Genomic DNA, 144,179 nt, shown 5'->3' on the forward strand with positions numbered 1-144,179 from the left:
ATAATTTACATGCATTATTTTTTTAAACTTATATCGAATCATTGTTTGAAAATGCTGACATTCTGACTGATAGATATTATTATGTGGATGCTTTAAATTCTCCGACATTCCGTGATGTAAGTTTGATGATTATTTTTTACTTTTTTGTTATTTTTTATAGTGTGTATTAACTCATTCAACCCTGAGACTTTTAATGGACTGTTCCAGCCTTTCAATCGGATGAATCCAAATGTGGTTTTAGGGGTGAATATGCTAAACAAGGTTTTTGAAGAGCGTTGTTAGGGGTATAGAATGAGTACTGTGTTTTAAACCACCACCATCCTAATCACAAAAAATTGCTCTTCCCTTTAACACAAAATCATATATGAAACTTTCTTGTTGAAAAGTGTATAAAATATAGGAATAAGAATTACTTTTTTTATCAGTTAAATTGTGTATAACTTAGGGTATTGGAGTTACACTGTTCTCGGCAATACTAATACATATCTCACAGGGTAGGTGGGAGTTTCATGTACTAACGCAAACAAAACCTTTAAATTTGTAAATATAAGTAAGCCAGTGTTGCCAGTTACAGTGCTTATACATAATTCCTTTGTGCTTTTTATTGTTCAGCATCGTGTTTGTCCTTTTATAAGTTAATATTTGCTGTTTAATTGTTTACATATATCGTTACATCGCTCATCAATAAAACCATTATGATATCTTATAACATGTAGCTATACAGTTTTTAAATGAATGTACAAAATGCCATTAAGTATATCACAGATTTAGTATTACTGATAAATGTTTATATTTCTAACTGTGATTGTTCGTGTATCATATGGGTTGTGAAGATTGTTGCTGGTACATACATGGTTATAGCTTATAATCTCATGATGTACGACTGGAATTGATTACAAGTATTTATATTCTCATCAGCGGAGTATATAGGATCTTACATGAGTGTTCATTTCATATGAGATTTTGTGAAGCGAATCTAAGAAGTTTTTACTTTTGCAAACCTTGGCGAGCAAAAAGTAAAACTTCGAGACGAGTTTCATAAAATCTCATATAAAATAAACATAAATTTAAGATACTTTTTATCACATAACTCCAAATACCTACATAACAAAGATTTTTACGTCAAAATATATTCCGAAAATCCAGCAGAGACCGCCATTTTGTCCCGCCGTCCTCGTAACCTGACGTCATGTCATTTTTCCTGACGTCATTTTATTGATTCTGTCTGACGTCACAATGAATTTCCAGTCAATGAAAATCGCTCCAGGTCATATTACACTAATGACATATGCAAAAATATTACACGGGCGAAATCACTGGATATCAGGCGGATTATGTGACAAATGTGTTTATTATTTACTTTTAAACCTGTCTATAAAGACCACTTAAAGGACAAAGAATAATAGGTTTCTGGCCCAACCCAACAGTCTGTATAATCAGACCAAATTGTTAAAACTGACCATTTACCATTTAATTTGGTAAACCTGACCATTTAGTTTGTTTAAACTGACGATTTAGAATAAGAAAGTGGCATCATCAACAGTTGGTCTAAGGTAGGTTGTTAACCCTATTGACTTTTTGAATTTGAAATTTTACTCTAAGTTATCTCCCTTTACCTTCAGTACTCTTTGGTGTTGTAATAATTTAAGTGAAACAGGATTTTTAAACTTTTAAAATGTTTATCGTTGTTTTGGATGGCTATTTACACTGATGTATTTATCACAGTATTGTTTATTTGTTTATTAAATACAAACTGTTGATACTCTTTACAAATTCCGAATTTGCATATTACAGAGTTATCTATCCTTGCGGATAGGTATTGATTCTGACGTCATGTGTTTGCGAGCGTAACGTCATACGTTTCGGAGAAAACGACGTGAGCTGCGCTCACAAAATAATGACGTAACAATCGATACCTACCCGCAAGGGAGCTTACTCTGTAATATACAAAGATGGAATATTGAAGTTTGCGTGATGTGAAAATGCCGTATTATCGATACATATACAAGATTATGATGATTTGTTTTCTTTGTTGTTCACATTATTTAGATATTAATGTGTTTTTAATTATTGTGTTTACCAACATTTTGTGTTAGTTTTTAGTGCTCAATACTCCTATTGACGTCAATTACTATTCAAACTACATATCAGCATTACTTGTACATGTATCTGACAGTACAATGTAGCTATAGACATTTGTAGATGTGTGCATGCAAAGAGGTACAGTATGTGTTAAGCTAAAACCTTTATCTAATAACAGAAAAGAATTAATACGTAGATACAGTAATAATAAATGTCAGCTTAATGAAATTCTATTTAAAGCTAGTTGTATATTTTGACATTGTGCTAAAAAACTGCAATTTATCATATAATCGAATTTATATATTTTGCTTCATAAATGTAGCAATTTCATTTGACTAAGCAGGGTTTTAATTTTTCAGAAAATCGGCAATGCAATTTATTGCTGTATTACAAGCATAATGCATAATATGTAAATTGTGTTATTTTATCAGTAACTGTAAAACAACTTATTTTCACGTCGACGTTTTCATGCCCAACGATTTTCACCGATATTCAATTTCACGAGTTCGTCTGGTTTCACTTTGCTGTGACCAGATCAATTTCACGTCGAATTTTTTTGCGATTTCTTATGCTTGCAATATATGTACGTGAAATTTAATTGCACGAAAATAGCTTGGTTTACAGTACCTCAGACTTGCTGTCACATGATACAGGGTATGGAACACAGGATCACGGAAATCGGCAATATTTGTAATAATCTATAGTTTCGAGCTTTTTAAGGAATTTTAGTTTGAAATCACATTTGACCTAGATAAAACAACCAGCCCTAATTATCTGTTGAGTTTATATAATGTACTGTGTATGTCCAGAGTATGAATCATGTACGGTCCATCTTTTTGACTATATAATATTATATCGACATAGATATTACTTATCGTTTGCTTGTTGAAGTCTGAATATTTGTTGATATGGGATGAGTTTTTTTATGTGTTAGCGACTTTTTACATCAATGACTAAAACACCAGGAGTGGCATTGTTCTCTTTTGTCTGTATACAATGTAAACTGACAATATAAGTTTAAAAGCTTTATGTTTGGATAAAAAGATATTACTTCCATTCAAATGGTTTGTACTTATATGTGTAGGCGTCCACTGTGATATATCATTACGTTTAAGGTAATGCCATCGGTAATGGGATTGTATCACTGACATAGAAATCTGATTTTTCATTATTTTTGGCAACCTTTAATCTTGCATTGTCACTTTTGACACAGTGTTGTATTTGTTCCGTCCACATTTTAACATTTTATATAGATAATAATAAAATTAAAATAACTATATTAATGTTGCTCTTTTCTTTTTTTAATATATGGTTGATCTTTAAAGATGCTCCATGGCCGACAAATGGTATTTTTTTACTATCAAAAAAAGGAGAACACGATTTAGTATTTTTCTTCAGTTACAAAAGTTACTTTCTTTACACCATTACCAACATTGAAAAGTATGAGCTTTTAATTTTACTTAAAGTTAGAAATATGAAAAAATTAATTGCATCCCGAAAAACATCCGTGGCTCTATATACTATATAGAAGGAAGTACTGATTGCGCATGCACCAATTGCAAAAGCAAAATGAATTATTTTATATTACTTTTTGTGTTAATAAGTCATATATACACGATAACACACTAATTATTGTTTAAATAATGAATATCATTTATGCTCTGTCGGCGTTGGAGCATCTTTCAGATGTGATTTTATAAAACATTGAAGCAATGCGAACCGGATTGGCAGCTTAACCTTGAGGCAATTCACATTGTCTTATTGAAATTGAGATGTGAAAAAAGATCAAATTAAAGCAAACGTTTCGACAATTTCTTCTTTGAAACAGATTTGTAAAAAGTGTTGAAACAGTATATACTGTATACATGATATACATGTATATACAGCTAAATGTGTTGGACTTCATTTAAAATGTCCAATATTTTTTGCCCAAAAAATATAGTATTATTAAGATATAGTGTAGAAAGTTAACATATTAAAGGTTTGAAAGGAAATGTCCACATAATCCTTCCATTGGTTATTGATTGGGTTATGAAGAAGTTACATCTTAAAGTCTCCTGGGGACATTCTTGTATAACCTCCTTCTACGGCAACTTTTATATGGATGTTATTTTACTGGTTGAAATTTGTTTAGCTATATGTTAGCAAGAAATGCACGATATGAGAATTGCTTTCATTTTTCCCCTGGTAAAATGTAATAAATAGTGTCGGACGGTGTGATCTTTTTTCTATAATGAACCAGATGTTGCGCTGGTACATTAACTAAATTACCCTCAAGATGCTTCACCTCTAACAAATAGTATTTTTCCTCAATAAAAATACACGATTAAGTATTTTTCTTCAGTTACAAAAGTGACTTACTTTACACCATTACCACCATTGAAATATTTGAGTTTCTAATTTAATTGCAAGATAAAAATATCAAAAATAATTAATTGCATCACAAAAAAAAAATCCGTGGCACTATGTTCTATATGTAATAAAGTACTGATTGCGCATGCAACAAAAGCAAAACAAATTATTATTTTTCCGTGTTAATAAGACATATATATATATATATGATAAAACACCAATTATTGTTCGAATGAAGAGCATCATTTATGCTTTGTCGACGGTGGAGCATCTTTAATTCTAGCTCATTAATAAAATCAGGCATCTGTAGATAAACGGCTTTGTGGAGTGTCAGGAAAAGAAGTCTTCAAGATGATGCTGTCACAGTCAAAGTCCAAGATAATTAACTTTGTGTTGTTTATTAAGGGATGCTGGCCAGTTTTCTCTCTAATATACAAATACGGGTATTATACTTGAACAAGACGGTAAAAAACGCACGTACGCTTAAAAACAAGCCTACCATTACTACATGTAATTTTAAGCCTAACATTGTGTTTCTTTGCAGATGCTAAACAACATTTTGTGTGTACATGTATATTAGCGCCCTAGACTAGATTTTAAGCATTTTTTTATCATTTTTACATTTTAATCGACTTTACAAACCACATTTACCATCCCTTTTATTCATAAGTCATCAGTGTGGAGTTTTACATGGACATATATGTAATGTCTATCTTGTCTATAGATACTGATTCGTGTCTTGTTATAGACATTTTCTTTGTGAGACGTTTTGTTTATGAATATAAGCGATACACATGTACAATAAAATGTATGTTTAACATTTATCCCCACACATAAAGCAAAAAAGCAAGTTTGACCTAACACAATATTGATTTTTTTTACTATCCATTGTTGGTAAATTGATGGAAAGATGTGTCTTCAAATATGTATATAATTTTCGTCTCACCATTTCTCCTTCGTCACCTTACCAGTCAGGTTTCGGACATGGCGACTCGCCTACAAACCAGCTTCTCTCTATCCTGTAAGAAATACATTCCTTTATTTACATTAAGATATAAAATATATATCCCGCACTTGATAATGGTGTCTGTAAAGTCACAAAGTTCTCTGTAAACTGTCTAGCTTTGAAATCCGATATTTTACTTTCATGGTTTAAAGATTACCTATCCAACCGAACACAACGCGTTATTATTAATGGGAAATTATCCAGTTAATCTTATATAAAGTCTGGTGTTCCACAGGGCTCCATTCTTCGTTCCCTCCTATTTCTTATATTAATAATGATATTGTAAAAGATACTAACTCTTTCATCAATCTTTTTGCAGATGATGCTTCCTTGTGTGTAAAAATAGATTCCCTATTTTTCCCACTCAGATCTGAGAATACTAAATGTTTATGTGAGCATTTTCTTTTTCTTTTTCTTTTTTTTCATACAAAATTGCCGATACATGAAAAAAAAAAAAAAAAAAAAAAACACCAGTAAAAGCGGCTACTTTAAATTCCGATCTCGATAAAATTCATGCATGGTCGAAAAAAGTGATTGGTAAATTATCTTAATCCGATTAAAACTGATTCACAAGCACTACTAATAAGCCGAAAATCAGACAAACCCTTCAATCCACCGCTTATTATTAATAACACTATTATTACAGAAGTATCTTCTCATTACCATCTTTGTGTATTACACTCTAATGAAGGATACTGGAATGAACAATTTACACTATGCTGGATACCAAAACCACTCCTTTCCCTTCAACCAAACTCCCCTCTTATCCTCATCGACCGAGTTTTTAAAAATATTCAGATTCCAAAATGTTATTGACTTTGCATGCATATCATTTTGACTTGCAAATATTTGCTGTTTTACTATAGATTATGGACTAAAATGAGTCATAAAACTACGTGTTAAAACATAGCAGTGATGTTTCTATACTTTAACTCGCATATTATGGGACCATTACCTGTAACTGTCCTATATGTTACCTTTTACTGTTTTGTTATATAACTCTAATGTAAAACAGTCACTTATAAGATGTCAGTATAAAAGTAAACTTATGGGAGATTACATAATGCAGGTGAGAAGGTCTACGGCAATAATACCATAACAATCATGTTAACACACAACACACGACCAGGAATATTTCGTTATTCTTTAATCCAATATATGGAGAATCTCACTCAATGAATATGAAGAGAATTCAATCTATTGACTCAGGATTTAAAAAATCCACACACAAAAAAATGGATATATATATATATTCCCGATTGTTTTCCCTTTTTATAACTCTACCATATAACACATATTTACAGCATTGACTCCAATTTCTGCTTTCAGAAACTTTTTTGTTTTCGTACGCCACCTAAAGTTTGAATTTCCAAAATATCTTGTTGTTTTACACTTATTTTGAAACAATTTCAAGGATATTTCACTCAAGAAATGTCGCCTTTTGTTGAATGAAATTGCACTCGATACATATTTTAATTTCCTGATAAATCCAAGAGGATCATTGTGATCCCTAGAGAGGTTCAAAATTTGAAATCTTTCGAATTCAATAAAAGTTCGTGGAGGGGGAAACAAACGTTAGGTTCATGTGTCATTTCTTTACCACATTAGAAATATTGGGGAAATCACTTTATAAATAGAGTTAAATCAATTGAAGTACATTCCAATATATGTTTTTCAGTCGTTTTAGTAATAAACGTCACTGAAACCGCATTATTTTATAATTTTGCGAATGTAGCATCCTTGCGTCACTGTCGGTGGACATGGTGAAAGTGACTTTACAGATAGGAATGTTCAACCCTAAAGCAGACTTCACGCATTTCGTACATTGATGCTAGCATTACGTATAACACAAGCAAAGGTTCGTTTTACCAAAATGTTATTATTTCGAAATATTAATTCGTTTTATCGCAATAATATTCCGTTTTATCCGAAAAGTATTTTGTTTTATCGGAATGGTATTTCGTTTAACATAATCAATGTGTTATCACATTTCACCGCAGATGATTAAGATGCAAATTAGAGGGCCAATGGTATCAATACTCGAGGACTGATCAGAGAGTGTGTACACCACAGACAATCTAAAACCCCTACCAGTGGATAATCAGCCCGGATGATATCACACACTCCTGAATCATTGAACACCCCTAGAATCGAATCCCAGTAGAATTGATTTCATAAAACATTCTGACTCTGTTGAAACACATTTTAATGTAAACAGCCGACATGTCATGCGCAAGAAGTCAAATCGCCGGCATGGAAATGCCATTTGTCATCTAGTGTGATTGTCCAATTAAAAGTCAAGGTCAACTAAGGGGTTTAGCAGGTGGACGAAAGTCGGAGGACCAGGGAAAAAATCCGCCGACTACCGGTCAGTACCTGGTTACTGCCAAACAAGGGATTCGAACTTGCGACCAGTCCTCACTGTAACCTTTATAGATTTTTTTTTATTTTTGATTTATATTATCGTACTACATACTGTAACAACTGAAAATTATGCTGTTTTATGAATATCGGCCAATGATATAACCTGTAATTTATTTTATTTATGGTATACAATAAAAATAATGCTGTAAAAAATTTGGTTACTTCCAAAACACGATATGATGTTAATGACATTTCTCCTTATCATTCTGTGGGTATGAGCATGACAACGTTCATGGATACGGGCCATTGGTCCCCTCAGTACTCTGGCTGATATCTGAAACTTTGGCTTAGAAAATCGGAGTCATCAAAATAGCACAATAATAATAATTTGAAAATATATTCGTGTGGTTATAATTGAATGAAAATATTTCCCATTAATATATTGATTATTTTAAATTGAAGTCATGGGCCTATTAACTCATATTTGAAGGAATTAACTGTTGATAACACAATGAATCAGTTTTAGTTTGTTGTCTACATCATGTGATCAATATCCACTACACCTGGGACAAATTATAAATACTATGTAGTACAGCACACACTTTGATTTAAAACTATACTAACTGTCAAATCCAGTCCAGTTTTAAAGCGGACACCTATAGGTGCGTCATTGATTTGACAAAAGAAGTGAAATATTTAGAACATACATGTAAGCATCTGTTTTAAATTGTTATGTTGTCGTCTGCTATATAATGTAGTAAAATATTTACGACTACCATGACTCTACGTAAACAAAGGGAAGTAACTGTGTGATAGATGACCCGGGTATTATCTGTACACCTTGACCTGACGGGTGTTGTCAATGTGATATCTAAGTAGTAGTTTCGGTTTAGGTATACAATATTTAAACAAAATGGCGCTGCTTAAAGACTGGGAATGGCACGGGAAACGCGAGGAAAAGTTGGCTAACTGTTTTTACCACCGCCAAAATTAATTTATGGGTTTTGATACCAAAACGTGACCGGTAACTGAAAGGTTTGTAGCCATTTTACTACATATGTATCACACATACTCACGTATACTTGATTATATAGGATAAACATGTATAGTATTATACATTGCACATTTATGTATATGTATACAAGTTTACAATGTATTTAACCACTACAAATCGTGTGTTCACAGTAGTGTACACGCCACATTATCTTACATTATTTCCATCCAAACATACCATATCTCAACAACTGACCTTTGATTATGATTGGTATTGGCTTTAAACAGTGATATTTTGCAAGCCTAAAACGCATTACTGTGCTGCAATTGAACAGAACTAATTTCATAAATTGTTGGTATATACCCTGGCTAACTGTCAGTCTTACTGTTGATATGTAATTTGTGGAGCTGCGTGTAAAATACAGTAAAATATGAGAAAAATGTATAGTTCTGGAGAAGACATAGAACTCGTGTGAATTGCATTGATGGAACCAAATAATCATGCCATCGTGTTCAGTTGTGAATATGCCAGGTACTCCAACAGTTTGTTTGGCAAAATCGGACCAGCAAATAGCGCAGGAGCCTAGTGTAGTAAATGCAAATGGCTACTATAAATGGCGGATCAAAAATATCGCATATAAGAAGCCATCTCAATTGATACAAATGTTTATATAGACACCAAAAGGTACTCTGAATATAACAAGAAGACTCTTCACGAAAAAAATAGTTCAAACAATCTGTTTGGGGCGAAAAATGCAAATTTCCGGAAAGAGCCTCAAAGTCCACATTTTAACTATTTTTTTTCGTAAATATTCTTCTTGTCATGTTCAGAGTACCTTATAGTGTATATAAGAGCACTTGTATCAATTAAAATGTCTTTTTATATGCTATATTTGTGATCCGCCATTTAAAGCAGCCATTTGCATTTACAACAATAGGCTCCTGCGCTATTCGCTGGTCCGATTTTGCCAAACAAACTGTTGGAGTACCTGGCATAGTCACTACTGAACACGATAGCATGTTTATTTGGTTCCATCAATGCAATTCACACGAGTTCTATGTCTTCTCCAGAAATATACATTTTTTCTCTTATTTTACTGAAATTTACAAACAGCTTCACAAATTACTTATCAACAGTAAAATTAGTTCTGTTCAATTGCAGCACAGTAATGCGTTTTAGGCTTGCAAAATATCACTGGTTAAAGCCATTACATGAACCTTAAGATTGATATTCAATTTATGTTATAGACTAGAGATTTGGTTAACATTTAAGACTAAAAACATCGCCGTTGTCAATGTAAATCGGTATCATCATCCTGTACAAGTTTTCTATTTTTTTTTTCTTTTCGACTTAAAACAAACAAGTAATAAAGCTTGAGTCTTTACATTGATCAATGTTTATGTATATAGCAGTAACCTTATTTAAAAGACTGCTAGAGAACGCGACATAAATGTGTGGTAGTGTGATATACGAGAAACAATACCATAAAAAGAGCCAGCTGTTGTGAAATCTTTTATGTATGCATTGTTTTTATATTGAACAATAATGCAGACAAAAGCTGGTATCTTTAATTTTGAAAGTTGAATATTTTTTTAAAGAAATAATTACATTTCACACCATATAAAAACCACAAAAACAGGCTTGATAAGCCAGTCATAACGAAAACAAACAAATTAAGGTATTTCTTTTGTCTTTTCTCTTTTGCCACTAATTTATTAATTCCTTTAAAAGTCCTTGCATCCCGTTTATCCAGCCCTGTAGCGGTGCGGTGTCTTCAATTATTATGTATTTTCACATTTTTTACATCCATACAATACCCCCACCCCATGGAAGTTCTCTGGATCTGCCACTGGATATTTACACGTCACACAGTCTACACACCTATATCACGGCGAAGTGATACTAATATTAATCGAAAGTGTATTGATGATTCAATATCGGTGGGAACTGTGGTGAATCAGTCATATTTCTCATTTTTGACTTTCAGGCGTAATACTGAGATAAAAAAAGAATTATATGAGAGCTATATTTAAATTTTTCAAAGAAGTCTACTGGAATATTTTCAAGCTCTTTAGTTCCCTTAATTAGTATGCGTTTCGATGCGTTCTGTAAAGGCACCTCATGGCTTATAACGGTTGAAAGCCCGACGCGCTACGCCGTGTTGGGTCCCATTACAGTCTTACGTTGTGCGCAATATATGATGGAATCCTTGCTTGGCCTGGTACATATTTGATCCTTGCTTGGCCTGGTACATATTTGATATATGATGGAATCCTTGCTTGGCCTGGTACATATTTGATATATGGTGATGGAATCCTTGCTTGGCCTGGTACATATTTGATATATGATGGAATCCTTGCTTGGCCTGGTACATATTTGATATATGGTGATGGAATCCTTGCTTGGCCTGGTACATATTTGATATATGGTGATGGAATCCTGCTTGGCCTGGTACATATTTGATTATGTGATGGAATCCTTGCTTGGCCTGGTACATATATTTGATATATGGTGATGGAATCCTCGCTTGGCCTGGTACATATTTGATATATGGTGATGGAATCCTTGCTTGGCCTGGTACATATTTGATATATGGTGATGGAATCCTCGCTTGGCCTGTACATATTTGATAGAAAACAAAGTTTGGATCCTTCAGCTCAAACTCCAACCAGGGTAGCTATATTGAAATCAGACGCATTTTGCACTGAAAAATCCTAATATTCTAGTGTTTTTTACCTATTCATTATCAAATTGGATATTTTGAACCTAAATCTCAATCTGAATTTCCAAATTCATATCATGGTTATCTAGGAATAATTACCTGTCGGAAAACATTTTTTCTTTTGAAATTCAAGATTAGCCAGCCAATCAGCGACCGGGTTAAAATTCTCTCCTGGGCTCAATCTTGTATACACAGGGGTCATTTCGAAGGTCTAATAGTATAAATGGATGGAAAAGTCATCATTAAACACAGTTTTAACCAGTCACCAAGTTATACCAAAGTGATTATTAAAATAATAAAATAAAAAATAAAATAAACAGATTAGGTGAGAACCATTAATTAAAAGAAAAAAATGATACATTATGTAGGCATATAAATACTTATTTCACTTTCGACATCTTAAGCTACGATTTAATTTCAATTTCCCATCTGGATGATAATGTTGTAAAAATTCAACAATGAACAACACCATTAATTGTGAAATACGTATATGTAAAATTGTGATGTAATAAAAAAAAGTATGTTTTTAAATGGAACTTATGGAAATTATAATATTCATTTATTTGTTTCATTTCTGATTTTCCGTTCCTCCTTTTATACTCTGGACAATGATTCCATTCCTTATAATTGCCTAGAACGGGCCAAGTTCTTAGTAACTCATAAAAAACGAAGACGTACTGCATCGTTGTGTCTGATTTTGGCACTAATTTTTTTTCTTTTGTAGAAGCCTTTTCGTTTGGAAAACATGGCGAACGAAGTCGATAGTTTTTTCATAGTGGCTGCCATAGATTTGGGGACTTCTTATTCAAGTTACGCTTTTTCCTTTAAATCTGACTATCAACGTGACCCGCTGCAAATCTATGTCCCAACAGAGGCTCTTGGGAAATATCTGTCTAAGAAAACGCCCTCAGTTATCCTCCTTAACCCGGACAAATCCTTCAACTCGTTTGGATATGAAGCAGAGAAAGAGTTCATTGAGATGAAAGAAAATGAAACTGTGAACGAAATGGAGTTGAAAAAGTATTATTATGTCGAGTCGTTCAAAATGGCATTATATCAGGAAACGGTAAGTGATTCCGCACAACTTGGACGTGACAAAGATGCTACACCGCCGACAAATGGGATTTTATCTGTCTCAAAAACATGAACAGACGAAATAGTATTTTTCTTCAGTTACAGAAGTTACTTACTTTACACCATTACAACCATTGAAGAGTTTGAACTTCTTATCTTACTTCAATATAAAAAAAAATATATAAATTATTAATTAATTAATGTAATTGTATGTCTAATTAACACAAAAAAAAATATAAAATACTTAATGTTTCTTTTGGTGCTTGCGCAATCAGTACTTCGTAACATATAGGGAATAGTGGCATGGATTTTTTCCGGATGCAAATAATTATTTATGATTTTTTTTTGTGTCTTTAAGTAAAATAAGAAGTTGGTAATGGTGTAAAGTAAGTAACTTTTGTAACTGAAGAAAAATACTAATTCGTCTGTTCTTGTTTTTGAGAGAGAAAAAATCCCATTTGTCGGCGGTGGACCATCTTTGAACGAAAAGTTCACTAAAAGAAAAATGTCCGCCGACTTCCTTAGAAACATAGAAACGATGATTCAAACTATTTGAAAGAAAAATATTGTTTTTATCACACCACGAATATTTTTAACTTACATTTTCAGCTTCGAGTACATATGATTAAAACAAAAGTATCGTATGCTATTAGAACAAGTAGAAGGATCGTACACTGTATTCGTATGTGTTATCAAGCAATTTCTGAACAATGTTTCTTAATTCCCTAGGAAAATGACCCAGTTCAGACTAAGATTCAGCGTGACATGGAAGTAGATGATGTTTTTGGCAAGTCGATATCATTAATGCATGTCCTAAAGCTGTCAATTTGGTACCTCAAAGATCATCTTTTGAAAGAACTAAACTCCCGTGGGTTTCCAACTACCGCAGTTGATATCCGCTGGGTCATTACGGTACCAGCGATATGGACGGACCAGGCAAAACAGCTAACGAGAGAATGTGCTCTCAAGGTAAATATGTAGTGCCTACAGTAAACTGTGTCTCAGGAACAGACCAAGCAGCTTACGAGAGAATATGCACTAAATGTGAATATACAGTACCTAAACTGTGTCCCATTATTAAGAATAAAAAGATAATGCATGAAATACTACGTCATTAGCATAAAAGAGCAAAATATATCAAACAGTAATGTTTAAAGGCCCATTACCAGTGATAGTCAACTACCCGCGTTATAAAAATAAACATTAAATTTATTTTAATCAAATCGTTCAAAAGGTGATGATAAATGTAGTATTAACGGTAAGTTAATAATTTTTAAGATTCTACAAAACTATCAATCTTGTTTTACATTCCTATTTAAAAAAATTAAAAGCCGTTTCGGAAAGGTAGTGGGCCTTTAACGGAAATATACCTTTGTATAAATTTGGAACTTAGTGTTAATATTGTAATGATTTGAATTTATTGTTGATATTTATGGATCTGTGATTTATTTTAACATCCTATATGTCTAATCTATTCAAGGCTGGTATCCCTAACAAATTGCTGTTACTGGCATATGAACCGGAAGTGGCGGCATTGTACTGTAAACAACTTCCGGCAGACCAGGTGAAGGGACCCTATAGAAGTTTATTCCAGGAAGGAGATGGTATCATGGTGGTGGATCTTGGAGGTAACATTACCGTTAACACAACTCCGTCACATTTTTATCTGATTTGTCTCATTCCGTTTCTTTTGGGGAGTTGTCTTTACGTGTTTTCTTCAAAATAAATCAAATTATTCAGTACTTTTATTACTTTTACAGTACATGTATCTTGAATGTAAATACTTTGAATATATTATTGATAATATTTGTGAAATAGATAATGTAAATACTGTAATATACAATGAAAATAATTGTAATATATAATGTAGATACTTGAAATATGGTATGTAAATTCGTGTAATATATAATGTAGATACTTGTAATACATAATGTAAATAATTGTAATATATAATGTAGATACTTGTAATATATAATGTAAATACCTTTAATACATAATGTAGATACTTGTAATATATAACGTAGATACTTGTAAATATTTAATGTAAATACTTGTAATATATGATGTAGATACGTGTAATATAAGATGTAAATACTTGTAATATATGATGTAAATACTTGTAATATATAATGTAAATACTTGCATTATAAGATGTAAATACTTGTAATATATGATGTAAATACTTGTAATATATAATGTAAATACTTGCAATACTTGTAATATATAATGTAAATACTTGTAATATATAATGTAAATAATTGTAATATATAATGTAAATACTTGTAATATATAATGTAGATACTTGTAATATATAATGTAGATACTTGTAATATATAATGTAGATACTTGTAATACTTGTAAATATATAATGTAGATACTTGTAATACTTGTAAATATATAATGTAGATACTTGTAATATATAATGTAAATAATTGTAATATATAATGTAGATACTTGAAATATGGTATGTAAATACGTGTAATATATAATGTAGATACTTGTAATATATAATGTAAATAATTGTAATATATAATGTAGATACTTGTAATATATAATGTAAATACCTTTAATATATAATGTAGATACTTGTAATATATAACGTAGATACTTGTAAATATTTAATGTAAATACTTGTAATATATGATGTAAATACGTGTAATATAAGATGTAAATACTTGTAATATATGATGCAAATACTTGTAATATATAATGTAAATACTTGCAATATAAGATGTAAATACTTGTAATATATGATGTAAATACTTGTAATATATAATGTAAATACTTGCAATACTTGTAATATATAATGTAAATACTTGTAATATATAATGTAAATAATTGTAATATATAATGTAAATAATTGTAATATATAATGTAGATACTTGTAATATATAATGTAGATACTTGTAATATATAATGTAGATACTTGTAATACTTGTAAATATATAATGTAGATACTTGTAATACTTGTAAATATATAATGTAGATACTTGTAATATATAATGTAAATAATTGTAATATATAATGTAGATACTTGTAAATATATAATGTAAATACTTGTAATATATGATGTAAATAATTGTAATATATAATGTAAATACTTTTAATATATAATGTAAATACTTTTAATATATAAAGTAAATAATTGTAATATATATTGTAGATACTTGTAATATATAATGTAAATACTTGTAATATATAATGTAAATACTTGTAATATATAATGTAAATAATTGTAATACATAATGTAAATAATTGTAATATATAATGTAGATACTTGTAATACTTGTAATATATAATGTAAATACTTGTAATATATAATGTAAATACTTTTAATATATAAAGTAAATACTTGTAATACTTGTAATATATAATGTAGATACTTGTAATACTTAAAAATATATAATGTAAATACTTGTAATATATAATGTAAATACTTGTGATATATAATGTAAATAATTGTAATATATAATGTAAATACTTGTAATATATAATGTAAATAATTGTAATATATAATGTAAATAATTGTTATGTATAATGTAAATACTTGTAATATGTAATGTTAATACTTGTAATATATAATGTAAATAATTGTAATATATAATGTAGATACTTGTAAATATATAATGTAAATACTTGTAATACTTGTAATATATAATGTAGATACTTGTAATACTTGTAAATATATAATGTAAATACTTGTAATATATAATGTAAATACTTGTAATATATAATGTAAATACTTGTAATATATAATGTAAATACTTTTATATATATATAATGTAAATACTTTTAATATATAAAGTAAATAATTGTAATATATATTGTAGATACTTGTAATATATAATGTAAATACTTGTAATATATAATGTAAATACTTGTAATATATAATGTAAATAATTGTAATACATAATGTAAATAATTGTAATATATAATGTAGATACTTGTAATACTTGTAATATATAATGTAAATACTTGTAATATATAATGTAAATACTTTAATATATAAAGTAAATACTTGTAATACTTGTAATATATAATGTAGATACTTGTAATACTTAAAAAATATATAATGTAAATACTTGTAATATATAATGTAAATACTTGATATATATAATGTAAATAATTGTAATATATAATGTAAATACTTGTAATATCTAATGTAAATAATTGTAATATATAATGTAAATAATTGTTATGTATAATGTAAATACTTGTAATATGTAATGTTAATACTTGTAATATATAATGTAAATAATTGTAATATATAATGTAGATACTTGTAAATATATAATGTAAATACTTGTAATACTTGTAATATATAATGTAGATACTTGTAATACTTGTAAATATATAATGTAAATACTTGTAATATATAATGTAAATACTTGTAATATATAATGTAAATAATTGTAATATATAATGTAAATACTTGTAATATATAATGTAAATAATTGTAATATATAATGTAGATACTTGTAATATATAATGTAGATACTTGTAATATATACTGTAGATACTTGTAATATATAATGTAGATACTTGTAGATATATAATGTAAATACTTGTAATATATAATGTAAATACTTGTAATATATAATGTAAATACTTTTAATATATAATGTAGATACTTGTAAATATTTAATGTAAATAATTGTAATATATTATCATAATATTTTTTTGTTTATGAGATTTATAAGTTTCCAAAATATATACTTTTAATATGAATATTGCAAAGTAAACCAAGCCCGTTCACTCTCTCTAATTTGCCCTTATTTAACTGATCTAAATTGACTTCTAATGTATGTGTCATTTTAGGAGGGACGTCCGACATTACTGTCCAGGAGGTGACCGGAGACAAGATGAGGAGTACCTTGACCGTGAGTGGGGGGCCCTGGGGAGGCACCAAAGTCAATACCGCATTCATTAGATTCCTTGTAGAGATACTCGGTGAAGAGGTTATCAACAAATTTAAGTGGGATTTAATTGAAGATTTTCTTGACCTCATTCACGAATTTGAGTTGAAAAAAAGAGAAACAGATTTTCTTAAAAAAGGGACAACTCTGAAACTAAAAGTCCCCCTTTCACTCCGTGAATTGTACTCTGAATTCCACAAGAAGGAATTTGAAAATACTGAAGATATTAGTTGGAAAAGAGACAAAATGCAAATCAATCCAAAGCGATTTGAAAGTTTCTTTCTGCCAACTGTCACTAATATCACAGAACATCTGAGGTCTTTACTGGAAGGAGACAGAATCAAGGTGTCCACTATTCTAATGGTAGGAGGATTTTCGCAGTGCAATCTAGTCCGCGACGCCATCAAACAAGCCTTTCCGCGTCACCACGTGGTCATACCCATGGATTGTGACCTGTCTGTCCTCAAAGGAGCTGTCCTGTATGGTTACAGACCGGAATCCATCACTGCAAGGTACTGCCATTACAGTATAGGAATCAGTCTCAACAAGCCTTATGACCCCAACCAGCATGTTGGAGCCGAGACATTCCGGTCTGGCCGAACACTTAAATGTGGCAACTGCTTTGAAACATTCTTCCGTCAAGGACGAATCGTAGAGGTGGGTGAGAAGGAATCTGTGGACGTCCACAGCGATCATAGGACGGACGACCGGGAACGGTGGCGGTATGACGTGAAGGAAATTGAAGTGTATACAACGAAGAATCCAAACCCGAAGTTTGTCACAGAACCGGGCTGTAAGCGTCATGCAATGATAACTATTCATCCTCCGAGTGAAGGCTGGCCGGAAATAGTTGATGGGAAAATCGAAATGGAGGTTGGCGGGACGGAAGTAATAGTTCGGTATGTCGACCTTAATACGCATGACGCAAAGGTTCTTAAACTTGATAGTTTGACATGTTTTGGCTGATAGACACCAGCTTTCGTCCCTTGGAAACACAATGGAATCCTACGTGTAAACTACTGTATTTTATTTATTCAAGTAATCTGGAAAATCATTTATGAGAAATGATGTCATTATTTTTTTAATTCCTTCAGGGTAAAAAAGAAATTCTGTTTGCAAACTGCTCCAACACGTGACTGTTGTTTATCATGTTGATCAAACCCGAAGCAGCTAATTTTGAAAACAAACGAGCTTTAACTAGTGTTTTAGAATTTGAAAATTAGCTAACGAGAGTTTAGATAAAGGTGATAGATAATAGTCACGCGTTTTGGAACTTGTTTATACCATAACAAGCTCTATTCATACGGCGTCATATTATCCTTCCGCCAAAAAATAGAGTGCCTAAATAGAGAGCCACTATTCTATTATTTTTAGATTGAATAGGAAACTATCTCTTATACGGTAAATACAATGCGCAATGAAAAGTAATCGAAAGTTGAAAGCCAATCAGAATAAAGGAAGCTTGGATATGACCAATGAGAAGCGCCGTAGGTTGGCTAGTTAAGTATAAACGATAACAAAATTAAACAGTATGTATATATATAGATTTTCAATTCCTTCCCAAATTTCTACAATCAAAGCATTTATATTATTTTTCTTGAGTATATTTTCATGGTTTCATAGTGACATCGTCGAGAGCAATGTGATGGTCTAAACAAAACAAAATATTACAGATTATTAAACAAAAAAACTTAGTCAACCTTATTAAGAGTTATTAGTGGATTTGATATCTGTAGATAAACATTTAATATTTTGTTAATGTTTTAAAGCATTTGTTAAATTTGCATATTTGTTGTCTAATTACTCTTCGTTGAATTTATAAGCAGATAATATTTCTAATATCCAGTATTATGATTATTATATATCTTATATTAAAGATGCTCCACCGCCAACAGAGCATAAATATGTTGATCATTTGAACAATAATTGGTGTTTAATCGTGTATATATATATCTAATAAAAATAATAAAATATTATTTTATTTTGCCTTAAGTGCATGCGTAATCATTACTTCATTCCATATAGGATATAGTGCCATGGAATTTTTTCGGGATGCAATTAATTATTTATCATATTTTTAACTTGAAGTAAAATTAGAAGCTCAAACTTTTCAATGGTGGTTATGGTGTAAAGTAAGTAACTTTTGTAACGGAAGAAAAATTACTAAATCATCTGCTCCTGTTTTTGATAGAGAAAAAATACCATTTGTCAGCGGTGGAGCATCTTTAAGATATTTATATATAAAATGATAAAAACGTTGTTAAATAATATCAAAAGGTATGGAAGAAGTAAAAATTTGCCTTTAATCAAATAATCATCGATGAGCAAATCATGGCCACATTTTTATGATTACTGTAACTTATTAATAGCTTTAAAATAGTTTCCAATTATATCGGCTTCTAACTCATTACATGCATGATTTGTTTTAATTAATATCATAACCACGTAGGAAATTGGTTACCTTTAAATTCTCTTGTGGATCAGTGGAAGACAAATCTTGAAAATATTTAAAGAAGACCTTTTCGTCTATGCTACATTTGTAGCAGGTTTGAAGTAAATAAATCAAATTACAATATACAACAATGATACATGTACATTACAACATCAGTATTATTTCTATAACTACGTCTCTCACACAGTTAACATACAATTTTTTCTATGTGATTCGCAACGATATTTGTAGTTTTCATTTCAAAATGAATATCTTAAAGATAGAGCATATTAATTAAAATGTTAGAAGTGTACTGACGGTTTAGTGTTTATTTCTATGGACTTTATTTCACTTTTTTGTCGTCGGTGCTACCGATCATGTCACAATAAGAGGCTCCACTGACGGGGGCAGCGGGAAATTGATTTGGTAAGAACGATTACAGTATACATCACAGATTGGATTAACAAACAACAGAAAATGGAAATGTAAGTATTAAATCTTATTGGTTTTATTTATAGTCTTATACTTCTCTCAAGAAAATTAATTCAATTTGTCTGCAGTCTTTGGATAATTATAGGACCATCAATCCCTCATAAAGGAATATCTATTGCTTAACTAAATCTTAATATTTCACGGATGAAAATTCCGCGACAAAGATGCCGGTACTGTATGTGAAATCGTGCAATATGACACCGCATAAATAATCGGAAAATACGTGCACGATAGTTCGCAGAATGGCGCAGAGGTTGCGAAAATTCAATCATTTAAAAATAATTAATATATATATGATTTATATTCTTTTAGAATCAGAAATAAGAAAAAGGAGGTACCGTTTTATTTCATTTTCTCACTTGAATTCAAAAGTTTTTATCTGCAAAAATAGCTGATATACAGTATATCACAGGCCAGAAGTCAATTTCCAGTTACGTTATAATGTGAAATGCTACATACAATGTACATTATTTCTCAAACAGTTGTGTATTTATTGATTATTTAATACATTAATGTTCATGCTATATATTTCATTTCTCAAACAGTTGTGTATATTTTGATTAATAAATCAATGTTCATGCTACATATTTTATTACTCAAGCAGTTGTTGATATTTTTTATTAATACATTGATGTCCATGCTACATATTCTATTTGGATAGTTTTTTTAAAATCATTAATGTCCATGCTACATAATCTAATTGGATATTTTTTTTAATCATTAATGTCCATGCTACATATTTTAATTCTCAAACAGTTGTGAATATTTTGATTAACACATAAATGTGACGGCATTATAATTTTGACTGCGAATAACACAGGTAAATAATGTTTTTGTTGATTTTTTGTTTAAAGAAAATATTTGAAATATAAGGATTAACCCCTTACTTTGTTAAGTTTATGAGATGATAAACCCAATGGAGCACGAGGTAAATTGCGTTTACGTACAATTTACCTCGTGCTCCATTTGGTTTATCGCGTTTACGTACAATTTACCTCGTGCTCCATTGGGTTTATCATCTCATAAACTAAGCAAAGTAAGAGGTTAATCCTTAAATTATAAAAACACGGTCTAATACTTTTTTTATTATTCTCTTTGTCTTTATTTTTGTGTTTTTCTTTTGTAACTTTTTTTAACTTCGAGATAAAATAGAATTGTACGAGATAAAACGTCTTTAACAGTTACTAATGGTACAAGTAATCTTAGTTTAAAAACGAAAACCAATAGCGAAATATCAAACACAGGCGCCTTTGACTACAATGATGATATGAGATAACGTCGTGTAATACATAGAATGATAACTTTACAGGTAAGCTGATTTCTTTAAAAGATTTAATTTCGATTCTCACACAAAGGTGACTTGTTTGTATGTTTTGGTATTAAGCAAATTAAACAAAATATGTAGACAGTGTGAGAAATTATGACAATAAATTTGGATTCAATGTTGGGTAAAATGTATAAATAATTATGAGACATTAGTATTGTGATCATTAATCAACAAAAGTACTCCATCTTCGATACTGTAAGGGTTACTATCACTGTCGTTATACACACCTCTGGACTATGTCATAACAAAACAACTGAAGGTTCTGTGAGCAACGACAGACTTATGAGACCATATGAGTCGCTCTCTGTAATATTCAACGGAAGTCTATGTTGGCCCACGATTGGTCTGTTTTTTGTCTCCCGAACTGTCGTCCAACAATTGATATAACAACCGTGATCATAACCGTATAATGCAATCGTAGTGTTACATCAATGTTATATGTAGTATGAAGATACAAATGATATGAAAACATTAGATATTCGAGAATATAGCAGCGAGGAGATGAAAAGTTGGTGGAGGAAACAAAGTGAAAAATACGTCTATAACATGAGGATAAATGGCAAGTTCTGGTAGCAATCTGCTATGTAAGTAAACCCTGAGGTGGTGTGGGGATGTGTTATATCGACATTGTTTACATATACGCCGCGTATATAAGTTTATCTGTAAGACAGCTCGGATCATTTTGACAATGTACTGGTATAACAAAAACTAAAATTTTAGTGTTGGTTGATCGCGATCGGGGTGACGTCCTATTACAATGTGACAGTCGGAGTCATTTATATAGTGCTGCCGTTGACGACATCGAATACTGATAATGGGCGAACCAGTCGTTCCATTCCCGCTGAGCACTAAGCAGGACCAGAAACACAATCGTGTGGTATGAAGACACATTGTGAGTGGGCGTAATTGGTTCAATAGAAGACGAGTCCACAACACAGGGTCAGAGGTCAGCACTTCAACAATACTATATTAGGCAACCCTATATAAAATGAGATTCGGTAAAAACGATTTTTAGTTTCAAATTTACGCTCTTTAACTTGCAATATCAACTCTCAGCGTAGTCCTTAATCGCGTGGCTTGTCCATTTTGAAAGTAATCCAGTTAAACATTTAGTGTTCACCTAAAGTGAATCTGAAATGCATTGGGATGGACAAATGATTTGTTGAAGTCCGGATAAAACAGTATAAACTCATGACGTAGGCTGATCCTGTTTCTGTTTCCACAAGAAGACGAATCCGAATCAATATTAGACAAAACTATATGTCACTCGTCAGATTCCTTAGTCAGATTCCTTAGTCAGTCAGATTCCTTAGTCAGATTTCTGAGAGAACTCCGAAGAGCTGTAGTATGTTACAGCCTTACCATGTAAAGCATCATGTTAACGCGGAATAATCCCTGTCTGTTTGAACTTCATTACTTTGTTAACACGGAATGTGTCCTGTCTGTATGAACTTCATTACTTTGTTAACGCGGAATGTGTCCTGTCTGTATGAACTTCATTACTTTGTTAACGCGGAATGTGTCCTGTCTGTATGAACTTCATTACTTTGTTAACACGGAATGTGCCCTATCTGTGTGAACCTTATTACTTTGTTAACACGGAATGTGCCCTGTCTGTATGAACTTCATTACTTTGTTAACACGGAATGTGTCCTGTCTGTATGAACTTCATTACTTTGTTAACACGGAATGTGTCCTGTCTGTATGAACTTCATTACTTTGTTAACGCGGAATGTGTCCTGTCTGTATGAACTTCATTACTTTGTTAACACGGAATGTGCCCTATCTGTGTGAACCTTATTACTTTGTTAACACGGAATGTGCCCTGTCTGTATGAACTTCATTACTTTGTTAACACGAAATGTGTCCTGATGTTATGAACTTCATTAGTTTATTAACACGGTATGTGTCCTGACTGTATGAACGTCGTTACTTTGTTAACGCGGAATGTGTCCTGATTTTATGAACTTCATTAACTTCACTATCTCCAGTCTAGACATCTTGAAATCAGCCAGGTGATCCGCTGTGAGTTCTACCAGTATCTGTCCATCAATTAGTCCCTCTTTGAATAATCCCACATATTCATCCAGTCCCAGAAGCCTTAAGTACTGGCACACTTGTGACACGCTGCTTTGCCTTATGCTTCGCACCGACACGGAGTTTGTCGTCCTTTCCTTCTTTAGTTCATCTATATGTAAGTATGTATACTCCCCGTCAGAAGAGTTCGGTTGTGAGGTTGCTCCGCCTGGAGAGTCCGACTGCCAGGTTGGCGACAATTGTTTTTTGCCCACAAATGTTGGAGAGACAACAGCTCTCGGCTTATCGTGAATTTTTGGGACTTCAGGTAATGGTCGTTCTTTATTTGGGTTTCTCGGTTGATTTCGCATGGGTAACTTTGGTGGCGGTTCCTTTTTCAGTTCCGGTATGATGGTCGTTAGCATTCCAGGCACAGGGTTTCCGGTTCCGGTCCCATTCTCTGACATGCGAGTAGCATCTATATAGGCAAACAAAAGAAACATACAGCACTTCTGTTTTATATAGACAATAGAAAATACAGCATTACTGTTCTATTTGTAATTCATGGCCATTTTACAAAATGGTTAAACATATAATCTGTATTTGTTCGACATTACAGTGGATAGCCATTCACATCGTATATCTTACCTGGATTTCCTGCACACGTGTCAAACGTCACGTCATTGCTTTCGAGAAATCTTTCGAGAGTTTGGAGATGTTTGTGGAATGTTTCGGGAGATTTTCCTTTTATTCCAGTAATCTCTGCGTACCGGATATGTGGACTAAGAGCAGCCAGTGTGACGCCAGGATCAATGACACCTGTGTACCAGTGAAAATAATTACATAGGAATACCTCATAGCTATTTACTGATGTGCGACTTATACAAAGGCTCGATATGCAGTATATAATCACTACAAGGCTTTACAGTTACATGGACCATTGTTCTGTTCTGGAGCTCTTGGGTTCGAACCACGGTATAAATGCTACCTCCCCCTTTACTATTGGGACAGTAATGCCACGTATACGGTATAAATAAACATTGAAATTGATACAACATCGTTAATCAAATTCATACTGTATACTTTAAATTGTTCGTGAGTATTTTCTTCATGGTTCGCAAAATTTAAAGTATTTCAGACAGACAACTTAGTTTCAATAACGAATAAACCAAATTCAGTTAGTTTTATATTAACGGTAATCACAAAAACACATATCTCTACTCAACAAACAGTTGATGTCATACAGTATTCTCTGTATGTTTCTTATAAAATAATCGAAGGTTATGATCGAATTCAACACTGGACTAACCGTTACAAATCGCTAAAATAAGATTTCGTCAAAACACCTACATCGACAGTATAAGTGGAGTATTACCATTATCTAGACAGTTCCCAGTGAAGAAGTTCTCCTCGTACTCCGTAATAATCAACATAGCCTGAATCTTCTCTGTTCGGTCGAATGCGTCGTTTATTTTCACCATTTTACAGTTGGGTGAAAACTTCACCATGATGGGGAAAGAAGAAAATTCATTTAGAATGTCTCTCATTGTCATTGGTTCAGTCCCTACAAAAGACAAACATTTCCACCAATAGCTGACGCCTGTTGACAACCAATTATCGAAAGGACACGTGCAAGGTAACAAAATAATCTGGGGGATGTCCTTGAATGGCTCTTACCCAATGCTATCGGCCTTATACCTAATGGACTTTTAAGGTTCAAATTTATTTATTAACTTTTCGAAAAACAAAAATTGTATCTCTTTTATATAATAATTGGTACTGTTATTATACTTCTATAGTATCCTATTTACCTTTATTGTTTCTTTATTTGTTATACTGAAACTAGCCTTACCTAGGTACGTCATATAACTAGTTATACACTTATATTGTTACCTAGGAGATAATTTTTTGTTATTAGGAATATAAAATCAGTAATAGCATTTACGACAGAAATAACAGTATGATCTGAAGATACCCTAGAAGCAGAAAATTTGTGGAAGGGATATTTATACTATTTAAGGTAAAATACTTTGGGTATGTGGCAAAGGACCCCTTGTGTCCATCTTTTGAACGTATTTTTATAAGGATAAAAAATTGGTTATATTGGGTTTGCTCGAAATATTTGGCATGTTATCGATTTTGTTCACACCTTTAAATCATTTTAAAAACATGCTATCGGTATAATCTTATAACAGATACTTTTTGCAAAAAAATAACATCCTGGAAAATAACATTTCATTGGCTGAAATGTAGCGAGGAAAATTTTCTAAAAAAATCAATGTTTGCCCTAAATGACTGTAAATTTGAAATTGATCATAGACACCATAATAAAACAACAGATAGTGATATATTTACCACTAGAACTACCGTATGCACTCTAAAATTATTGCATTTTTATTTTTGCATTTTCCCTTACAATACAAAAAAGCCAAGCGACTAGATATGCTCTTGGGTGAAACAAATAGTTTCTTTTAAATATCAGAAATCAAATAATCATTGGAAAGAAATATACTTTCGTCAGCAACTTAAACTCAAAAGATACAAAGGAAGATTATCCATCTCTATTATGTAAATAAAAACTATTTCAAATTGAATTAAAAATGATTAAATAAGGAAACAGAGTTATATTTTATTTTGAAATAAAACATGTATAATCTAAAAATAATACCAGCACCATTAAGGCTACAATCTTAATTTTGGCCAATCAGGGGGCTTTAATTTCGTGACAATGACAACAATGTATTTAAAACTGTTACTATCGCATTCGGCATGCCCCATAACCCATATGTACCAATTTTCACTTATATCTAATAATATTTAAATTTCAACCAATCAGACACCTCCATTTTGTTTCCATGGCAACCAATCTTTTTGAAAGATACCATGTTATTCAGCATAAATCGTTACCTCTTTATATCAATTTTCATTAAAATCTGACAATATCTAAATATCAGCCAATCAGAGACCTCCTTTTGTTACCATGGCAATCGATATTTTCAAATGTGTTACCATGATATTTAGTATCTAAAATTATTACTGTACACAAATATTCACTAACATCAGACTCTTGAATCATAAACTGGAAATGCATTACTAGTTATACAAACAAATAAGTGGTCCGTTGCCAACTGCACTCTCTATTCCCAAGTCCCTAAAACTGTTTTCCCGGATTTTAATTTTGAAACCAGTTTATATATAGACAGAAAACGTCATGGGAGTATTTTTAATTGGTGAAAAATTGTGGACAAAACCAGTAACAGGGTGAAATGAGATGACAAAAATACAATGTTTCGTTTTCGTTTTTTCCATAAAATGTGAATTTAAAAAAAAAATTTATTTCAAACAAAATTGTCCGCTAAAAATCTAAAAGAAATGAACGAAATATAAAGTATACAATCTACTAAAATAATTTATGAATAAAAATGTAGAATTCTTAACAGAGGCTAACCTTTTTTAGCATTTTTAGCAGGTATTTTAAATAAAAATGACTACGAAGAATTCAGGCCCTTTGGACCATTTCAAAATCACAAAAGGAAAAAGCAGTGTCAATTAAAATCGACAACTAGTAGTACTTTCAAAATGCAAAGTTTCAAGAAAATTTGGCTGTGGGCAGTTTTTATAAGATTTTTAACATTAGCTTGAACACCAACTTTTACAAAATTCAATATCATTGACTTACACTCGTTCCTGTTCTTCATAACACAGAATTTGTAGAAAGTGTCTACCGGGTAGGATGTGAAGCTACATGTTAGTGGGTCCTGTTTTACTCGGGATTCCCTGATCACCACCCTCCGCTGACGTGTATAGGTGTGTATTCTGTATACCTGTAGAAACATAATATAACGGGTAAGAATTATTTTTTTTTATTTACCCAGGCTCCAGGATCATGAAAAAATCTTAGAGTTAAGTTTAGACTTAACCAATCATAAATTATATTACTTCTTATAACGTAATCTGTGATTGGATAAGTTTAAATTTAAGATAGTTTTGGACTTACGATCGTTTCATGATCCTGAGGCCCGAACTGGTCGGAATGATCCCGTATAACCAGTTATTTTCGTCGGTCAAACTTTTCGCGATTGAACTAAAAACAAGAAAATTTAATCTTAGTGGTTTTTTTTTAGCGCTTTAAAGGTAATGAACCATCCTCAATAGTTTGCGAGTTACATTCTGCGATCGTAGCAATAGCCCACAAAATCGCGAAAATGTTATCCCCGCGAGAATTACCGGCTAGACGTGTCCCCCTTTGGAACTACGTTATATGTCAATATATTGTATTATTTTGTGTTGTTACTACGTAATACGCTGATATAACTAAAAACATTATTTCTGCCTATGTTAATTAGATTGATATAAAACCTTACGGCAACATTATACCTTCCTTTGTTACATCTATAGACATAGCATATTATATAAGAATTAGGCATCCTTTTTGTTAGCAATAGTACTATATCTGATGATATTAAAGTGTACCCGATTCACGTTGTGCTACATGAGATTGCCCTGTGATGCGAATTTTCAGCTAACTTACGTGTATCAATGTGATATTATTTATGTAAATTTGTGTACACTATTGTCACTAAACTAGTGTTCATAGTTAATTATTATCAACTGTTTAGGCAATTATTAATTATTTACCTGATGTAATTGTTTACCTGTTTTAATTATTAACCTGTTTTAATAATTTACCTGTTTTAAGTATCTACCTGTTTCAATTATTTACCTGTTTTAATTATTTACTTGATTTAATTGTTTACCTGTTTTAATTATTTACCTGGTTTAATTGTTTACCTGTTTTAATTATTCACCTGTTTTAATTATTTACCTGTTTTAATTATTTACCTGTTTTAATTATTTACCTGTTTTAATTATTTACCTGTTTTAATTATTTACTTGATTTAATTGTTTACCTGTTTTAATTGTTTTAATTAATCACCTGTTTTAATTATTTACCTTTTTAATTATTTTACCTGTTTTAATATTTTTTCTGTTTTAATTATTTACCAGATTTGATTACTTACCCGATTTAATTATTTACCTGATTTAATTATTTATCTATCGTCATTGATTACCTGCTTTAATTGTTTTAATTGTTTACCTGGTCATTCGAGAAGTCATCAAACACAGTCTTGCCGTAGTCTCCCTGTACTACAATTGTTAACAGTGGAAACCGGTTTTGATATTTCAGAAAAAGTTCGTGGCCATTATAAGTCTGCGTTTCGTCATATTCATACGGAAACCGCTTCAAAACTCCCTATAATGAAAAAAAATCACTTCATGATGATTAAAATAACATCAATATTACTAGTACCAATATACCATACAGCAGAGACATAGATAATATACTATCTAAATATCTGATAACAGTTGTCACGATATTGGAGTAGCTGTCATGTATGTATCAATTATCGCATAAGCAATTCTAGGCGACGGTTGATGTAAGCAAACTATGCGAGGTATCGCTGTGATAAGCAAGTTTCTAGATGCGATTAATGTGACTAAGCGTGTGATGATTCTAAGCGATGTGATGATGATTCTAACAATGATGATGATTTCTAAGCGATGTGATGATGGATTTCTAAGCTATGCTATGTATATGATGATGATTCTGTGACTTGTATGATGATGATTCTAGCGAGAGTAATGATGATTTCTATGCGTGATGAGATTTCTAAGCGATGTGATGATGATTTCTAAGCGATGTGATGATGATTTCTAAGCGATGTGATGATGATTTCTAAGCGATGTGATGATGATTTCTAAGCGATATGATGATGATTTCTAAGCGATGTGATGATGATTTCTGAAAACAAAATTGTCACTCACTAATGCCATACGTATAAGGGCAAAACAAGGAAAACAGCAATTTAGGGTTGTTACTTTACAAACAAAAATGCCACATATAAATCATGCGTGACATCTCTCAAGGACTTTTCATAATGACATGAATCTCGTACGTAAATCAGGATTTCTCACACGCATGATTTCCGCATGAAACATTCATGTCATACTTATATGCAATAATCATGCGATTTACATGGCATCGGTGCCACACATGAGAATCACGTGAATTATCTAATTATCTAAATATCTAAGTACATACGTGAGGTACATGTGGATATCACATGAATTATCCACATTTCAAGTACATACGTGAGGTACCTGTGGATATCACATGAATTATCCACATGTCAAGTACATACATGTGGATATCACATGAATTATCCACATGTCAAGTACATACGTGAGGTACCTGTGGATATCACATGAATTATCCACATGTCAAGTACATACGTGAGGTACCTGTGGATATCACATGAATTATCCACATGTCAAGTACATACGTGAGGTACCTGTGGATATCACATGAATTATCCACATGTCAATTACATACGTAAGATGCACTGTACAAGTGAATATCACATGCAAATTTTACACATCAGAATCATGTAATTTTCATACGATTTCTTTTTTTCTTTTGTTCCTTAAACAGAAATGCATAAATGTCATTATCCAAAAATTGTGAAAATGTAAATGATCTCATCGATTAAGTTACTTTCCGTACTGGTTTCTTTAAAATCGACATAGATATCATATATGACCATAAATAAATGATATTAGCATTATATGCATTTAACGTTGTATTATGCTGCACCTTACAAGAAAAGATCTATGGCTCTTTACAATGTCACTGAAAGGAATCCAGAAACAATTCAACACCGTTTTCAAGATTTGCTATCTATATTGGCCTTTAATATCATTCACACTTTTGAAAAATGATTCATTACCTCCGCAGCCATTTGTTAATCGTTGTGTTATCTGGAAAGACAGATTCTGAAAAAAGAAATGTATCCTCTAAATGTTGGATCAATAACAATCGGGGTTGAATACAGGAATCAAGAAATACAAAGAAATGTTTTTTTTCTAAATGTTGTACCATTAACTGTCGATGACTTATACAGGAAAAAAAAATTATATATTCTAAATGTTTGGCCATTAACAGTTAGGGACTAATATAGGGAACAAAAAATAATTGTATATTCTAAATGTTTGGTCATTAACAGTTAGGGACTAATATAGGGAACAAAAAATAATTGTATATTCTAAATGTTTGGCCATTAACAGTTAGGGACTAATATAGGGAACAAAAAATAATTGTATATTCTAAATGTTTGGCCATTAACAGTTAGGGACTAAAACTGAAAGCTATGAATAATAGAGGACAGGAATGACATAGAATGACTGAGTTCCATACGTTAAAGGGCCACTACCTTTCCGAAACGACTTTTAATTTTTAAAATAGGAATGTAAAACGAGATCAATAATTTTGTAGAGTCGCAGAAGTTATTAACTATACGTTTACTAGCACACTTATCATCACCTTCAGAACTGTTTAATTAGAATAAATAAAATGTTAATTTTCATAACGCGGGTCGTTTTATGTTTCCCGCCGTCGTCCTAAATGCCGCGCGGTAGTTGACTATCACTGCGCCAGACGGCAAAACAGCGAAATTAATCTCCACTGTTATCGTATATTAAACAGGAAATCTTCCATATGTTTGGTGTTGTAACCTCATCTTAAGCCATCGATATATATTTTCTTTTGTTATTAATGATTTTAAGAAACCTTTAAATTTTGCTCCGGAAAGGTAGTGGGCCTTTAATGGAATTATAGAATAACTTGGTGAATATATATTAAAAAAATAATTTAAAAAAAAAGAGAAAATAGCACGTCTTAATTCTAAACGTTAATCGAATTTTGTAACAATATGTAATCTATCGAATACAATTAAACCTAACGAATTTTCAGTGAATCAGTCTCAATGAAGGATGGGTAATGAGATACTCAGAAGTGCATGAATTGTATAATATATCATCTTTATTTATTTCACATGAAATTGTATAAAACCAGTCTAAGAATTTTTTTATCATTTTTGCGAGAGTGACGAATAAAAACTAAAATCTCAATGACATGTAAAATAGAAGATATTTTATCATATAACTACAACAACCTACAATCGGTGGTTGCCATTTCGTCATGACGTCATCGAATCCTGACGTCACGTCATGGCGTTACAATGGATTTTCAGTCAATGTTCTAGAATATTTTACACTGGTTACATATGCAAAAATATTGCATAAGCATTAGATCTTAGGCAGATTGTGTGATTAATGACTTTAGTACGTATAGATTATTGTATGTCTGCAGCGACGTTACCGAGAGCCACGACTATGTTTATCGGAGACACATGGTAAGACTACAAGTACTAAGAATTGCCAAGCTTGATAATACAAAAAGCCTTGAAACAGAAACAAACAACTGGGAAATATTTTGTTAGATACATTAACACAATGAACTATACAACACAGATACTTACTATTTTGTTGACATACATAAGACTGAACATTGAAATGTCTCTGAAGGTCTAGCTGACTTCAATTTAACTTCCTGGAGTGGCTAGCAATGTGATAAAGATAACGAACAGACACGCTAGATCATGCGCTTTATAGGTTTTTTTTTTATTTATTGCTTATTTTGAATTAAAATGATAACCCAGGGTCAGAGTGATAAATATATTACTATATCTATTACGCAAAAATCTTTGTCCTTATTTTAGATATAGATAAAATAGTCGATATCCTCGTATCAACTAAATCAATATTGTTCCCATTTGATTGACCAGAATAATAGAACGTATCAGATATATATTTAAAGCGTGAATTTTGTTATAATTTGATGTGTTATTATTATAGAGACCAACTTTTGTAACATTTATTTGCTAATGGTAAATATGAAATGTCCGTTCAATAAATTCTTCTCCACCTCTTTTTGCAAGATTATGAGCTTCAAAACATACGAGGTCAAACAGGTTTGAAGTATCTTGAATATAATTTTTTTTTAAATGTAAGTGCCTGATTTGTATTGCGTATAAAATGTGGGAATATGATGAAATGTCCTAACGAGACCAAATACTGTTATAATTATATCAAACATGTATAATAAACAATTATGAAGTCTTGACTCTTCAACGTTTTCTCCTCCTCAACAGGAAAGGCTTTCCCCATTTTTGTTTGGGATATGTTTTTCATAATTGATGGTTTTATTCCGTTCGTTCTCCTTGATAACGCCCCACATTGGCCTAGGCCAGGACTTTCGTATGAGGAAGCTTTAGGGGTGTATTGTCCCCTAGCCGCGACGCATTATAGACTTATATTTACATATGCCCCTATATAGTCAATGGGAGGGGAGTTGCTTTCAAATTAGCGTAAACGCAACGACGTATGAATACAAAGCCAGAGTAGGTTCGGACTACTTCTAGTTCACGCTTCGGTAAAATTTTGCGTCATATGATAATCTAAATAAACTTTATTTATTTAATTTACATTTTACCTTTTCAGATGACAGATTTGCTTTGAATTAATGATAAACTAAAAAAATATTTCGGTCTTCTATTTGTCTCAAGACTGATCCTTAGGCGGCACAGACAATATGAATATCATGCTCGTCATTAGCCTACTCGGTTGGCCTACTGTGAGAAGTGTAAACAAAGTTTCCTCGTTGTCGGATTCAAAATAATATTAAAGAGTTGTTATTAGATCCAATTAAAATGTATTTGACATCAAAACAGAATATGTGTTCAAGCATTGTAACGGTAATAAACAACAAAAAGAATCGCTGGTCGAGGCTACAACCGGGGGCTTTCCTCAGGAATGTTCGAGGAGTTACGTCAGTTACACACCATGCAAACACTTGTCTATCATCCGTACAATAAAATAAAAGTCGTGACTTTGAAGAATTTAGTCTATATCGCGTACGTAGACCGATACATACATTACAAACATTCAGCAGCTCAACAGTCATACCATTTGATCAACAGGCTATTTCACAGTTAGGCTACTTTCCTCGGTTGAAAATCAAATATGGCGGCTCGCTTCACTTCAGACCGCATCACTACCCTGACAACGATACCGGTAGTCGTTCCGCCTCGCTTATCTCAATTTGTATTCGAAATAGATATTATTGATACATTATCAAATCGGGGAAAAACATAATTTGAAAATGATTAAAGGTGTCATTGTTATATTTCAAATCAAACTGCAGCTATAACATTCAACAATCGGAACTATATCTTCGGTCATCCTGATTACCGTAGTTACCCAACTTAGCAACCATCACCGTTTTAAATCTGACGTAAAAGTAGACTTATTTATGTAAATATATAGATTGAACAGTGTTTTGATTGCGTTAAAAGTGGTATGAACGCAATGGGATACAGACATATTCTACATGTAGCGCTAACGTTCAATCTCTATATAAAAGTGATTGTTCAAGCTAAACGCTCAGCAGAAATGAAGATAATTTGTTAATGTAATCAGGTTGAGTCTGCTTGTGTCTAGGACAGCATGCCTCCGTCTACCACTGACATTCATTCTGAGTGACGTCATAACTGATCAGTGTATACACAATGTTTGAAGGTGATGTCGGTAATCATTGGTAAAACCGAAACAAAACTATAGAAATATGGATAATTGACGAATATCTGTCATAAAGCCAGACTGTATTAATATTAAAGCTATGAGGAAGTATTACGTACCTTGCAGATGTGATCTCAGACAAGAATTACCCAGTGTGTATGTACACACCCGTGACGCCATTTATAAATCGTTCTAATTACTGCACTGTATCCAACCAGGAAGTCCCGCAAACTTACCTGTGGTGTGAGATAAGGTCCTTTTAATTATCTAGATACAACTTATAGTAATACCGCCCCCCATTCAGACAATATAATAGCTTTAGTTAGACAAGTCGTATGGTGTCTATTTTGCAAAATGTGAGAGTGAGCTTTTGTGAACGGAATAAACATGCATCTTGTATCAATATACATTTGGTATCATGGTGTATTTTTTAATTAGTTTGCTTTTTTTAAATAAAATGTTCAGTTGTTTTGTGGAAATTCCAGAATCCTAATTTACACTTTCATATTATACATGTAACTGCAACGCAAAATTATTAGATGAAACAAAGAGAACATAACTAAATTAAAAAGGAGTTTAAAACTAGAATAAGTGTGACAAAACTTACACTAAGCTGACAAGAGTAGTAGTATAAATCCCAATGCATGACAGTAACTTCAGGCGCGCCATTTTAAAGATGCTCCACCGCCGACAGAGCATAAATGATATGCATCATTTGAACAATAATTGGTGTTTGATCGTATATATATGCCTAATTAACACAAAAAATAACATAAACTAATTTATTTCGCCTTTGGTGCATGCGCAAACATTACTTCATTCTATATAAGATATAGTGCCACGGAATTTTTTCGGGATACAATTAATTATTTTTCATATTTTTAACTTGAAGTAAAATTAGAAGCTCCAACTTTTCAATGGTGGTAATGGTGTAAAGTAAGTAACTTTTGTAACTGAAGAAAAATACTAAATCGTCTGCTCCTTTTTGGATGGTGAAAAAATACTATTTGTCAGCGGTGGAGCATCTTTAATTAAATGTGATTAGAAATCGATCTTTACTACGGTTGAAAGATAATTTATCAAACGAAGTGCCTGGAGACGTCGATGATATTAAGGATGCATAACTATCATCTTTGTTACCCTAACAGTATATGTCTGTAATCGTCATAGGCGATCAAAGTGAAGATATTTGTTTATTAAATTATAAGTCAGCAATCCACGATACTCAAGGGTTACGTCAAAATATCAATAAATATCTCAAAACCGTATCCCTATGTAAAATAACAAATAACATGTGGCGATTATATCATTAAATAAGTAATTCCCAACTGTAGTCATTTTGTTAATTTTTACTACTTCCTGTAGAGAAATCGAATTTCCAATGACGACACGCATGAGGGATTAACAGAAGAAAAGAACAACATCAAAGCATTCAAGCACTTTATTTATATTTGTTCTAAATCAAAGACATAACTATGACTGAATGACATCAAGCTGGCAATATAGGCAAACAAATACTTCAACCAGTAGTTTCAAGACAACGGCAGACACAATAAGCTATTTAACACTCTAATCTGAATAGGAAGATTGAAGGAAAACAACGGTATAAATCAAGTTCACATTCGTTTGTTGTATAAAACAACGATAAAATCAAATTCATATCCGTTTGTTATAGAAAACAACGGTAAACTCAAATCAATATCCGTTTATTGTAAAAATCTTTTTAAAGATGCTCCACCGCTGACAAATGGTATTTTTTCACTATTAAAAACAGGAGCAGACGACTTAGTATTTTTCTCCAGTTACAAAAGTTACTTAGGCAAACAAATACTTCAAGCTTCTAAGCTTATACAGTCAAAGGCAAACAAAATACTTCAACCAGTAGTATCAAACACCGGCAGACACAATAAGCTATTTAACACTCTAATCTGAATAGGAAGATTGAAGGAAAAACAACGGTAAAATCAAGTTCACATTTTCGTTTGTTTGTATAAAACAACGATAAAAATCAAATTCATATCCGTTTGTTTATATATAAACAACGGTAAACTCAAATCAATATCCGTTTATTGTAAAAAAAATTTAATAATCGTAAACCAACACATATATTTGCGGAAAGCAAATTTTGCGGGTTTTTTTATCTTCTGCAAATGTTCGCGTTAATTTGATTTCTAGAATTTAAGTTATTAAAAATTCTTATCTATTTGTAGCTGAAGCGTTTTTCCGATGACTAATTCTAACAGGACTTTACAACATGTGAATAGGCCGAATCAAATAAAACCTTTCTATAGGTAACAAACTATCACAGCCACATAAAGCCTTCATACATAAAGCAAATCCACTGGGAAACTTTTGATATGTTTTGATATGCTTGATATGTAAACACTTAGCAAACCAATCTATGATATCAAATACATAAATACACAATTCTACCCCTCAAGCTCCCTTCCACACACCCCACTTTTTTTTCTTTCTCTCTCTCTCTCTCTTTCTCTCTCTCTTTCCTCTCTATACTCTAATATTCACCAAAAATAAAAATTGTTTTTTTTTTATAAAAAAAAAAAAAAAAATACACAGTTATACTGTAGAAGCGATTAAAAACCTGCACGTTACTATGTCTACAGAATTTTTTAAAAATTAATTTTTAAATCTGCAGAGTCAGGAGTACAGCCCTCCATGGCTGGTGAAAGCTACCGTTAACATCTCGAGGCTGTGTGAATGTAAAATCCAATGCTGTATGACTAGACGATATAAGGATACTACAATTAAAACTTGTGTATCTGAAAAAATCTCTAGATATATACAACGTCATATAAATATAGTAGACATTATATTGAATTCAATTATATGGGTTTTTATAATGCAACTAATTAAATTACAATTACATATAATTTAAATGTATTCCTCAGTGCAATTCTACACAGAGTGAAACGATGAACTCCAAGGAATTCGACCAGGAAACAAGCTTTGATATAGCGTGTAACGAATACAATGGAGGGCCACGGAATGTAATAAAGATAATTATAAAGATCTTATGGTCTTGATTCTAAGTTCCGCAGGAACATTTTTGAATACTAACCATACTCTCTCTCCTCTCTCTCTCTCTCTCTCTCCTCTCTCTCTCTCTCTCTCTCTCTCTCTCTCTCTCTCTCTCTCTCTCTCTCTCTCTTTAATGTAAAAAAACCAACAACTACCAATATTAAAATACAACACAAATGAACATCAAAATGAACCGGTTATTATCTCCAATATCCATAAAATATAGATAGATCTGGAATTTCTCTGGTACGTGATCTGGATAGCTGTGTGATTCTATGTAAAACGCAGGGTTTTTTATACATTGCATCTACCCTAAATGTAATTTAAAATCCTCCATAGATAAACATAACAGATGTCAACGACAAATCTGACGAACTGGAGAATTTCAAAGGTGATAAATTTTCATGCATCTGGGCATCGAACATTTACTGCTTCCTTACACTGTTTCAGACACATACGTCTCCACCTATTAACAGTCCAATCTCACTGTTTTGTTTTTGAATGAACTGTTTCAGACACAAAGGCCGTCCTTGGGCGACATGGTCTTGATACAAGAACACTGTTCTCCGGAGGAAATTTCTCCCAAACGCAATGAACATGAAACGAGAACATTGTTCTTGGAACAAAATCCCACACCACCCCCAAAGCAGGAGCATCAAAAACAAACAAGAACAAACATGGCGGCAAAATAAAGGTTAGCCTTTCGCTTGTATTTGACTTTCTTGTCTGTGGCCGTGAAGTGCGATTATAAAATTTAAAATAATAATGTTAATGTGAATTTATATAGTTTTAAGTAATAATAGATAGTAAAATACTGTGAAGTTTGTTTTTGACGAATTTCCAATGATTTTCTTTATATTGACGTAACATTACCATATACGACACATGTTTAAAATGAGAGAAACGCTCTCACGAGTGTCACTGATGTATTATGCATAAAAATATTGACTGATCAGATTGAATTCAATAGTTGAAATTTATTTTATTGAATCTGAATTATTTTTATATAATTAACGTTCAATTTTAATAGGCATTGTTGGTTTTTTCAAGATTGTTATATGTATATTTTAAAGTGGTATCTCGGTTTCAATTGATAAATTGCTAATGTTTCCATGTTCCCTACTCCGACCATCGCCATATTTGTTCTTAGGTCATCTTCACGTTGTTTGGGCGAGAGTTCATGAGAACATGTTCTCGCTCTATCGTCGGATAGGAAAAAAATGTGTCGCCCAAACACATCCATACAGAGCGTCTCCACCTATTAACAGTCCAGTCTCACTGTTTTGTTTTTGAATGAACTGTTTCAGACACATGTAAAGCCTCTCCACCTCCCTTAGAATCCTCACCTAGGTATATAGCCCTCGGATATAAACTTCCACAGCCGTATCTGTTCGACGTTTGTGAAGCCATAGTCTTCCTTCATTATGTCTTTTGTGAAGTCTCCTAGAATAACCCCATCTATCATGTCCTCAGAGAACTGATCCACGTATTTTTCAAGTCTCAACTTCTGTAAACAACGTCCAATATCTTCAACAGACATTCCGGTAAGATGGTCAGTGTTTGTAGTAGTCAGTGTATCGGTCCCTCCACGGACATCCCCTCCACTGGCCACTTTTTCTGCCTCTCCAGTGGTCACTTTGCTTATCCTAACTGGGACTTCTTCAGCTGTTTTAGTGGTCATCGTTTCTGTTTCCTTAGAAATCACTGTATCCGCTACGTCACTTTCTGTATAGATTTGCTCCTCTTGCATTTCTACTTCTTGATAATAGTCTCCATCTTCGTGCATATACATATAATCGGCCTCACTGAACAGGTTCTCGTTTTGTCTAGAGGAAGGTTTCGGGTCGGGAAGGGGTCCGCGCTTGTTGCTTGATAACTCTACTGACTGTTTCCTTTCAAGTGTCGAAGATTTATCTGCAATGGGCTTTCCAGGAGGCGAAGGAATGGGTTTTTTGCCCTTTGGAGGTACTTTTGGTGCCGGAAGGGGTTTCACAATAGCTGCATTTTCATAGTGTTTTCTTTTTGGTGTCATTGGATTACAAGGAACAACAGTTTTTGTTTGAGAGTTACTAGAACGAGGCGGAAGTGCAGGTCCGGGAGGAACCTCATAACCGTCATCATCCGACTCGGAGGAATCAGACGCTGGGTCTGGATTATCCGCAACCGGAAGTAAGGGCGGATCTATATTTGGAAGAGCATTTCCTGTTCCGGTTCCTTCGGAAGTTATTTTGGTGATATCTGAAAGAAAGATAAGTATATATATATCTATTTAGATAGTAGGTCCGTTTGCATATAGCTTTCAATCAGTCTCGTTGTTGATTAGCACTTTTAGTGAAGGATGAGGAAAGGCGACGATGACAATGTGACAATAATAGATACCAGTGAGGAAAAATTCATTAATATGCTAGTGTTTGATTATGAAACATGTAGTAGTTGTTATTGTTGATGATAATTGTGATATTGATGATGAAGATGATGATAATGACGATTGTGATTATGATGGTGTTGATATGATGTTGATGTTGATGATGATGATGATAGTGATGATGATGATTGTGATTTTAATGATGATGATGATTGTGATTTTAATGATGATGATGATGATGATGATGATGGTGATGATTATGATGATGATGATGGATGATGATGATGGATGATGATGATGACGATGATGATGATGATGATGACAATTATGATGACAATGATTATGATTGATGATGATGATGATGATGATGATATGATGATGATGATGATGCTGATTATGACAATAATGATGACAATGATGATGATTATGATTGTGAAAAATTACAATTAGAAAAACCAACAATGAGGTACAAGTTATTGATTCATCAAAGCGTTGTAAACATTACCTGTGTTGCCTGCCGTCCGATCATACGTGACGCCTGATAAGGAAGCCTGGAGATCAGTAAGAAGACGTCGGAAAAACTCAGGAGATTTTCCCTCGATACCCGTCACAGGGGCCACAGAAATCAGAGGACTTATTGCAGCTACTGTAACGCTTTTACAGACTTGCCCTAAAACAGCAAAACCGATTTAAAATTTAAAGGGCAAAATATTCGTTTTCATTTGATAGTAATACAGAGCTCTATTTGCCTAGCTCGTAACTGAAAGATCAAAGGTACTTCAATATTGTATTTCATTTAGAATCGCAAAAGCATTTTCATCGTGTTCTATAAAGTATTAGAAGTTGAAACTGTCTATCATATAAATTACCTTAAAATGTTTTTCATATATTATCTGATAACCATCTTGATATCCAGTGTATATGCATTACGTATTCGTGCTGTGTATCCTTCAAACCAAAAGAACTCATCATTCATCACATATTTACTTACTATTTATCACATATTTACTTACTATTCATCACACATTTACTTACCATTCATCACACATTTACTTACCATTCATCACACATTTACTTACCATTCATTATCACACATTTACTTACCATTCATCACACATTTACTTACCATTCATCACACATTTACTTACCATTCATCACACATTTACTTACCATTCATCACACATTTACTTAACATTCATCACATATTCACTCACCATTCATAACACATTTACTTACCATTCATCACACATTTACTTACCATTCATCACACATATACTTACCATTCATCAAACATTTACTCACCATCCATCAAATATTTACTTACCATTCATCACACATTCCACATACTTACCATTCATCACACATTTACTTACCATTCATCACACATTTACTTACCATTCATCACACATTTACTTACCATTCATCACACACATACACTTACCATCCATCACACATTTACTTACCATTCATCACACATTTACTAACCATCCATCACACATTACTTACCATTACATCACACATTTACTTACCATTCATCCACATTTACACCATTTCACACATTTACTTACCATCATCACACATTTACTTACCATTCATCACATTTACTTACCATTCATCACACATTTACTTACCATTCATCACACATTTACTTACCATTCATCACACATTTACTTACCATTCATCACAATTACATACCATTCATCACACATTTACCACCATTCATCACACATTTACTTACCATCATCACATATTTACTTACCATTCATCACATTTACTCACATTTTACTTACAATTCATCACACATTTACTTACCATCATTCATACCACACAATTTACTACATTACCATCACACATTTACTCTACCATTCATCACACATTTACCTACCATTCATACATACTTACCATTCATCACACATTTACCTACCAATCATACTTACCATTGATCACACATTTACTTACCAATCATACTTTACCATTGATCACACATTTACCTACAATCACTTACCATTGATCACACATTTACCTACCATATCATTTACCATTTCACACATTTAGACCTACCAATATACTACCATTGATCACACATTTACCTACCAATCATACTTACCATTGATCACACATTTACCTACCAATCATACTTACCATTGATCACACATTTACCTACCAATCATACTTACCATTGATCACACATTTACCTACCAATCATACTTACCATTGATCACACATTTACCGACCAATCATACTTACCATTGATCACACATTTACCTACCAATCATACTTACCATTGATCACACATTTACCTACCAATCATACATATTACCATTGATCACACATTTACCTACCAATCATACTAACCATTGATCACACATTTACCTACCAATCATACTTACCATTGATCACACATTTACCTACCAATCATACTTACCATTGATCACACATTTACCGTACCAAACATACTAACCACTTGAACCACATGTTTACCTACCAATCAAACTTACCATTGATCACACATTTACCTACCAATCATACGAAACCATTGATCACACATTTACCTACCAATCATACGAACCATTGATCACACATTTACCTACCAATCATACTTACCATTGATCACACATTTACCTACCAATCATACTTACCATTGATCACACATTTACCTACCAATCATACGAACCATTGATCACTCACATTTACCTACCAATCATACGAACCATTGATCACACATTTACCTACCAATCATACTTACCATTGATCACACATTTACCTACCAATCATACTTACCATTGATCACACATTTACCTACCAATCATACTTACCATTGATCACACATTTACCTAACCAATCATACGAACCATTGATCACACATTTACCTACCAACCAATCATACTTGAACCATTACCAATCATATTACACATGATCACACATTTACCGACCAATCATACGAACCATTGATCACACATTTACTTACCCAATCATACTTACGCAATTGATCACACATTTACCTACCAATCATACTAGTACCATTGATCACACATTTTACCAACCATAACCAATCATACTTACATTACCATTGATTTCACAATCATTTACCGACCAATCATACGAACCATTGATCCACAACATTTACCGACCAATCATACGAACCATTGTTCACAAATTTACTTATCATATCATACGAACAATTGATCACACATTTACCTAACCAAACAGATTTACATTGATCACACATTTACCTACCAATCATACGAACCATTGATCACACATTTACCTACCAATCATACTTACCATTGATCACACATTTACCTACCAATCATACTTACCATTGATCACACATTTACCTACCAATCATACTTACCATTGATCACACATTTACCTACCAATCATACTTACCATTGATCACACATTTACCGACCAATCATACTTACCATTGATCACACATTTACCTACCAATCATACGAACCATTGACTCACTTACCATTCATCACACCAATCATACTTACCATTGGATCACACATTTACCGACCATCATACATATTTACCATTGATCACTCATTTACCTACCATCATACAACGAACCATGATCATACTTACATTATACATTCAGTCACACATTTGACCTACCAACATTTATACTTACCATTGATCACACATTTAACCTACCAATCATCACTTACCATTCGATCACACATTCATCTACACAATCATACTAACCATTCATCACATATTTACCTACCCATCATACCATCCATTGATCACCTATTTAACTCTACCAATCATACTTACCATTGAATCAACACATTTATTACCATTATCACACAACATTCTATCATCCACATTTACATTCTACCAATCATACATATGATCACCATTGATCACACATTTACACTACCAATCATTACTTACCATTGATCACACATTTACTTACCAATCATACAACACCCATTGATCACACAACATTTTACCTACCACATCATACTTCACCATTGATCACACATTTACCTACCAATCATACTTACCATTGATTCACTACATTTACCTACCAATTCATACTTACCATTGATCACACATTTACCTACCAATCATACGAACCATTGATCACACATTTACCTACCAATCATACTTACCATTGATCACACATTTACCTACCAATCATACTTACCATTGATCACACATTTACCTACCAATCATACTAACCATTGATCACACATTTACCTACCAATCATACTTACCATTGATCACACATTTACCTACCAATCATACTTACCATTGATCACACATTTACCTACCAATCATACTTACCATTGATCACACATTTACCGACCAATCATACGAACCATTGATCACACATTTACCGACCAATCATACGAACCATTGATCACACATTTACCTACCAATCATACTTACCATTGATCACACATTTACCTACCAATCATACGAACCATTGATCACACATTTACCTACCAATCATACCAATCATACTTACCATTGATCACACATTTACCTACCAATCATACGAACCATTGATCACACATTTACCTACCAATCATACTAACCATTGATCACACATTTACCTACCAATCATACTTACCATTGATCACACATTTACCTACCAATCATACTTACCATTGATCACACATTTACCTACCAATCATACTTACCATTGATCACACATTTACCTACCAATCATACTTACCATTGATCACACATTTACCTACCAATCATACTTACCATTGATCACACATTTACCTACCAATCATACTTACCATTGATCACACATTTACCTACCAATCATACGAACCATTGATCACACATTTACCTACCAATCATACTTACCATTGATCACACATTTACCTACCAATCATACTTACCATTGATCATATTAACCTACCAATCATCACATACTTACCTTTGATCACACATTTACCTACCAATCATACTACGAACCATTGATCACACATTTTACCGAATCATACGAACCATTGATCATATTACCTACCAATCATCACTTACCATTGATCACACATTTACCGGACCAATCATACGAACCATTGATCACACATTTACCGACCAATCATACGAACCATTGATCAACACATTTACCTACCAATCATACTTTACCATTTGATCACACATTTACCTACCAATCATACTTACCATTGATCACACATTTACCTACCAATCATACGAACCATTGATCACACATTTACCTACCAATCATACTTACCATTGATCACACATTTACCTACCAATCATACTTACCATTGATCACACATTTACCTACCAATCATACTTACCATTGATCACACATTTACCTACCAATCATACTTACCATTGATCACACATTTACCTACCAATCATACGAACCATTGATCACATACATTTACCACCAATTATACTTACCATTGATCACACATTTACCTACACAATCATACTTTACCATTGATCACACATTTACCTACCCCAATCATACTAACCACTTGATTCACACATTTACCTACCAATCATTACTTACTAACCATTGATCACACATTTACCTACCAATACATACTAACCATTGATCACACATTTACCTACCAATCATACTTACCATTGATCACACATTTACCTACCAATCATACTTACCATTGATCACACATTTACCTACCAATCATACTTACCATTGATCACACATTTACCTACCAATCATACGAACCATTGATCACACATTTACCTACCAATCATACTTACCATTGATCACACATTTACCTACCAATCATACTTACCATTGATCACACATTTACCTACCAATCATACTTACCATTGATCACACATTTACCTACCAATCATACGAACCATTGATCACACATTTACCTACCAATCTTATTACTTACCATTGATCACACATTTACCTACCAATCATACTTACCATTGATCACACATTTACCTACCAATCATCATAGAACCATTGATCTCACACATTTACCGACCAATCATACGAACCATTGATCACACATTTACCGACCAATCATACTTACCATTGATCACAATTTTACCTACCAATCATACTTACCATTGATCACACATTTACCTACCAATCATACGAACCATTGATCACACATTTACCTACCAATCATACGAACCATTGATCACACATTTACTTACTATTCATCACACATTTACCTATTCACTGATCACACATTTACCTACCAATCATACTTACCATTGATCACACATTTACAACTACCAATCATACTACCTACCATTGATCACACATTTACCTACCAATCATACTTACCATTGATCACACATTTACCTACCAATCATTTACTGAACCATTGATCACACATTTACTTACCAATCATACTTACCATTGATCACACATTTACCTACCAATCATACGAACCATTGATCACACATTTTACCTACCAATTCATACTTTTTTAAGAAATTGATCACACATTTACCTACCAATCATACTTACCATTTGATCACACATAAAATTACCTACCAATCATACGGAACCATTGATCACACATTTACCTACCAATCATACTTACCATTGATCACACATTTTACCTACCAATCCATACTCACCATTGATCACACATTTACCTACCAATCATATACTTACCATTGATCACACACATTTACCTACCAATCATACTTACCATTGATCACACACATTTACTTACCAATCATACTTACCATTGTACCATTGATCACATATTTACCGACCAATCATACTAAACCATTGATCACACATTTACCTACTAATCATACGAACCATTGATCACACATTTACCGACCAATCATACTTACCATTGATCACACACATTTACCTACCATCCCAATCATACTTACCATTGATCACACATTTACCTACCAATCAATACGAACCATTGATTCACACATTTTCTTACCAATCATACTTACCATTGATCACAAATTTACCGACCAATCATACTTACCATTGATCACACATTTTTACCTACCAATCATACTACCATTGATCACATTTTTACCGACCAATCATACTTACCATTGATCACACATTTACCTACCAATCATACTAACTCATTACATCACACATTTACCTACCAATCATACGAACCATTGATCACACATTTACCTACCAATCATACGAACCATTGATCACACATTTACCTACCAATCATACTTACCATTGATCACACATTTACCTACCAATCATACTTACCATTGATCACACATTTACCTACCAATCATACTTACCATTGATCACACATTTACCTACCAATCATACGAACCATTGTATCACACATTTACCTACCAATCATACGAACCATTGATCACACATTTACCTACCAATCATACGTACCATTGATCCACACATTTACCTACCAATCAAACTTACCATTGATCACACAGTTTACCTACCAATCATAACGTTACCATTGATCACACATTTACCTACCAATCATACTTACCATTGATCACACATTTACCTACCAATCATACTTACCATTGATCACACATTTACCTACCAATCATACTTACCATTGATCACACATTTACCTACCAATCATACTTACCATTGATCACACAGTTGCCGAGGATGAAGTGTTCTGTATATTCCCGGGTCAGAAGTATAGTGGCGTAGGTCTTTACGTCCTCTCGAGTACTACCGACATATATCTCAGTCACGTCCGGAGCAAACTTTACTCGGATTGGAAACGGATTCTGTTTGACAATATCCTCCAGGGTCTTTGGCTCATCAGCTGTAATAAATCGGCATATAAAGACAACATATTGTGATTTGTTGTAGCAATTTATTAATAATCATTTCGCTGAATCACCAATGTTTGTATTGAGTAGGGAACGACGGTACAAATTTTTTTTTAGTGACTATTATGAACCACTTACATCTTCAAAATATTATTTAATTTTACTCATAGCCACTTTGACCTTATCGGGATGCAATGATTTTAACTTGAATATCTTGACAATATGGAGTGACTCTGACTCGATGTTACTCACCTTTATTCTTGTGGCCCCTGAGGACACAGAACATGTGTGTCGTAGTGATAGGCAGGGATAAGAAGATGTCAATATATCTGTCGTACACTTTGGCTACTTTAGCAACTATTCGTCTCTGGTTAGAGTACGTCTGTACTCGGAATAGAGATACTCTTGACCTGACATAACCAGATGAATACATTGTTCCGAGAATAACTCTCGAACCTGACACCCAGACTTAGGACAACTCGAGATACTCTGGACACTGGGAACTAGATTTACAAAACGAGATACTCTGGACCTGAACAAAACTTAGTCAACTCGAGATACTTTCTGATATAAAAACGATACTCTAGACACCAGACTTAGACAACAACTAGATACTCTGGGACCTGGACACCAGACTTAGTCAACCCGAGATACTCTGGACCTGACACCAGTCTTAGACAACCCGAGATACTCTGGACCTGACACCAGACTTAGACAACCCGAGATACTCTGGACCTGACACCAGACTTAGTCAACCCGAGATACTCTGGACCTGACACCAGACTTAGACAACTCGAGATACTCTGGACCTGACACCAGACTTAGTCAACCCGAGATACTCTGGACCTGACACCAGACTTAGACAACCCGAGATACTCTGGACCTGACACCAGTCTTAGACAACCCGAGATACTCTGGACCTGACACCAGACTTAGACAACCCGAGATTCATCTGACACCTGATACTCTGGACCTGACACCAGACTTAGACAACTCGAGATACTCTGGACTGACTCCAGACTTAGACAACCGAGATACTCTGGACCTAGTCAACAACCCGAGATACTCTGGACCTGACACCAGTCTTAGACAACCCGAGATACTCTGGACCTGACACCAGTCTTAGACAACCCGAGATACTTTGGACCTGACACCAGACTTAGTCAACCCGAGATACTCTGGACCTGACACCAGACTTAGACAACTCGAGATACTCTGGACCTGACACCAGTCTTAGACAACTCGAGATACTCTGGACCTGACACCAGTCTTAGACAACCCGAGATACTCTGGACCTGACACCAGTCTTAGACAACCGAGATACTTGGACCTGACACCAGACTTAGTCAACCCGAGATACTGGACCCTGGACCTGACCGCCCACTTAACACGAGATACTCTGGACCTGACACCAGACTTAGACAACGAAGATACTCTGGACCTGACGCCATTCTTAGACAACTCGAGATAACTCTGAACCTGACACCAGACTTAGACAACCCGAGATACTCTGGACCTGACACCAGACTTAGACAACCCGAGATACTCTGGACCTGACACCAGACTTAGACAACCCGAGATACTCTGGACCTGACACCAGACTTAGACAACCCGAGATACTCTGGACCTGACACCAGACTTAGACAACCCGAGATACTCTGGACCTGAAACCATTCTTAAACAACTCGAGATACTCTGGACCTGACACCAGACTTAGACAACCCGAGATACTCTGGACCTGACACCAGACTTAGACAACTCGAGATACTCTGGACCTGACACCAGACTTAGACAACCCGAGATACTCTGGACCTGACACCAGACTTAGACAACCCGAGATACTCTGGACCTGACACCAGACTTAGACAACCCGAGATACTCTGGACCTGACACCAGTCTTAGACAATCCGAGATACTCTGCACTTGACAACAGACTTACCCATTATGGCAGACTCGGACTTAACGAAGAGGAGGAGTAAAACGAGGTCGATTACGAGTTCGACGTGAAGACGGACGACGAGAGAGGATGATGAAATGGACGACGAGGACAGCGATGACGAATTCGAAGGAGACAATGACGATCACGAACGAGGACAGCGACAATGAGAAGGATGATGACACTTACCTGATCATTACAGAAGTCATCGTATACAGTCTCTCCGTAGTTCCCTCCAACAATGTACAATAACAGTGGGAAGCGGTCCTTATAGCATTCGAAGAATTCCGGCCAGTCTTTCTCCTCCGTCGGATTAAACATGTAATCCACGTCCGAGGACTGGCTACAAAAACAAAATATAAAGCTCAATAATCCACTGAAAAATATATATATCAAGCTCAACTATTTACATCGTAATGATACATGCATGCTGTTCTAAATTTACATTGTATTTAGCCTAGTGCTAAGATATACAGTATAATAGAAGTAAGCGTATGGGTGGTCAATAGATATGATGGTCAGACTAGTAAGCTAGCGCTATAGATGACCGGAGTTCGATCCCGCTTAAAACTTCAAATAGTGCGCTTTATTACTTATTTTTGTTTCGTTTTTCAAAAATTACCCCGGAGGGTAGAAATTCTTATGATATTTCCTCTCCTCAGCAACCACGACATTCGTGTATGCAGGTATGTGAAGTTTACTGTTAGTGAGTACAATAATGTAAGTCTTATTCTGAGGTGTAGATTCCATAAATGTCAATAAAAACATGGTATACCGGTAAATTATATTTACGTGAACTTGATGAATTCCATTTCATTTTTCCACATTGTCCCAGCTGGGTCAGCTTCTGGTCAGTCACTGTACCAACTGAAATCTGCAATACACAAGTAAACAAACTTTCCAGTACTTTACATAATGGAACATTAGGGATGTCGAATAGTATATAGATATGTAATATCAAATAGGAAATCGATTAAATCAAAATCAAAATAAACTAGCTAACGTATATATAGGCTTATCTTCTTTTTGAGGACAAATAGTGATGGCACAGTTTTTAAACTAGCTTGTAAGTTATTTTCAAAATACATAATATGATTTATGTAACTCTAAATGCTCGTTTTTGAATGTTTACTTAGTAAATCCAGTTTTGTGTTCTTTGGTCAGGCCATTCCCCCAACAGCAGCCTAGTCCATTATTGGAAGAATATACGCATTGTGATAAACTTTTTTGGCATCGGCATTTAAATGTCTAGACATTCTATGCAGTAAAACAACTGCCGTGGCTAGATTTGTTTTACCTGTTCTGAATTGAATTGAAGAGTTTTACGTGCCGCAACGTATTCGTTTCTGGACACTACCCAAGTGAGGTTTTTATTGATGTGTACACCCAAAAGCTTTTGATATGATTTAGAATGTATTTCCTCATTACCTGCATACAATACCATGGGTATGTGTTCACACGACTTTTGTTTACAGGAAATGTACATATATTTAGTCATCCGTTTATTTAGTTTCATGGTTTTTTTTCAAGTTTTCTTGGAGTTGACATGTAACACTAGTATCAATACCCTTTACATGCATAGTACTGTCATCTGCATACATATATGTATCGCATTGCATACATACATGTATCGCATATATTGTAAACAATATAGGACCCAGTATTGATCCTTGTGGAACTCTCGATTTTATGACTTCAGATGATGAGGAACTTTTTCTATACTGAACTCTTTGAACTCTGCCATATAAGTATGAAGCAAACCAACTAATACCGGATAGAGAAATATTTAAACGTTTTAACCTGTGAAAAATTATATTATGATCAACTAAGTCAAAAAGCCTTTCTAAAATCAATGAAGATTATTTTATACAGTAAAATCAAATTACATGTATATCTATGGAACGCCATAGCTGTCTCGTATGATTCAAATATACTATATGAATTTATGTTTTCGTTATATTATATGGTTTTATCATTATATGATTTGATCTTATCAATATATGGTATCATTTTATCTATTTTTGATTTGATATGATCAATGTATCATTTGTTTTTACTATTGTTTTATTTTCATTTGTCATGGTATTATTTTCTTGTATCATTATATCAATCGATTTCACCATTATTTGATTTGGTGACATATATATATGATTTACATCTATCATTGTTTTATTTGGTGTTATCATTGTATTCTTTTCATTTATCGTTATATTATTTGATTTCATCTTGATTTGATTTGATTTCATCTTTATTTGATATGATTTCATCTTTATTTGATTTGATTTCATCTTTATTTGATTTGATTTCATCTTTATTTGATTTGATTTCATCTTTATTTGATTTGATTTCACCATTGTATGATTCTACTTTACATTATTCCCAAACATCATTATTTTATTCCATAGATACTTTTCCATTGTATGGTTATACTTTTCCATTGTATGGTTATACTTTTCCATTATATGGTTATACTTTTCCATTGTATGGTTATACTTTTCCATTATATGGTTATACTTTTCCATTGTATGGTTATACTTTTCCATTATATGGTTATACTTTTCCATTATATGGTTATACTTTTCCATTATATGGTTATACTTTTCCATTGTATGGTTATACTTTTCCATTGTATGGTTATACTTTTCCATTATATGGTTATACTTTTCCATTGTATGGTTATACTTTTCCATTGTATGGTTATACTTTTCCATTATATGGTTATACTTTTCCATTGTATGGTTATACTTTTCCATTATATGGTTATACTTTTCCATTGTATGGTTATACTTTTCCATTATATGGTTATACTTTTCCAATTATATGGTTATACTTCAAATAAAGATGAAATCAAATAATATAACGATAAATGAAAATAATACAATAATAACACCAAATAAAACAATGGTAGATGTAAATCAAATATATGTGTCACCAAATCAAATAGTGATAACATCGATTGATATAATGATAAAAGACAATAATACCATGACAAATGAAAATAAAATAGTGATAGAAGCAAATGATATATTGGTCAAATCAAATCAAATATAGATAAAATGATACCATATATTGATAAAATCAAATCATATAATGATAAAACCATACAATATAATGAGAACACAAATTCATATAGTATATTTGAATCATACGAGACAGCTATGGCGTTCCATAGAATCGCCATGTAGCAAATATCGCGTATTAAGAGAAATATGCTTATATCGGTAGTATATGGCTCCTCTTGAAGTAAACATTCGCATGGTTTTCATTTGTGTATTCCAACCAAGTGTTACGGGAGTACTGGTACATACGTACATTTGTACCTATTGTCTGAATCAAGCATTACTACTGCACTCGTTTTATCCATGTGTAAGCATAGGCGTTTAGCATGCTGGTAAGTCATAGACCCACTATAGGCTAATAGAAAGAGAATGGCAAGGAACTTTATATATATTATTCTATATTGGAACCTTCACTTACCAGCTGCTATAAACACCTATAAGATTACATGAACATGTGTCTGCCGGGTACTTACCTATCTCAGGACTACTCGGTTACTGGGCCGTCAGGCTATGTGTCACTGCATTCATATCGAAAGCAAAACATATTAAACTTCCCGTATCTTTATCAACATTCATGTAAAATCAAGTTATCGCGAACCAGGAAGTTTAAAGGTTATATATATATATATTTTTAAATGTATATATAGTGATCATGACGAGGTGTCTGGTTGTTGGGACAATGCCAGTGTTTATTTATATAACAATAACATGTATATATCCGAGTAAAATATCGGGACGTCTACAATATCATACTAATGTTCCGCCGCATGCACAGGTACAAAGGTATGATCTGGTAACGGACATTTTTTTATTGATAACTAAACGTCGTATCGTATGTATACCGGGTACAGTTCGCGGGTACGAATGCCAGAGTTATTTCCCTTAGGTCCATACACAATGTCTATCTGATTTTACTGTATAAGGGATGTAGCTATATATATACCTATTTGATCTTAATCAGTGTTATAGAAAATTTCGATTATTATGACACATTTTAAACCATACATAAACTGTTAAATAATTAAGTTACAAATATCAGAAACAGACCATTCCAATATAAACTATGAAATCCAGTTTCTCTAGAAATTATAATTAAAACATGCAATAACAGTTTTGCATAAGTTATTGTCATAATGTCCTAAGGCGAGATCAATAATCGGCTGAATATATATCTTATTGCCGGTTACGTCCCCTTGGAAGTCTTTTTTTTTAAACACACATACTCGAAGCAATTTTCAACTAAAAATTTTTTAAAATACACATACTCGAAGCAATTTTCAACTAAAAAATAATACTATTTTTTTTTTTTACTTTTAAACATATTTTATTGAAAAAACACAAAAGGATAAACATAAGTCATTCCAACTTAAACAGCTGTCTCCTAACATTATAACACAATTAACATATTATACATGATGACTTAGATATCTTATACAAATTAAACAAATCAAATAATATTACTTTAAATAAATTTTATAATAATAATTGTGTAGTAAAACTTTTGTATGTTTAAATCTTATTTGTATGTTCAGAATCTTCCACTGGGCCTAATATACGATTGCACATGTTCAAAAATAGTAACAATTTACCTCCAAAGCCAAATTTTCATCACCAAAAAGCAGCAAATTATGGTGTATTTCGCGATTTTGCTCATTAATTTTGCTAATTTAACTTTGTACGGGCATCTAAATAATTTGGACATTCTTAGAAATAATGATAAGCATTTTTACAATGATTTCCACAGTTTGTACTACGAGAATTTTCGATTATATGCTAAAGCGTCTTTCCCAACAAATAGTCTCTCATCGACCAACTTATTTTAGCTATGGTGACAGAAAATTAAATATTTTTCACACCAGATTGAGGCACAAATGTAGCACCCTAAATGACGATCTTTTCCGTTCAAATATAATTAAGTTTACGCAATACATTTATTTTCTTCTTAACAGATTTGTAGATTTCATTGACATGATCAGACCAATTAGCATTTGAATTAAGAGTTACCCCAATGTGTCTATGAAATTGACTAAAATTTAGAAAGTTACCATCAAAAATCAAATCTAAATCTGCATCAATGTCATTCAAGTCTGAAATGAAGAGCACTTCAGTCTTATTGGGATTAAAAGATACTAGCCATCTTTTTGCCCACCTATTTATCTTTTCTAAATCGCTGTTAAGTGCATATTCAATATCTCTACATGATGATGAGGATTTTAATAGAGCTGTATCGTCCGCCAAAAGACGAGTAGAAGATTCAAGCTCATCAGCAATATCGTTTATGAAGATAACAAAAAGAAGTGGACCAAGTATTGAGCCTTGAGGGACTCCAGGCATTATCCTACCAATTTCGGAAAATGAATTATTGATAAATACTTTTTGTTGTCGATTACTAAGATAATTTTCTAACCATAACAAGAAATTTCCAGAAATACCATATAATTGTAATTTTATAAGTAGACCTTTGTGCCATACCCGGTCAAAAGCTTTTGAGATATCACAAAAACCCATACAAGTATGTTTTTTTTTTCTTCCAGATTTAGACAAATGTTATGAAAAAATTTTTGATATGCTGTTGAATGTCCCTACATAAAGCCCGATTGGAAAAATAACGAATTTTCAAGGAAATAATTATAAATATGAAAATATAAAAAAAAATAATAGTTTGTTTTAGAACTTCTAACAATATATAACGAAGTTTTTGTTCTTTGCAATCGGATATGTTCATTTCATGAAAGTTGATAGTAAATATATATATACAAATAAAAAAAAAAAAAAAAAAAAACGACTGACTAACATTTGCTTTCACTCCACCGAGTCACGTGTATTGAACATTGTTATTTTGCCTATGACCTCAATTGACCTTTAACATTCAGAACGAAGTCATCTTATCGTACATGTTCGCATGTACAGTGGCGTAGGAAGAAGAAACGTAATGAGGGGGGAGGGCAAAGGTTCTCAGTATTTTGTAACAACCCCCCACCCCCCCCCCCCCCACCAGGAGATACTACTTTATATACTTTTTTCCATATATCATTACATATAATCCTTGTACACATGTATAGACAGTGGCGTCGCTAACAGGTTATTAATGAATACGCATTTTATCTCGATATTTTGATGTTTTGGGGGTCCGAAGGTCTCCCCGGGAAAAATATTACGACTTATCCGACTCAGAATTACTGAGATGAGTTTTACGATGTATTTTGATGATTTTAAAGCGTTCTGAACGCTGTAATTTTTTTTATCTAAAGATACATGCATTTAGAAATGATTATTGTGAATGTCGCAATTTTCTTTCAAATGTGCATTTTTAGAGCATTTCACTCGGCGAAAATGGGGGAGGAGACATGTTTGCCCCCGTCCCCCTTGTACAAGTTGTACAAGATCATATAACTTTAATTGATGAAAGTACATGTACGAGTAGTCTGAAAGGTTATTGTAATTTCCAGCCATAAAAAATGCGCCATGTACGTGGCAGTGTGTTTGTCACTTGGCGCATTGTCGTCAATGCGACAGTGTGAGATAGGCGAACTCAGCAGCCTTAGAAATCGACTATATGTATTATCTTTTATTTATGCAAATGTTGTCGATTGGTTTTTAAACAAGAAAAAAAATAAGAATCGAACAAACAAACAAAACTCACAGAAAAACGTACGAAGTTAAGCAGTGCGTATACCTGTATCTGTATAACAGAAAATATCCGTACATTTAAATTTACATGGGACACTTTTTCTGGACATCATTAGATTTCATACCATACGCCGAAATGTAAAACAGAAAAATGCTGATCACTGACATATACATGACAAAAAAGGAGTTCCCAATCTCTCTATATTGTATTCTGTTTTCGCACATGTATATATTTTATGTTATATACATTGTAAAATATCAAATGAATTTCACATCTCTATGACATTTGTTAGTATTATTTTTCTTTCTTTCATTTACACCCATTTTTCCTCATTGTTCAATGCTTTTCAGAATAGGGCCTAGGCTATGTGCGCAATTTATATTTTCGGGGTTGCCGGGTTTACCCGAAGCCTCGTTCTGGACAGTAAACCACTAGTGATATGACGTCATGAATGTCTGTGTTGTTGAGAATTCCCGTGATCTAGAAGAGGATTCCTACGGTTTTGTCGTATAAACTCGCTATAATTGAAGAAAATATGGTTACCATAGCCATGTATAGATTCCATTTTGTCAAGTAGACATTAGCAAACAGGTATCTTGAAGAGGTAAAATCCGAAAACCTTGAGTTTACATCTCGGGGACATCCATGCCGCGACACATTGGGAAATGCCACGTCGGAAACCCGCTATTTCTCTACCGATGAAACGTAAGTCAAATGAATGCTAATGTGCTACTTTGCATGTAATTTTAATATGTTTAATGTAGATGTTAATTAGACTCCAGTGACATATAGTTTAATGTGATAACATGTGCCCTACCCATCGAATACTGTTTGTTGATTGTTTGTCGGGGAAACACCTTTCTCGAGGGGTTACCCCGCGTCCCCGCTCGTCAAAAATATGCAACACCGCAAAGCATATTTACTAGCCGGAAGACTAGAGGTGTAAATCTATGAGGCATGGAAATCAATGTTCAATATAATATTAAAGTAACAGGCATCAAATGTTCAACTATATTGTGATTTGTGCAAGGAAACGCATCGATTTCTGCCCTAAAACGAGGGAATTTCAATCCAGCAAGACGGTCAAATACACTATCAGCTTACTAGAGGGGTGCGAGGTTACACATTTAAATATATGTCGGTCCGTTTAATTTCTACATATCATGAACTGATATTAGAATTAAAAGTTATCATATGAACTGGTGGTAGCTTTTACACATCGATAATTAGCACAATACGTTGATTTGCGAGTTGCAAGTTATCGTCAAATTTATCTTTTACACCCCTCTAAAGGCTCTACTCGCACTTAGACTAGTCCAATGACGTACGATATTTCGGAAAAGCTTCCCTTTAAATCTACTGATTTAGCCAAATTTGTTTCTGTTTGGCAGTAGACACGAGATAAAAATCAAATAACGTGCATCTAATGTTGCACGCTCCTGAAATTGATATTTGTTGTCACTGCAGAGAAATCTACAGATACTGCATAATGTTCAAAAATACAAATGACGTCATTTGTAAGAGGAGGCCCGGGAAGGGACATCGATTTCTACGTAATTACATAAACTAGGAAACATGACTTAAATCAAACTTAAATTCTGTCCGTTTGAATATTTTGTCAGTCTTGTACAGTCATGTATAAATAATAAATATTAAAAAACAGTTTTCTTAGTTCTACTTGTTGAATTTTTTTTATTGTAAACTGGTTTACAACAATCTGCATACATTTTAAGCATCTACAATGATAAACAATACATGTTATATTTGACAAGTTTACTCACAGTAGTAAAACACGTCTGTACAGATTAGATGTTGGATATAGAGAGAGAGCGCTTCGCGAGCGCCACGTGACCGCGTCTGCACACATCGGTGACTTCATCAACTCTGCGGTTCACAACACTTTTAAGCATGTTTAATTGCATTGATGGTCAAAGATGAAACTAAACAATAATAATATGATCAACTCACATGCATTGTTCTAGATTAATTTGTAAGCTAACATGGTAGATCACAAAATGTTAAAGGCCCAAATGTTAATTTTCATAACGCGGGTCATATTATGTTTAATTTACCGCTGTCGCCCTCAATACTGTCATGTGCGTTAGTTGACTTTATGCTTGAAAATTTCCAGCATTCTCATTGGCTCCAACACGCATGACCAGTTCTGAAAATCCCATGTACTTGATTTCCGCGGTGAATATTGATTTCTAAATATTCCGAATTGGCATATTACAGAGTTATCTGCACTTGCGGGTAGGTATCGATTGTGACGTCACGTGTTTGCTAGCGTAACGTCATACGTTTCAGAGAAAACGACGTGAATTGCGCTCACAAAATAATGACGTAACAAACAATACCTCCCCGCAAGGGAGCTAACTCTGTACAGTAATATGCAAAGACGGAATAGGTGGAATGGAAATCCTCCATCTAATAAACCTCATGTCGTCATAATCTGGATCAGGATATCAATCTATCAAGTGATGATACACAAAACGATGGTCAACTGTAGCATTAAAGTACTTTGTGTAGCTACTTTACAATGAATTATTATCACTGACGACTGCCCCAGATGGCAAAACAGAAAATGATCAATGGCTAGGCCATTGATATATACATGAATATTTTTTTATTTTATGATAGTTTTTAAGAAACTTAAATTGTTTGTTTCTGAAAGGCAGTGGCCCGCAGGCCTTTAATATTTGAAATTAAGAAAAACAATAACATGTAGCTATAGGCCTTGGTTATAGAACAAGTCAATCTTCAAATGTACTATGTTTCTATTTTATATATATGATTTTGATTTTGTTTTACCGGTAATTTTAATTTATAGGTTCAATCGAAAGTGAGAATGGTGGCAAGGATTCCAGTAAGAAGGGAAAACCCTCAGGTATTTATAACTCACATAGAAAAAATGGAAAACCCTCAGGTATTTAAAACTCACATAGAAAAAAAAAGGGGAAAACCCTTAGGTATATTTAACTCGCATAGAAAAAGAAGGGAAACCCCTTAGGGATTTATAACTTACAAAGAAAAAGAAGGGAAAACCCTCAGATATTTATAACTCACATCGAAAAAGAAGGGAAAACCTTCTGATATTTATAACTTACAAAGAAAAAGAAGGGAAAACCTTCAGATATTTATAACTCAAATAGGAAAAAAGACAAATCCATCAGGTACAGAAAAAGACTTGTTTCTTTCAAAAGTTTATTTATGTTAATAATCCGCTAAGACTATAGCTATCTTTATTATTTGTCAGAAATTCTGAAATGAAGCAAAGGAATGGAAATACTGTTGAATGTCCAGAATATTTTATGGATAGTCATTCTGACGTTTTACTTCCATAATCTCCGGTATTTCAAATGTTCTTATTTAATTTCATGTCCTGTCATTCCTTCATATTGTAATGACATTTCTTGCTTATTGCTTTCAATAAAACACCATTTCATCTTATACTATATTGAGTATTTAGTGAAAATTTACAAAAATATTACCTGGATGATGTCGCTGGATAGCTGCAGACAAATTTTGTGTGCTTATCTGAAACCATAATTTGTGTATTGAATTATTCAAAAACCTATCCTTTATGGAGTGTAATATTATATTATAATTTGTCATTTTGTCAAGTTTTTCTTTGATGTGAAATCCTGCCTGGTATAGCTATTGTTTATTTTAACTTTACAGGCACTGCTTTATCAGCTGTTCAGAAAGAGGAGAGTGAGGCAGTGGCCACGATACAGATCATTGGAGCATCTGTCCAGACTGTCCCTATACCAATGTCGACAGAGTCGAGCAGCGATCAGACAGCTGTTACAGGGGAACCCTCTAACAGTGATGGGGCAGTAACACCGTACAGTATCCCCAATACAGGTATGATATACAGTATTCCCAACACAGGTATGATATACAGTATTCCCAACACAGGTATGATATACAGTATTCCCAACACAGGTATGATATACAGTATTCCCAACACAGGTATGATATATACAGTATCCCCAACACAGGTATGATATACAGTATTCCCAACACAGGTATGATATATACAGTATCCCCAACACAGGTATGATATATACAGTATCCCCAACACAGGTATGATATATACAGTATCCCCAACACAGGTATGATATACAGTACCCCCAACACAGGTATGATATATACAGTATCCCAAACACAGGTATGATATATACAGTATCCCCAACACAGGTATGATATACAGTATTCCCAACACAGGTATGATATATACAGTATCCCCAACACAGGTATGATATACAGTATTCCCAACACAGGTATGATATACAGTATCCCCAACACAGGTATGATATACTTATTCCCAACACAGGTATGATATACAGTATCCCCAACACAGGTATGATATATACAGTATCCCAACAAACACAGGTCCAACACAGGTATGATATACAGTATCCCCAACACAGGTATGATATACAGTATCCCCAACACAGGTATGATATATACAGTATCCCCAACACAGGTATGATATACAGTATCCCAACACAGTAGATATACAGTATCCCCAACACAGGTATGATATACAGTATCCAACACATGTACAGTCCCCAACACAGGTATGATATATACAGTATCCCCAACACAGGTATGATATATACAGTATCCCCAACACAGGTATGATATACAGTATCCCCAACACAGGTATGATATAAGTATCCCCAACACAGGTATGATATACAGTATCCCCAACACAGGTATGATATACAGTATCCCCAACACAGGTATGAATACAGGTATGATATACAGTATCCCCAACACAGGTATGATATATACAGTATCCCCAACACAGGTATGATATATACAGTATCCCCAACACAGGTATGATATACAGTATCCCCAACACAGGTATGATATACAGTATCCCCAACACAGGTATGATATATAATACAGTATCCCCAACACAGGTATGATATATACAGTATCCCCAACACAGGTATGATATATACAGTATCCCAACACAGGTATGATATATACAGTACCCCAACACAGGTATGATATATACACAGTATCCCCAACACAGGTATGATATATACAGTATCCCCCAACACAGGTATGATATACAGTATCCCCAACACAGGTATGATATATACAGTACCCCCAACACAGGTATGATATACAGTATCCCCAACACAGGTATGATATATACAGTATCCCCAACACAGGTATGATATACAGTATCCCCAACACAGGTATGATATATACAGTATCCCCAACACAGGTATGATATACAGTATCCCCAACACAGGTATGATATATACAGTATCCCCAACACAGGTATGATATACAGTATCCCCAACACAGGTATGATATATACAGTATCCCCAACACAGGTATGATATATACAGTATCCCCAACACAGGTATGATATATACAGTATCCCCAACACAGGTATGATATATACAGTATCCCCAACACAGGTATGATATATACATGTATCCCCAACACAGGTATGATATATACAGTATCCCCAACACAGGTATGATATACAGTATCCCCAACACAGGTATGATATATACAGTATCCCCAACACAGGTATGATATATACAGTATCCCCAACACAGGTATGATATATACAGTATCCCCAACACAGGTATGATATATACAGTATCCACAACACAGGTATGATATATACAGTATCCCCAACACAGGTATGATATATACAGTATCCCCAACACAGGTATGATATATACAGTATCCCCAACACAGGTATGATATATACAGTATCCCCAACACAGGTATGATATATACAGTATCCCCAACACAGGTATGATATATACAGTATCCCCAACACAGGTATGATATATACAGTATCCCCAACACAGTATGATATACAGTATCACCAACACAGGTATGATATACAGTATCCCCAACACAGGTATGATATATACAGTATCCCCAACACAGGTATGATATATACAGTACCCCCAACACAGGTATGATATACAGTATCCCCAACACAGGTATGATATATACAGTATCCCCAACACAGGTATGATATACAGTATCCCCAACACAGGTATGATATATACAGTATCCCCAACACAGGTATGATATATACAGTATCCCCAACACAGGTATGATATATACAGTATCCCCAACACAGGTATGATATATACAGTATCCCCAACACAGGTATGATATATACAGTATCCCCAACACAGGTATGATATATACAGTATCCCCAACACAGGTATGATATATACAGTATCCCCAACACAGGTATGATATATACAGTATCCCCAACACAGGTATGATATATACAGTATCCCCAACACAGGTATGATATATACAGTATCCCCAACACAGGTATGATATATACAGTATCCCCAACACAGGTATGATATACAGTATCCCCAACACAGGTATGATATACAGTATCCCCAACACAGGTATGATATACAGTATCCCCAACACAGGTATGATATATACAGTATCCCCAACACAGGTATGATATACAGTATCCCCAACACAGGTATGATATATACAGTATCCCCAACACAGGTATGATATACAGTATCCCCAACACAGGTATGATATACAGTACGCCAACACAGGTATGATATACAGTATCCCCAACACAGGTATGATATATACAGTATCCCCAACACAGGTATGATATACAGTATCCCCAACACAGGTATGATATACAGTATCCCCAACACAGGTATGATATATACAGTATCCCCAACACAGGTATGATATACAGTATCCCCAACACAGGTATGATATATACAGTATCCCCAACACAGGTATGATATATACAGTATCCCCAACACAGGTATGATATATACAGTATCCCCAACACAGGTATGATATATACAGTATCCCCAACACAGGTATGATATACAGTATTCCCAACACAGGTATGATATACAGTATCCCCAACACAGGTATGATATACAGTATTCCCAACACAGGTATGATATATACAGTACCCCCAACACAGGTATGATATACAGTATCCCCAACACAGGTATGATATATACAGTATCCCCAACACAGGTATGATATATACAGTACCACAACACAGGTATGATATACAGTATCCCCAACACAGGTATGATATATACAGTATCCCCAACACAGGTATGATATATACAGTACCACAACACAGGTATGATATACAGTACCACAACACAGGTATGATATATACAGTACCACAACACAGGTATGATATATATAGTACCCCCAACACAGGTATGATATACAGTATCCCCAACACAGGTATGATATACAGTATCCCCAACACAGGTATGATATATACAGTATCCCCAACACAGGTATGATATATACAGTATCCCCAACACAGGTATGATATATACAGTATCCCCAACACAGGTATATGATATATACAGTATCCCCACAGACATGTTAACCTTTGGTAAGCAAAAAGAGGTAGATTTTTGACTCAAAAGCGGTAGCATTACACGCGGCATTTTTCGCGACGCGTCAGAGATATATAAATATCAATAATATGCAAAATAATTACAAAAACATATTTTGTTAACAAATTATGATTTAACTTTAATTATTTTGTCTATTTGTTTTGGGTTTTTTTTTTTTTCTTTTTTTTTTTTTTTTTTTTGTAATACATACTGGACTCATTTTCTTTTGATTTATGCAAGAAAAAATACAAATATTTGTTTCTAAAATTTACACCAATATTCTAGAGAAATAATCACCCTGAAAAAAATAATAACTTTTTTTTTAGTGATATCCTGAAAAAATATACCAAAATCCGGCTCCTTTATTAGAATCACCCCATTCCAAAATGGCGGCCATTACGATTGCAAAGTTTATGATTTTCAGCAGACACTGTATGCCTATTTTACATTAAAAACGTGAGTAAATCATTTCAATTATAAGTAGTGTTTGTTTTTGAAATGATGCTTACTAGTTTTAAGCACAAAATTTATTGAAAGGCCAGATGATTGTTTCCTTACGGTAGGCCTACGTAACACACATCGTTACACTCAGACACAAGTGACACCACCAAGCCAAGGTGGAACTAGCCCCAGGCTGCTAATTAGCACCAGTGGGTGTTGGTCAGGGAGTGTTCACACCTCCTTTGTTTACTTAATTATGAAGCAAGTCACCCTACTCAGTCTGGTATACATTTTGAAGCCACCAAGGCAGCCCCAACCGACTATGAAAAATTCAGAAATCGGAAGAAAAAAAAATGAAGACGATGTTTTGCAGAAATCGGAATATTTGGATATTAAAGCGGTAGGCGGAATATCAGTCTCAAAAGCGGTAGACTTCCGCCAGAATCGGTAGGGTTAACATGTCTGGATCCCCAACACAGGTATGATATACAGTATCCACAACACAGGTATGATATACAGTACCCCCAACACAGGTATGATATATACAGTATCCCAAACACAGGTATTATATATACAGTATCCCAAACACAGGTATGATATACAGTATCCCCAACACAGGTATGATACAGGGTGGAAACAAACCTATCTAAAATAAAAGATATAGTAAAATTAGAATTGAAATCCTATGATCGCCTTTTATTGGCCTATTGGGGCCTAAGTCCCACTGAATTCCAACAATATACATATAGTGTAAGGAGTCAGGTCCAACAGTGTATACTTTAAATGGGAAATTCAATTCTGAGGAATTTCATAAATGAAACTTTGATTTATTTGAGTTACATTTAGAGTAAATGAACATACTGGTGATTATAAAAAAATACCCTGTTGTTCCATCACATTCCTGTCTTGTCCTTGTTTCCAGAAACTACCTACATGTGTATTTATATTGGTGTCTCTTTTACTTGAATATCTTAAAAACTTCATATAGTAAACACTTTTTATTGGTACAACTGTACACCTGTCTAAGAAATACGAAACAAAAATGATAAAGGTGTTTTGATTCAAAACCTTTAATGATATTTTTATATTTCTCCATAAGGTACAAGTTTGGATCAGCAGACGTGTCTTGTAATGGGAGACAACAGCGGCGAGCAGGATAGTGGGTCTAATGGAGGGCAGGCAGAGAAAAGGAATCTGTCACTGGAGGCACTGTTCCAGGTCACTGATAACGAACTACAGAATATCTCTCGTCAGCGCCTCAAATCTCCTCAACAACTGGTGATTGATGAGACACAGAGAGCCACGGTACAGGATGTCGACGGTAACATCGTCACGGTGCTACCTGCCGAGATAACACTAGAGGAGATTGTTAATGGGATAAACAAACAGAACAGCGTCGCTAGCTCAGGCACATACCAAAGTATACAAATCAACACCATAGAAACTCAACCAGGGGAGACCACTCTCCTTCAGGCGGTCCAAGCGGAGTCGTCTGGTCGAAGGAGGAAACATCCACAGAAGCCGGGGAGGCACATTTGTCCGTTTTGTGGAAGGGGATGTGCCAAACCCAGCGTGCTTCTGAAGCATTTACGGGCACACACCGGCGAACGTCCATATCCATGTACATCTTGTGGGTTTTCTTTTAAAACAAAAAGTAACCTATACAAACATTGTAAGTCACGAGCACATGCCCTGAAGTCCGCCGGCCTGGTGAGTGGGCAGTCGAGTAGTAGTATTGACATCACTGACGAGGAGGCTACCAACATGGACGATATAGAAGACTCGGACAGCAGCGGCACAGAGTCAGGAAGTGAAAGTCAGAAAGAGGTTGTACCCGAAGCTGAGGAGTTATCGGAGAAACGAGAGCATGCACAGATTCATGTGCTGCAGGAGGTTGCCAAGTATCTGGAAAAACCTAAAGAGGAACGACCCAAAGTCGAAGTGCCACAATCCAAATTTGATGGAAAACAAGATAAATTTAAAACTGTACATGACAAACTTAAAGCTAAATTAAAAAGGTCTTATTCCCTAACAGAGCCTCTCAAACATGTGACGGTTCCAACACTGGAGAGAAAATTCAGTCAACAAGATGAACAGAAGTTTCATAAAGTTCAAAGTCAGTATCTCAAGATAGCTCCTAAACAGGGGACTTCAGGGGCTACCGTGAAAATCCCAACAGAGACAACAAAACAGGGCTTAGTGTCTCCCATCATTATACAGACCCCGAGTCCTGTCACACCGGCAGCCAGTGTGGCCGTGAAGAAAGCTCCCATCCCACCGTCCATGCCTCAGTATTCTATCAAGAAAGAAGAATTAGCTGGTAATCCTGGCCTCGCCCCGGGAGAACAAAAGAACCCTCGTCTACAGGCATTGTCTTTTGGACTTCCACAGCTGACTCCGGTTCGGACTGGAAAGGACAACTTTGGGCCAGTGAAGGACAGTCAAGGCCCATTAGAGACTGTGAAACTCCCACAGCCTAATGCTAGTCCAGCAGTGGCCACAAAGGCTTTGAGAGACCTTGAGGCATTAAGCGAAAGCTTTAAAAATGCATCTCGTGCAGGGTTAAAACTGTACACTTCTGTTAACAATCTCCCTGATCGCTCTTGTCAAATTACGATAGAAGTTTTACCGTCCACGTCGACTGGAGTTCCAGTGACTCCCTCCAGTCTCCCACCAATAAAACCCATTACCCCAGCTACACCCGAGCCACGGAGTGCTGGTGTTGACTCCAAAGGGTTCACCTCGGAAATGCTGAGCGAGCGGATCCAGAAACTGATCTCTGCTAATGCTGCTATTGTTAGTACTCCTATGGCGGACCCACCGCGTCACAAACGAATATCTCGTCAGAATAGTGAGGTTGGACAGACGCCTCCCCCGCGGATGGTTCTCGTCCCGACCCACTCATCCACACCAACTGTACCGATGAGGTCGCTAAGTGTTGATCCTGACTTTAGTTATGTTAATCAAGAGTCTAGCCCAACTAAACTTGCCGCTAAAGAAGTTCTGCCGGACTTTGGGGCACTAGGCCATAGAAATAAGTCACTAGAGAAGAATTTGTCTAAGGAAGGGCAGAACTCTAAAGACATGGAGAGTGAGAGTGTGTGCGATTATCAGAAAGAAGTTCCAAAGGCTGTCCTACAGGATCTGAAAGGTTCTGACGTCTCCGCTGAAGACGTTGTTAGCAGTGATGGACAGACGAGGAAATCTCGACCTCCTTTAGTTAGACAGAACTCTGTGTCCAGTTGTCCTATAGCCTCTGATGCCAGCCCTCTACCTACTGTTACCATGTCTCTTGGTAGTTTTGAACAACCAACAAAAACTGTTGTCGGGAAAAACCAGCAAGGTCAAGAAATTACAATAAAGATACAATTATCCAAACCCACTGATGACAAGAGAAAATATGAAAGTGTACCCAGGGAGAATTGTCCGGTGGAAGGCGACAGGTATGGTCCGTACTGTTGTCCTAAGTGTAATGTGTCGTTTAAGAAGGAACAGACCCTGGAGCTTCACAAACTGTACTACTGTAAGCCTCCGGTCACCAAACCTGTCCAGTCTCTGACTTCAGCCCGCAGTCTGGAGATGATTGATCAGGAGAAAGTGGTACGCTTATTCACTCAGGGAGAAAATGTCATCAGAAAAGTTATCCCACCGGGCAGCGTCAGTTTATCTAGCACAATTGCTGGAATACATGGGGCGAAATCAAATATCAGTACTCCTCCACAACCTAGACAAATCGAACATGTTCCCATAGCAACCCCAACTCCACCAATACCCGTCATGTTACCTGCTTCATCATCAGGGTTCGCCATCACCATGCCGATGACCCCTACAACCCCACAGACTCCAGACAGCCAGGAGCTTAGCATATTTCCTCGCAAGAAAGGTAGACCAAAAGGCTCCAAAAACCGCCCAAAAGAAGTGAGTGATTTTGATCTGCAGGGTTATGTACCTGTACAGATAATTGGCCCCGTGGCAGGCCCTACAACGACGGGAGCTTCCACTTCACAAGACTCTGTCCCCATTCTCATTAACTTAGGTTCACAAAGTAGTGTAGCAAGGATGCTTGTCCCGGCCTCTCCTGTCATTTTGTCTGAGTCCGGTTTAAAGATCTCTGATGGCAGTCACACTCCTACATTTAATTCTGTGTCTCCTCTTACTAAAGATCACCATTCACCCATGAAGCATGAAAGCTGTGTCCTGACTCCTGTTACCCCTGGAACACCTATAGACTTCAACGATTCTCAGTCACATCTCAAACAGAGGCTTAAAGGAAAACTTCTGATGAAGAGGTCATTAAGTATGGATAAATTTTCTGAAGGACATAAATCAGGTCCTGTGGTCGAATTGTCTTCTAGTCAGGATATAGTAACTGCAGCCATGGAAACAGACTCCATCCAAATGAGAAAGAGAAAGCCATCAGTTTGCCCTTTAGGATCGGAGTCTTCAGAGCCGGTGGCTAAGGTCAAAAGGTTAACCAGTAGTTCAGTGTACGACCCTGTGTCATGTAGTAACGAGATTTTGTCGGTAAACTCGGATGTTTTAGTCATTCCCACCGCCAGGGCCCAATATATCTTTCACCCATCCCAGATTCTCAGCCATCTGATGTTCACAGCCAGCATTGATAACACCAAACATAGCTCCACAAAACTCCCTGGAAACGATAAGTTAATTCTCCGTAGTCCATCAAAGTCCAAGCTCAAGGCAGCTCTTCTAGGAGAAATGGCTGGAGAAGTCAAATCGTCTAAAGAAGTCCGACAGTCCGATCTTCCATCACCGACAAAAAGTGATAAAAACTTAGCCTCACTGGCATTACTGGGACATTCCTTCCCATCTCTAAAGGTCAATACTCATACGACGTTCTGCTGTGTACAGCGCCCACAGCCGATGTATGTCCTGCAAGGCGTCCACAAGAAAACCTCCATGTATTCCAACTGGAAGTTATCTAAACATGACCCGAACCCGGCGGGACTGAGCTGTAAAATGTTACTGGAGCTGTACGATTCCCACTACACCAGTAACCCTGTATGTGCTGTCCCTGGTATCTCTAAAGGAGGCGTGCTTACTCACAGCAGTTACTGGTCATACAAACAAAATCAGCGAGGCAACGACACCATGGTCACCAAGGCAACCGTCACTCCGGTTACCGACGCGACCACAGAAAAAGGTAAAGAAAAGGAAGATCAGAATGTTTGTAAGATATCTGCTTTCAAAGGTGGATATAAGAGCATGGACGACTATACATACATAAGGGGAAGAGGACGAGGGAAGTATGTCTGTGAAAAATGTGGAATCCGATGCAAGAAGCCAAGCATGTTGAAGAAGCACATCCGGAGTCATACTGACCTTCGACCTTACCATTGTAAACACTGCAGGTTCTCGTTTAAAACCAAAGGTAACCTAACTAAACACATGAAGTCTAAAGCTCACCATAAGAAGTGTGTGGAGTTGGGCATCATTCCTATCCCAACACAGGTGGACGAATCTCAGATCGACAGCGACGCCTTAGCTGCACAGTGTGCGCTCTCAAAGGTCGCACGCATTGTCAACGACCGGGATGGTAAGGTGAGTCTAAGCACTGAGGATTCAGATGAGGATGAAGAAAACATGGACATGTCGGAGGACGATGATGACGGAGAGGATGGTGATGATTCAGGGGAGATAACTCTAATTGAAGTGGAGGAGGAAGCACGGCCGGGTAGCGTTGGGGCGGAGGAAATTGTTGATGATACTTTAGACAGGTGAGCAATTTATATTTAATACTAATAAGGGCTCCGCATTGAGATGTAGGTGCCCTATAGTAATCAGGTTGTCCATCTGTCTGTCTGTTCCTCTGTTTTTCTTGTTACCGCTATTTCTCAGAAAGTAATAAAAGGATCTGTCTCAATTTTCATAAGTATGTTCCCCTAGGGCCCTAGTTGGATATATTGCATTTTAAGAACAATCGATATACAAGATGGCCAACAAGCCGCCATCTTGGATTTTGATAGTTAAAAATTATTACCCCTTTTTCTCAGAAAACGGAAGGGATCTGTCTCAAACTTTTCCCTAGCTGTGCATATTGCATTTTAGGACCAATCAATCAACAAGATGGCGGACAGGCAGTCGTCTTGAATTTTGATAGTTGAAGTTTCTAGCTGTTACTTCTCAGAAAGTACTGTCTCAAATTTCATAGGTAGGTCCCCTTACTACCCTAGTTACACATATTGCATTTTGTATCTAATAATCAGTCAACAAAATGACTGACAGGCAGCCATTTTGGATTATGATAGTTGAAATTGTTACGGCTATTTCTCACATAGTAACAAAGGGGTCTGTCTCAAATTTCATATGTAGGTTTCCCTAGTGCCCTTGCTGTGCATTCTGCTTTTTGGACCAATCAACATGATGGCTGAGAGGCAGACATCTTGGATTTTGGCAGTTGAAAATTATTATCTTTATTTCTTAGAAAGTGCTGAAGGTATCTGTCTCAAATTTCATATGTATGTTTCCCCTGTGACCCTAGTTGTGCATATGGCATTTTAGGACCGATCCATCAACAAGATGGCCAACAGGCAGCCATTGGATTTTGATATTTAAAGTTTAAAAAACAGAGAAAAGATCCCGTTTTTTATTGTCAGACATAGATAATTCTTTGGTACCGGGGTAGGTGTTAAGATCCCTCTAGGATCTCTTGTACTATACTGTCATCAGTCATTTTCTAATCGTAAGGCACATTGAGCGGGGCCCTTTCTGACATGTCCGTGTTCTAGTTCTATATTAGAGATTGTATTTCTGTAGTTTTGTAATATCAAGTACATGTAGCTAGATCATGATTTATGCATGTTCAGAATGGTTACCGTGGTAATGCTACACATCCATCATACTTATTGTATCAATGATGTACTCAGTGTTTGAAATAAAACAATTTATATCACTAAGTAACAGGTCTGAAAATTTAACAGATTTGGAGGCCAAAAAAGTCTTTATAAATTAGTGGTATTCTTCATTTTGTACAACATTTTTGTTAAAGATTTATTCTAAGCTTAATGAAATGCTCCCTCAATTTTCTGAGATTCTGAAATACCAACAAGAGAATATAGTATAATGAAAGAGATATGATCTGTTTTCTATGGAGATTTTTACTGTAGTTTTGTTTGCAGCAGTTCAGCTCTGCCACTTCCATCTGTAGAACAAGGTCTGCTAGGCCTTGTCCCCGTCATCTGTTCTACAATCCAGCCTGTTACATCACAGAAACCAGTTGTATCGGAATCTGCTGAAGCTTCTGACGATTCTACAGCTCCAGGCGAGGCTCAAAACACCGGCACTACAAGGTCTGTTAATGGGGGACCCTGGTTGTTAATAGGATGTTAATTATAATTAAACAAACAAACAAAAACCATTGTGTAACTATATGTCAGTAAATCAGATGTCGACAGTTCCCTATGTAGTGGGACTTATTCACATTCCATATGATCTCTGATAACGTTTGTGCAGGAATAATGTTTCTGTTCCACAAACGTTATGGGGTATCATGTGGTACATGGACTTGTCCCATTCATTAAATCCAAATGATAGATTACATCTTAAAAGTTAAATGGAGTTCAGTAAAAGTGTTATGCATCTGCTCAACTACAGAACGTTCTTAAGCATAACAATCATGTCACACTTATGGGAAATGTTGAAGTTGAGTGAGTTATGGGAAATATTGAGTGAGTTATGGGAAATGTTGATGTTGAGTGAGTTATGGGAAGTGTTGAAGTTGAGTGAGTTATGGGAAATGTTGATGTTGAGTTAGTTATGGGAAATGTTGATGTTGAGTGAGTTATTGGAATGTTGATGTTGAGTGAAGTATTGGAATGTTGATGTTGAGTGAGTTATGGGAAATGTTGATGTTGAGTGAGTTATGGGAATGTTGAAGTTAAGTGAGTTATGGGAAGGTTGATGTTGTGTGAGTTATGGGAAATGTTGAAGTTAAGTGAGTTATTGGAATGTTGATGTTGAGTGATTATGGGAAATGTTGATGTTGAGTGAGTTATGGGGAAATGTTGATGTTGAGTTAGTTATGGGAAATGTTGATGTTGAGTGAGTTATGGGAAATGTTGAAGTTGAGTGAGTTATGGGAAATGTTGATGTTGAGTGAGTTATGGGAAATGTTGATGTTGAGTGAGTTATGGGAAATGTTGAAGTTGAGTGAGTTATGGGAAATGTTGATGTTGAGTGAGTTATGGGAAATGTTGATGTTGAGTGAGTTATGGGAAATGTTGATGTTGAGTGAGTTATGGGAAATGTTGAAGTTGAGTGAGTTATGGGAAATGTTGATGTTGAGTGAGTTATTGGAATGTTGATGTTGAGTGAAGTATTGGAATGTTGATGTTGAGTGAGTTATGGGAAATGTTGAAGTTAAGTGAGTTATTGGAATGTTGATGTTGAGTGATTATGGGAAATGTTGATGTTGAGTGAGTTATGGGGAAATGTTGATGTTGAGTTAGTTATGGGAAATGTTGATGTTGAGTGAGTTATGGGAAATGTTGATGTTGAGTGAGTTATTGGAAATGTTGATATTGAGTGAGTTATTGGGAAATGTTGATGTTGAGTGAGTTATGGGAAGGTTGAGTTGTGTGAGTTATGGGAAATGTTGAAGTTGAATGAGTTATGGGGAAATGTTGATGTTGAGTTAGTTATTGGAATGTTGATGTTGAGTGAGTTATGGGAAGGTTGAGTTGTGTGAGTAATGGGAAATGTTGAAGTTAAGTGAGTTATGGGGAAATGTTGATGTTGAGTTAGTTATTGGAATGTTGATGTTGAGTGAGTTATGGGAAGGTTGAGTTGTGTGAGTTATGGGAAATGTTGAAGTTAAGTGAGTTATTGGAATGTTGATGTTGAGTGATTATGGGAAATGTTGATGTTGAGTGAGTTATGGGGAAATGTTGATGTTGAGTTAGTTATGGGAAATGTTGATGTTGAGTGAGTTATGGGAAATGTTGAGTGAGTTATGGGAAATGTTGATGTTGAGTGAGTTATGGGAAATGTTGAAGTTGAGTGAGTTATGGGAAATGTTGAGTGAGTGATGGGAAATGTTGATGTTGAGTGAGTTATGGGAAATGTTGAAGTTGAGTGAGTTATGGGAAATGTTGATGTTGAGTGAGTTATGGGAAATGTTGAAGTTGAGTGAGTTATGGGAAATGTTGATGTTGAGTGAGTTATGGGAAATGTTGAGTGAGTGATGGGAAATGTTGAAGTTGAGTGAGTTATGGGAAATGTTGAAGTTGAGTGAGTTATGGGAAATGTTGATGTTGAGTGAGTTATGGGAAATGTTGATGTTGAGTGAGTTATGGGAAATGTTGAAGTTGAGTGAGTTATGGGAAATGTTGATGTTGAGTGAGTTATGGGAAATGTTGAAGTTGAGTGAGTTATGGGAAATGTTGAGTGAGTGATGGGAAATGTTGAAGTTGAGTGAGTTATGGGAAATGTTGAGTGAGTGATGGGAAATGTTGATGTTGAGTGAGTTATGGGAAATGTTGAAGTTGAGTGAGTTATGGGAAATGTTGATGTTGAGTGAGTTATGGGAAATGTTGATGTTGAGTGAGTAATGAGAAATGGCGAAGTTAGGGAGTTATGGGAAATGTTGAATTTGAGCGAAGTCTGTGTGTAATATGACTTATCTCCCCTTCCATAATTTAACGATTTGTGAAGAATTATAATTTTTGACATGTTATTAATAGATTGATCATCCATTAAAGATAAAATGGCTTGTCACTTCCTCTATCATTGATTTTAATCAAGTGTTAATTTGACGTGAATACTTTGTTTCAGATTAGGAACAGTTTATGGGTTTGAGCAGTCGGAGTCCAGTCAAGGTAAGGCGCTGAATCTTAACTCCTTTTTAGAGTTGTTATTTTTTAGCTCACCTGGTCCGAAGGACCAAGGTGAGCTTATGCCATACCGTGGCGTCCGGCGTCCGGCGTCCGTCGTCCGTCGTCCGTCGTCCGTCGTCCGTCGTCCGTCCGTCCGTCCGTCCGTCATCAACAATCGACTTCTTCTCCATAACCGCTGGTCGGATTTCAACAAAATTTGGCTGGTAGCATCCTTATGGGCTACTAACTGAAAATTGTACAAATGATGGGTCTGACCCCCCAGGGGCCTGAGGGGCGGGGCCAAAAGGGGTCAATTTGGCTATTTCCATATAAACGACTTCTTCTCTGAAACCAAGCATGGGATAGCACCCATAATGCAATGGTAGCATCCTTATAGGGTGGGGATTCAAAATTGTACAAATGATGGGGCTGACCCCCCGGGGGCCTGAGGGGCGGGGTCAAATGGGGTCAATTTGGCTATTTCCATATAAACGACTTCTTCTCTGAAACCAAGCATGGGATAGCACCCATAATGCAATGGTAGCATCCTTATAGGGTGGGGATTCAAAATTGTACAAATGATGGGGCTGACCCCCCGGGGGCCTGAGGGGCGGGGTCAAATGGGGTCAATTTGGCTATTTCCATATAAACGACTTCTTCTCTGAAACTAAGCATGAGATAGCACTCATAATGCAATGGTAGTATCGTTATAGGGTAGGGATTAAAAATTGTACAAATGATGTGGCTGACCCCCCGGGGGCCTGAGGGGCGGGGTCAAAAGGGGTCAATTTGGCTATTTCCATATAAACGACTTCTTCTCTGAAACCAAGCATGGGATAGCACCCATAATGCAATGGTAGCATCCTTATAGGGTGGGGATTCAAAATTGTACAAATGATGGGGCTGACCCCCGGGGGCCTGAGGGGCGGGGTCAAATGGGGTCAATTTGGCTATTTCCATATAAACAACTTCTTCTCTGAAACTAAGCATGAGATAGCACTCATAATGCAATGGTAGTATCTTTATAGGTTGGGGATTCAAAATTGTACAAATGATGTGGCTGACCCCCGGGGGGCCTGAGGGGCGGGGTCAAAAGGGTTCAATTTGGCTATTTCCATATAAACGACTTCTTCTCTGAAACCAAGCATGGGATAGCACCCATAATGCAATGGTAGCATCCTTATAGGATGGGGATTCAAAATTGTACAAATGATGGGGCTGACCCCCAGGGGGCCTGAGGGGCGGGGTCAAAAGGGGCCAATTTGGCTATTTCCATATAAACGACTTCTTCTCTGAAACTAAGCATGGTATAGCACCCATAATGCAATGGTAGCATATTTATAGGGTGGGGATTCAAAATTGTGCAAATGATGGGGCTGACCCCCAGGGGGCCTGAGGGGCGGGGTCGAAAGTGGCCAATTTGGCTATTTCCATATAAACGACTTCTTCTCTGAAACTAAGCACGGTATAGCACCCATAATACAATGGTAGTATCCTTATAGTGTGGGAATTCAAAATTGTGCAAATGATAGGGCTGACCCCCCGGGGGCCTGAGGGGCGGGGTCAAAAGTGGTCAATTTCCATATAAATGACTTTCTCTGCAACTTAACATGGGATTACGCTCATAATGCAATGGTTACATCCTTATAGGGTTTGGATTCAAAATTTTGCAAATGATGGGGCTGACCCCCCGGGGGCCTGAAGGGTGGGGTCAAAAGGGGTCAATTTAGCTATTTCCATATAAACGACTTCTTCTCTGCAACTAAGAATGGAAGAGCACTTATAATGCAATGGTAGCATCCTTATAGGGTTGGGATTTGAAATTGTACAAATGATAGGGCTGACCCCCCGGGGCCTTAGACGGCAATAGATGCGAGGTCAAAAGGTCAATTAGGCTACTATTTTCATATAAATTACTTTGTCTCTGAACCTATGTATTGGATAGCATATTTGTATGGTATCAATAGCATCATTGTATGGTTGTGATTCAAAATTAAACTTTGGGAGTCAATTTTGCTTATTTTTCTAATTGTCTGAGTCTTGTGATAATTACTAACAAAAAACCAGGTGAGCGATACAGGCCCTCTGGGCCTCTTGTTTATATTTAGAACATTGTTTGTAGAAATTACGAGGGTGATAAATTTTCATGATTTTTAATCTATCGAAATATGTAAAATTCAGCGAAGTTGGGTTATAGTATTAGGATTTTATTACGCCTGGCTGCTGATGTGAAGGTTTAACTCCATATTTGGTTGTTTTAGAAGTCAAGTCTGCAGATTCAGAAGTAGCCTGTAGTCTATTGGCCTTGTCCAAACTCAGTCAGCCAAGTTCTACGCCAACAGCAGATCAACCGTCTACAACTGCAGCTAAAACAATAGGTAGGTTGGCCTTGTCCGAACTCAGTTACACATTACACATAAAGAAATATTGCCCGAGTATAGTTTCCTTATTATTCACTCCCATGTGATGTATGTGGTGATTTGTGTTACAGAGACTCGCCTTGGGAACCTGATCAGCGAGTTGATTATGAGGACCATGACGGACGACGGTAAACGGGTCTTCCTTCCCATCACCGACAAGGTAAACACAGTAGTTGTCTCCCCTGGTCTTATGGTAATCATAGTAGTTGTCTCCCCTATAGGGATTGGATTTCATTTTTATGTTAACCCTGCTTGTATGGAGCAACTCCTCTAAGAATATATTCTATGGGGCGCGTTAGCTAGTATTAGCGTATAGTGACCAAGCCTAGCAAGTGTAAATATAGTCATATGGTAATCATAGTAGTTGTCTCCCCTAGTCTTATGGTTATCACAGTAATTGTCTCCCCTAGTCTTATGGTAATCATAGTAGTTGTCTCCCCTGATCTTATGGTAATCACAGTAATTGTCTCCCCTGATCCTATGGTAATCACAGTAGTTGTCTCCCTTGGTCTTATGGTAATCACAGTCGTTGTCTCCCCTAGTCTTATGGTTATCACAGTAGTTGTCTCCCCTAGTCTTATGGTAATTGCAGTATTTGTCTGTCCTAGTCTTATGGTAATCACAGTAGTGGTCTCTCCTGGTCTTATGGTAATAGTATTTGACTCGCAATTTTTCATTTCTGTAAGTTGTGGTTCAGTATATTCTGTTTTGTGTTTACAGAACAAAGCCGACAAAACGACTAGTGAAGACTCACCGGCTGAGGACCCTGGTGAGAACTGTCCAGATTCTACACAGAAAGGTTTCCTGGTAACAGTGCCACTCGGTGGCTTCATGCCGCCCATGTTGTCCTCATCCAAACCCAACACTACCAACAGTGAGATCTCGGTGGAACTCGCAAAACTTTTCAAAGTTAATATTACAGAACCAATCAGATTGCATGTTACTAGTCCTGATAAGTCAGATAGCAGCCAATCATCTTCAGCGTACCTTCCATTTCAGTTCAGTCACCCATTCCATCTCACTCAGACGTCTGGCTCCGAGGGCTTTGAGAAGTTGATTACCCATCTCAATGACCAGGCAAGGAAGCTTAGCTCGGGATCCGTAGAGTCTATTAAAATTAATGATTCTGAAACTCCTGTTTCTATGGAAACCAATGATCCAGATTGTGTTTTCATTCGTTCTGAAGCTACTCCACCAAAGGAGGAAGGTTCGGGGTCTTGTAAATATGTGATCATGGGTGAGAACTCTTCTGTGAGAGGAGGGAAATTTGTGTGTGATATCTGTTCTAAATCATTCCAAGAAAACCAACAACTAGTGCTTCATCGTAACATTCATTTCATTGAGAAACCCTACAAGTGTGAAACATGCAGTATGGCCTTTAAGAGCCACAGTGTTTTCGTGAAGCATCAACAGTCAGAGACACATCAGACTTTGATCCGCGGGGATCTATCCTCGTCAGATAATCCCCGACCATTCCGCTGTGAAGATTGTAACATTGCATTCCGTATGAAAGGCCACCTCGCTAAACACCTTCGATCAAAAAACCATGTGTTGAAGTGGGAGCAGCTGGGCAAACTTCCGGCTGGGACCTATAACAAGTATGAGGCAGCCATTTCTGGGCTGGAGGCGTCTGACACATCTGTATTTCTACAGACATTACTTCACTTCACCAGAACTGAGGGAGCAGTGCTTACACTACCTGGGCACACCGAGTCGTCAGGCCACACTGAGTCGTCAGGGAAAGATTCATTCCAGTCTAACAGGAGAGGGACATACGAAAGACATGAAAACGCTTCAAATGAGCGTGTGACAGTAGAAATGATAAAACAGGAGCCGATCGACATTGGTAACATCGGGAAAGACGAAGAGGACGAGGAGGGATCGTCTCGTTCTGATGGACTGACCGCTGAGGGTCCACACTTGTGTGGGATATGTCGGAAAGGCTTCAGGAATCTAGAACACCTAAAGGTAATTTTACAGCTTATATTGACTGATAACCAATTATAACTGATAAATAAAAAAAAGTCTTCATTGGATTTCGTAAAAGAAAGTTAAATTTTGTTGAATCGCTAAGTAATTTAGTTTTGCTTGTTATAGATCATTGTGAACAAAGATACTGTGAGTGATATCCTGAATTTTTTAACATGCTTTAAATATGCTCCACGCCAACAGAGCATAAATGATATTCATCATTTGAACAATAATTGGTGTTTAATCGTGTATATATATATGCCTAATTAACACAAAAATAATAAAAAACTATTTTATTTTGTCTTGGTCCATGCGCAATCAGTACTTCATTCCATATCTGATATAGTGCAATGGATGCAATTAATTATTTTTCATATTTTTGACTTGAAGTAAAATAAGAAGCTCAAACTTTTCAATGGTGGTAATGGTGTAAAGTAAGTAACTTTTGTAACTGAAGAAAAATACAAAATCGTCTGCTCCTGTTTTTGATAGTGAAAAAATACCATTTGTCAGCGGTGGAGCATCTTTAAATTCCCATGTTGATAGGGGTGTAACAATACATCAGACTACTGATTTGTTGTGATTGTATATCTCTCTAATCGACCAACCAATGGCAAATTCAATCGCCGATACTACACCATGCTATCTATAGTTTCAATTGTCAGTTATTTTTCCGTAAGTTGGTCTTAAATGAAGTACTTGCAGAGCTTTGATATAGTAACAGACTTAGACTCAGGATAAAATGTCACTTTTTTATGCTATTAAATAAAAAAAAAACACCCCATTGTTTTCGATCAGAATCATCAGCATTTGAGTTGCTACAAACACAAGCAGGTAAAGGGAAGTAACTCATTACTAACACTGCAGTAGATGTAATAAGGCATGGCAGTCAATTCATTGACTAGAATTTAATCAAATTCAGAATACTATCGTTATAAACTATTGCAATAGAGTTTAACCCAATAGGAATAGTTAAAATTTTAGGCAATAGTCACTGCTACTTGTTGAGTGCCATGGATCAAGTTTTAAAAAGATCTCTGTCATTTCCACAGAGTCACCTCATAACCCATGCAGAACTACGACCATACGTATGTGAGTATTGTGACGCCGGCTTTACCAACGCTCAGTCCCTCAAGATACACCTCCAGACCCACGCTCAGGTGAGCACGTGTGTGCTAATTTATAGTGCTACAATTAGTACTGGTTAACAAAAGGTGAAATATGTAGCAATGATGATTTTCAGATTGATGAAGATAGGAAAGTTCCAAACAGCACATTTGTTATAATTATTACTTTAAATACTTTATTTGTTTTTTGGGGGAGACTTATATGTGAAATACTTTACCTGTTTTTATGGAGGGGGTGGGGGGTGAAAAAAAACTTTGATATAGTGAATTGTAAAGATAGTTCCAGAGACCATTTATAAGTTCACCGTTATTGTGATTTCCTTTTCTGGTGTTTCTGTGTATAAATACCTCGTAATGCTGAACATGTGTTGCTATGGTAACCTTTTAATCGTGATGAATGTTATGTTCCAGGAGAGACCTTATGTGTGTGGGATTTGTGGAAACACATTTGCCCAAGCAGAGAATCTTAAGACTCATGTTGAGGAACACAACAAAGTGATGTCGTCATGGGGTCCAGTTACCATAGAAACCAACAATGACGGTGAAATCAAGGTTACCACTAAACAACAAATCTTGAATGAGGAGACAGTTTCTATGGAAACAGATTCACAGGAAGCTATTGGACAGAGTGGTCTGCTGACAATAGAAGCCCAAGGCCCTAGTGATGTGAGCAGTAACATGACTGAGGGGATCATTGTTATTCAGAATTCTGCAGACGGGATCATCGAGAAGTGTTCTGGTGAAAGTAGCCCCTGCACTGTTGCCATGGAAACTACACAAGGTGACGTTGATACAGTAGAAATTGTCCAGGATTCGTCTGACAACATTTTGATCATAAGTGAGGAGGGGGATACGGACCAGGATGGCAGTTATGTGATATTCACTGATGGTACCAACACTGACATTAAACAGATCGGGCAGGAATACTTAGGGAATCACAGACCTGAGGAGACCCTAGGGAATCACAGACCTCAGGAGAACATGCGTGCTGAGACCCTAGGGAATAATAGACCTCAGGAGAACATACATGCTGAGACAGAGTCTAGTGCTATTAATTCAGACACTACACCCACTTCAGATAGCAATATTTCTGCTATCTATGAAGAGGGGTCAAAAGTCATTGAAACAGATGTAAGCTTTGAGGTTCAAAGTGACAATGCCAAAAGGAATGGTGCAAATCAGGATTATGATCATGTAGATGATAGTGCTAGTCAAGTAACCAAAACAAATCAAATGATTCAAAGTGCAGACTCCACCATTACAGATAATAAAAATAACAACATGATGGAAAACACAACATCAAAATGTTTGTTATTAAGGGAGAAAATAGACAATGGTGACCAAGCAGAAACAGAGAAAATGGACAAGGACATTTCTTACAGCAAACTGAAATCAAATCTACAAAGCCAGTCAACAGGTTCATACGAACAGTGTTTAGTTACAGGAACCGGTGATGATATAGAACAGATAGTGAACAATCCTCCATTGGCTGCAAGTCCTTCTGAGAAGGGGGATAACTCTGGTCCTTCTGAGAAGGGAGATAACTCGAGTCCTTCTGAGAAGGGAGATAACTCCATTACTTTGTCTCTACCCATCAGTCATGAGGCTTTCATTATAAAAGATCAGGAAGGAAATGTGGTCCATGTGAATGAAGTAGAGGACCAGAAATCCATGGTTGGCATAGAGACTGATGATTCAGTTGTCATGGAGACACAGAAACCTCTGGCTACTGAAATAGACAATATGGCGGCTGTAGAAAACAGTGCACCAACAAACACTACTGGGTGACTGCATTATGATATTTAGATCATGATCTCAGTGGACACTACTCTTACCTTCAGCTTGACTAATTAACCACCTGGCTTTTGGTTCCAGCAATTTAAGAACAAATCATAAAGTTGTTTTGTGAATTTTGCGCAATGGTCAACAGAATGTATTTTAATGTGCAAGATAGCAACAACATTGAAACAATTTGAAAACCATGAATCTTCATTAGAGCTGCATGATATTGCTTCGGTGTCAATCAAGTTATTATTTAAAGAACGGGTACATGTCCTTTAATCTATCAAACTGTAGATGATGACGTGACTCATTTTATTGGGGTGTTAAACTTACTGTCAACCTCAGTGATTAAAACACACATTAATCAATTTTAATACAGTGAATTTATAACTGGTTAATTTTGCAGTGAAAACATTTCACTTAAAATAAGGAGTGTAAATTTTAAGGAATTTATATTTACATATTCCGGGTGCCAGAGTACAGATAATTTACCTTTTTAAACAATCTGGCATACGTGTAAACCATCTAAAATATACCCCGCCAAATTAACTGTTCAATGGCTTTACAGTATATACACCATTGTCTGTACATACCCGAAAATAAACTTCTATTAATTTGTAAAATGGTGGAATTCAGTTTTAATGTTGTGACAAATAAGACCTGGTATATATGTTATAATATTTATTGATACAGATTGAAGTTATAAGTGCTTTTAAAATAATATTTTACGACGGTGATATTATTTTTATCTTCCTCATCTTCTTACATGTAATTCAAATATAGATTCCAGGTGTTTTTTTTAGGAAATGATTTGGAATACATGTATGTTTATTATGATTACAACACCAATCATGTTTCTGGTCCATCCCTGACATCAACCAACAATCACCAATTAAAAGTGGTCCATCCCTGACATCAACCAACAATTTCTAATTAAAAGTGGTCCATCCCTGACATCAACCAACAATCACTAGTTAAAAGTGGTCCATCCCCGACATCAACCAACAATTACTAATTAAAAGTGGTCCATCCCTGACATCAACCAACAATCGCTTAAGGGTTTAAGTCTTTTTACAACATAATAGTTGATAAATGAAAAGTGTAGTAGAATTAATAAATAGAAGAATGGAAAGCTATACGTACTATCATAGAAAATAAAAATTCTTAGAATGTCATGCCAGATGTGAAATGAATATGTTGATGAGGATAGCAATGTTCTATTATTATCATTATTGAAATTCCAAATTAACAGTTTACTGGATAAAGCCGGTTATTTTTAAGGGAAAAGATTTTCGAGATTTCTCGGGACTTTGCCACAAATGCAAATATTTGATTGAGAAATGAATAAAATACATATACATATACAGTAAAACCCGTATAACTCGAACAGCAGGGAACCAGGTCAATAGTTCGGGGAATACAGTGTATTCGAGGAATGCAGGTTCGAGTAAGAGGGGTTATACTGTACTTAAATTATTTTTTTGTCACTTTGCGAAATTTTAAACACCTAAAATTTTATTTTCTCAATTTTAATCAAAATCACGAAAATTTAAACCCTAAAAAAGTTGCTGACGATACAACATATAATTGAATAAGAAAAGTGATGAATGTTGTTTAGGAATGCAGAGAGTGAGAAGCCTAATGTAATACTGCTACTGAGTTACGCCTTGTCATACTTCTATCTCAAATAATGACCAAGGGCCAGTGCTATTCTTCTTTAAATGAACTTTCGTATGATTAAGACAGGAAAAAGATTAGAGAAAGTAAACTTTTGATGTTGAGAACTATTCTTCAGTTAATCAACATTAATTAAACTAAATTATATTTTCTACATAGTATCATTACCTCAAATACGATACATGTGCATTGTACATGTCATCATAAACTTGGATGAAAGACTTGCCATAAATACCTAGAACTGATCTAGAACTGTTATTAGAAAATGACTGAGATAATATCGTTTTACCTTGATCCTCATAATATACATATGATGACAAGATTTGCCACAGAAACACAGATTTGATATTTCTGTTTGATCATTTGTCTGAAATGACTAGATATTGTTAAAATGTTACCAGTTTCTGTCTATGGCCAGATTGACTGGATAGATTTAATACGAAAATCAGATTTACCATAATATCAGCTAGAATTGTTTAGAACAATTAGTCAATTTTAATATAAATGTTATTTATTTCGTGTCTTTTTCTTTACAAGGAATTACAAAAGTAGCGTCAAATATCAACAAGAAAGAAATAGGATTTGGAAACAAGCTTAAAACTTATATTAATTTATATCCACTATGAATTTTAACTGCATACTACTATAAATCGGAGCCAGTTGATGGCAGCCGTCATTGATGTCGATGTTATATTACAAATGGGACCACCCCTGGCCGTAGTCTTTGTCTTGTGTACTACGTGACCTGTATGTCACTGTGCTGGAAAACCTATATATATATATACGGATGAGTTGATTCTGTTATTGTTTTGTTAAATATGTTTAATTACGAATAAAATGTGTCCGCTGTCACCTGCAATCTTGTTATATCTATCATATGTTAATGTGAATTGTAACATCACCGAAACACGTATGACCTACATCTGTCCATTTCGTCCTAAATGCGACTGGTTTCAAAATCCAAGAAAAAAAATCAAAATATGAGGATTTTAAACATATATACTTTAAATGTAACATGCTTTACTAATAACATATGAATGATCTTAAATGAAAAAGTCGTTTCTTAGGTAATTCGTCAAATGACGGCAAAGTTGCATCATCGTGCGATTTGCGACTTTAGGTAGGTTTTTTCCTTGAATTTAAATCCATTTATTTCCTAGAGCGTATCAGAGAAACAACCACAAATATGGCTCATTTTAGTCAGTATGGTAAATACCAATTATAATCCTAAAAAGTGGTCCTCTAATGCGCTCGAACCGAGAAATGAAAAAAGAAAAAAACGTATTTTCTAAAATAAATAAATAAAAATTAGTTAGACTGCGTATGAATCAAATTCAGAACAGGTCTACCTAGCTCCAACTTCGCTAGCCAAAGGTATTCAGCCCGATTCTCTACCTGCAGCAGGGAGAGCTCCAACTTCGCTAGCCAAAAGTATTCAGCTCGATTCTCTACCTGCAGCAGGGGGAGACCCAACTTCGGTAGCCAAAGGTACTCAGCCCGATTCTCTTCCTGCAGCAGGGAGAGCTTCAACTTCGATAGCCAAAGGTATTCAGCCCGATTCTCTACCTGCAGCAGGGAGAGCTTCAACTTCGCTAGCCAAAAGTATTCAGCCCGATTCTCTACCTGCAGCAGGGAGAGCTCCAACTCCGCTAGCCAATAGTATTCAGCCCGATTCTCTACCTGCAGCAGGGAGTGCTCCAACTTCGCTAGCCAAAGGTATTCAGCCCGATTCTCTACCTGCAGCAGGGAGAGCAAACTTCGCTAGCCAAAGGTATTCAGGCCGATTCTCTACCTGCAGCAGGGAGAGCAAACTTCGCTAGCCAAAGGTATTCAGCCCGATTCTCTACCTACAGCAGGGAGAGCTTCAACTTCGCTAGCCAAAAGTATTCAGCCCGATTCTCTACCTGCACCAGGGAGAGCTCCAACTTCGCTAGCCAAAGGTATTCAGCCCGATTCTCTACCTGCAGCAGGGAGAGCAAACTTCGCTAGCCAAAGGTATTCAGGCCGATTCTCTACCTGCAGCAGGGAGAGCAAACTTCGCTAGCCAAAGATATTCAGCCCGATTCTCTACCTACAGCAGGGAGAGCTTCAACTTCGCTAGCCAAAGGTATTTAGCCAGATTCTCTACCTGTAGCAGGGAGAGCTCCAACTTCGCTAGCCAAAGGTATTCAGCCCGATTCTCTACCTGCAGCAGGGAGAGCTTCAACTTCGCTAGCCAAAGGTATTCAGCCCGATTCTCTACCTGTAGCAGGGAGAGCTCCAACTTCGCTAGCCAAAGGTATTCAGCCCGATTCTCTACCTGCAGCAGGGAGAGCTCCAACTTCGCTAGCCAAAGGTATTCAGCCCGATTCTCTACCTACAGCAGGGAGAGCATCGGACTGAATACCCTAGGCTAGCGAAGTTGACCTAGCTCAAGTGTTTGAGAGGTTTTCAATGTTTCAATTATCTTTGATATCTAATGAATAAAATAAAAAGAAAAGGTATCAAATATCCGTTAAAAGTTCATTATGTAAACGATACATTTCATTTCAAAATATTTTATGAAATAATTGTATTTAATAGGGATTGGGCAGCAGGCTATGCCTATATAAGCCCTCTCCCTGAGGCCTCTCCAGTGTTACCTACCTGAGGGACGAGGGATTCCAACGTTGCCGTCATTTGACGAATTACCTAACAAACGATACATTCTTTTCCGTTTCTATCCATTACTGTTAGTTACAGCGTTGGTTATTGTAAGTAATTAGTGACCAAATACAGAAAAATAGTGGGCGAAGCCGAGCCGGATACATGTACATTGTTGACTCAATATTTTTTTTCATATTATGTCCCTTACAAACTGTGTAACGAACTTATCCCGTCGAAGGGCCTTCCAAAATGCTATGGAAACCAAATTTTCTCAAAACGTAAGTAATTTCCACTTCATTGAATGACTCGAATACGTTCGTTGCCCACGGTCCATTTGTGTTGTAAGTAATCCTAAAGAAGTCTTAACGATTTTGTTTTGCTTTTGAAAGTGGTCATTAGCGTTATTATTCACATGTTTTATATCCATCTCTCAGAGTGCCGCATGCTTACTTGATAACCGTCTTATTGCTAATGACGATAGGGACAAAAAACATTAACTCTATCGTCCAAACCTAATACGATTTCTACTAACCTAATACAACTATTTCTTGGATATCACGTGACGTCATTTTAACCAATAGTAATACAAGATTCTTGCCTGAGGCGGGATAAAGTAGAGGTAGGCTATGTTATTTTTTTGTAAAACCAGAGGTAAACGCCTGTTGTATATCAGTAAAAAAATTTTAGCTGTTAGGGAGTACATAGAAAACCCAAAGACACACACAAGGGTACCTCTGCCAACCGTTAAAAGGTGGAGTTGCAATCTCTGTATGTTTCTGATTTCCGGCAAATATATTTACAAATGTAACAACAGCCAGCTTTGCACATCTTTGTAAATATTCATAGAACTTCAATCACTTCACATGAACCAACCAGAAAGTACCACAAACTTCACAACCAGTCTAAATAGCGTTGGTCTTGAAGAATATTTGCCAGTTGAAGTATCGAGTGTCTAAGGAACCGAGTTAGTATAGCCTTGGTGTCGGGCCGTATCGGCCCAGAGGTAGACCGCCCAGCTGTGGGGTGCTGGGCCGGAATTTGGCTCAGTCGATTCAGGTCAGTTGTCGGAAGGGATTCTGAAACAAAGTAGAGTATTATAACAAGATATAGTTATTTACATAGAATATTGATACCACATTCGAAACCAATATCAACATATATGTAATACATACGATATTTACATATGTAGTTTCAAATATGGACTGAGTATCCTCGATACTGCAGGGATTACTATCACTGGTGTTATATCCACCCCTGAAATACTGAAGGATCTGTGTGCGAACATATACCAGGTACATATGAGACAGGTGTTTGGTCCTTTAATGTACATCAACTGTGTGACTTTGAAGATGGGCTTCGATGTCTCTTGTAATTGTTTTTCTCCTAAACTGCCTTCATTTGGATCATACGGTAGATTAGTCGTTGGATACGCATGCTCGACCTCAGTAAATAAATTTGTTTTAATTAATTATTATAGTTTTATTTAAGTTGTCCTAAGAAATATTTTAAGTGTGTTTTAAGTGATTTTCTACACCTACCGACACCAAGAAATTATTTTCTTCACCTACCGACACCAAGGAATGATCATCTACACCTATCGACAACAAGGAATGATTTTCTTCACCTACCGACACCAATGAATGATTTTCTTCACCTACCGACACCAAGAAATGATTTTCTTCACCTACCGACACAAAGAAATGATTTTCTTCACCTACCGACTCCAAGGAATGAGAAGACATCCTGTAAAGTTTGTGAAATATTCGCTCTGTAATCTTCGCTTCGTATGATGAGTATTTGTCGCCGTGAGAAAACCTTGAGCCATTCCTTCAGATGGACATGGTAGATACTGGCAGACAATGGCACCTGTTATATCAAAGTATACATTGACATACATTACCATGTGATTACATATAATCCATTGAGTTGGTTCCTGAGATATTTTACCATTACGTATAATTATAATAACTACAGAATATATATAATTTGTGATTTCATAATGATTTCCACGGATTTAAAATATAATATACCATAGTCACCTGAAGACACATTTCGATTCTTCTAGTTGAAGGACAGAAACAGTCCATTGAATTCCAGAGAGGAATGGATTATAATACTAACGTAGATTTTAATGTTAAAACGTTAAACATACTTTACAGCCTATTTCTGCAAATATTAATGATGCTCCACCGCTGACAAATGATATTTTTTTCACTATCAAAAACAGGAGCAGTCGATTTAGTATTTTTCTTCAGTTACAAAAGTTACTTACTTTACACCATTACCGCTATTGAAAGTTTGAGCTTCTAATTTTACTTCAAGTTAAAAATATGAAAAATAATTAATTGCTTCCCGAAAAAATTCCGTGACACTATATCCTATATGGAAGGAAGTACTGATTGCGCATGCACCAAAGGCGAAATAAATTATTTTATATTATTTTTTGTTAATTAGACATATATATACATGATCAAACACCAATTATTGTTTAACTGATGAATATCATTTATGTTCTGTCGGCGGTGGAGCATCTTTAATGATATAGATGTACGAACAGTCCACCAGCGACCTTGTTTAAGTCAATTAACGTCCTACCAACAGCCAGGGTCATGTAAGGACGACCTCCCATGTATGCTGTGTATTGCATGTATGTAGTGCGAGGGGCGTGTTTTGGGAGACTGGTATATTCGTGTTGTGTCTTCTTGTATAGTGGAACTTTTGAATTTGTTGTAGATAAAGAGAAAAACATTGAAGGTGTTATTATGATAGAATTTCATATGGTAAATATTGTGTATTTGTCTTATCGTTATGTTATTCAGTATGGGGAAGGTTTGTTTGTTTGTTTGTTTGTTTGTTTCTTACGTTTTGAACCCTGTTGACATTAGTGATATTGTATATACTTAACAATCACGTCTTAGGTACATTACTAAGTTGATAAAAAGTGAGGATGCGTCAGACCTAACCTTGGGTATTACTGTTGAGTCGTAGATTATTGTTTTGCGTGTAAATTTTGGCAAAATATGCAAAAACATTGTACATTTCAGATTAGCAAGTCAACAGGGTTCATTTTATATTTATGTTTGTATACTTTGACAAGATTTACAAAGAAAACAACAATCGACGAGTCAACAGTAATATTTAAGGTCAGGCCCGATGCATGCACACTTTTCATTTTTTCAAACTTTCAAACTTTATTAGTCTCCTTACAAAATACATTGTGTAGAGAAACATATTTACAACAGTCAAGAAATGCAACATAGAAGGAGGACAAATTATATGACTTTTTTAAACATAACTTTGATAAATTTACATAAATTTCTCATTATTTTTATATTCTTTGAGTTCAAAAGCTGTGAAAATTTTATGATATTTGGTCTGGTGTAATAGTACTCATTAACATATAAAATGTAATTTCCTTTCTAAGGTCAAAAACGGCACTTTAATAAATAATGGAATTCATCACCAATATAATTGGTATCGCAATAAGTACAAATTCTATCTTGATAATTCATATTAATCCATCAACCAGACTCCGCAATGAATTTCTCATTACTTGTTCTAAATTTACACATTACAATTCTTTCATTATCATTTAATATATCAAAATATTTTTTCAAAATTAGATCAACTTATTTATGTTCAAGTACACATAAGAAGTGTTATACAGGTATACTACTTTAAACAGGATCTTTAACCTTAAATGTCTTGTTGTTGTCATACAGACACGCCCGCAGTGTGTGGCTCCGCTGGCAACCCCGCAGGTCTCTGATGGTTTGAACAACGTCCAGGTGAAACTGATCAGTGTTGTTTCCATAGTAACCGTGGAGATAATGACTGTACAACCTGACAATGGGATAATTTCTTAAATAATCTTAAGTTTTTTCAACCACAAGAACAACATCCTTTTCAAACTGTAAACGCGAAATGAAGACGCCGAGGTATAACGAAAATGGGATCAAATGACCTGTTTCAGTAGATATAACTCGAACAGCAAATTTATACCTATTTCAGTATAACTCGAACAGCAACAGTATACCTATTTCAATATAACTCGAACAGCAACAGTATACCTATTTCAGTATATATAATTCAGACAGCAACAGTATTCCTTTTTCGGTATAAATCATTCAGACAACAATAGCATTCCTATTTCAGTATATATAAGTCAGAGAACAACAGTATTCCTATTTCAGTATATATAATTCAGAGAACAACAGTATTCCTATTTCAGTATATATAACTCGGACAGCAACAATATTCCTATTTCAGTATATATTATTCAGACAACAACAGTATACCTATTTCAGTAGATATAATTCAGACAATAACAGTATTCCTATTTCAGTTTATGTAATTCAGACAACAACAGTATACATATTTAACATCCTGTGTGTTAATTACAAAAATGACTTATGATATGTCATTTTCCCTTTCTGAATTACGTTACCTGTCCACTGGGTTCCTGAGGATGAGAATAAGCTTGATTGACGGATTGACATATTTAATGAGGTAGGGCGTGGTAATGTTAGGCTCCGCCCCTTCCGGGTCATTCTGGGGTATCAACCTCCAGAACGATTGGTCCCAGAAATCCATCGGTTCACCGTGACCTATAAAACAATACATATCTTATAAGTTGTGTGTGGTAATGTTAGGCTCCGCACCTTCCGGGTCATTCTGGGGTATCAACCTCCAGAACGATTGGTCCCAGAAATCCATCGGTTCACCGTGACCTATAAAACAATACATATCTTATACGTTGTGTGTGGTGATGTTAGGCTCCGCCCCTTCCGGGTCATTCTGGGGTATATTAAATATTAAATTCCGTCCATACAGTTGGTAGTAGACTAAAGGTTACACATTGTGCACACGGTGTGAACTACGAGTAGTTATATTCAATTCTCTTCAAACAAAGCATGCTTCTTCGAGCAACAAATATACTTTCTGAACAAACAACAGATATTTTTTCTAAAGACAATAACTAGTATTTGTTGTATCAAAATATGTATCTTTCGTATAGCAATTATTTCTAAACATTTTATCTCCAGCCAAAATATATCATAATGTTCTAAATCATCAAATACTCTGTTTTCTGAATGTTTAAATCTCGTTGTTATCATTTCAATGAGGGACATTTTCATACCTGTAATTAAGTGTCGTTATCATGTGACATACCTGTTATTAAATGGTGGTAAGTTGACTCGTCCGATCTTGTTAAATATTTCTGAGATATCGTCTCGGAATCAAACAATTTGGAAAACTGACTCAAATACATTGTACCTCCTGGCATACGTCCATTGCCTAATAAAATGATAACTGAATATCAATCAATTACCAGAATCAATGTGTGATATGCTTGATGATAATATCTTAACATATCACTAATTACGTTAGCAACAATGAAACAGACAAATAAAAACCTGAATTTATTTCTTCTGAAATATCAAGATGTAAGAATACATTATTCTTCATTTAGTTTCAGTTCATGAAATGTATATATAGACATGTTAATAACATATTGCTTGATTGAATGTTACCATAGCGACGCCAGCTCCAAAACCACGTTTCCTTTCCCAGAATGCCCCTGTTCTTCAGTATGTGCGGATGCTGAGTTATCCTATGGAACAGATCCGTTGTCCCACTTTTACAGGTTCCGAAAAGATGGAAATAAGGAAGGCATCTTACTTTTCCCTCCAATTCATCATACCAACATGGGTTTTTGAACTTCTTCGAGAATATCTTTTGCTTCTGTGAAAATAAGTATAGATACTGATAATTCGTTAGTGCCTGATTTGTGCTTTGATACAAGTTCGCCATTGCCTAATTTTAAACCGTTTGACTTATCGACACCATTAATGTTAGATGTTATATTGGCTTTGACGGGGACATCGGGTAGTACTACAGATGAAGACATCTTCCAGCGAAATAATCGAGATAAGTTAATGAGCTCTGTGTTCAACACCGTCCAGGTTTTGTTGAAATTCCTTCTGGAAAGAAACAACTCATTTGGAATTAACTCATTTACTCACACGTAATATACAAAGTATATACAAAGACTGGTAAGGGTTTAAGTATGTGTAACTGACCTTACACAAGATGTCCTCCGAGAAGACAGCCAACTTCCGGTGAGTGCAGTCGATCGTTAGGACGTTGTGGGTATCAATATCTTCATTAAGCTGTATTTTTGAGAAATTTGTCCAATCATTACGTCTTTCTGAGTAACTGTTCACTTTTGGAGAATCTTTTGGGTTTTGTGTTGTCACCACCGGTTCTCTGTAGAGAAGATGACGCCATTGTGGAGATACACCCAGACTGTACTTGGACCTCTGTGACAATGACGGGCGGATTGTTGGGATGTGACGTGTCAGCAGGATTATCTGACAGAACCAAATACATACTGCGACGCCGCTCACCACCACTATCGCTGCTAGTCGTCGCTCGCCACTTCTGCAATATGTAAATCTAGTGCATGACGATGTGGTATTTACTCTGGCAATTTGAAAAAACTGTGTATTTGTGAGATTCTGGATATTTTACCTCCAAAACTGAGAAAAGGTAGGATAACTTGTTTACTCAGCATGCGTAGCCTTGACCAAAGAACAGTGAGTCTGTGAACATCCACTATAAACTTCCAGCGAGATCAAAATTCTGACTTTGACCGACAGGCCCCTTATCTTATCAAATATTTCTATAATTCGACATAACAACTTGCTTATAATTATATAAAGAAATGTTCAGATTCCTTACTAAGATTAAGATTATTGTCTTAATGAAAAACATGTAATGAAGGGAAAAAATTTCTGAAGTGAGAGCTGTCAAACGTAAACATGCAGACCTTGATACAAAATAAGACTATGTGTTTACAGCTGTAACCATATTTGCAATGGAAATCGAACAATCTACAGGGAGCATGTATGCACATTAACAGCTACTGAAACAAACTAAATCACCAATAACGCGATCACCACATATTCATTGTTTACATAAACACGAGATTACATCATTTAGATAATCGAAAAATGGAAAAAAGAAATAGTCCTGGTCGTATCTTGTAAGTCTATCTCCATCATAAAATCTAGATTGTGTTTTGTTAGTCGTTCACATGCATGCAGTCTTAAACGAAGTAAAACTATCCGTATATACTGTACACATATTAGTCTTGTGAAAATGAAGGAAACGTCTGTGTCCTTTACGACCTATACACTGTGAGCTACCCTTTCATACGATTATCATTGTGTGTGATTACGTGTAAAGGCTGGTGAGTATAGAAAGGTTAGTCAGCTGACTTACTCAAGTCCAAAGTGCAATCAACAGTATGTTTGATGGGTTTTTTGTTTTTGTTTTTTTTTATTAATTAACGTCCTATTAACAGCTATGGTCATGTTAGGACGGCCTCCCATGTAAGCGGTGTGTTGCGTGTAAGTTGTGCGAGGTGCGTGTTTTTGGAGACTGCGGTATATTCATGTTGTGTCTTCTTGTATAGTGGAACTGTTGCCCATCCGGTCACATTATACTGACAACGGGCGAACCAGTCGTCCCACTCCCTGTATGCTGAGCGCTAAGCAGGAGCAGAAACTACCACTTTTATAGACTTTGGTGTGTCTCGACCAGGGGACAGAACCGAGAGCCTTCCTCACAGGAGCAAACGCTCAACTCAAGGCCAAAAGTGAGGCGGTGCCAAGGGGGGCATTAGCAAAGATAAAGTCAGTTATTGAGAAGAGAAAAGATAAGATCCTAAATTTAGTCGCCTATTACGATCATGCAATAGGGGCAGCAGGTACAATTTTAACGCCCTACCTGCATGGTCAATACTTTGATGTCCAAAACTTTTAAACGAATACTTATTACTATACATCAAGATCAAAAGGGTGATGAATAATAAAGACAATTATTGTTTGAAACCACTTTGTTACAGAAACTAAAAAAATATATACATACTGCGATTCCTACTAATATTTATTTTTAAATTGGATTAAATATCTCTAATTATCTTAAAGATGCTCCACCGCCGACAAATGGTATTTTTTCACTATTAAAAACAGGATCAGACGATTCAGTATTTTTCTTCAGTTACAAAAGTTACTTACTTTACACCATTACCACCATTGAAAAGTTTGAGATTCTCATTTTATTTTAAATCAAAGATTTAAAAAATAATTAATTGCATCCCGAAAAAATTCCATGGCACTATATCCTATATGGAATGAAGTACTGATTGCGCCTGCACCAAAGGCAAAATATTTTATTTTATTTTATTTTTTTGTGTTAATTAGACATATATATACATGATTAAACACCAGTTATTGTTCAAATGATGAACAGCAACTTTAAGATTTACATAACTTAATACTTATATAATCGTAGGAAGAGCTACAGACCTCACTGGGTAAGTTTATGAGCAATGGGCAGCCCCGTAAAATAATGCATATATGTGTCGTTGCAACCATAGATAAGTATTTTCTTTCTTTTTATACTACATCTGGTTTATTGATTGGCCAATATCGTTTTTTGCATACCACTATGAAAAATATGCGAGAAAGGCTACGCGGATTCACACAGTTTGCAAACATTTTTTTTCATACCCCGATGAAATTAAAAAAGGAGTGACATCATTAATTAAATATATATATATATACCAAATCCTCTTTTGAACACAACAAATACAGAAGATCAGGATTTCGTGGTCAATGTGTAATACTGGGCTCATACAATCAACACCTGGTCGATGGTTAACTTTTACCAGCGAGCTATACCTCCCCCTTTATAACGAGAAAAATTATATTATCTATACCATGGTAAATATTGGCTGGTCCGAACCATCCCTTTCTATCCTGAACCCGTGTTTTACTCGTTTTCTGTATAGATAAAAATACGAAATTTTAGTTTCTTAGGAGGTTTTCAAATCATACTAAGATAAACGTGTTTTGGTGTACTTTTCTGACAATATTTTCTCTTCCTTTTTGTAAAAAGACGTTTGTTTTGAAAACAAAGCTGCACATTACACGGTTTTAAAGGCACTACTTGTTGTTGATAGAACATAATATATATGACAACATACCTTACTGGTTTACCAGACCTTTATAACAGTGAAATGTCTGTACGTGTCTTTATATCGACTGGTACCTACCGTGTAGAAGCAGGCCTGAATCACATCTGTGTTGTGCCATTCGATACTCCTTTAGTGGTGGGCGGTCCGGAACACTATATCCTAACACCTGATTTATTTTTGTCATTTGGCGTGAGATTTAATATGTAGCATTCTGTATTTTACAATTTTCTATTCATTTTACATTTTTGTAAAAAATGGTTAGGAAAAAAAATGTTAAGAACACAGTGACGTGTTGAAGCTTATAATACCGCGCTCATTCTACACATGTTCGGTATCTGGTCAACTAGAAATCACTTCCGATACCCACGAGATACACCGTCCACTATCACCTCGACATATCCCCACAAGATACACCGACCACTATCACCTCGACATATCCCCACGAGATACACCGACCACTATCACCTCGACATATCCCCACGAGATACACCGACCACTATCACCTCGACATATTCCCACGAGATACACCGACCACTATCCCTTCGACATATTCCCACTAGATACACCGACCACTATCACCTCGACATATCCCCATGAGATACATCGACCACTATCAACTCGAGATATCCCACGAGATACACCGACCACTATCACCTCGACATATCACACAAGATATACCGACCACTATCACCTCGACCGTAGGTCGCGTGTTTCCTTCGAGTTATCGATTTTGTGAGGTTTTTTTCTTTTGATCTGATTTAGATCGAAATTAAACGGATTCACCTTTACTCTCGCGTATACCTCGTGTGCATGACTGTATAGATTAACCTTTTGGTACTGCCTCAGGAGAACATCCATACCAATCTCAGTCATAAAGAAATATAGCACAAAATCCAGGTTGTTACCGTTTTTTCTAAAATAGCCTTGTACCATTCCGATTAAGATCTGGACCCTAGTTTATCAATATAATTAATGCCAAAGAGTTGATAGGTTCTAGCACGAAGGGGCTTTACCTGAACCGTCCGTAGTTAAATGTGTTCATTGTCACGAGGTTATCAAAACGTCCGCAGTGAAAATATGAATATAAGTAATTCATTGTAAAACACTTATGACAATGACTTTTTATGGTCTATCGGAGATTAAAATTTGGATTTTAAACTTTGTATTATAATTCAATTTTGCTTGTTGCGTTTTCATTGGCTAGAAATTTACGTTATCAGTCCATAAAGGAAAAAATGGCGTTGATCTGTTTGGCTGGAGTAATGACTTCAAAGAAAACAGACTCCCAAAATATTCGGAATTTTTAACAGATAATTTTGCGTTAATTGAATTATAAGGATTAATTTAAATATCTTTTTATTGTTACGTAGTTGTATGACGGAACTCTGAGTGGACTCTCGTCCTAATAATTAAGCCACTTTGCTGTTTATTTAGAGTACACTTAGATTTTAGTGTATATTTAAATAACATTCAAAATCTATATTATTTAGATTTTCATTTTGTGGATATACATTGAAATTTTCTTCAAATTAGTGTAGCCGGTGAGACAATGGAAAAGCTACAAAAACCTGAACCGAAACGATTTTTAATATTTACAATGTAATTGTTTAAGGAGCTTGGTAATGTTACAGAATACCAAACATGTTCTACTCATATCATTATTATCATACATAACTTCCTACGAGAAGTTTACGCGAATTGAATCGGACTCTCTGCTATTGTAAGTCACGGAAGATGCGTATTCAACTGGAATTTACGGCAGAAATTTTGCTATTGATAACTTTTCATAAAATAAACTGTAGCCTTCATTAAAACTGTATGACAAACATGAGCCTTTATAGACATTAGTAACAGTTTGACATTGAATATTCACTTTACCAAACGATAGACGCAAGTATTATCATTTTTGACAATAAAAACATTTCGACCTCTTACTTATATCTCTGTAAATTAGATATACGTTGTATAATTGAAATTCTCAGGCGTGTGTAATTAACTTTTGGTGCTGATGGAAATTAGATTAGTTGGTTTACTGTGATATGTCAGAAAAACACACTGTAGTCAAATGTATGTGAAATGTTAAATCGCCATTACAAAAAGCCTTGCATGCCAAACCACGACACTTGCCAGTGTATAGTAACTAGAACTACTCAAATCGCTCTTACAGTTGTGTTAACATTATAAGATGCATGTTCTTGTCTAAAAATAATTTCATCAACTCCTCGGTGATTATGTATTGCATTTGTTTAACATGCGTGACTTTGACTCGGGTAAGGGTACAGCGTACATGTTGTACCTGCTTAATCCTATTGATCAACGATTCAGAATTTCAATGGTATTAATCAAAGTACTTAACGATGTTGTGGAGTTTGTCACTATTTCTTTTCATATGTTTCATAAGGAATACAGAACAGAACATTTATGTCAAATTTTGCTTCGTGGTTATGTAACGAATTAGCCTCACTCAACTGTCCCTTTAAAGCTTTTCTTGATATGTCAACATGCATGTTTGTTAGGTCTTAGCTGCTGTGATCAGAAGAGAGGAAGCTTAATATTTATTTTCGTGGATGTCGGTATTTTTGTTTTGTGTGGAGGTTACACGTAATTTATTTTACACGGATGAGTAACTATAAGGAATAAACTGCAGGTACTAATTGGAAATTGTAGTCTATACAGAAAGGCAGTTTGAAAAGAAAAATGTCAAAAAATTGAGCGACATGATTGTTCATCTGTCTAAAATTGTATTCAAATCAACTGTATTTATTATATATATACGTGTACTAACATTTCGTATTTGCAAACATAATTTGCAATATAATAAACTTTAAAAAATTATTGAAATCAAGTGCTGTTGGCATACGTAAAGCTTTATCGATTGTGATAATGTTGACGCTATATGATTTCGTCAGTGTGGCGTATGCCGTCTGATGTCTGAGGCTTCCGTAGCAATGTTTCCAACTATCTTATAAATATCGACCTAGAAGACTGTTTAGCTAATGTTAAATATGAGTTTCGTGTTTGCAGTAACGTTATTTTTGGAGATACATTTATTGTATCCCCCACTAGTCACGGCTTTGTGTGTTTTTACACGTCTTACCAACCATTGTTGACAGATGACGTTATCGTGACGTCACCGTGACGTTAAGTTGTATGGCGCTTATGATCTCTCCTGCTTCATAAATACAATTATATACATTTACGTAATTTCATCGACTTATCTTACGATTATGATTATTTTATTATGAAGCATTATTATTTTAATACGCATCTTTATTATTTTATTACGGACTATTATTTTATATAACGTATCTGATCGGGGTTTTGGCGATCTAGTTGAAGGGTTTTTTTTCAGAAACAAAGAGGACAATGATTTTATTCACTTGCTTGATTTCGCTGCATAATTATTAACTTTCCATTACAAATGTCTAAAAGACCATAGATAAATTCATTTTCAAGTTTAATTTAGTTTCAATAACTTTTGGCATAAACAGAAGACTATCAATAGGCCTAAACATTTATAGATTTTTTGAACTTTACACAAATAAGCATTTTTACTAATTAATGATGAAATCCATTTAGGTATACTTGAGTGTTTGCTTACCTTTTCGCGGGCATGTCGTAAGATACAGCATCTGTGTTTATCTACGTCTCAAACAATCCTAGTTTGGAATCAGATTAAACGTCCCAGCCACACAGCCCACCATTTACACTGTGTAGTATTCACGGTTTGTCGTGTTCACTTTTAAACACTTCGGCGGCGTGCTCGATGTAACAGTATGGTTAGCTTGGCAAATGATGGATTTTGTTGAAACTTCGTACAATATTACACTGTAAGGTATACATGAACAGAGACTGAGGTTGAATGTGAGCTCAAAAGGTTAACAACAAAAGTCACTTATACAAAAATTGGCTATTTTGTCAATGTTTTCTTTACAGGTTATCACTTGAGTTGAGTCACTATTTTTTTAATGTCATTGAACAAAGTTTGTTTGTAAACTGTGATCCGCTATGCGGATTCTCTCAAAAGTTTGCAAACAAAATTTATTTCATAACCTAAAATTAGAAAATAGTGATATCAATGCTTATAATTAATTTCCTAGACTACTTGCAAATAAAATACATTTACACGTACGATTTCCTTGATTTTCTAAGGCATTATTTTCCCAAATCATTACGCAACGTCAATCTTTCTATTGTGACGTCACGATAACTCGGGTTTTCGCACCATTCTTGGGGTTTTTTTCATAGTGGTATGAAAAAAAAGAATCGGTCAATCAGTAACCCAGATTTAGTATGGAACAAATATATAGGATTGAAACCTACATGTAATACAATTATAGCTGATGAGAATGTATCATATAGACTGAAATCTGGAAAACAGACTGAGTTAAAACGTCAGTTAGAAGGGCCAGTTAGAAAGGTCAATGATACTAAAACAGTTTAGTTCTGTCAGTGTGTGGTTTCTTTACAATATTTTAAGAATATATGGATTGACTAAATATCTCACACGTGTAAAGCATAGCAATATATCTAATGATGATGTTATGGCCAGGTCAAGACCATTGTTGCTATTTATAGAAAATCGTTGCCAGCACTCTAGTAGCTTCATTTTTTCATTGGTTTACCCAAAATTACATCTATTTATGACGAGACCTGTCAGACAGTTTTTAACTCATTACATATGTTCAGAGTGTGATCTGTACAAGCATATGATTAAAATGATAAAGTTACTTTGCAATTTTACTCATTAAAACATTACCAAGTCAATTGAGAAAACTGACAACAAAATTTAGACTTTCATTACTTAACTTAGCTATAGAATCAGGGAGAAATAAGGACATTCCTAGGTGTCATAGATATCGTATTAACTGTAAGGCTTTGAAAATTGAAGACGAAATTCTATTTTACTCGTATGTCAAAAATATTCAAATCTTAGACAAAAATATATAAAGAAATACTTTTGGAATGGACCGTCTGTCTTCAAAGTAATCGAATTATTGTAAACAAATAGTAAAAAAGGATTGAATTTGTTAGGAAGGTTTATCCAAGAAGCTCTTAGTTGCAGACATATATAAATGTACTTGGTTTAGTTTAGATGTTTTTAAATGTTCAAACACCGTCGGAGACCCACGGGTGATCGCACTACTTATGATAAGTGTAGCGTAGTGTAGTGCGATCACCCGTAGGTCTCCGACGATGATGTTCAACTTGACTTGCATACAAGTGTTATAATGATTTCATAATCTCCAGTGTCCTTCTGTCGTTTTTAATGAAATGGTATTATCTTATACTTTTTCTTTGTCTCCCTGACTGATTATTATCAGAAATCTCTTAATATGTATCCTCTGAATGGGCGCATCATCTCTAAGTCAAAGCTGTAGTCATGAACGTAGATCAATATTTGTTCAAAGGACAAGATATGGTAATTATATAATGGCTCTTTTTGGCCCCTAAATCTACGAAATTTCAAATTAAGTATTCAGAAATTAAGTTGTTGCGTTTGAAATATTGAATACGCCCCTGATGAAAACTTAATTATATTTTTGTTGGCAGCAAATATGTTTTTGCTATATAACCATGGTAACTTTGCATAAATTATGCAAAATTTGAAAATTAGGTCAATTTTGACATATTATTTGATAGTTTTCTTTTAAAAGCAATAGAGTGCAACCTAGAACAAACTTGATATTTTAAGGTAATTTGCAGACACGAAGAATACATCATTTTGAGAAATATAAAATTTGTTCTAGAATGCCCTTTATGTTAATTAGATGAAAAACTGCATTAAAAAAGGCCAATTTTGACGAAATTTTCACATTTTGCATAATTTATGTATAATAAAAATGATTGCTATGGCAACTAGAACTGCTATATTACCTAATAGCACTATCAAATATGTCAGGTATGTAGTTAATATTTGAAATGCAAGATTAACATCTTAAAATAACAGACTTTGAAAAACAGTGGATTTGGGGGCCACAAAAGACCCTTACCATACCTAGTCCTTTAATACATTTGATGATGACTCTTTTATGTAATCATAGATAATAAGTTTACTACTTTCTGAAATTTTGTGTAATAAATTTTGTTATAACTTGATATGTTGTCTGAATGAATGAATTTAATGAATACATATGTCTACATTTGTACTGACATGGGTCATTGACCCTACAATGTAAGTCAATAAAAGAATATTGAATGATAAGCACAATAAACTGACGTTAAGAAAATGACGTAACGTCGGGATTTCGAGGACAGCAGGCAAAACGGCTGATTTTTTTTCATTATATTTTGGCACTTTAGTTCTTTGAAATGATTTTTTGTGCTACAAATTTTTTTTTTTTATAGAAATATTCACGGTGGCCGAGACTACTGCTCAACTTCTGTGGTTGAGAACTTTCGTTAGAGCTGGTCATAAGTCTGTGTTTTCTCTCCGGGTACTCTGACTTCCCATCACGAACAGCCGAAGTGTTAAACGGACCATACAAAAGTTATGTACCACACTTAATATGGGTAGTTTAACGGGTAATGTGTTATCATCTTAACCTACCCTGTGATATAAATAGCTACAATAGCAGACTTATAGCTGTTCATTGGCATGTGAACAGCCATTCACCATACAAAAGGTGACTGTGAAATACACCGGGTCAAGTTCTCAAATCAACATTAACAGTATTGTAGGCAAAAGAATCTGAAAATTAAATCTGATCAAATTCTGATCGATCGCTTCATTTCACTTAACATGCAAAGTATGTCGGCTAGACATATCAGACAGAAGTGCGACATGAAAGACTGCGTTTATAACTAAAACAGAAAGGGTGTGTGACAGGGTATAGTGAAAGGTATAGAGATCTATAACTACCTTTTCTTACGTGTTATATCGTGTGCCATAAGAGGAATTATAACACGGATTGTTCTTATTTATATATCAGAAAGAGAAAATGCACTTTGTTTTGGTTTGAAAAAGACATGAAAACTAACATTTAAAAAAACGAAACGTGCAAACGCAATACGTCTGCGTTCGAACTCAATACTATTGCATATAAACATAATATTTGAATGGTAGTGAGATTTCGTCTTCAACAAAGTTATGAAATGTTCAATTGTCATTCACATTTCCATTGATCTGTAACAGGAGCGAGACGGGCCCAGTTTGCAACGATGTCAAACTACACCCGACGCGCCCCTAGTGCAACCCAGGTTCGTTGGGTATTATTTAATATGCTTGTCTGTTGGTAGGAGGAAGAACAAACTACAGGGTTAAGATGATAAGGAACAGTTTATTATGACTATAACAGTAACTATTTACAACATACATCACACATACATCACCACACATATTATAACCAGCCCCCTTTCCCGTACCTAATTATCTATTACAGTTTTATTCCCATCTAATTACTAAATATAAAATAGTCACCTATAGCCTAGTAGCGGAGCTGGCAGCACGCAGGAACTTAATCCATCAGACTGCCCAGTCTACTAGAACTACCCCGAATTTATCCCCATACCCGAGTCTAGGCAGCCAATCACAACAGAGAAAACACAGACACACATTTAGGACATCTCACGAGAAATGAATGCACGACACAAACACTACCACCTCCGTGAAGTTGATTCCTAGTTCCCAGTTCCTTATTCCATTACTTATTCGATTCCCTGATTTCTTATTCAATTTCTTGCTACTAATTACCATCAAAAATGGTTCAAAATGCATTATTATGCATCACAATGATCTATTTGATCTTTTAATTACTCATTCAGGGCCAATTACTTATTCGATTCCCTGATTACTTATTCGATTCCCTGATTACTTATTCGATTCCCTGATTACTTATTCGATTTCTAGCTACTAATTACCATCAGAAATGGTTCAAAATGCATTATTATACATCACAATGATCTAGTTGATCTTTTAATTACTCATTCAGGGACCATTACTTATTCGATTCCATGATTACTTATTCGATTCCCTGATTACTTATTCAATTTCTAGCTACTAATTACCATAAGAAATGGTTCAAAATGCATTATTATGCATCACAATGATCTAGTTGACCTTTTAATTACTCATTCAGGGCCCATTACTCATTCGATTCCCTGATTACTTATTCGATTCCCTGATTACTTATTCAATTTCTAGTTACTAATTACCATCAGAAATGGTTCAAAATGCATTATCATGCATCACAATACTCTATTTGACCTCTTAATTACTCATTAAGGGCCCACTACTTATTCGATTCTATGATTACTTATTCGATTTCTAGCTACTAATAAACATCAGAAATGGTTCAAAATGCATTATCATGCATCACAATGATCTATTTGACCTTTTAATTACTCATTAAGGGCCCATTACTTATTAGATTCCCCGATTACTTATTCGATTTCCTGATTTCTTATTTAATTTCTTGCTACTAATTACCATCAGAAATGGTTCAAAATGCATTATTATGCATCACAATGATCTAGGTGACCTTTTAATTACTCTTTAAGGGCCCATTACTCATTCGATTCCCTGATTTCTTATTCGATTCCTTGATTTCTTATTCAATTTCTTGCTACTAATTACTATCAGAAATGGTTCAAAATGCATTATTATGCATCACAATGATCTATTTGATCTTTTAATTACTCATTCAGGGCCAATTATTTAATCGATTCCCTGATTACTTATTCGATTCCCTGATTACTTATTCGATTCCCTGATTACTTATTCAATTTGTAGCTACTAATTACCATTAGAAATGGTTCAAAAAGCATTATTATGCATCACAATGATCTTATTGACCTTTTAATTGCTCATTCAGGGCCCATTACTTATTCGATTCCCGGATTACTTATTCGATTCCCTGATTACTTATTCGATTCCCTGATTACTTACTCGATTCCCTGATTACGTATTCGATTTCTAACTACTAATTAACGTTAGAAATGGTTCAAAATGCATTATTATGCATCACAATGATCTATTTGACACTTTTATTACACATTAAGGGCCCATTACTTATTCGATTCCCTGATTACTTATTCGATTCCCTGATTACTTATTCGATTTCTAGCTACTAATTAACGTTAGAAATAGTTAAAAATTCATTATTATGCATCACAATGATCTAATTTACCTTTTAATAACTCATTAAGGATCAGAAATGGTCCTAAATGCATTTTAAAGACATTATTTTATGTAAATAAGCAACCGACACCCATCTGTGTAGCCAAAACAAACATAAAATTTGAGAATCTCGTGTCCCAACCGCACCTTATCTTGTTCGCGGCGAGAGTAACATAGAGTGGCCCCCCTTCCTCATTACAGAGCCACAATGGCAAAATGGCTTAGGAGGAAAGGGAGGAAACATAAGGGTGGGACTCCATAAAGTTATGGTAAATACTGGGTGTCGCATATGTCATGTTACACATTGAAATGACATACATGGTCAAAAAACATGTATATGAATCCATTTACTCCAAAGTGTTGTAAGAATAATACATGTATAAAGGAATGATTTGATTCTGCTAAAAAGCATTGACGTCATAATGACGTCACACATTTGGGACAGTGGCATGTCAAGAGAACAATATACAGGTAATGAGACATGTTCCATCCTTAGGAAGACGTAGTGATTTTGGTTCTTTAATGTCCAAATTCTCAACAAATCAAATCATTTCTAAGTGAGTATTACCAGAATTACAGAACGTAATCACCAACACCAGAACACGTCCATATATATATATATATTAGGTATTAGAACAACTCTTCGATGCCAGTGTTCTTAAGATGCTCAAATGGCAGTGGTAATGTCGTTTTGATTGCATTTTCTGCTTTTTATTTAAGATTCCATGTATAATTTTGGTTTTTTTATGAAGAAAAAGAAAATTTTAATTTCAGGCAGTTTACAAATGGAATCTTTTCGTGCTTTACGTTCTGTATAAAAAAAACTAGAACACTTTGAAAGTGTATCATATTTTTTGGGACACCCTGTATCACATAATGAAAATTGGTTTTAACGTGGGACTTGACGGTCATCTGACATTACCGGAGAAACAAAGGTTGGCAACTGGGTGTTCAGGGAAGTAGCGAAAAGGTCTGTTTGAGGCTCCTTCCACCCTTGACAAATGCCCTCGAAGATCGAGGGATTTAGCAGCCATTGTGTCAGAACCGTCTGGCGGCGCCTAGAGAGAGTATTCGGCAGAACATTAAACTGCAGAGATGCCCGTAGCATCACAAACCACTTTGGAATGCAGAATCTTTTGAAAAGCCTGCAGAGCCAACAGAACAGCCCTCATCTCCACCCGCCGTAGTGCCCGGAAAGCTGTTTCCCAGATTGGCAATTGCCACCGAGATAAGCCCTCCACCCTATCAATCACGCATTCGTGAACAAGATCATGATGGGAGCTGGTTTGAACAACTGACACCTCCCCACGGAGAACATTGTCTTTCATATTCCACCAACGAGCAATCTCTTTCACAAAATGATTGATAGGAAGCCAAGACTCCCATTTCCTGATGGTAGGGACCCAGTTCGCGAGGAGGAACATCTGGAAATGTCTGATGTAATGTCTCCCCAGAGAGACCACATCTACCAGAGCGTTGAGGTAACTCAGAAAACTGAGAAACCAACGAATCTGGACGTAGGACCAGTTATGAGCAACAAGACCAGAAAGATCTTTGGCCTTATCGAACTTCTCCAACGATGGAAAAGCCATACTCTGAATCGTGTTGAAATGTTTTCCCCAGGAAGACAAAGCCCTGAGAAGGGCAAAATGGGTGTTCTGCTCACACTAGGTGGAGCATGAGAGAATCGTCGAAATATACTTTCCCTGGAGTGCGGAAACCTCACGACAACCTGCAGCAGCTTGGTGAAAACCAAAGAAGTCGGCATGGCCCGGAAGTGGAAAACATTCCTGTTGCAAGTAGAACGGAATTTATGTGACGACTTCTTCCATGTTTCAAAATATTGTATTAAATCAAAAGATTTAAGTTTGATCGGGCAGCAGACAAGGCCTATATACGCCCTCTCCACACGATTGTATGCATGTATGTGGAAGCATATTTTCAAAAGCGTATTTTAAAAACACTTTGTACTGGGTTGATTATATAAAATAACATTTGATCATTTTAGAATTGACACAAATCGTGCATGTTACTGAAAAACACACTAATAGATGATGATGTAAATATATTGTAGAAGAAATTACCTATAGCGACAAATAACATGCATAACTTTCTGTTGTAACACTAAATGATAACGGTATTAATTGATCAGTATTCAATATTCGCTTAATTTGATTTAAGTTAAACTGGATTTTGACTCTGAACTTAATCCCTCGATGTCACTCTCACTCCCGACATTCATTGTAACCAGGCAGCACTAAAATGTCCATGGTGTTTTACTATTAAGTGCCTACCCGACCACAAATATACAGGTCATGAGCAACACTGTGAGAGTAAATTATTATATATAAATACATGTATATTCATAAAAGAAAAGAAATTAATATTTGTTTGTTCTTTACCTTCATAATTTCGTCAGTCTCTTGGTCAAGCCCCATCATAATATATGATACAGCAAAGGGGAAAGTAGGAATAGATAAAGTAAATATGCAGTTGCATTAAAAAATATATTAATTTTACTTGAAAGTTTCTAAAAGCTTAAAGGTCTACCTGTTGATTCAATGTATTCTGGATGCATGAACACATTGCGGAATTTAGATCATAACTAAGGTGATTACTTCCCCTTTGTTAGCAAGTTAATATACATAAACATTTAGCTTAAGATTCAACTTAAGATTGAGTTGGATATCTACTTGTAGGAGAGACATAGAGTCAATTAAAAGTCATCTTTCATTTATGAATCCAGCGTAAAATAGAAAGAAGAGACAAACATCCTCAACAGAGCTACCAAGATGCATTATCAATGAGATGATCTTGATATAAATCTGAGTTTAATTGATTTGCTTGGTTTCTAAGTTGGCATAAAATAATGCTAAATGATCTAGCTCCACTATACAAGTATCTAAAAGCATACGTACATACTTTCTAAGCATAACTGTGTATGGCATGACGGCTTGTTGTGCCGACCCTTTGATGATAATCTGGAAGTAGGCTTCTACTGAAGTGGCCCACATTGAAGCGATGATGACCGGTGGAGTCTCCATTTTGAAGTTAGGAGAATCAACGTGCCTGTTGAAATCATATAGATATATGACTGAACGCCATGCTCTGGACTTCTTCTGGACCAGAAATATTCTAGAATAGAATCAGTTGTTTGTGCAGTCCTCAATAAGTACCTCCTCGACCGTGTTCTTTAGTCTCTAAATGTGCATTATCCGGATCCCCGGAGGAGGAAAGAAGATACGCTTTGTCAACAAGAAGGATTCCGCAAGACGGGAATGCCCAACCCCTCAAAAACTACAGACTAGGCCCAAGGGTCCTCTGTGATTTCCCTCCACTCTGGAAGGAAGGCAGACAGACGACCTCCTAAAGGCAGATCAGGAGGAGGAAGATCGAAACCTTCCAAGGTTGGAGAATCCTTTCCTATCATGAAGCCTAGTCTTGCGGCAGAAGGACCAGAATTTGAGACTGAAGGAGCGTAGTCCTCCAGAACAGAACCTTTGTCTGGAATGACCAAGGAAGGGGAGTCAGAAACTCTTCTTTTTATCTCCAAGAGGCCTTGGATCATTACCATTGTTGTCCTTGAAGTAAGGCTTCCACCTCTGCTGCACAGGGGACTGGGGAGCTGAAATTTTAGCCTTCTTCTTGGGTCGCGCTGATACCTGCGAGGTACTTGCTTTCACGATCTGCATTCATTTCAAAGAACGACAGAAGCGACCAAGCCCTCCTTCAAACCTTTATGAACAGAAGAAAGAGTCCTCCCAAAAAGAGTGGACCCAGGAAAGATGAAGTCAACAAACAGGAACGGCAAGGTTCATCGATTGCGCGGGTTTTTAAAACAGAAAAACGCCTAGCCAACAAGATATTGGCGAGCGATAACACCTAAGGCGTGCACGGGATGGCGACCGCTCCCTTAAGCGTATGTACGACAAGAAATATGTCATCCTGAACGGCAGCAAGTGCTTGGACGCGCATCCGATATGGTGTCTCCCGTCACTTGTTCTGGCACTAATATTAGAATAAATATGTAATTAAAAATTCCATAAACAGGAAGTGTTTGAAGTGGAAGTAGGGGTTGAATGAAAGCTCACGTTTTTAATAAGTGCAACATGTCTCTCTTTATCTTTTAATTTTTGATATCTAATTGGATTTACGTACGTTTCTAGTTGGATATGATAAAGTAATTGTGAATCTAATAAGTATTTGTGATATCGAATAAGTAATCAGGAAATCGAATAAGTAAGAGGCCTTTAATGGGCAATTAAAAGGTCAAATACATCATTATAATGCATACCAATTTATTTTAAACAATTTCTGATGTTAATTAGTAGCTAGAATTCGAATAAGTAATCAGGGAATCGAATAAGTAATCAGGAAATTGAATAAGTAATCAGGGAATCGAATAAGAAATGAGCCCTCAATGAACATTTGAAATGTCAAAGACATCATTGTGATGCATAATAATGATTTTTGAACCATTTCTAACGTTAATTAGTAGTTAGAAATCGAATAAGTAATCAGGGAATCGAATACGTAATCAGGGAATCGAATAGGTAATGGGCTCTTAATGAGTAATTAAAAGGTCACCGAGATCATTGTGATACATAATAATACATTTTGAACCATTTCTGATGTTAATGAATAGCTGGAAATCGAATAAGTAATCAGGGAATCGAATAAGTAATCAGGGAATCGAATAAGTAATCAGGAAATAGAATATGTAATGGGCTCTTAATGAGCAATTAAAAGGTCAAATAGATCATTGTGATGCATAATAATGCATTTTAAATCCTTTCTTACGATATTTAGTAGCTAGAAATCGAATAAGTAATCAGGGAATCGAATAAGTAATCAGGGAATCAAATAAGTAATGGGCCCTTAATGAGCAATTAAAAGGTCAACTAGATCATTGTCATGCATAATAATGCATTTTGAACCATTTCTAATGGTAATTAATAGCTAGAAATTGAATACGTAACCAGAGAATCGAATAAGTAATCAGGGAATCGAATAAGTAATCAGGAAATCGAATACGTAATCAGGAAATCGAATAGGTAATGGGCTCTTAATGAGTAATTAAAAGGTCAACACGAGATCATTGTGATGCATAATAATACATTTTGAACCATTTCTGATGTTAATGAATAGCTAGAAATCGAATAAGTAATCAGGGAATCGAATAAGTCATCAGGGAATCGAATAAGTAATGGGCCCTTAATGTGTAAACAAAGTGTCAAATATATCATTGCCATGCATGAAAATGCATTTTGAACCATTTCTAACGATAATTACTAGCTAGAAATCGAATAAGTAATCAGGGAATCGAATAAGTAATCAGGGAATCGAATAAGTAATAGGCTCTTAATGAGTAATTAAAGGGTCAACTAGATCAGTGTGATGCATAATAATGCATTTTGAACCATTTCTGGTGGTAATTAGTAGCTAGAAATTGAATAAGTCATCATGGAATCGAATAAGTAATCAGGAAATCGAATAGGTCATGGGCTCTTAATGAGTAATTAAAAGGTCAACGAGATCATTGTGATGTATAATAATACATTTTGAACCATTTCTGATGTTAATGAATAGCTAGAAATCGAATAAGTAATCAGGGAATCGAATAAGTAATCAGGGAATCGAATAAGTAATCAGGAAATAGAATAAGTAATGGGTTCTTAATGAGCAATTAAAAGGTCAAATAGATCATTGTGATGCATAGTAATGCATTTTGAATCCTTTCTTACGATGTTTTGTAGCTAGAAATCAAATAAGTAATCAGGGAATTGAATAAGTCATCAGGGAATCGAATAAGTAATGGGCCCTTAATGTGTAAACAAAGTGTCAAATATATCATTGCCATGCATGAAAATGCATTTTGAACCATTTCTAACGATAATTACAAGCTAGAAATCGAATAATAATCAGGGAATCGAATAAGTAATCAGGGAATCGAATAGGTAATAGGCCCTTAATGAGTAATTAAAGGGTCAACTAGATCAGTGTGATGCATAATGATGCATTTTGAACCATTTCTGATGGTAATTAGTAGCTAGAAATTGAATAAGTAATCAGGGAATCGAATAAGTATTCTGGGAATCAAATAACTAATCAGGAAATCGAATAAGTAATTAGGAAATCGAATAGGAAACGGGCTCTTAATGAGTAATTAAAAGGACAACGAGATCATTGTGATGCATAATAATACATTTTGAACCATTTCTGATGTTAATGAATAGCTAGAAATCGAATAAGTAATCAGGGAATCGAATAAGTAATCAGGAAATAGAATAAGTAATGGGCCCTTAATGAGCAATTAAAAGGTCAAATAGATCATTGTGATCCGTAATAATGCATTTTGAATCCTTTCTTACGATGTTTAGTAGCTAGAAATCGAATAAGTAATCAGGGAATCGAATAAGTAATCAGGGAATCGAATAAGTAATAGGCCCTTAATGTGTAAACAAAGTGTCAAATATATCATTGCCATGCATGATAATGCATTTTGAACCATTTCTAACGATAATTACTAGCTAGAATCGAATAAGTAATCAGGGAATCAAATAAGTAATCAGGGAATCGAATAAGTCATCAGGGAATCGAATAAGTAATCAGAAAATCGAATAAGTCATCAGGGAATCGAATAAGTAATCAGGGAATCAAATAAGTAATGGGCCCTTAATGAGCAATTAAAAGGTCAACTAGATCATTGTCATGCATAATAATGCATTTTGAACCACTTCTAATGGTAATTGGTAGCTAGAAATTGAATAAGTAATTGGTAGCTAGAAATTGAATAAGTAATCAGGGAATCGAATAAGTAATCAGGAAATCGAATAAGTAATTAGGAAATCGAATAGGTAACGGGTTCTTAATGAGTAATTAAAAGGTCAACGAGATCATTGTGATGCATAATAATACATTTTGAACCATTTCTGATGTTAATGAATAGCTAGAAATCGAATAAGTAATCAGGGAATCGAATAAGTAATCAGGAAATAGAATAAGTAATGGGCCCTTAATGAGCAATTTAAAGGTCAAATAGATCATTGTGATGCGTAATAATGCATTTTGAATCCTTTTTTACGATGTTTAGTAGCTAGAAATCGAATAAGTAATCAGGGAATCGAATAAGTAATCAGGGAATCGAATAAGTAATAGGCCCCTAATGTGTAAACAAAGTGTCAAATATATCATTGCCATGCATGATAATGCATTTTGAACCATTTCTAACGATAATTACTAGCTAGAATCGAATAAGTAATCAGGGAATCAAATAAGTAATCAGGGAATCGAATAAGTCATCAGGGAATCGAATAAGTAATCAGAAAATCGAATAAGTCATCAGGGAATCGAATAAGTAATCAGGGAATCAAATAAGTAATGGGCCCTTAATGAGCAATTAAAAGGTCAACTAGATCAGTGTGATGCATAATGATGCATTTTGAACCATTTCTGATGGTAATTAGTAGCTAGAAATTGAATAAGTAATCAGGGAATCGAATAAGTAATCAGGGAATCAAATAAGTAATGGGCCCTTAATGAGCAATTAAAAGGTCAACTAGATCACTGTGATGCATAATAATGCATTTTGAACCATTTCTAATGGTAATTAGTAGCTAGAAATTGAATACGTAATCAAGGAATCGAATAAGTAATCCGGGAGTCGAATAAGTAATGGGCCCTAAATGAGTAATTAAAAGGTCAACTAGATCATTGTGATGCATAATAATGCATTTTGAACCATTTCTGATGGTAATTAGTAGCTAGAAATTGAATAAGTAATCAGGGAATCGAATAAGTAATCAGGAAATCGAATAAGTAATTGGCCCTTAAGGAGTAATTTAAAGGTCAACGAGATCATTGTGATGCATAATAATGCATTTTGAACCAATTGTGATGGTAATTAGTAGCTTGAAATTGAATAAGTAATCAGGGAATCGAATAAGTAATCAGGGAATCGAATAAGTAGTCAGGGAATCGAATAAGTAATCAGGGAATCGAATAAGTAATCAGGGAATCGAATAAGTAGTCAGGGAATCGAAAGTGTAATAAAAGCCCAACCCCTAAACACAGGTACACAATGTACCAACGTGTAATCAAAGCTCCCCTAAACACAGGTACACAATGTACCAACGTGTAATCAAAGCTCCCCTAAACACAGGTACACAATGTACAAACGTGTAATCAAAGCTCCCCTAAACACAGGTACACAATGTACAAACGTGTAATCAAAGCTCCCCTAAACACAGGTACACAATGTACCAACGTGTAATCAAAGCTCCCCTAAACACAGGTACACAATGTACCAACGTGTAATCAAAGCTCCCCTAAACACAGGTACACAATGTACCAACGTGTAATCAAAGCTCCCCTAAACACAGGTACACAATGTACCAACGTGTAATCAAAGCTCCCCTAAACACAGGTACACAATGTACAACGTGTAATCAAAGCTCCCCTAAACACAGGTACACAATGTACCAACGTGTAATCAAAGCTCCCCTAAACACAGGTACACAATGTACCAACGTGTAATCAAAGCTCCCCTAAACACAGGTACACAATGTACAAACGTGTAATCAAAGCTCCCCTAAACACAGGTACACAATGTACAACGTGTAATCAAAGCTCCCCTAAACACAGGTACACAATGTACAAACGTGTAATCAAAGCTCCCCTAAACACAGGTACACAATGTACAAACGTGTAATCAAAGCTCCCCTAAACACAGGTACACAATGTACCAACGTGTAATCAAAGCTCCCCTAAACACAGGTACACAATGTACAACGTGTAATCAAAGCTCCCCTAAACACAGGTACACAATGTACCAACGTGTAATCAAAGCTCCCCTAAACACAGGTACACAATGTACCAACGTGTAATCAAAGCTCCCCTAAACACAGGTACACAATGTACCAACGTGTAATCAAAGCTCCCCTAAACACAGGTACACAATGTACCAACGTGTAATCAAAGCTCCCCCTAAACACAGGTACACAATGTACCAACGTGTAATCAAAGCTCCCCTAAACACAGGTACACAATGTACCAACGTGTAATCAAAGCTCCCCTAAACACAGGTACACAATGTACCAACGTGTAATCAAAGCTCCCCTAAACACAGGTACACAATGTACCAAACGTGTAATCAAAGCTCCCCTAAACACAGGTACACAATGTACCAACGTGTAATCAAAGCTCCCCTAAACACAGGTACACAATGTACAACGTGTAATCAAAGCTCCCCTAAACACAGGTACACAATGTACCAACGTGTAATCAAAGCTCCCCTAAACACAGGTACACAATGTACCAACGTGTAATCAAAGCTCCCCTAAACACAGGTACACAATGTTACAACGTGTAATCAAAAGCTCCCCTAAACACAGGTACACAGTGTACAAACGTGTAATCAAAGCTCCCCTAAACACAGGTACACAATGTACAACGTGTAATCAAAGCTCCCCTAAACACAGGTACACAATGTACCAACGTGTAATCAAAGCTCCCCTAAACACAGGTACACAATGTACCAACGTGTAACCAAAGCTCCCCTAAACACAGGTACACAATGTACAACGTGTAATCAAAGCTCCCCTAAACACAGGTACACAATGTACCAACGTGTAATCAAAGCTCCCCTAAACACAGGTACACAATGTACCAACGTGTAATCAAAGCTCCCCTAAACACAGGTACACAATGTACCAACGTGTAATCAAAGCTCCCCTAAACACAGGTACACAATGTACAACGTGTAATCAAAGCTCCCCTAAACACAGGTACACAATGTACAACGTGTAATCAAAGCTCCCCTAAACACAGGTACACAATGTACCAACGTGTAATCAAAGCTCCCCTAAACACAGGTACACAATGTACAACGTGTAATCAAAGCTCCCCTAAACACAGGTACACAATGTACCAACGTGTAATCAAAGCTCCCCTAAACACAGGTACACAATGTACCAACGTGTAATCAAAGCTCCCCTAAACACAGGTACACAATGTACCAACGTGTAATCAAAGCTCCCCTAAACACAGGTACACAATGTACCAACGTGTAATCAAAGCTCCCCTAAACACAGGTACACAATGTACCAACGTGTAATCAAAGCTCCCCTAAACACAGGTACACAATGTACCAACGTGTAATCAAAGCTCCCCTAAACACAGGTACACAATGTACCAACGTGTAATCAAAGCTCCCCTAAACACAGGTACACAATGTACCAACGTGTAATCAAAGCTCCCCTAAACACAGGTACACAATGTACCAACGTGTAATCAAAGCTCCCCTAAACACAGGTACACAATGTACCAACGTGTAATCAAAGCTCCCCTAAACACAGGTACACAATGTACCAACGTGTAATCAAAGCTCCCCTAAACACAGGTACACAATGTACAACGTGTAATCAAAGCTCCCCTAAACACAGGTACACAATGTACCAACGTGTAATCAAAGCTCCCCTAAACACAGGTACACAATGTACCAACGTGTAATCAAAGCTCCCCTAAACACAGGTACACAATGTACCAACGTGTAATCAAAGCTCCCCTAAACACAGGTACACAATGTACCAACGTGTAATCAAAGCTCCCCTAAACACAGGTACACAATGTACCAACGTGTAATCAAAGCTCCCCTAAACACAGGTACACAATGTACCAACGTGTAATCAAAGCTCCCCTAAACACAGGTACACAATGTACAACGTGTAATCAAAGCTCCCCTAAACACAGATACACACAATGTACCAACGTGTAATCAAAGCTCCCCTAAACACAGGTACACAATGTACCAACGTGTAATCAAAGCTCCCCTAAACACAGGTACACAATGTACCAACGTGTAATCAAAGCTCCCCTAAAACACAGGTACACAATGTACCAACGTGTAATCAAAGCTCCCCTAAACACAGGTACACAATGTACAACGTGTAATCAAAGCTCCCCTAAACAAAGGTACACAATGTACCAACGTGTAATCAAAGCTCCCCTAAACACAGGTACACAATGTACCAACGTGTAATCAAAGCTCCCCTAAACACATGTACACAATGTACCAACGTGTAATCAAAGCTCCCCTAAACAAAGGTACACAATGTACCAACGTGTAATCAAAGCTCCCCTAAACACAGGTACACAATGTACCAACGTGTAATCAAAGCTCCCCTAAACACAGGTACACAATGTACCAACGTGTAATCAAAGCTCCCCTAAACACAGGTACACAATGTACAACGTGTAATCAAAGCTCCCCTAAACACAGGTACACAATGTAACAACGTGTAATCAAAGCTCCCCTAAACACAGGTACACAATGTACCAACGTGTAATCAAAGCTCCCCTAAACACAGGTACACAATGTACAACGTGTAATCAAAGCTCCCCTAAACACAGGTACACAATGTACCAACGTGTAATCAAAGCTCCCCTAAACACAGGTACACAATGTACCAACGTGTAATCAAAGCTCCCCTAAACACAGGTACACAATGTACAACGTGTAATCAAAGCTCCGCTAAACACAGGTACACAATGTACCAACGTGTAATCAAAGCTCCCCTAAACACAGGTACACAATGTACCAACGTGTAATCAAAGCTCCCCTAAACACAGGTACACAATGTACAACGTGTAATCAAAGCTCCCCTAAACACAGGTACACAATGTACCAACGTGTAATCAAAGCTCCCCTAAACACAGGTACACAATGTACCAACGTGTAATCAAAGCTCCCCTAAACACAGGTACACAATGTACCAACGTGTAATCAAAGCTCCCCTAAACACAGGTACACAATGTACCAACGTGTAATCAAAGCTCCCCTAAACACAGGTACACAATGTACAACGTGTAATCAAAGCTCCCCTAAACACAGGTACACAATGTACCAACGTGTAATCAAAGCTCCCCTAAACACAGGTACACAATGTACCAACGTGTAATCAAAGCTCCCCTAAACACAGGTACACAATGTACCAACGTGTAATCAAAGCTCCCCTAAACACAGGTACACAATGTACCAACGTGTAATCAAAGCTCCCCTAAACAAAGGTACACATTGTACCAACGTGTAATCAAAGCTCCCCTAAACACAGGTACACAATGTACCAACGTGTAATCAAAGCTCCCCTAAACACAGGTACACAATGTACCAACGTGTAATCAAAGCTCCCCTAAACACAGGTACACAATGTACCAACGTGTAATCAAAGCTCCCCTAAACACAGGTACACAATGTACCAACGTGTAATCAAAGCTCCCCTAAACACAGGTACACAATGTACAACGTGTAATCAAAGCTCCCCTAAACACAGGTACACAATGTACCAACGTGTAATCAAAGCTCCCCTAAACACAGGTACACAATGTACCAACGTGTAATCAAAGCTCCCCTAAACACAGGTACACAATGTACCAACGTGTAATCAAAGCTCCCCTAAACACAGGTACACAATGTACCAACGTGTAATCAAAGCTCCCCTAAACACAGGTACACAATGTACAACGTGTAATCAAAGCTCCCCTAAACACAGGTACACAATGTACCAACGTGTAATCAAAGCTCCCCTAAACAAAGGTACACAATGTACAACGTGTAACCAAAGCTCCCCTAAACACAGGTACACAATGTACAACGTGTAACCAAAGCCCCGCTAAACACAGGTACACAATGTACCAACGTGTAATCAAAGCTCCCCTAAACACAGGTACACAATGTACAACGTGTAACCAAAGCCCCGCTAAACACAGGTACACAATGTACCAACGTGTAATCAAAGCTCCCCTAAACACAGGTACACAATGTACCAACGTGTAATCAAAGCTCCCCTAAACACAGGTACACAATGTACAACGTGTAATCAAAGCTCCCCTAAACACAGGTACACAATGTACCAACGTGTAATCAAAGCTCCCCTAAACACAGGTACACAATGTACCAACGTGTAATCAAAGCTCCCCTAAACACAGGTACACAATGTACAACGTGTAATCAAAGCTCCCCTAAACACAGGTACACAATGTACCAACGTGTAATCAAAGCTCCCCTAAACACAGGTACACAATGTACCAACGTGTAATCAAAGCTCCCCTAAACACAGGTACACAATGTACCAACGTGTAATCAAAGCTCCCCTAAACACAGGTACACAATGTACCAACGTGTAATCAAAGCTCCCCTAAACACAGGTACACAATGTACCAACGTGTAATCAAAGCTCCCCTAAACACAGGTACACAATGTACCAACGTGTAATCAAAGCTCCCCTAAACACAGGTACACAATGTACCAACGTGTAATCAAAGCTCCCCTAAACACAGGTACACAATGTACCAACGTGTAATCAAAGCTCCCCTAAACACAGGTACACAATGTACCAACGTGTAATCAAAGCTCCCCTAAACACAGGTACACAATGTACCAACGTGTAATCAAAGCTCCCCTAAACACAGGTACACAATGTACCAACGTGTAATCAAAGCTCCCCTAAACACAGGTACACAATGTACCAACGTGTAATCAAAGCTCCCCTAAACACAGGTACACAATGTACCAACGTGTAATCAAAGCTCCCCTAAACACAGGTACACAATGTACCAACGTGTAATCAAAGCTCCCCTAAACACAGGTACACAATGTACCAACGTGTAATCAAAGCTCCCCTAAACAAGGTACACAATGTACCAACGTGTAATCAAAGCTCCCCTAAACACAGGTACACAATGTACCAACGTGTAATCAAAGCTCCCCTAAACACAGGTACACAATGTAACCAACGTGTAATCAAAGCTCCCCTAAACACAGGTACACAATGTACCAACGTGTAATCAAAGCTCCCCTAAACACAGGTACACAATGTACCAACGTGTAATCAAAGCTCCCCTAAACACAGGTACACAATGTACCAACGTGTAATCAAAGCTCCCCTAAACACAGGTACACAATGTACAACGTGTAATCAAAGCTCCCCTAAACACAGGTACACAATGTACCAACGTGTAATCAAAGCTCCCCTAAACACAGGTACACAATGTACCAACGTGTAATCAAAGCTCCCCTAAACACAGGTACACAATGTACCAACGTGTAATCAAAGCTCCCCTAAACACAGGTACACAATGTACCAACGTGTAATCAAAGCTCCCCTAAACACAGGTACACAATGTACAAACGTGTAATCAAAGCTCCCCTAAACACAGGTACACAATGTACCAACGTGTAATCAAAGCTCCCCTAAACACAGGTACACAATGTACAACGTGTAATCAAAGCTCCCCTAAACACAGGTACACAATGTACAACGTGTAATCAAAGCTCCCCTAAACACAGGTACACAATGTACCAACGTGTAATCAAAGCTCCCCTAAACACAGGTACACAATGTACAACGTGTAATCAAAGCTCCCCTAAACACAGGTACACAATGTACCAACGTGTAATCAAAGCTCCCCTAAACACAGGTACACAATGTACAACGTGTAATCAAAGCTCCCCTAAACACAGGTACACAATGTACCAACGTGTAATCAAAGCTCCCCTAAACACAGGTACACAATGTACAACGTGTAATCAAAGCTCCCCTAAACACAGGTACACAATGTACCAACGTGTAATCAAAGCTCCCCTAAACACAGGTACACAATGTACAACGTGTAATCAAAGCTCCCCTAAACACAGGTACACAATGTACAACGTGTAATCAAAGCTCCCCTAAACACAGGTACACAATGTACCAACGTGTAATCAAAGCTCCCCTAAACACAGGTACACAATGTACAACGTGTAATCAAAGCTCCCCTAAACACAGGTACACAATGTACCAACGTGTAATCAAAGCTCCCCTAAACACAGGTACACAATGTACCAACGTGTAATCAAAGCTCCCCTAAACACAGGTACACAATGTACCAACGTGTAATCAAAGCTCCCCTAAACACAGGTACACAATGTACAACGTGTAATCAAAGCTCCCCTAAACACAGGTACACAATGTACAACGTGTAATCAAAGCTCCCCTAAACACAGGTACACAATGTACCAACGTGTAATCAAAGCTCCCCTAAACACAGGTACACAATGTACAACGTGTAATCAAAGCTCCCCTAAACACAGGTACACAATGTACCAACGTGTAATCAAAGCTCCCCTAAACACAGGTACACAATGTACCAACGTGTAATCAAAGCTCCCCTAAACACAGGTACACAATGTACAACGTGTAATCAAAGCTCCCCTAAACACAGGTACACAATGTACCAACGTGTAATCAAAGCTCCCCTAAACACAGGTACACAATGTACCAACGTGTAATCAAAGCCCCCCTAAACACAGGTACACAATGTACCAACGTGTAATCAAAGCTCCCCTAAACACAGGTACACAATGTACAACGTGTAATCAAAGCTCCCCTAAACACAGGTACACAATGTACCAACGTGTAATCAAAGCTCCCCTAAACACAGGTACACAATGTACCAACGTGTAATCAAAGCTCCCCTAAACACAGGTACACAATGTACCAACGTGTAATCAAAGCTCCCCTAAACACAGGTACACAATGTACCAACGTGTAATCAAAGCTCCCCTAAACACAGGTACACAATGTACCAACGTGTAATCAAAGCTCCCCCTAAACACAGGTACACAATGTACCAACGTGTAATCAAAGCTCCCCTAAACACAGGTACACAATGTACCAACGTGTAATCAAAGCTCCCCTAAACACAGGTACACAATGTACCAACGTGTAATCAAAGCTCCCCTAAACACAGGTACACAATGTACCAACGTGTAATCAAAGCTCCCCTAAACAAAGGTACACAATGTACCAACGTGTAATCAAAGCTCCCCTAAACACAGGTACACAATGTACCAACGTGTAATCAAAGCTCCCCTAAACACAGGTACACAATGTACCAACGTGTAATCAAAGCTCCCCTAAACACAGGTACACAATGTACCAACGTGTAATCAAAGCTCCCCTAAACACAGGTACACAATGTACCAACGTGTAATCAAAGCTCCCCTAAACACAGGTACACAATGTACCAACGTGTAATCAAAGCTCCCCTAAACACAGGTACACAATGTACACGTGTAATCAAAGCTCCCCTAAACACAGGTACACAATGTACCAACGTGTAATCAAAGCTCCCCTAAACACAGGTACACAATGTACCAACGTGTAATCAAAGCTCCCCTAAACACAGGTACACAATGTACAACGTGTAATCAAAGCTCCCTAAACACAGGTACACAATGTACCAACGTGTAATCAAAGCTCCCCTAAACACAGGTACACAATGTACCAACGTGTAATCAAAGCTCCCCTAAACACAGGTACACAATGTACCAACGTGTAATCAAAGCTCCCCTAAACACAGGTACACAATGTACCAACGTGTAATCAAAGCTCCCCTAAACACAGGTACACAATGTACCAACGTGTAATCAAAGCTCCCCTAAACACAGGTACACAATGTACCAACGTGTAATCAAAGCTCCCCTAAACACAGGTACACAATGTACCAACGTGTAATCAAAGCTCCCCTAAACACAGGTACACAATGTACCAACGTGTAATCAAAGCTCCCCTAAACACAGGTACACAATGTACCAACGTGTAATCAAAGCTCCCCTAAACACAGGTACAACAATGTACCAACGTGTAATCAAAGCTCCCCCTAAACACAGGTACACAATGTACCAACGTGTAATCAAAGCTCCCCTAAACACAGGTACACAATGTACCAACGTGTAATCAAAGCTCCCCTAAACACAGGTACACAATGTACCAACGTGTAATCAAAGCTCCCCTAAACACAGGTACACAATGTACAACGTGTAATCAAAGCTCCCCTAAACACAGGTACACAATGTACCAACGTGTAATCAAAGCTCCCCTAAACACAGGTACACAATGTACCAACGTGTAATCAAAGCTCCCCTAAACAAAGGTACACAATGTACCAACGTGTAATCAAAGCTCCCCTAAACACAGGTACACAATGTACCAACGTGTAATCAAAGCCCCCCTAAACACAGGTACACAATGTATCAACGTGTAATCAAAGCTCTCCTAAACACAGGTACACAATGTACCAACGTGTAATCAAAGCTCCCCTAAACACAGGTACACAATGTACCAACGTGTAATCAAAGCTCCCCCTAAACACAGGTACACAATGTACCAACGTGTAATCAAAGCTCCCCCTAAACACAGGTACACAATGTACCAACGTGTAATCAAAGCTCCCCTAAACACAGGTACACAATGTACCAACGTGTAATCAAAGCTCCCCTAAACACAGGTACACAATGTACCAACGTGTAATCAAAGCTCTCCTAAACACAGGTACACAATGTACCAACGTGTAATCAAAGCTCCCCTAAACACAGGTACATAATGTACAACGTGTAATCAAAGCCCCCCTAAACACAGGTACACAATGTACCAACGTGTAATCAAAGCTCCCCTAAACACAGGTACACAATGTACCAACGTGTAATCAAAGCTCCCCTAAACACAGGTACACAATGTACCAACGTGTAATCAAAGCTCCCCTAAACACAGGTACAAATGTACGTGTATATATATATATATCAATGTGCATCACTTTCTATCACCCTATAAAAACCTAAGCATTTCTGCAGAAGATAGACTTCTGCAGACTGCAAATTGTTTGAGAGAATGCGAATGCTACTATAACTGAAGAACAATGAGAAGTTGTTCAAAATTTTGCTGATATTGAAATTTCGTTAACTTATATACAGTACACCTTGGGATAGTTTGAACACCCATTTTCCAGAAAGAAAAACAGTAATTTAATATGTTATGACTTTTTATAATATATTCTACTTCGGTAGGTTCGCACCTGTCCACTTATGAACGTAAAAGTAAGACTTTTGTCGGCAAATCGGCACGATGGGGCCCTAAAAATGACGATATATGCAGTATATTTCAGTAAAATTGTCAAAAAGGTGATTTTCTAATGAAAAGAGGCGATATATATATTTAAAATATTACCGTAAGCTATTTTTCTAGTTAGCATTTATGTAGTTGTATATATGTGTATATATATATGTGTAATATGTTTGTCAAAAAGACAGAAAGAACTTTTGAAATTAGTACCAAATATTAATTTAATATGTTTGATGTTGTTGAAATTAACATAAAAATATATCAGGAACATAACTGAGATTACAAAAAAGAGTAACAGATTAATAGATGGTTCCATGTAATAAAATTTTCATGCATGTACATGTTATGCAAAATGATACCCTTATGGAATAAGTACAGTAGCACAGGTGAAATTCACAGGTAAAACACATGTAAATCCAGGTTTACTTCTCTGAAATAAATCACACGACTGTCATGTATACTCATCAGTCCATCCACCAAATACAAAAAAAATGTATGACAACATCCATTTTCATTGAGTTGACCCCCCTAGCCTGTGCACACACTCACACACTCACATCTCATAGCGGGCCATAGAATAGAGTTAGTATATGTCGCCAAGCATCCTCGATACTCCAGGGCTTCCGATCAAGGCGTACCTAACTCTAACAGTAGTCATAACAGACATTTAAAACAAGTTGACTAAAGTTAACTTACAGTGAATATGACCAAGGCTATCATATTGAATGAACATTTTCTAAAGAACACAGCATTCAATTCATTCTCTTTAGAACTTCGTGAGACCAGGTTCATAAAACCACAGGGATCTGAGAATTAGTTTACAGATTATAATAATCATGGACCCACCAGAGTGCCCTAAGACCATTTTTAGACGTTTTAGAGCTCTAGATAAAAAATCGATAAAAAACCCATACTCTACATAGTACTATATCTGTACGTATATAGTACTATGTAAAGTATGGGTTTTATCGTTTTATTATTTATAGCTCTAAAACGTCTAAAATTGTCTTAGGACACTCTGGTGGATCCATGATTATATAAATTGTAACTACATGTAATTCTCAGATCACTGTGCTCCTGAACACAAGACTCGCGGTGTTCCATATATTAGCCATTTAGCGGTGAGTCACTTGCATTACAACCTGTATTGATGAAAATGAGCAATTAAACCTATTTTTATGACATTGAACAGCAACGTGGTTTGTTTTGTAACATATGTTGCATTAATTGTATACGTTGCTACGGTGTCTGTGCTCACTAAGCCTCGATCTGAATTAGTAATGTCAGGCATGCATGCATATAATTTGAGAAAGGTCTATACCGTACAGTACTTACCTGTACGTGTATGTGCATATTATGTCCAGTAAAACAAGATTAAATTAGATCCCATATAAGGTCGAGCTGCACTGTTGAACTGTGCGAACGCACCACTAGCTACTAATGTTCACACACACATGTACATGTGCTGCACACGAGCATCGGGGTACCCACATTGTTTACAGACGAAGAGATCGATGTCCGCACGTGGGTACTACACAGACAAAAGTACAATTGGCAGTATTGTGTAAGGCAGCTTACCAGGCAGGTTGTATAGCCGTGCTGTCAGGTGTGATCCTTTAATCAAATAATTCCTTATTACAGTACAGTATTTCTTTCAAGTTAGTGTTAGCTTCAAGGCTAAAAAGAACTCGCTGTTCATTGTGTATGCCGGTGTAACGTTGAAAATGGACCTCCGTTGAAAATTGACCTCGGGTCAGTTTTCAAATGAATGCCGTTGAAAAATTGTAACATGCCGTTGAAAATTGACAGTGTCTAGGGTCAATTCTCAACGGCAGGTCTGTTGAAAAATGACCTTTGACAAGAAAAACTATCAACGGATGGTCTGTTGATATAACTGTTGCACAAACATAATTCTCGAATTCTGTTATCGCCATTGTATTAAAATTACGTAATCTCCTCGATTGCTTAAAAAGGAATTGTTGTTTATCAACTGCGTGCAAAGTTTGTACTGTGTGGTGTTCACTTCCGAGTACTAGTGGATAGTGTTCCAAAACTATAATGATGGGATATTATTAATTTGTTTCTTAATGATTTTTATAATAACATTTTCGACGATTTAACGTTTGTCAGATATTTAGTAATTGTTAATATATTATTTATACCCTGCAAAACAAGAATGCATGTATTATATATCTGCGTATGTATCAGTTATGTTGTGTTATGCGTATGGTTGTGTTGTGTGGTTTTGTGTTGTGTGTTGTGTGGTGCTGTTGTGTGTTTGTGTTGTGTTTATGTTGTGTGTCGGTTGTTGTGTTCTTGTGTGTTGTGTGTGTGTATTTATGTGTGGTTGTGTCATGGTATTGTGTTGTGTGTCATTGGTGTGTTGTAGTGTTGTGTGTTGTTGTGTGCTGTGTGTTGTGTTGTTTTGTTGTTCCGTGTTTGTGTAATGTGTTGTTACGTGATGTTTTAGTGATGCGTTGTTGCGTTATGTTGTGTGATGTTGTGTTGTTAGGTGGTGTTATAATGTTCTTGTATTGTGTTGTGTGTGTGGTTTTGTTGTGTGTTGTTGTGTGATGTTTTGTTGTGTTATGTTGTGTGATGTTGTCGTGTTTTGTGTTGTTGTGTGTTATTGTGTTATTTTTTGGGTGGTGTTGTATTGTTGGTGCGTAGTTGTGTGTTGTGGTTGTGTTGTGTGTTGTGTTATGTGTTGTTGTGTGATGTTTTGTTATTATGTTGTGTTGTGAGGTGTGTTGTATTTTTGTGGTGTTGTGTGTGTTGGTGTTGGGTGTTGTTGTGTTGTTGTTGCGTGTTGTGTATTTGTGTTATGTTGTGCGATGTGCTATTGTGATGTGTGATGTTGTGTTTTTTTGTGATGTTGTGTTGTGTAGTGTTGTTGAGTGCTGTTGTTGGATGCTGTTGTATTGTTGTTGCGTGGTTGTGTGTTGTGGTGTGGTTGTGTTGTGTGTTATTGTGTTATGTGATGTTTTGTTGTGATGTTGTGTCGTATTTGATTTTTGTAATGTTGTCTTGTGTTGTGTGGTTGTGTGTGGTTGTGTTTAGTGTGATGCGTTGTTGTGTTTGTGTTGTGATGTTATGTTGTGTGATGTTGTTTTGTGTGATGTTGTGTTATTTTATTGTGTTGTGTGATGTGCTGTAGTGTTGTGTAGTGTTGTTGTGTTGTTGGTGTGTTGCTGTGCTGTGTGATGCTGTGTGGTTTCGTGGTGTCGTGTTGTGTTGTTGTGTAAAAACGAGTTCTTATGAGATCACTTTTCAACGGGGGTCTATTTTCAACGGGTCGGTCGGTGTAAAAAGTGCGCTTGAAGTTCAGTTATTTTTCAACGGTTTTTCGGGGTCATTTTTCAACGTTGAAAAATGACCCGAGGTCAGTTTTCAACGGGGGTCCATTTTCAACGTTACACACCGGCTGTGTGTCAAGTATAATGGCATGATTATTATTTGGTGACAGAAATATAAACTGAACCCACAGAGATCTGAAAATTAGTTACAAATTACAGATTATATATAATTATGGACCAACCAGAGTGCCCTAAGACCATTTTTAGACGTTTTAGATGTGTAGATAAAAATAACGATAAAAGAGTTTCTACATAAAAAAAACCCAATAAAATCATGCTCTACATGGTATTTACGAGTCCATGATTATATAATTATGTAACTAATCCTCAGATCCCTGTGTTTTGTTCCAGAAACGTGGAGGACCCTTAAACACTGGGGTTTATAGTAGTCGTATACATGAACAAGTGTAAGTGCATATATACCTATACTTGGAAAAAAAAAACACCAACGAAAACCGGTTTTCATTAGGTTCGGCTTACATACATAACAGCTCCTGGTTAGGAATGTTAAGCCGCCGAGACCGTCAGACACTTGCCCACAATATTTGTCAAGTCAATAAGTGTAACTGTATATCTATAAGCGTACAGCTAATCTATCCAGTTGATTGTCAGATTTGTATTGATATCGATTCGGGATAACATGACTATAACAGACTGTTTTACAAGACGACCGAAAAAAAAATAGAATAAGCTTATCATTGATTCGTCGTATTTTTTTCACAGCGCTACAGCTATTGTATTGGGTGATTCTATATACTGATTTATTACAGTCGGGGGGTGCGGATCCAAACCTAGGCCTAAAAAGTGACCGTACAAGTAACAAAAAATGATAATATATAAAACATACAGGAACAAACATGTAAACAACACTTAGTCTAAACGTGATATACAATAGTGTGTTGCTTGGTGTCTTCGGCGGCATGCTTCAGTGATATAACACTATAACAAGAGGCCCAAGGGCCTTAACGGTCATCTGACTACCTTGGCAATAATCATAAAGGAAATTGATTAGATATAGTGTCATGGTAGCCATCTTCGATTTGGGATCAACCAGAGATGTAACAACACTTTGTCGGGACCATGTCAGGATCATTTCATGCAAGTTTCAGCCAAATCGCACCGGTAGAACTTGAGAAGAAGTTCAAAATGTGTTTTCAAGATGGCGGCTGTGGCGGCCATCATGGATTTCGGATCAACCCGAAAAATAAGAACACTTTGTCGGGACCATGTCAGGATCATTCCGGACAAGTTTCAGCCAAACCACACTGGTAGAGCTTGAGAAGAAGTTCAAAATGTGAAAAGTTAACACACGGCGCATTCGGCGCACGGCCGCCGGACGGCGGACGACGACGGACGAAACATAGCTACCGTTATATGTACCATGTATGGTTGTCAGGGTAGTGATGCGGTCCGAAGTGGAACGTGGCCGCCATATTTGATTTTTTCAACCGAGGAAAGTAAACTGTGATATAGCTACTATTGATGGTATGTCCATTGAGCTGCTGAATGTTTGTCATGTGTCGCTGTCTACGACGAACGCGATATAGTCTAAAATTCTTTATAGTCATTACTTTTATTTTATTGTACGAAGGATAGACAAGTGTTTGCATGGTGTGTGTAGGCATATTTTGAATGCAAAGGCTGGGGTAAAGCTGATGATACTGTTTCGGATAGGGTAATACCTGTAATGTGTTTTCCTTCTGGAAACCTGTACATGACCTGTTTACCTATTGTTCGCTTAGACGATCCCAGAATTGTTCTCCGACAATCAGATGTTCTGTATATTTAGGTGAGATGAGTGGCCGCACACACATACTGACGTAACTGCTGTACTGATTATGGAATTTCCCCGAGGAATGTCCCTCGGAATGTAGCTCCGACCAGCGATTCATTTTGTTCTTTATTACCGTTACAATGCTTGAATACATCTTTTGTTTTTATGTCAAATACATATATTTAATTGAATCTAATAGAAACTCTTTATTGTTATTTTGAAATCCGTCAAGACTCAACTTATGACGCAAAATCGAAGCGTGAACTAGAAGTAGTCCAAACCTGTACTGCGTTTGTATTCATACGTCATTGCGATTACGCAAGTATGAACGCAACTCCCCTCCCATTGACTATATAGGGGCATATGTAAATATATGTATATGACTCCGCCAATGTCATGGTACAAATAATCGATGCCATGCGTGTCCTGACTATGTGTTTTGTCACCTTTGACATGGTATCTATGGTATAGTTTGTAATATTTAAGCCTTTTCGTTTGTTGACTATAGAAATAAGCCCTATAAGATACTGAATGTTTGGTGTGGAACGGAATGAGAGTGAGTGTGATTTGTGTTTAATGTAAATAAATGGTTAATTGTTTGTAGATTCATTGTTTTCATTTCCCATCTAAATACTCGACGCTCGTCCTACGTAACAAACTTTCCACCCTTTTTTATATTACATAATCAGTATATCTTGATGTATTTGCCAGACTGAGAGTGTGTAATTTTGTAGAATTTTGTTGTTTTAATTTCTATACGCCATGTACATGTAGATATCCAAACGCGTATATATACATATATATACATATAAGATGGTCATTTAAATTCGCATGTTGCTTTAAGTTTGATGTGAAGCAAGCATTAATCCTTTTTCTTTTCTCTACATTTTAGATCGTAAATTCAAACTGTGTCATTTTCGGCTGCAATGATTGATGAAACAAAATACGCAATATAATATGAAATTTCTAATATGATATGCACACGGCGGATACGATATTTCCGTTCACGGAGAATGTATTTGTGTATTTTATAAGCTTTTCACACACGTAAATAAACCATCATTCTCTTCCAGATTGCATTGCTCCTGGGTTTGAATGTGGAGACAGCAATGGATACTTACCTGAAAGGGAGTTAATTCTACATGTAATAATGTCATGCCAAAACATAATCGGAATGTCTATTTAGAGTGAATTTTAACTGGTTTAGATTGCGTCATCCTCGATACCCAGGGGCTACTATCGGTGCCGTTATATCCATCCCTGGACTACAATATATTTTATAGCAAAATTAAAAGGCAGTTCAGGAGAAAACAACTGACCAATCACAGGTCTACAGAGAGTTCATATAAAGGTTATATTGAAAGAGTGACCCCCACGTAATACCGTGTACCGATATTCGGTTCTGTCCATATACTACATCATAGACCATACTACCTGTCGCTTCTATTGTCGCAGGCGCATACACTTATAGAGCTATCAGTTTAGCTATGGAATAGCTCAGGGATGGATACGAATAAAACGTCAGTGGTAATAACTTCTGAAGTATCCAGATTGACCCCTATATAGTGACGACTTACGTGTATAGCAGAGTTCATTTTTCAGTATCCTCTATCTAGTATCAGTTGTGCATCCTGAACCATTTATCAGCCATATTAGACATCATGAGAGTATTCATCTTTTGTCTGCCAATGGGGTGTAAGTATCTATTCAAATAAAACAAACATCCTCATCAGTAAAAACATCAGAAGGTATCTCGCTGAGATATATGCTTGATTATCATCATCATTACACCTAATTGAGATCGTCATAGAAATCAAAAAGTGAATTGATCGTTATGATACACTTCTTAGTTGTTTAATAGCGAATATAATGGGTCAGGGAAGATTAATCTTTCGCCGTTGGAAATCCTTTGTGACAGATTGACTGGTACAGTGGTACTCGTTTCTTGTATTGTTACTTTGAATTTGGTTTTCATATTATAAATTAAATAGTGGCAAATTGTTAAGAAAGTTAATTGAAGTTCGATGGTATTGGTAATCCAATATTCCGTATTTACATATTACAGAGTTAGCTCCCCTGAGGGTAGGTATCGATCGTTGCGTCATTATTTTTTGAGCGCAATTCAAATCGTTTTCTCCGAAACGTATGACGTTACTCTCGCAAACACATGACGTCACAATCAATACCTACCCGCAAATGCAAATGACTCGGTAATATATAAATTCGGAATATATGCACTGTAAATATGTCTGTAGATCGCAATCCATCAATAAATCCATAGTCTCTCACCTGTTGTTCCTATTTGGAAATCCACCTTTGAAATAATTAAGTAATAAATGTTCTATGGTATACCCTCCTATCCGTTTGGTTGTTGGCAATATTCAACTGGCGTTGTAAGAATTGAATTGAATTGAGACTTCCAAATATCAAAGACGCATTTATATGAAAGAGGTGATTCGACAAGTAAATCCGGATGTTAGACTAATTACATAACAATTAAAAGACTTGACAATAGAGTGTGCGCTTTGATGATTTACACGTGAAATATTGGTCAGGACATATGGTAGTTCTGAATAGTTAACTATCAAACCCCTTACAGGTAAATTACGAACATTTATGTAATAACAAAGAATCGTACGAAATTTCGCTATCACAGATACATCAGCATTCAATAGCTTCCATTACTCCCGTGGAATCTTTCATTATTCTTATATTTTTTTCAGATTTTCTTTATTTTCGTAATTATAGTCAGTTTCGCATCGTCTATACTTTCCTTTACATCGGCGATATTTTGTTGTTGATTTTTTTCTTTTCACGATTGTTGTCAAATCAGGTTTTCTTGGAAGCTACTGGTACTTGTTTGGTTAAATGGTTATTTTGTGCTAATCTGTTGTTTACTGTTTTGACAGCAGCATCTATCAACACTTCATTGCATTTATTATTGAGTTCTTCAACAACATTTCCGGCAGGATTAATGCTAGTATCGACGGTATCAGATATGTGATGTGCCAAATTTGCTTTATCTGGGTTCCGTTTATTGATTCTCGAGTTAGAATATTTAGCTTCAGTATTGTTTTCAAAAGTATTTGAATTAACACACGGAAACTTCCGCACGTTTTGTCAAGTTGAAATAATAACGTAAGAATCCTTGAAGTTTAAAGATGCTCCACCGCCGACAGAGCATAAATGATATTCATCATTTGAACAATAATTGGTGTTTAATCGTGTTTAGTTTAAATCAATTTTATTGTAACAAAAGACAAATGGATTGGACAAAAGTTATTACAACTTACTGACGTCCTTTCCGAACAAATAAATATATAACTAGATTTGATCGCGATCAAAAACACGGGATTTCCACCTATGTAATGATATAAGTAATGCTAGTGAACAGACGATCTTTAAGTCGAATTAATTAAATCTGTTTTTCAGTTGGACCAGACTACTTTCGTAAGAAACGCTTTCTGATTATTGTTGAGTGAGATCGTCCGTTCGTTCAAGTAATCGTCTGTTCGCTAACATTACTTATATCATTACATAGGTGGAAATCCCGTATTTTGATCGCGATCAAATCTAGTTATTCTTTTTTTCTAATTCCACAAGTCTTGTTTGCAGGATATCTCACGAACGGAATAAGGTACGACGCTAAACTTCGGACATGTTATGAATCTTGAGATGTACGTTCGATTTTTTACAAAAATGTTCAAGGTCAAGGTCACAGACGTAAAAAACTACTTTTTTCGAACAAACTTTAAACGTTCATAACTTCATAACTGTACGCTGTTCAGGTTGTGCGTTTCATTATTTAGGTTGATTGCGATGTTGAACGTTTTTTTCTTACTACATGTTATCAGAGAATATGGCTAGGTCAAGAGTTCGCTAGAGGGTCAAATGAGGTCAAACAAAGGTCAAAAATGAACTTTACCATAGAAATGTTTTGAAGAACGCACATGAAAGAACATGCTCTTAAGCACATAAAATGACCAATTTCAAGGCCATATTATTCAAAATGGCGGAGATATTGGACATCAAAAATCGAAATTTATATTTTTTTTTATTTTTTGACTCTTTGTAAAAGTAAGACCTTCGCATATATTCTGTAAAGGGTTTCAATTTCAAATAGACAAAGCTCTTTAAAAATGACGGAAAATATAGCCTTGCAAATATGGCGTTTCGTTCATGTTTTTTTTATACCTAAATTTTACCGTAATTTTATGAAATTTCCAAGAGAAATGTTTTGAATTGATGTGACGTGAGCATGCTCTCTGACACATAAAATATGACCACTTCAAGGTCATATCATCAAAATGGCGGAGATAAAGGACATGAAAATTTCGGTATTTAGTTTATTTTTGGTCTTTGCGGCAGGGCGTTCAGCGCCTTTTTAACATGTAGGTAGTGTTGATTTTTCAATATTAACCTATGTTGTATGAACTTTTGTCATTCATATTATATGGATTGTTTAAAGGGGATATATAGCAAAATGGCGGAAATATAGCTATCCTATATGGCAATTTGTCCATTTCTTATTTTTTACCTGTACTTTGTGAGTCGTGGGCTCTTATCATTTGTGAAGGGTGTTGATTTTTTGTAAATGTAAGACATTGACATAGTGTCATGATCTTTATGTTATAAAGCAATCGTCTGTTCGCTAATCATTACTTATATCATTTACATAGAGTGGAAATTCAGTGTTTTGATCGTAGATCAAATCGAAGTTAGGTGTATTCCTTTGTTTTCTTATTTCACAATAATCTTATTAGTTAGAATGTCTCACGAAACGACACCACAGTAACACGACGCTCAATCATATTTGAAACATTATGGTAGGTACATTAGATCTTGAAACGTAGCGTTCGGATTTTTCACAAAAATTTGTTCAAAGGTCAAGGCAATCTGACGTTTAAAAAACTAGTGGTTGTAGGAAAATAAGTTTATAAGGTTCAATTTAGGAATAAAAGTACGCTGTTCGGTGGTCAAAGTTGAATTTTGTAGATTAGGGAAAAATAAAAAAACAAAAAAAAAACAACCCACGAGAGATGTTGGTGTACAGAAAAGGGTGACACGAGATGATGGTCAAGGTTCAAGAGCTCGCTACGGGGTCATAACAAATGCCAAAAGAGAAAATGGCCACAGAAAGTTTTGAAAGATACGATTTGAAAAGGCAATGCTCTCATAAATATATAATGAACAGTTTCAAGTTCATCGGAACCAATATGCGTCTCTATAGCATAGTAATCCTGTCTTTTGCGCTTCTTTAGAGTTTCTGGTGTGTTCCTGTTGTTCTGTTCATCTGTGTGTCTCAACCGCAGCTGTGATAAATAACTCGACATGATGTCGAGTATCCAGCGCCAGTGTTACAGTCCTATCACCCTGTTATACAACTCACCTTGGCTTGAATGTATTGATGAAAATAGTATTGAACTCTAAATGATACACACATTTACATCCTATGGACACTCGCTCCTACCAGCGAACAATAACAGTTTTCAAACGACTAATCTCATATTCCTTTGTCGACCATACTGTTTTCGCTACGCATACTCACGCTTTTTAGTACCGCCTCTCTTCAGCAGCTTACTATCATATCATCACGCTAGAGCGCCCACTTCAACTCATGAGTGCACTGACTTGCAAATTAAGATTAAAATCTAATAATATTGTCCTAGGTCAATATACCATGTCACATTCTGCCTAACAATCACATCGTCTCATCATGTTGTGAGAACATCTTTCTACATCAAAGACCGATTGCCCGCATGTCAATTAATAAGTTTTTATCTGTAGACGTAAATCACTCTTGAATGGTCGGAGTGTGATTCATAAAAGTTAAGAAGCTGCATATGCCATGAAATATCATCTCTTTTAACATTAACTACACATGTCCATGTTGTAACACATCACTGATCGCTCATGTGTTATGGTATAAATGTATACGATTTACAATTGAATTACGTTGACATAATTTAAGGTCACAATGGTCAAATCTTGCCCAAGAGCACAACATAGTTCAAGTTATATGTGTCGTAAGTCTTCAATACTCATGAAACAAAGAAGAGCTTTTAATATGTTAATTCACCAACCCATAGTTACACAACATTTTGAGAATTGACAATATTTACAATGCAAAGAGTTTCAATTTTACAAGTCAAATAATGTCAAAATTTTATTTTTGCGGTTATATTTTACTGCCTACAAGTGATGATATTTTTCCACTTCAGTGCAGAAGAATAAAATACACACGGTCCGAACATGAAGCTAAGTTGTGGTCTGCTATTTTATTTTACATATTTTACAATGGTATCAGTAATCTATAAAGTGACCTTTTCACGTATACTCTCATCTAGAACATAAATAAAGCATAAAGACAAGAACTAATGGGTGCATAAATGCTGTGTTGTAACGAATGCCTATAAAGCTTCATGATTTTCACGGGATCTCAAGCGCATTTACAATTTGGTGTATGATGGTCAGATTTTTTGCACATACATGTAGGTATATACTATGGAACGATGTTTAGAGAACATTTTTGTTTCGATGTCATATCATACAAAGTGGCAGAGAATAATTGGGCTCATGAAATTGACAATTCAATTGCCAAGATCATCTCGAGTTTGCGTCTTTTTGACCATCAATTTAACTTACTTACTAGTTACTGAAACCAAAGGCATAGAATTGCATAAGGACAAAAATTTTCAATGATATTAACACATAGCGATGTACATCGTTGTTTGGATGCTGTTAGATACTAGCCGCTACTGAGACGCGCTGTGTTACGTGGTTAATAACCACATCATAAAATATATTCAGAACTTGTTTGTACAAAAGTGGCGGCTTCAATTCACATAAATCACACAAAATGTTGAGGTTTCATTAAAGATATAGTATATCTTATTACGCCCCATCTTAGGCAGTGATCCGTTCATATGCACATGTATGATTCACAAAAAGTTATATACATATACATTGTAATTTGTCCTCTATCTATGTTGCATAGTTGTTGAATGTTTGTAAATATGTTTCTGTACACAGTTTTTTTTTTTTTGAAAATTGACTAATAATAAAGTTTGAAGTTTTGAAAGTCCAGAGACACAGACAGGTAGTGATCCATTCAGTATTGATTTTTATCCTTTTACACATACATCATCAACTAAGCCACACATTTATGGGCAATGTCTAGGACCCAGTAGGTAGCTAAATCGAACAAGTTTGGTCGGTCATTTTACACATTTTTCACAAAAGCTTTCATCTTAACATACATAAAGCGTAAAGACTAGAACTAATATACTACATAAATATGTCTTGTTACGGCTGCATATAAAGCTCATACATGTTTGTACCGTGCCTTTGAATGATTTTCACGGGATCTCAGCCGAATTTACAATTTGGTGTTTAATGCCAATTGTCGCACATTCATGTAGGTATATACTATGGAACGATGTCTATAACAGTCTTTGAGTTTCAAGTTCACGATCATACAAAATGGCAGAAATATTGCACATCAAAATATTGTCATCAAAGTAATCATGTAAGGTATATACTATGGAACGTTTGTCTAAAACAGTTTTGAGTTTCAAGATCACATCATACAAAATGGGCGAGAAATATTTTGCCATCCAAAATACTGTTATCAAAGTATAAATACACGATCGCGCCCCGGTCACGAAGACAACTCGAATTTGCGTCGTTTTTGGGCATGAAACTAAAGGTATAGAATGCATTTACAAGACTGCATAAGTGGAAAAAAAATTTGAATAAAGATGTGGTTTTCACGGTTTTGAAAAATATTGGTATCGTAATCGTTCTTTGGATACTGTTTTTGATTTCAGGCCGCAATGTGTTAAGTGTTAATCACTAAATATACTGTAAAATATACAGATCGTGGTGTTATACAAATTGCGGTGACTCTACTTTCACTTGACACACAATTCTATGAGGCAAGATTATATTCTATTGTTTTATTATTACTGATTACATCTATCTAAATTCGAAATGCTATTATATCCTAATATGAAATTTTACAAATAAACCCCTACAATCTAAACTCATGACTAAATAATCGAACATGTGGCTTCTTGGGAGATTAATCGTATGACTTCAAAGATATACTTTGTTATATAGGTTAGTCTTCTACCCTTAATTTTTTACAGAGAATGACCCATCTGGTATCAGGTTTTGCTTTAGTATTATTGCAGAGTTAGAATGTCTAACCTGCAAGTTAGGGGATGAGACCTTATTTCACAGAGTGGCGGACCACATCTGGTTTCGAAAGTCAAAAATTTTACCTACGGTCGGCACCTTATTTACCGGGGGGTTCCCCCACCAGGTCATCTTGGTATTAGAGAATATTTTCTATACACACGGACATACTCCTATTATTTACCAGGGGATAGCACCTCAGCCGGTTATCAAGTTAACTCCACTTGGTTTAATGATAGATCGTATTTATAGGTTATAACTTTTAATTTAAGGGGACTACCGTATTTAACTGGCGGTACAACCTCGACCGTATCAAGTTTAAATCCTCTGCGTACCTATTCATTTCAGAAAATTTATTTTATATTGAGCTATCATTTTATCTGAATCGGGGGTAAAAATTGTTGTTTGCAACAGACTGCGAGTTTGTGAATTTTTTGTGTATTTGCTTGTTTTGTTGATGGATTTAACGTCTCCCATCACTATTAACTGTTTTGGTCTATGTTATGACGGGCCACTACAATGTTCTGCGGGTGTGTTGCGCGGAATTTTAAACATATGTTGAATAAATATCTTTAGAAAGCATATTTACAATAAAATTATAATTAAAGTTATGTAATAAACTATTACAACATAAACTTTAGGAGTATTTGGGACAATACCAAGCAAATGACTCTGTTCCAAGGAATTATGAAATTGACCAGAGACCCAGCTCATCTAGTAACTAATATTCCTGTACATAAGATTTGCCCAATCATTAATTGACTGTCTTAGTCATGTGACTATATCCACCCCACATGACAAACTATGACGCTGTACGTATACAAGTGTCCTCTTATGATTTGGGTTATAATGGCTAGATCCCCTAAACTTTAATACACCTAAATTATGTACACACAACACACACCACGTGTAAGACCCCACTCCCTTTCTGACAATCACCCCATGACACTTCACTTATCCAGTCCACATAAAGCAATTAATCATCAGCCCTGGCCTGAATTACTTCCCTTTGCATAAAACACCCTCCCCTTAGATTGTCAGAATCAAGAATATAATGACAATAGTCCTGACATGCTTGACCCTCAATTGTAATGACCTGCCAAACTCCCATAAATAAACCAAAGGACCTTGTCTGACTCCCTCATCCTACTCTAATTCCTGACATGACACCCCCCCCCCTCCTCTTCACTATGTTGTCATGTAATGATTGCCCTGATTACTTCATAGGTAAAAGTTAGTATAAATATAACCATCACAAGAGCAGAAAGCTTGTTACAGAGAATTTGATTTAGGTTATGTATGTGTATAAACAAAATTTCACAATTTTACAATACAAATCGCACAAATAATGAGATTTTCATTTATAGATAAATCTTATCTTAATATCTCCATCTTTGGCTGTGATTACGTTCAATGCACATGTATATTTCACAACAAAGATATATATTTAGATTCATCTATGTTGCATTAATTTTGTTGAATGTTGTTAATTAATATGTTTCTCTACACGGTGTATTTTGTAAAGAGACTAGTAATACAGTTTGAAGTTTGAAAGTCCAGAGACACGACAGGTAGTGATCCATTCAATTGATTTTATTTTCACCAATTCTATTAAAATACAATTTAAACAATCTTTTTCAATGTAAAAATCTTTAAGTGACAACATCAACTAAACCATAAGTATGGGTACTGTCTAGACCCAGTAGGTAGCTAAATCGACAATTTTGTCGGTCATTTCAATTCACACCTTTTTCATATAAGCTCTCTCTCATCTAAACACATACATAAATCATAAAGACCAGAACTAATATGGTGCATACATTCTGTGTTATCACGGGTGTGGAAGCCTATAAAGCTTCATACATGTTTGTACATGCATTTGAATGATTTTCACGGGATCCCACCGAAGTGTAATGACCATTTTTCGCACATTCATGTAGGTATATACTATGGAACGATGTCTATAACAGTTTTGAGTTTGAAGGTCATATAATACAAAATAGCAGAGATATTGGCTCATGAAAATTGGCAATTTGATCATCAAAGTTAAATAACGATCGCGACCGGTCGGCGAGATCATCTCGAATTGCGTCCTTTTGACCATGATTTAACTCACTTACTAGTTAATGAAACCACATATATACTACAGTAGAATGCATTTACGAGACTGCAAAAGGACAAAAAATTGAATAAAGATGTGCTTTTCACACGTTTTCATAATATTAACATATACATCGTTCTATGAATGCTGTTAGATCTGGCCGCCACTTGGACGCGCAGTGTAACGCGTTAATGATCACATAAAAACAAACATAACATATACATATACATGAATCACACAAAATATTGAGATTGAATCTAAAGATAAAGTATATTTCAAGAATGCTATCTTAGGCAGTGATCCGTTCAATGCACATGTATTTTTTCAGAAACATAAAGTTATATAATTTGTCTTTCATCTATGTTGCGTTTGTTGAATGTTGTAAATATGTTTCTCTACACAATGTATTTTGTAAAGAGACTAGTAATAAAGTTGAAAGTTTGAAAGCCCAGAGACACGACAGGTAGTGATCCATTCAGATGATTTTATTGCATCAGTTCCATTAAAGTGCAATTTAAATAATATTTTAAAACTTAGAAACCTTTAATAGACAACATCAACTTAGCCACAATTATGGGCACTGTCTAGACCCAGTAGGTAGCTAAATCGACAAGTTTGTCGGTCATTTTATACATTTTTCACAAAAGCTCTCATCTTAACATACATAAAGCGTAAAGACAAGAACTAATATACTACATAAATATGTCTTGTTACGGCTGCATATAAACTTCATACATGTACATGTTTGTCCGTGCCTTTGAATGATTTTCACGGGATCCAGCGAGCGAATTTACAATTTGGTGTTTAACGGCCATTTGTCGCACATTCATGTAGGCATATACTATGGAACGATGTCTATAACAATTTTGAGTTTCAATGTCATATCATACAAAATGGCAGAAATATTGGCTCATGAAATTGGCAATTTGATCATCAAAGTTAAATAACGATCGCGACCGGTCGACGAGATCATCTCGAATTGCGTCTTTTTGACCATGATTTAAGTTACTTACTAGTTACTGAAACCAAAGGTATAGAATGTATTTACGAGACTGCGTAAGGACAAAAAAATTTTGATTAAAGATGTGCTTTCACGTTTTCATAATATTAAACACATATACATTGTTGTTTGAATGCCAGGGGCGTAGGAAGCGGGGGGCTTTCAAAAATTGCCCCCCCCCCGTATCCCCGTATCCCCGTATCCCCGTATTCATTAATTTCCTGTTAGCGACGCCGCTGTCTATAGATGTGTACAAGGAAATTTGCTCCCCACCATTACGTTTCATCTTCATACGCCACTGAATGCTGTTAGATCTGGCCGCCACTGAGACGCGCATTGTTACGTGTTAATAACCACATATAAAATATACAGAACTTGTTTATACAAAAGTGGCGGCTTCATTTCACATAAACCACACAAAATGTTGAGATTTCATTTATATATATAGTATATTTTAATATCCCATCTTAGGCAGTGATCCGTTCAGTGCACATGTATGTTCCAAAAAAAAAGTTATATAATTTGTCCTCCATCTATCTTGCATTTGTTGAATGTTGTAAATATGTTTCTCTACACAGTGTATTTTGTAAACAGACTAATAATACAGTTTGAAAGTCAAGAGACACGGCAGGTAGTGATCCATTTAGTTGATTTTATTGCATCAGGTTAATTAAAATGTAATTTGAACAATCTTTTTAAACAAAAAAAAAATTAAGTGACAACATCATCTAAACCACAAGTATGGTCACTGTCTAGACCCAGTAGGTAGCTAAATCGACAGAAATTTTGTCGGTCATTGTCTACAGTTTATGCGTCGAAGTCCAGATGAGTAGAACTTTTTAAGATAGTCCCTCCAACTTCGACTACTTAAGACTTTAATGTACTTTATACAGCAGGCAAAACAAAAAATATGCCATTTTATTTATGTGTTATTTATGTGCATATTGATTTCATCGTTATCCGTTCTTTAACTTCTAACTTTTTTCAGCGCTGTTTGTTCGTCAATGTGTGCAAATTGTGATCATCATATCGTGCGTTTCCACCCACCTGTCCGTCTGTCATTTGTTCGTGTATTTGTTTGTTTGTCTGTCTGTCTGAGTTAATACAATCATATCTGGAAGTAGTGTGTTCTGTCTGTAAGGACGTGTGTATAGACAGTGGAAGGAAGGGCACGTTGAAACCCGTATACAACTAGATACATAGCGGACTACTAGATACATTGCGTGTATAATTATTTTTTTTTCGTTCGTTCTTTTTTTATTTTTTGTTCGTTTGCTCTTTTCGTTCGGTATTTATTATTTCTTTTTTTTTCTTTCGGGCGTCCGTTTGTTCGTTCTTTCGACCGTTCGTTCAGTCTGTGGTGTAGATGTACACTTTTTATAATATTTACTGGGATACAGAGTGTATGGTCAAAGGGGAGATAATTTACGTTTACTACTTTCCGCATATTGGTTCTAACTTTAGTTTATACGAATTTACCGGAGTTCCGGAATTTGAATTTGTTTTGTATATTATTGGAGTCTTGAATAAAAAAGTTCGAATGGACGCATGTATATACTTATAGGGATTGGATGTATTTTTTCTAATTTTCATATCGGCTATGAATAGCAGTTCTAAGCTATCTACAAATCCCGTGGAGCGCGTTAGCCTTCCGGTCGACCTTGGTTTGCAAATGACAAACGATAAACAAGAAATGTAGTTAAAATAAGATTTGATTGACTTTTAATAGCAAACCTTAGTTGATTCTATATCAAGAATTAACACATAAGATATTTTGTAATAAGATACTGTAGGGGACTATTTTTTTATTTATGTAAAACTGGCGCATTGTTTGAAATCAGCTGATCGATGCACGAGAATCGTTGTATTCATAGTGTATTCATAGTGTTTTCATAGGCAAATGTTTGTTTTCGTTAGTTGGTTGATTCATAAAGAGACGAACCACTCAGAATGTAAATATACTTTTATGAATGCTCATCTAGGGGATCACAAGTCTGTACAGATATTTCGAATAGATGCGAACAGAAAATGTATTAAAGTGATTGTCTGATCGATAACATGATAATTTTGCTGCATTGAAATCCCGTGTTTTGATCGCGATTAAATCTAGTTTTGTTGTTTGTTTGTTCAAATGTACGTCCTATTAACAGCTAGGGTCACGTAAGGGCGGCCTCCCATGTATGCGGTGTAGCTACACATGTACGTGTATTAACGCAAACATGTGTACATTGTTCATATATACGTGTACATGTAGAACTTAAAACATCCCGAAAAATATTCAAAACTAAATGAAAAAAAGACCTTCGAAACGGCCCCTGTGTATACAAGATTGAGCCAAGGATATAATTTTAATCCGGCCGCTGATTGGCTGGCTAATTAAAAATTTCATAATTAAAGATGTTTTCTGTTTTCATTATGAATCACATGACCTTGAAAATAGTCATTTTCTGTGTCTGAGATCATGCTCTTTAACATCCAATTCAAAACACCTCTCTTTGAAATACATAAATTACGGTAAAATTTACGTTAAAAAGTGAACGAAATGCCATATTCAGAGGGCTATATTTCCACCATTTTCAAATTCATTACTTTGAAATTAAAACTCTGTACAGAGATTATGCCAATGTCTACATTTACAAAAAAATCAACACCTTACAATAAATGATAGTCAAAACTGCCTCTACGAGCTCAGAAATTACGTAAAGAAATAAGAAAATGAAACAAATCGCCATATTTTCCGAGAGCTAAATTTCCGCCATTTTTCTATATAACCCCTTGAAATTCATTAGTTTTTAAAACAAAAGTTTATACAACACAGGTACAAAAACATAAGACTGTACATACAGGTTGAAAGGCGCTGAAACGTCTCGCGCAAGGACAAATTATAAACTAAAATTTCGAATTTTCGATGTCCTATATCTCCGCCATTTTGAATATAATATGACCTTGAAATTAGTCATTTAATGTGTCTGAGAGTATGATCTTTCATATCCAATTCAAAACATTTCTCTTTGAAATTTCATGAATTACGGTAAAATTTACGTTAAAAAAATATGAACGAAACGCAATATTCGGAGAGCTATTTTTCCACCATTTTCAAATTTATGACTTTGAAATTACAAGCCTGTACAGACAATATGCCAAAGTCTACATTTACGAAAAATCAACACCCTACATTAAATGACAAAGGCCCTACAAGCTCACAAATTACGGAAAAAAATAAGAAAATGAAACAAATCGCCATATTCAGAGAGCTATATTTCCGCCATTTTTCTATATAACCCTTTGAAATTCATAAGTTTTGAAGACAAAAGTTCATACAACACAGGTACGAAAAATCAAGACTGTACATACAGGTTTAAAGGCGCTGAAACGCCTGTCTTAAGGACAAATATAAACTAAAATTTCGGTTTTTGATGTCCTATATGTCCGCCATTTTGAATCATATTACCTTGAAATTAGTCATTTTATGTGCCTGAGAGCATGCTCTTTCATATGCGCCCTTCAAATCATTTCTATGTTAAAGTTCATTTTTGACCTTTGTTTGACCTCATTTGACCCCCTAGCGAACTCGTGACCTTGACATAATTTCTGATAACATGTAATGAGAAAAAAACGTGAATTGTCGTGATTTACCTGGAGAACGAAAAATACATGTTGTGTAGCGTACGGTTATGAAATTAGGAGCGTTTAAAGTTCGTTAGAAAAAAGTAGTTTTTTACGTCTGTGACCTTGACCTTGAACGTTATCCTCCAAAATCGAACAAACGTTTCAAGCACTGATGTACGTTCATAACGTGTCCAAATTTCAGCGCTCTACGCCCTCTCTTATTTATAAAGAAGAAGTCGTTTAAAGATTTTAAGCTTTTTGAACCCTGTGACCTTGAATGAATGCACATGGTCAATAAAAAAGCATAAGTTCTGTAGACATTCGTCCATGCTATGTCTATACAAAAAATCAAGCATGTGTGTTAAGTATTAAAGGCGCTGAAACCTTTAACATTTTTGGCGGGAAAACGCCAAAATAGCCTTTTTTCAAAGGCCTATATCTCCGCCATTTTGGATTTCATGACCTTAAAACTTGTCATTATATATTTCTGAGGGCATGCCCTTTCATATCCAACTTTCAAAACTTTTCTGTGGTGAATTTCGTTTTTGACCTTTGTTTGACCCCGTAGCGAACTCTTGACCTTGACATAATCTCTGATAACATGGCATGGGAAAAGCACGCGCAATGTCACGATCTATCTGAATAACAAAACGTGAACGATGTACAGCGTACGGTAATGGTGTTATGAGCGTTTAAACTTCGTTCCAAAAAAATTGTTTTTTACGTCTGTGACCTTGACCTTGAACCTTATCGTACAAACTCGAACGTACGTTTCAAGCACTCATGTACATACATAACGTGTCCAAATTTGAGCATCGTACCTTGTTCCGTTCGTGAGAAAAAGTGTTAAGAAGGTTTCGTGGAAATAATAAGAATAATAATAATAATAAAAAGAAAAAACAGAACAAAAACAATAGGGATATTCCAATACTGATGGGCTAATCCCTAATTTCATTGATATTTTGTCACGTGATAGCTTAAATTTTGTCCATCGGATGTTGACTTTTTATTTCAAAACAAAACATATGGCTGTACAAATTTAGGATATTGCTAAAGAGAGTAAGGTGGTAGAAGAGACACCATACGCATATTTTTGTTTGTTTTAGAGGGTTTTGTTTAGAACGTGTGAGTGGTTATTCTTAACTAGTTGGCGTAAGTATAATCCTTGTCTACACACACATAGCCTTCATAGTTTAAAGGGACAATTCAGTGAGGCTAATTCGTTACATAACCACGAAGCAAAATATGACATTAATGTATTGTTCTACAGTCCTTATGAAACATATGACAAGAAATAGCGACAAATTCCACAACATTGTTAAGTATTTTGATTAATACCATTGAAATTCCAGGTCGTTGATCAACACGATTGAGCAGGTACAACATGTACGCTGTTCCCTTACCCGAGTCAAAGTCACGCACGTTAAACAAATGCAATACATAACCACTGAGGAGTTGATGAAATTATTTTTAGACAAGAACATGCATCTAATAATGTTACCACAACTGTAAGAGCGATTTGAGTAGTTCTAGACAAAAAATGCTTTACTACACAGGCAAGGGTCAGGGTTCGGCATACAAGGCTATGTGTAATGGCGATTGAACATTTCACATACATTTGACTGCAGTGGGTTTTTTTGACATATCACAGTAAAACCAACTAATCTAATTTCCATTAGAACTGGTGTGTTTCCGAAATATGTGCAAGTTTTAATGAAGTCTTAGAGCGAATTGTCCCTTTAATCGTGTATATATATGGCTAGATTACCGTGTGTATATATGTCTAAGTAACACAAAAAATAAAAAATAAAAAAAATGTTATTTTGTCGAGGCTAAGGAATGTAAAATTATAAATAATAGTAAATTGATAATTGATGTTAAAATTTAGCAACTATTAACACAAGTTCAAAGCACTTTAAAAATTATCATAAAATTCGATCACCACAAACTTCTTTGTGATGGAATCGTGAAAGCGTAAGGACAGCGAAACATGATAATGCCCATGATAATGAATTAAATTCTAAAACATCACGATCTAACAGATACTGTATAAAACTAGATGAGCATATTACATAATCAACAAGACTGGTATTTTACATGTAATTAATGCATTCTACATGTTAGTTTTTCATATTTCTATCAACCTATTCAGTCGTTACATATTGTTTTTTCTTTCACAATTTGCCCTTTATCTTGGATACTATTGGGTACTGTTTACCACCACAAGCATAGATTTGGTGATTTTGGCGTGGATTTTGAGGTACCCATTAGAGGCGAGACGACATTTCGACCGGACAGGGAATCGAAATGTCTACCTAGCAGATTTTTCATAAATTTTCCGATTCATTAAGCCATAACGTCGTCAATACTTGGCCAATTTTTTTTCATCAAGCACTCAATGAAAAGATAAATTATTTCTCTTTATTGTAAGATATACGTCAATGGTGTATAGAGCCCATTTATTAAAATAATCACGTTTTTTTTAAAATAGGTCCGTTTTTCTCGACCGCCGAGTTCATACCCTTGATACTTTAATATATATACATATGTATACTGTTGGTTAAAATGTTCGTGTCAGGTCCCTTTCATGAATGTCGTGAAGTTGATTATCTTTTACATTGAATGTGAAAGAATTTAAATTATTATTCTTCAAAAATGAATTATCATAAGAACTGTTCCAGCTAACTGTGACCAGAACAATTCGTCAAGCTGTCCTATCATTGC

General features: G+C 35.7%; 5 protein-coding genes across 8 annotated transcripts; 2 read left to right on the forward strand and 3 right to left on the reverse strand.

Moving 5' to 3' along the window:
* Positions 1-8,635: 8,635 nt before the first annotated feature.
* On the forward strand, positions 8,636-20,472 carry LOC138309147 (heat shock 70 kDa protein 12A-like). The gene is made up of 5 exons (XM_069250300.1): positions 8,636-8,839; positions 12,245-12,586; positions 13,324-13,563; positions 14,075-14,222; positions 17,413-20,472. The coding sequence occupies exons 2-5, from the start codon at positions 12,266-12,268 to the stop codon at positions 18,474-18,476; spliced, it is 1,773 nt and encodes a 590-aa protein (XP_069106401.1). The 5' UTR covers positions 8,636-8,839; positions 12,245-12,265; the 3' UTR covers positions 18,477-20,472.
* Positions 20,473-22,768: 2,296 nt separating this feature from the next.
* LOC138309148 (uncharacterized) lies at positions 22,769-34,498 on the reverse strand. 2 transcript variants are annotated; one of them, XM_069250301.1, is made up of 7 exons: positions 34,372-34,498; positions 30,565-30,610; positions 28,875-29,030; positions 27,456-27,600; positions 25,152-25,340; positions 24,425-24,595; positions 22,769-24,254 (listed from the first exon to the last, which is right to left on the reverse strand). In XM_069250301.1, the coding sequence occupies exons 2-7, from the start codon at positions 30,574-30,576 to the stop codon at positions 23,698-23,700; spliced, it is 1,230 nt and encodes a 409-aa protein (XP_069106402.1). In that variant the 5' UTR covers positions 30,577-30,610; positions 34,372-34,498; the 3' UTR covers positions 22,769-23,697. The 2 variants fall into 2 exon arrangements, with proteins under 2 accessions (XP_069106402.1, XP_069106403.1); XM_069250302.1 differs by lacking the exon at positions 34,372-34,498 and adding an exon at positions 32,155-33,130.
* Positions 34,499-37,371: 2,873 nt separating this feature from the next.
* Positions 37,372-53,005, reverse strand: LOC138309605 (uncharacterized). The gene is made up of 7 exons (XM_069250828.1): positions 52,868-53,005; positions 50,128-50,209; positions 49,394-49,678; positions 47,652-47,809; positions 47,207-47,392; positions 40,162-40,326; positions 37,372-39,529 (listed from the first exon to the last, which is right to left on the reverse strand). Exons 2-7 carry the CDS (start codon positions 50,160-50,162, stop codon positions 38,634-38,636), a joined length of 1,725 nt encoding a protein of 574 aa, XP_069106929.1. The 5' UTR covers positions 50,163-50,209; positions 52,868-53,005; the 3' UTR covers positions 37,372-38,633.
* Positions 53,006-56,467: 3,462 nt separating this feature from the next.
* On the forward strand, positions 56,468-83,543 carry LOC138309209 (transcription factor HIVEP3-like). Of its 3 annotated transcripts, none has more exons than XM_069250359.1 (11): positions 56,468-56,730; positions 58,856-58,912; positions 59,707-59,892; positions 64,981-69,619; positions 71,021-71,191; positions 73,674-73,717; positions 75,976-76,092; positions 76,206-76,294; positions 76,855-78,102; positions 79,158-79,265; positions 79,644-83,543. In XM_069250359.1, the coding sequence occupies exons 1-11, from the start codon at positions 56,691-56,693 to the stop codon at positions 81,018-81,020; spliced, it is 8,076 nt and encodes a 2,691-aa protein (XP_069106460.1). In that variant the 5' UTR covers positions 56,468-56,690; the 3' UTR covers positions 81,021-83,543. The 3 variants fall into 3 exon arrangements, with proteins under 3 accessions (XP_069106460.1, XP_069106461.1, XP_069106462.1); XM_069250360.1 differs by having other exon boundaries at positions 71,024-71,191; XM_069250361.1 differs by having other exon boundaries at positions 59,722-59,892.
* A 2,382-nt stretch (positions 83,544-85,925) lies between these two features.
* LOC138309211 (carbohydrate sulfotransferase 15-like) lies at positions 85,926-98,100 on the reverse strand. Its single transcript, XM_069250362.1, has 8 exons — positions 97,964-98,100; positions 91,400-91,760; positions 90,851-91,061; positions 90,489-90,614; positions 89,764-89,923; positions 89,012-89,159; positions 87,035-87,182; positions 85,926-86,392 (listed from the first exon to the last, which is right to left on the reverse strand). Exons 1-8 carry the CDS (start codon positions 97,975-97,977, stop codon positions 86,208-86,210), a joined length of 1,353 nt encoding a protein of 450 aa, XP_069106463.1. The 5' UTR covers positions 97,978-98,100; the 3' UTR covers positions 85,926-86,207.
* Between the last annotated feature and the right edge of the window lie 46,079 nt (positions 98,101-144,179).

Source organism: Argopecten irradians, chromosome 15 (assembly GCF_041381155.1).
Source record: "Argopecten irradians isolate NY chromosome 15, Ai_NY, whole genome shotgun sequence".
NCBI lineage: Eukaryota > Metazoa > Mollusca > Bivalvia > Pectinida > Pectinidae > Argopecten > Argopecten irradians.

What these genes read in the sequence shown, in the direction of transcription:
- LOC138309147 (XM_069250300.1), top strand. Translation starts at nt 12,266, where the DNA reads ATGGCGAACGAAGTCGATAGTTTTTTCATAGTGGCTGCCATAGATTTG. An exon ending in TGGCATTATATCAGGAAACG is followed by an intron (nt 12,587 to 13,323) that starts GTAAGTGATTCC and finishes TTAATTCCCTAG; the next exon opens with GAAAATGACCCAGTTCAGAC. An exon ending in CATGGTGGTGGATCTTGGAG is followed by an intron (nt 14,223 to 17,412) that starts GTAACATTACCG and finishes GTGTCATTTTAG; the next exon opens with GAGGGACGTCCGACATTACT.
- LOC138309148 (XM_069250301.1), bottom strand. An exon ending in ATGACTTCTCGAATGACCAG is followed by an intron (nt 27,601 to 28,874) that starts GTAAACAATTAA and finishes ATGTTTCTACAG; the next exon opens with GTATACAGAATACACACCTA. An exon ending in CACGTGTGCAGGAAATCCAG is followed by an intron (nt 24,255 to 24,424) that starts GTAAGATATACG and finishes TTGCCTATATAG; the next exon opens with ATGCTACTCGCATGTCAGAG.
- LOC138309605 (XM_069250828.1), bottom strand. Translation starts at nt 50,162, where the DNA reads ATGTGGAAAAATGAAATGGAATTCATCAAGTTCAC. An exon ending in CGGCAACTGTGTGATCAATG is followed by an intron (nt 40,327 to 47,206) that starts GTAAGTATGATT and finishes TTGCTGTTTTAG; the next exon opens with GGCAAGTCTGTAAAAGCGTT. An exon ending in TCGGACGGCAGGCAACACAG is followed by an intron (nt 39,530 to 40,161) that starts GTAATGTTTACA and finishes TCTTTCTTTCAG; the next exon opens with ATATCACCAAAATAACTTCC.
- LOC138309209 (XM_069250359.1), top strand. Translation starts at nt 56,691, where the DNA reads ATGCCACGTCGGAAACCCGCTATTTCTCTACCGATGAAAC. An exon ending in CAAAACACCGGCACTACAAG is followed by an intron (nt 71,192 to 73,673) that starts GTCTGTTAATGG and finishes ACTTTGTTTCAG; the next exon opens with ATTAGGAACAGTTTATGGGT. An exon ending in GCAGTCGGAGTCCAGTCAAG is followed by an intron (nt 73,718 to 75,975) that starts GTAAGGCGCTGA and finishes TGGTTGTTTTAG; the next exon opens with AAGTCAAGTCTGCAGATTCA.
- LOC138309211 (XM_069250362.1), bottom strand. An exon ending in CGGAGGACATCTTGTGTAAG is followed by an intron (nt 91,062 to 91,399) that starts GTCAGTTACACA and finishes TTATTTTCACAG; the next exon opens with AAGCAAAAGATATTCTCGAA. An exon ending in CTTCTCATTCCTTGGAGTCG is followed by an intron (nt 86,393 to 87,034) that starts GTAGGTGAAGAA and finishes ACTTTGTTTCAG; the next exon opens with AATCCCTTCCGACAACTGAC.